The 132,150-nt window shown below is 37.2% G+C and overlaps 4 protein-coding genes across 6 annotated transcripts; 2 read left to right on the plus strand and 2 right to left on the minus strand.

Annotated features, from left to right (window-relative positions):
* Positions 1-3,343: 3,343 nt before the first annotated feature.
* cpne3 (copine III) lies at positions 3,344-21,746 on the plus strand. 2 transcript variants are annotated; one of them, XM_065258533.2, is made up of 17 exons: positions 3,344-3,572; positions 5,148-5,289; positions 5,371-5,550; positions 5,649-5,723; positions 7,625-7,696; positions 7,781-7,861; positions 7,936-8,025; positions 11,275-11,373; positions 11,456-11,542; positions 13,439-13,498; positions 13,586-13,719; positions 14,039-14,093; positions 14,170-14,221; positions 14,320-14,453; positions 14,524-14,760; positions 18,049-18,163; positions 20,526-20,665. In XM_065258533.2, the coding sequence occupies exons 2-16, from the start codon at positions 5,152-5,154 to the stop codon at positions 18,157-18,159; spliced, it is 1,605 nt and encodes a 534-aa protein (XP_065114605.1). In that variant the 5' UTR covers positions 3,344-3,572; positions 5,148-5,151; the 3' UTR covers positions 18,160-18,163; positions 20,526-20,665. The 2 variants fall into 2 exon arrangements, with proteins under 2 accessions (XP_065114605.1, XP_065114604.1); XM_065258532.2 differs by lacking the exon at positions 18,049-18,163 and having other exon boundaries at positions 20,526-21,746.
* Positions 21,747-22,927: 1,181 nt separating this feature from the next.
* On the minus strand, positions 22,928-37,738 carry cngb3.1 (cyclic nucleotide gated channel subunit beta 3, tandem duplicate 1). 2 transcript variants are annotated; one of them, XM_065258534.2, is made up of 18 exons: positions 37,603-37,738; positions 36,877-36,937; positions 35,158-35,242; positions 34,361-34,512; positions 32,909-33,208; positions 32,410-32,618; positions 32,267-32,317; positions 30,410-30,496; positions 29,689-29,753; positions 28,391-28,513; positions 28,162-28,303; positions 27,929-28,088; positions 27,712-27,809; positions 25,446-25,529; positions 25,250-25,368; positions 24,672-24,824; positions 23,565-23,712; positions 22,928-23,435 (listed from the first exon to the last, which is right to left on the minus strand). In XM_065258534.2, the coding sequence occupies exons 1-18, from the start codon at positions 37,735-37,737 to the stop codon at positions 23,406-23,408; spliced, it is 2,202 nt and encodes a 733-aa protein (XP_065114606.1). In that variant the 5' UTR covers position 37,738; the 3' UTR covers positions 22,928-23,405. The 2 variants fall into 2 exon arrangements, with proteins under 2 accessions (XP_065114606.1, XP_065114607.1); XM_065258535.2 differs by lacking the exon at positions 30,410-30,496.
* Positions 37,739-38,654: 916 nt separating this feature from the next.
* cngb3.2 (cyclic nucleotide gated channel subunit beta 3, tandem duplicate 2) lies at positions 38,655-47,876 on the minus strand. Its single transcript, XM_065259087.2, has 16 exons — positions 47,810-47,876; positions 45,992-46,152; positions 45,457-45,834; positions 45,103-45,311; positions 44,471-44,521; positions 44,303-44,389; positions 43,545-43,609; positions 43,336-43,458; positions 42,704-42,845; positions 42,335-42,494; positions 40,782-40,879; positions 40,626-40,709; positions 40,400-40,518; positions 39,456-39,608; positions 39,040-39,202; positions 38,655-38,774 (listed from the first exon to the last, which is right to left on the minus strand). Exons 2-16 carry the CDS (start codon positions 46,050-46,052, stop codon positions 38,748-38,750), a joined length of 1,920 nt encoding a protein of 639 aa, XP_065115159.2. The 5' UTR covers positions 46,053-46,152; positions 47,810-47,876; the 3' UTR covers positions 38,655-38,747.
* Positions 47,877-63,982: 16,106 nt separating this feature from the next.
* Positions 63,983-99,086, plus strand: cnbd1 (cyclic nucleotide binding domain containing 1). The gene is made up of 11 exons (XM_065259088.1): positions 63,983-64,062; positions 64,115-64,135; positions 73,784-73,929; positions 75,561-75,652; positions 77,632-77,769; positions 77,914-78,046; positions 92,354-92,460; positions 92,601-92,751; positions 92,947-93,014; positions 93,616-93,675; positions 98,466-99,086. The coding sequence occupies exons 1-11, from the start codon at positions 63,983-63,985 to the stop codon at positions 98,583-98,585; spliced, it is 1,116 nt and encodes a 371-aa protein (XP_065115160.1). The 3' UTR covers positions 98,586-99,086.
* The last annotated feature ends 33,064 nt before the right edge of the window (positions 99,087-132,150 follow it).

Here is a 132,150-nt window from a genome sequence, read left to right on the forward strand (position 1 = left end):
CCTGTGCTCTATATTTTCCCCTTAAATATAAAGCGTAAAATTATTCAAATATCATTTTTTGCACTTTTTAATGTATCCCATGACTCCCATTTTTCAAATAAAATTTTTTTTCATTAAAAATTATTATATTTAAGAGAAAAAACACATTTTAGTCATGTTTTAGGAATATATCACGGGACACATTTTCATCAGGAAGTTACATCATCTGGATCTTCTGAAGGCCACAGTATGTAGACCAAAAGTTTATTTTATTTTATTTTCTGTATATTTTTTATGACTGTGAGGGTCAATCTTGACATACTGTCCTGTTACATGTATTGTTTCTTTGATGTTATCTCTTTATTTTAAAGGTGCAGTGTGTAAATTTTAGAAGCATCTAGTGGTGAGGTTGCGAATTGCAACCAGCGACTCAGTCCACTGCTTACCTCTCGCTTTTAAACACATAGAGAAGCTATGGTAGCTGTCACCTCCATGTAACGGGACCCTCGTGTATTTAGATAAAAACGTCTTATTCTAAGGTAATAAACACATAACGGTTCATTATGAAAGATCTTTATACACCCCTGATAATATAGTTTTATATATTATTTTGCATTTCTGTCAAAAGATCTTTCTTAAAATGACACACTGCACCTTTAAAGGGGACATATCATGAAAATCTGACTTTTTCCATGTTTAAGTGCTATAATTGGGTCCCCAGTGCTTCTATTAACCTAGAAAAGCTTCTTTTAAACTAATACCGCCCCTTTATCTGCACTATCCAACCACAGCACCGCCATTCAATGCAGAGATTAGCTGATTTGCATTTAAAGGTGAAATAGAATGATTGAACGGGGTATTTATCCTTGTTCTGTGATGTGACATGTAGACAACAATTTTTTTGTTTGGGTCTGTAATGCCCTAGAACAGGGGTTCTCAAAGTTTACATTCAAAGGTCCAAATCTGAATTCTCATCATTTTCATAGGTCCGGAAAAACTTTATGTAAATCATTTGTTTATATAACAAATCAACGCAAATAGTTTGGGAAAAACATAAGTGTATTTTGCATTTAAAGTAAAAATTTTTTTTTAAACATAAACACAAGAAATATGCCAAAAGTAACCAGGTGCAAAATACAGAGCAACCTAATTAGAGAAATGGCACAGTATGTTCTCCATCAGATGCATAAACCATGGCAAAAAAGGTGTGGTTGGTAGGCAGAGACACTGACCAAAATTAGGGGTGCACCTATAAATTGGTTGATGATGCTTGCTATGCTTCTCAATGAAGTAAGGTGAAATGCCGCTACATCCAAAAGCCAGTGGGCGCTCTCGGGCAGAAACTTAATATGCGCTGCAGACGAAGAACCAGAAACACGCAGCTCCAGGAAATGGCTTAAGGATATATTTATATTGCTGTTCTTCAAACCTTTTCAGGTATTTTCATGATAATAAAGAATATGTATAATGATTATGTTTGACGAGTTTTGCTTTTTCAAATGCATGTTTTAAACGAATCAAACCAACAGTGATTTCAGATTGATAAGGACTTACTGATCAAAAGCCGTAATATATGAAGTAGCTGTGCATAATATCTGGGTGTGATGGCTACAGCGTCACACAGGAAATTTTTAAATAACTCGTTTCATTTTCGGACCAGGAATATTCTTAAATCTAAAAAACGAATGGTTTACAAGTTTAATATGCATTTGTAAAGTAGCAAATGCACACATTTAATCAATCACATAGAAATTAATGCACTTGTAATATGAAGTGGACGCAGGTCCGGATCAAGTTCCCGTCGGGTCCGGATCTGGACCGGAGTCCGGACTTTGAGAACCCCTGCCTTAGAAGCTTCCTAAAAACCTCTCTCAGATAGCTCTATTAGGGTGGGTGATTTTAAACAAGTAGTTTTGCACCTATTTGGCTCCCCCTACTGGCTTAACTTGCAATCTCATTACTGATTGGCTGACTTTGCTGCCACTCAAAAAATGTAGCCAATTATTTTAAAGTGGAGGGGCAGTTAGATACCTGTGATGTCATAAGCATCGGTTTTTCAGATTGGGCCGTTTTCTGGCTGACATTTCTAAAAGAGGAATTTCTATGAGACTGAGATGTTTAGCATGTCTAGAACTTTTTGTATGTTTGTGAATGCCATTATTCAACAAAGACAAGGTAAAAAATTTTTTTTTATTCTCTGTCCCCTTTAAATAGCCTAGAAATCTAGACGCACCCTAGCGGCCGCAAAATATATTTGCTGCCAGGGTTTAGTCTAGGCACTCACAATACACTTAACCGGTCCAAAAACCAAAATTTGGTCAGGCCAATCACATCGTGTGTAGCGTCTGTGGGGCGGGCTTAACATGATGACGACAGAGCTGCAACGGTTCCTACTTGAAACAGAGAACGGCTGCTGCTGCTGGCGAACAGCTATCTTTTGAAGCGGCTTTGGCCGCGACTCTGGAGGACTTAGACTTATGTTTTTCTTTAAGAGAAGAGCAAATAAACCCTACTGAAGTCCTTTTTAAGCAAGAAAGATGTGTTTGGAGTTTTGCCGACTGGTTACGGTAACTACGTCACCTTCTTCGTTGCTCTGATCCGTCATAGCGCTATCCTATTGCGTGCAGAGGCATTTTGAGGGACAACCTTATATCCCGCCCCTTGCATTGAGCCGTTTGTGTGAAGAGTTGCCAGACCTTACATCTTGATGTAGGTCTGGCTAACCAGGCTACCCTTTAAAAGGACACGCACAAAATTGCTCACACCTACAAAGTGGCAATTTTAACATGCTATAATAAATTATCTGTAAAGTATTTTGAGCTTAAACTTCACATATGTACTCTGGGGACACCAAAGACTCATTTGACATTTTAAAAAAGTCTTGTGAAATGTCCCTTTTAAAATCACTTGAATTTGCTCAGTGTCTTAGATTTTATGTATTTGCTAAATTTATGCTAAAACTAAGTCTTACATTCAGTTCTGTTACTATTTAATCAATAAATAATAAATAAACTATATTAAAAAGAAACTAGTTACCTGAGATTAACCAGTACCTACTTTAAATAGTAAAATGTGTTTTATTAGATGCAGTGTTGAAAAAGATAAACATCCTTCATTATATTGAAATAATACACAAACACGAGATTTATTCTGTAACCTTTCGATGTTTGTAATATAAAGTTGTTTATACATTTATTTTTTACATTCTATGCTCACATTCAACATTCTGGAAAAACAGAATAATGTCAAAAGCTGATGTTTTTACATTGCGCTAAATTTTCCACACTGACCCTGATTTATTACACTGCTCTAGCGCTCATGTTTAGTCACTTCCTCCACTGCATGCATGAATCCACTGCGCATGCGCAGTACAGGACACACCGCCAAGGGAACGACCCAACGGTCTTACTCACATACAGATCAAAACAAACTTAACAAGAGTACACTTAGGGAAACGCTTGCTTACTTTTTACTTACAATCTTTATTTGCCTAAGCTGTTTCAGCGCTAAGTGGACGCCCGGGAAGAGAAAAAAGAAACCAGACCAAACCGAAACTATTAACCCAGTTAAGCAGCCATAGACTAACCACTAAGGTAAGTTATTCACTTATATGTATACCAGGGATACCAAATCATAGCTGTATAACGTTCATGTAAAAGTTTGGCCGCAGTTGACACATCTGACACATTTCTGTATCTGCGTCCATAACTCATAACGTCACAGCGAGCTTATTGCGTCACTGTCAATAATGCAAAGGCGAGCTGAAGTTAAAACAGCGTTATCTGCGTTATTGAAGTGCGAATCGAAACCGTGATCTTGTTAAGTGTTGCTTTTCTGCAGATGGGTGTGTTGAGCTCTATTAGCTTTAAGCTATAGTGTTTAAAACAGCTGTATAAATAGGGTGTGTGAACAGGGCGAGTCAGTCACTGTGTATTTTTGTGTGGGAGGAGCAAGACTATTGGAAACTTAAACTTTACTTCATATCAATCAATCCTGCATCAGATCACGTTATAGATTTCAAATATTTTTTTACAGATTATGATACACTGTGTCAGATAGATATTATACCATAGTACTTTCATATATATAATATTATAGTTACATGGTATTGTGTGTTTACAATTATGTAATCTACAAAATACTGCATGTACAGACATAAACAATTATGTTTGACATGATTAAAGTACATAAGCACAGTAAAACAGTATTGATCACTGTATAATGTAACCAGTTTACATTTGCATTTATGCATTTTGTAGATGGTTTAATCCAAAGTGACTTACAGTCAATTCAAAGTAAATTTTATGAGTATGTGTGGTTTCCTGTGTGGGAACCTTTGGGCTTTAAACACAATGCTACAAGTAAAATATTAAACACCCTCATTTTATTTAAATGTGTGAATTGTCTTGAATTGAGCAGAATAGTTTAACCAAAACAGCATAACCTTACATAAAAGCTATTTTGGTTCCTAAATGCGCATGTTATACAAAATCCATTCTTACAAGGACGTAAATATGTGTTGGCAGTGTGTGAACACAACAAGCCTACAATGAAAATCTATCCTATACTTCTTTTTTAATCCCCATTAAACCATGGACATCTCATTAGATAAGTTGTTTGGATCTTCTTGTTAATGTGATGTCACACTGATAAAGCCCCACCCACAGTCACTGACTGACTTAATTTTTAGAAAACATTTTGGACATGGGCATTTTGAGCCAAAACTTTATAGAGACATTCTAAGCAAAAATGGAAATAGTATGTGCCCTTTAATAACAGCACAGTTGTTCTATATCTATATATTTCAGAACTAGTCTATAACGTGTTTTAAAAGTTTGGCCAATCAAACAAATAGGAAGTGTGAGAAACCATACTATTCTTAGCTTGAATGATTTAATCTATGCATACGTGCATTTGAATTTTAACCACACTAATTGTCTAGCACAAGTGGTTGATAAGAAAGTACGGAAATAACAATAAGTAAACAGTGTTGGTGGTCATAGCATGCATTGTTATGGTATCCACTGAAAACGGAGAAGACAGAAACCACTAAGCTATTTCCGTGTTAGCCAGTTTAATAGTTTTGGCAAACTTTTGTATCACAAAACCATTTTTAGTTCCCATGGCACAATTGTAATACTTTCCACGTAATGTTTCCATTTAAACAGTCCAATGGCGACAGCAACGCCGTGTGTGTCCAAGGTGGAGCTGACGGTCTCCTGTGAAAATCTGTTGGACATGGATATCGGGTCCAAGTCTGACCCTCTGTGTGTTCTTCTCATGAATACATCTGAAAACCAGTGGTTCGAGGTGAGTTCCCTTGACCTGCTGTGCAAACGAAATAGCTCAGATGTCTATGCGAGAGAATTGTGAAGTTTTTTTTTTTTCAAGGTTGGTCGCACAGAGAGGGTTAAGAATTGCCTGAACCCAAAATTTGCCAAGAAGTTTCTCGTCGATTACTACTTTGAGATCGTTCAGAAGCTGAGATTCGGCGTTTATGATATTGACAATAAAACCATTGATTTAAGCGATGATGATTTTCTGGGAGAGTTGGAATGCACTCTGGGTCAGGTAAGAGAATGAGATCTAGATTTTAAGAAATAGTTTGAAATTTAAATTTGTTTTTACTTGTATAATGTTATCTATTGCTGTTTATTTGATCTCCACAGATTGTTTCTAGCAGCAAGCTGGTGAGACCTTTGGTTCTGAAGAACAAAAAACCTGCGGGAAAGGGAACTATTACGGTAAATGTCTTTATAAGAATACACATGAAATGATCCCATGAACTGATTTGATGAGTGTAAGTGACTTTATTGGGGCAAACACGTGTTAAAAACAGGAATTTTGGGCGGGAAATATATAAGTTCAATTTTGTAAGTTTGCATGTGGTATTACATTCTCATTCTCGAAAGAATTTATTTGGACAGAAATTTCTGTAGCGCGGGATTTATGAAAATCAATAATATTTAAAGCTGCAATCTGTAACTTTTATATTATATATTATTTACGGTTTCAGCGGCAACAACATAAACAAACGACTTTTATGGCCCAAACTAATAACTAGAGTTTCTCTAGAGTAGATAACCAGTAAATGACCTTAGTTCATATCATAGCTAATGCTTTTTGGTTATGTCATGCTGTCACGTCACGTAAACACAACCCCAGCGCGAACTTTGGAACAGTCCATTTCTGACGAAATGACAGAGGGGTTAGGGCAAGTCCATGTATTGGAGAATATAGTTTCTACAAAGTCAGACATCGAGGCAGATTGCCATAGAAACAGTGCAGATAATCCGGGACACAGCATATGTACCAAAATCGGATATGGACCAAAAGTGAACAAGGTATAAAAGACGTTTACTAACTTTGATTTCCTGACGGCTTTTAAACACACTTGGCGCCCTATTTTACTGATCTAAGCGCATTGTCTAAAGCGCATGGCGCATGGTCTAAAAGGGAATATCCAAATCCACTTTTACTAATTTAATGACGGGAAAATGGTTTATGCGCCAAGAGCACAGCCTAAAAGGTTGTTCCTATTCTCTTAATGAGTAATGGGTATGTTTTGCCGTAACGTGCAATAAACCAATGAGAGTATCGGCTATCATTCCCTTTAAAAGCAAGTTGCGCCTGGCGCCATGCTTATCCCTATTTAGAAAGCGGAATTTGTAAACTGAAAAACTAGCAGTGGAAGAAGATCACCAGTTTAAAATTGATATAAAAAATTGCGTTGTTTTCATTTTTATTGAAATTGTTATTATTAAAACCTTTAAAAGCCATTTTCTTTCAGTCATAGAAGTGAAAATAGCAGGCTTTTTATAGCTGTAAATGTATTGATATCCTACATAATCATTTTAATCTCATAAAATAATTTGCAAATATGCAAGAAAAGGTTTGTACTATAAAAATACTTTATTTGTAACAAGCTAGAGATAAAGAATTTACAAACGTGCGGAGAGCCGTTTCAGCACTCGAACAGCGCCATGTTTTTTTTATAGCATTACTTAAAAATGTTTCTCATCTCACCATATCCACCGGTACAGAGTCATCATAAACAATAAATCCGTGGGGTAGCATTTAAAAAACATTTAAAAACAGATGCATTTGTTTAAAGCAAAGCATTTATTTACTTACCTGGCTACAGGTGAAGCAGCTCTTTACACCTTCTTACGTCTCATAATCGCTCCTCATTTATGTCCAAGAGACTCAATAATAATCTTGTACATTTTTATCCTTTAATTTTTAATATTTAAAAGCGTTTTTGTGCTGCTGCGCATGCATGTATGTGATAAGCAAACGTGCGTTGTTGTCCCGTTTATAGGTGCATATTATTAACGCGCTCTTTAAATAACAAAAGCGATATTGCTCCATAGACTTTAGACCAGGTTTTAGTTGGTCAATTTTAGTTGCCTAAAAATAGCAATGCGCCAACAAACCACCTGAACACACCTCGTTTTCAGACCAGAAAGCCCATGAGCGCAAAATCGGGCGCAAATGCATTTGCTATTTAAACAACGTGGCGCAAAACGTGAAAATGATCATTGCGTCGGGTTGAAACTAGCAAAAGACACTTCAGTCGCGCATTGCTCCGAGTGTATGATAAGAGCCCAAAGATTGTCAGCCAGTATATTGTGATTTGTTTCAGATCACGGCAGAAGAAATCAAGGACAACAGAGTCGTGAATTTTGAGATGGAGGCCAGGAAACTGGACAATAAGGTAAAACTGTGTGATCACAGAAGGTCAGAATTAGCAATTTTGTTGTATTTCGCATCCAATCTCTAAACATGTGCTTTGTTACAGGATTTCTTTGGAAAATCAGACCCCTACTTGGAATTTTACAGACAAACGGAAACAGGCTGGCAGCTTGCTCACAGAACAGAGGTCAGGTTCTGCCTTAAACCAACATGAATGTTTGTTACTGTTTGTTGTTTACATGGTTATCTTTTGTATATCAGGTGGTGAAAAACAACTTAAACCCTTGCTGGAGACCATTCAAAATCTCTCTCCAGTCTCTCTGTGGAGGTAACATGGAAAAACCAATCAAGGTAGAGTATCTTTGTAGGATTTCATGCCTGTAATGTAAATAGACGCCCTGATTCTAACACAAGTTTTACATTAAATGCTGTGCGCTTGGATTAACGATGACTAATTGTTCTGGCTCGCCTGTAGAAGCTGTAAAATTCTTGACTTGCTTTTGGGTTGTGAGACAGATTTTTGTGGTTTACAATCGGCACTCATGACTTTGTGATTTTTCTGCTAAAGCATCTTCACTGTCGGGAAAAGAGCAGGTATTTTCATCAGACTGTGTGTTTCATCTGTTAACCTGTGTGTTAGTGAATAGCTGGTGGTGTGTCCTTCACAGTTCAGTAGAAGGGAGCTATTCTGTCAAACTTTTGTCTTCTGAATGAGCTCATTATTAACCACACATGTTAACTCTTTAACTGCTAGGGTCATTCTCAGAAAAACAATGCCATTTTTGCTTGTTTAAAAAAATTAAGAAAATATATCAAATCATTTTTCGGGAACATTTTTGCCAACTTCAGTGCCAAGGCTGTGACCACTAAGGCCCCCTCAAAATATTTATAAGAGTGGTTTACAGTATATTGGCATATTATTATTACACCCAATTGTAATTCATATCAATTTCAATATATAATTTAGTGTAACTATGTACGTAGTACGGTATTTAGTCCTTAAAATCTGTATTATTTTTAATAAAACTTAAAATTGATTACATTCTATATATGCACATTTGTCTGCGTTGCAATGAGGAATAAAGAAGTTAAATTAATTGTATTTATATAGCGATTTTTTTTTTACAATGTTGCGTTGTTTTAAAGCAGATTTACATGAAACCCAAAGAAAAGAAACATCAGAAACCGGAAAATTATTAAATTTATAGTATATAGAATACAACATATAGTATTATTGCAGATTTAAATTTTATTGTCCTCATAAATAGATTATAATGTAATAAAATAGTGTATATATATTCTTCGACTATCAAGCATTCAGACAAGGGGCCCTATTTTAACGATCTGAAACGCAAGTGCGAAGCGCAACGCGCAAGTGAGTTTGTGGGCGGATCTTGGGCGCTGTTGCTATTTTCCCGGCGTGAGAAATAACTCTTGCGCCGGGCGCAAATCAATAAGGGGTTGGTCTGAAGTAGGTTCATTATTCATATGTGTGGTTTGGGCGTAACGTCAAATAAACCAATCAGAACGCTATCCAACATTCCCTTTAAACACAAGGGCGCAAGTTCCATGGCGGGTTGCTATTATTATGACGGATTTACCAGACGTACGCCAGGAGCGGTTCACAGCCGAGGAGACCCACGTTCTTGTAAGAGCAGTCAAAGACACAGAAGTTGTTTTGTATGGGGATAGGAGAAATCCGCCCAAATCAGCGTAGGTTAAACAGGCGTGAGAGGAAATAGCCACAGTCTCATCAGCTGGCATCCCCATCGACATCGTTGCGCCAAGCGCTACAATGATGTCAGGAGACGGGGGAATCCCAAGCTTGCCAGCATAAATCGGGCACGCCGTGTAACGGGAGGTGGATCTGCCTCTACACAGACGCCAACAGAGGACATCGCTGTGTCCACCCTCACCGCTGAAAGGGTTTGGGAGCTTTGAAATCGGACCCAAGAAACGCAAGCAAGGTCCAACTCCAAAGTACTCTTACAAATCAAGTTCATATACATTAAGATTTCTTATGAAAACATTTAAATTATTATTTACATAAAATAAACGTAATACAGCCACACAACAAACTTATGAAAATATTTTAATCGTTATTTGCATGAGAATTTTTTTTAACGCAGCCACACAATAAATTAAAACTATCACCACAATGCTCACCACTATGATTTCCCTTATCCCGTGTATTAATATTTTTTAGTGTAACAATTTATGATTTGCAAAAATAACTGTTGCATCTGTGTAGATTAGATAAGCAAAGTGTGTGCGCGTTGTGCACGCTATACATTATGGTCAAGCATGCGCCCTTAGTAGTAATGCAAAGTCGGCAACACCAAAGCTCCAAAAGTATCAAAAATATTTATTGATTAAAAACAGTGCTAGGCATCAGGTAACGTTTCGAGGGCAGGCTCTTCATCAGCATGCGCCCTTAAAATAGCATAATGAACAACGCGCAACGCGCCACTGACTTTAAACGTTTTTTTCTGGTCAGTGGCGCAATTGTTTTTTGAAACTGGAAAATAGCATCAGGGATGGTTTGCGCCGGAACACGCCTCTTTTTTTGCGCTGAACCGCCCAGGGAGCGCAAGTTCATTCCCTAGTTTGCCGACGTGCGTCTGTGGAGGGAAAAACCCGCTGTGCACCGGTGCAAAATACGAATGATACATGCGTCACTGACAAAGTCAATTGCGCTGGGTGCAAGATAGGGCCCAAGAAGTAAAAATAAAATGTAACATTATTAAAATAAACAGAATTAAATTTGATACATATACACACCAAACTGCAGTGGCGGCCGGTGACTTTTTTTTTTTGAGGGTGCACGATGCAAAGTTCGTCACAACATGTATGTAGCCCGTCATGTGTGTGGTTTGTCATTTCAAAATATGTTTTCGGCGCGTTGAGTAAACCTATGTGCATCACGTTTTGTCAAAATAAGAGCCTGCTGCAGACGCATCTAAAGGGTTTATGATAAAAGAGACGCTCATGTTTGCCAGATACTCGCATAATCTCATAACGTAATCTGAGTTTACTGTTAAGGGAGTGTCTTGCGTATATTTTGTGAATGTGAGCGTCTCTTTTATCATAAATGGTTTTGACGCGTGTGCAACAGGCACTTATTTACATGGTTAACATGACGCAACAAACACATATTTTGAAAACACGAGCAATACACATGACACTCCGAACACATATTTCGAATTTGCGCCCCTCGGAAGAGCTAAACAGTGTGACTGTTCATTGTTTTGTTAATTTTATAGGGCACATGTGGCATTGAGAAGAACTGAGAAAGAACCACTGTCATAGTAAAGTGTCATTAAATGTTTCATTTCTGAGAAACCAGGTGTTTCAAATTAACAATATCAGTGGATGCGGGCAAATTTTCATCCATCCATTTGTTCTGATTTCTGATATTCTGTCTAGTGGTGTCTTGCTTGTTTTTTAATGAAGAGACCCATAGATCAAAGATCAACAGTGATCTATGGTTCTTCATTTTGTAAGCCGTTTTGCATGCAGAATTTGCATCTATTTCTCTCTTTCTCTTCTCTCTCTCTCTTTCTCTCTCTAACACATGCTCTGTTTTCGAACCCTTTTCAGATTGAATGTTACGATTATGACAACGATGGATCTCATGATTTAATCGGAATTTTTGAGACCAATATGAAACGGCTGCAGGAGGCTTCCCGCACCGCTCCGGTAAGTTTCCACAGGACATGTTTGATATCAGCTCAATAGAGCGGAATGATGTTCGTCTGAGCTGTTGATTTGTGTCCCGCAGGCCGAGTTTGACTGTATAAACAGTAAGAAAAAGCAGAAGAAGAAAAGTTATAAAAACTCAGGAGTCGTCAGTGTGAAACTTTGCCAGGTATTTGTCGCATACCCACACATCTCCTTTACAGTTCTGTGCAAACGTCTTAGGCCACTATGCCAGCATTCGATTTGTTGTTTTTGCTTGGTATATTGATCATATATAATTATTTCTCAGTCTCTTTATTAGAATACAACCAGAAAATCTGGGAAATTTGTATGGAGTATTAAAAAACTGAATAAACAGGGTTCCCAGGGATCATGGCATTTCTGGAATATCATGGAATTTTAAAAAGAAGAAGAAGTTTTATTTACATAGCACCTTTCCAAAGCTTAAGCTCGCTTTACATATCAAAAGGCTTATTCCAGACATTGAAAGTCAGGGAATTTATATTTTTTTGGTCCTAGTCATGAAATATCAGGGATTTTGTTTGTTGCTTTAAATTTGAGTTTGCATATATCAAAATATAATCAGCTTGTTATATCTTCTGTATGTGAATGTTGATTCATCCCAAAATGCTTTTTTGCATAGTTGTGTTTGACAAATGAAAACGTCTCTGGTTACGTATGTAACTGTTGTTCCCTGAAAAGGGAACGAGACGCTGCGTCTCCCTTGCCATACTTCCTGCGTCCCTGTAACGCTGTCTTTGGCAATATTTCAGATAGCGATATACTTCTTGGCTCCCGCATCACCCTGTCCTTAAGCCTCACCATTGGTTGAATTTAATATACACATTCAGAGCACTTACTCCTGGAGGCGTCCCCAAAGTGTCACCGCAGTGACGCAGCGCGAGTTCCCTCGAAAGGGAACTGTAACAATGTATCTTAAAAGGTAACACAATGTAACCTTGCTCTCACTTAAAATGTGTCCCCACATGTAGTCCTTGAATTTGAGGGTATTGAACCTGGAAAGTCCTTGAAAGGTCGTTTGAAGTTAACTAAGGTTTGGGAACCCTGTTGTTAAGTTGTGACATAAGGAATGCCGTTTCTGGCTCCAAGCCTCGACGGATTTCAAGTGAGACTACAATCTAAACAGCTGTTTATTTATTTTATATCATATTTATTTTATGATTATATCATATAATCACAGTGTACACCATTATCAGGCTGATACTGTAGCAACAAAAAATTTAGTTTTTTTGTCAGTGAAAGTAAGTGAAAACTCAGGGAGTTTGACGTGTGGCTTAAAGTGGGAATCCTGAATAAAGTTATAAGCTAAAGTGTCAAGTATTTAGTGCAGGATGTCCGAAACCTAAATTAAATGAAATCCTAATTTTTAATCGAATGACTTCAGGACTTCAGTATTCTCAGAAGAGTTCAGATGTGTTTAGTACCAAGAGAGATCAAACTAAATACTCACTTTTGCCTGAAGCCAATTTTGTGTTTTTAATTTTGTGTACATATGAACAGATATTAAAACGTTCCTTAAACAAACAAAGCTGGTGGTGGCCTAAAACTTTTGCACAATATTCAGGGCTCCAGACTAACTTTTTTCACTAGGAGCACAGTGGCCCCCAACTGAAAATTTTAGGGGCGCAACCAGAAAATTTAGGGGCACACACCGTAAATCAACATGCTCACCAAATATTCACATTTCTACTAATTTCCACTGTATTACTAATAAATACTTGATGATAGATGCAGAAATTACAATGTGCTGTTTCAAATTCAGTGTCACATTTTATTGTGCACTTTTGAAAAAAAAAAGGTCAAATTTACTGGTTGCACATGTGCGACTGGATGTAAAATTCAGTGGCACACTCTCAAATTTTAGGGGCAAAATGCCACCATTTGGGGGCAGTCTGGAGCCCTGATATTATAACATTAACATATACAGAGCCTGGTTCAGTTAGATAGTGGATGCGATGTAGGTAATTATGTATTGGATTTAAATAATAGGCACCAAAGTTGCGCAACTTTCAATGTATTTGAATGGTTATATTTGTTTATACAGATTGTCAGAGAATACACCTTCCTGGACTACATCATGGGTGGTTGTCAAATAAATTTCATTGTAAGTTCTGCTTTCGACTGTAAAGACAAGACATACACAGTTTTACAAAGTTGTGTACCTTGCTGACTCTTTTCATGTCTCTTACAGGTTGGTGTGGACTTCACGGGATCAAATGGTGATCCCAGGTCACCTGACTCTTTGCATTACATCAGTCCTCAAGGTGTGAATGAGTATCTGGCAGCCATCTGGTCAGTTGGCCTTGTGGTCCAAGACTATGACAGGTAAATGTTTTTTTTTTTTGTATCAAAATTGTCAAACTAATGGTCACTGGGGCAGTACCCTTTAAAAAGGTCCTAATATGTACCATTTAGGTGTGGATATGTATACATTTGGTACCAATATGTACCTTTGAGGAGGTATTAATATGCATGGTTTGGTATCAATATGACCCTCTGAGGTACTAATATAAACTCTATAGATGCAAATGTTTATTTTTTGAAAGGGTACCGCCCCGGGGACAGCTAGGGACCATTTTCTGACCATTGTTATGACCATTGTATGTATAGTAAATGCGTCATAACTTTCTTTTATCCATTGCAGTGACAAAATGTTTCCTGCTTTTGGGTTTGGTGCCCAGATTCCACCCAACTGGCAGGTAAATAAAATTACTTTGCTTGTATTTGTGCCATTACAAAGACATAAAAAATAATTAAAAAATATCAACTTTTTAGGTGTCCCATGAGTTTCCTCTCAATTTCAATCCCTCAAATCCATACTGTACAGGTATGTTACATTAACAGTATCAAATTACCAGCATTGTGGAAATGAGGTGTATGACAGGAAGTGATGCATATAAACAGGAAGTTGTAATTCTTTTACAGGTATAGAGGGTGTGGTGCAGGCCTATAGGAGTTGTCTTCCTCAGGTCAAACTTTACGGCCCTACAAATTTCGCCCCCATCATCACACACGTCGCTCGGTTTGCACAACAAGCTTTACAGGACAACAAAGCATCGGTAAGGAGAAGTCTCTCGAAAATTATATATTTGATTCACTGTCCACTGACTCCGCTTTCATGTGTTCTAGCAATACTATGTTCTGTTGATCATCACGGATGGGGTGATCACGGATATGGATCAGACCCGTTCGGCCATAGTCGCGGCTTCACGCTTGCCCATGTCTATAATCATTGTTGGCGTGGGGAAGGCTGACTTCACAGACATGGAGATTCTGGACGGAGATGACGGACGGCTGAAGTCTACCACGGGAGAGCCAGCCATTCGTGACATAGTGCAGTTTGTGCCCTTCAGAAAGTTTCAGAACGTGAGTGAACGATTGAAACACTTTACAATAAGGTTGTATTTGTTAACAATTAGCTAAAGCGATACTCCAGCCAAATATCAAAATTCAGAAAGCCATGCGAGATGCATATGTCCATCATCTTTCAGACAAACAGATTTGAAGTTATTTTAGGAAATGTCCATCCTCTAACAAGCTTATAACGGTAGAAAACAGGGATCAGGACACTTTTGACTTTGAAGCCCAAAAAGTGCACCCATCCTACACAGAGGTAATCCACACAGCTCCAGAGGTTTAATAAAAGTCTTCTGCGGGTAATCGATGCGATTTTGTAAGAAAATTATATATTTTTAAAACTTTATAAACTATAATAACTAGCTTCCGGTAATGACGCCATCTTGGACTTAAGCGATTCACTAGTGCTTACTAATGCTGCATTTACACCAACCGCGGTAAGGGCGTGAAGCGCGAGTGATTTCAATGTTAAGTCAATGTGAAGACGCGTTGACGCGCGTCAGGAGGTCCCGCGGCGCGGAAGAGGCGTTCGGCGCGGCGCGGAAGACGCGTTTCCGCCTCTTTCGCGCGTGAAGCTCGGGCGAAAGGCGCGAATTGAGCGTTGTGCGCTGTACGCGCGGTAAGCGCGAATGGTGCTTTTTGTGCATCTTGCGGTTCACGCGAATTTGCGGCTGACGCCCGAGTTGAAAAATTTGAACTTTGGCGGAATTTTGCGCCGCGTTAACCAATCAGGAGCCTGCTTGCTGCTGTGGTGGCAGCCCCGCATGGAGTCACTCACTCAAGCAGTCACTCGAAGCTATATGACACAAGTTGTTATTTCTATAGTGGAGACAGGAATAAAAAGGACCTCGCTTGGAAGAGTGTCAGTAAGGACTTTGGGCAACTTGGTAAGTTGTAATACACACTTCACTTTTGAGTCACGTGACGTTTATCTACCCGCGCCGTTTATTTTTCCCCATAGTAAGGTTACCCAATACAAAACTGGTAACTCTCTTGATAAATGCACAAGTAACATCAGTCATCTTGCAAACAGACACTCGCACAGTAGTTGCCCCTCCCACAAGAAGCGGATTTTGCTTCGGACGCGCGTCAAATGCTTGCTTTTTCCGCGCGTCTACTCCGCTCTACACGCGCGAATGCATCCAAATTGTTCAAGCGGCAAACCACGCGCGGTAGACGCGATTTTGACGCCCAAACCGCGTTTGGTGTAAACTCAGCATAATACAACTTTTTTTTTTTTTTAAGTGTTACTAACATCTTGCTGCTTTTTATAAACACGTTTAAAGGGATAGTTCGGCCAAAAATGATATTAAACCCATGATTTACTCACCCCCAAGCTGTCCGAGTTGCATATGTCCATCGTTTTTCAGACAAACACATTTTTGGATATTTTAGAAAATGTTTTAGATCTTTCAGTTGATTAAATGTAATGTTACGGGGTCCACCCATAGTCCACGACCTTCAAGTCCAAAAAAGTGCGTCCATCCTTCACAAATTACATCCAAACGGCTCCAGGATGATAAACGAAGGTCTTCTGAGGGTAATCCGCGCGGTGTTGTTGTAGAAATATCCATATTTAAAACTTTATTAACGAAAATAAATACCTTCCGGTAGCGCCGCCATCTTAGACTCCTCTGTACTCAGGAGAGAATATAAGCGTAGTGTACGCACTTTTCTTAGTGACGTATGACAAATTCGGAGGGCAGGGGCACAGAGCAGCAGCAGAGGAGCCTCCGTAGGCTGCGTAAGCTCTCATCCTGAATGTGGACGCGACCCAGATGGCGGCGCTACCGGAAGATAGTTATTTTCGTTAATAAAGTTTTAAATATGGATATTTCTACAACAACACCGCGCGGATTACCCTCAGAAGACCTTTGTTTATCCCCCTTGAGCAGTTTGGATTTAATTTGTGAAGGATGGACGCACTTTTTTTGGACTTGAAGGTCGTGGACTATGGGTGGACCCCGTAACATTACATTTAATCAGCTGAAAGATCTAAAACATTTTATAAAATATCCGAAAATGTGTTTGTCTGAACAACGATGGACATATGCAACTCAGACAGCTTGGGGGTGAGTAAATCATGGGTTTTATATCACTTTTGGCCGAACTATCCCTTTAAATCTAAGCTTGTTTTTCTTGTGGCTTTGGCTTTCTTCATCAGGGTTTTTGCTTTTATTTTAAATCGTTTTTAAAATTTGAATCTGGTATTATCCGTAACACGTTACAATAAGGTTGTATTTGTTAAAGGGACACTACACTTTTTTAAAAAATATTGTCATTTTCCAGCTCCCCTAGAGTTAAATATTTGATTTTTACCGTTTTGGAATCCATTCAGCCGATCTCCGGGTCTGGCGCTACCACTTTTAGCATAGCTTAGCATAATCCATTGAATCTGATTAGACCATTAGCATCGCGCTCAAGAGTAACCAAAGAGTTTCGATATTTTTCCTATTTAAAACTTGACTCTTCTGTAGATAAATCGTGTACTAAGAACGACAGAAAATTTAAAGTTGTGATTTTCTAGGCAGATATGATTAGGAACTATACTCACATTCTTGCGTAATAATCATGATCTTTGCTGCCGTAACATGGCTGCAGGAGGCGCAATGATATTACGCAGCAGCTGAAAATAGTCCCCTTAGTAACTTTCAATAGCAGGGGACTATTTTTGGGCAGTGCGTAATATCATTATTTTTAATTTTCCGTCGTCTTAGTACACGATGTAACTACAGAAGAGTCGAGTTTTAAATAGGAAAAATATTGAAACTCTTTGGTCATTTTATAACGCGATGCTAATGGTCTAATTAGATTCAATGGATTATGCTAAGCCATGCTAAAAGTCGTAGCGCCAGACCCGGAGATCAGCTGAATGGATTCCAAAACGGTAAAAATCAAATGTTTAACTCTATGAGAGCTGGAAAATTAGCCTATTTTCAAAAAAGTGCAGTGTTTCTTTAACATGAGTAAATGAATTAGCTAACATTAACTAACAATGAGCAATATAGTTTTTCAGCATGTTATTCAATTGTTCATAACTAATGTTAACCATTTATAAATGTAGTAGTAAATGCTAAAATTAAAATTAAAATTAGCTAAGATTAATAAATGTATTGCTAAGTGTTAGCTCATGTAAGCTAATGCATTCTCTAATGTTAACAAATACAACCTTTTTGTTTATGCCAGTAGATACTGAGCACATTTGGCTTGTTTTTATGGGGCGTTTTTAGCCTCAGACGATGGACATGCTTTAGCATGTAGCTTCTCATCTGTCCCTTTGTGTCCATTTCATTTCAGGCCCCCAGGGAAGCGCTTGCCCAATGTGTACTGGCAGAATTACCACAACAAGTCGCATCCTACTTCAAATATAGAAACCTGTCACCGCCTCACGAGCCAAATAATTCATAGACATGTAGGCTTCAAACATGCTTCTTTTTTATCTGCACCTGTCTGCATGTCTCATGTATTTATAAGACGCAACGCAAACACAGCAAAAATAATTCAGCTTTTCATTGAAGGCAACAGTGAGCGGGTGTAAGCTGGCTTATATGTTAAGGAATGACAATTACACAGAATAGGGCTTTCGTAAGATCTCATGATTTTCTGAATCACTGCACATCAGAACTCCTGTTGTGCCTGAATATATGTGACCCTGGACAACAAAACCTTCTTGGGTCGCAGGGGTATCATTGTAGCATTAGCCAACAATACATCGTATGGGTCAAAATTATCGTTTTGTTTTTAGTCAATATCATGTTCCTTAAAGATATTTTGTCAAAAATTTATTGGGCAATTAGTAATATGTGTTGCTAAGGACCTAATTTGGACAACTATGAAGGCGATTTAGATTTTTGCACCCTCAAATTCCAGATTTTCAAATAGTTAAATCCTAGCAAAACATACATCAATGGACATCTTCTGTATTCAGCTTTTATATGATGTATTAATCTCAATTTCAAAACATTGACCATTATCAGAGGCGGTCTTAACATAGAGGCATAGGTAGGCAGCTGCTTGGGGCCCCCTATCAGCGGTCATATTAGGGGGGCCCCAACCAACCTAATAAATAAATAAAGAAAACCCTAATCATCATGAACACTTCAAACTCATGGTATAAATGCAATTGTATAATATTCTTAAAAATATGTTGAAACTTTGAAATAGTAGTTAAAATGTCCAGTTCATGTTTATCTGTCACACATACACCCCCTTCTTTCGCAATGAAATGGTCTAGTCCGTAACATTGCGCGATGTGCGAAAGATACCTTTTATCACAGTCTTGGGCATGTGAAAGATTAGTAACAACATTGGCTTTAATGCATTGCTAGTTTTTGTGCAGCATCAGATTTAAAGCAACATCAAAGACTTTTTTTTACCTTAAAATAACGTTTCCAAAAAAGTTTCAGTCGTTCTTCCACTCGAAACAGGGTGAGAGGCACTTTCACATTCGCTTTGCATCCCTCTTATCGGCCAAAACCGCACTAAAGAAGTTTCCAACCGTCGGGTCGCGGTCCTCTAGTTCGAGTGAAAACTACAAAAACTTGCTTTACGGCAGACCTATAATCCAATCGGAGCCAGCTTTGCTTCAGTAGGCTAAATTATTTACGACAGTGGTAATGGACAATTCTGCTTCCAACCTGTAGGGGGGCAAAGAGCAAAAACTCTTTAGTGTTGCTTTAATTTTTTTCTCCCTCATTTACTGTTCGTGGCTGTTTTTGCTCCATTGACTTATTCTCTATTGGTTTGTGCTTTCCATCTTTATTTTGGAGTAAAAAATATTTTTTTTTATAAAACTTTTATAGATCGGATAGGGGGGCCCCATACATACCTTCGCCTTGGGCCCCCAATTTTCTAAATCCGCAAATGACCCTTGTTTTTGTGGTCAAGGGTCACATATGGTTAAAATTGCTGTAATTAAATAAACTTTTAACTTCGCAAATTCATGTCTGCATATTCAATAATTATAAGTTTCTATGGCAACACTTAAGGCTGCATGATTTTAACAATATGCAGCTGCAAGAAATTTTTTTATTTTAAAACCATACACAGTCTTTAAAGCATCACTCTCTCTCTGTCTCACCAGTCTCTGCTATCTGCATCGATCCAAGACTTTGACAATACCTAATTTTTTGAGGTATTAAAGGGATAGTTCACCCCAAATTGAAAATGTCAATGATATCAAAATGATGTCATCATTTACTCAGTCTCTTGTTGTTACAAACCTGTATACATTTCTTTGTTTTGATGAACAGGAAAGAAGATATTTTGAGGATTGTAACCAAAACGTTTATGAGCCCCATTCACTTCCATTGTATTCTTTATCCTACTATGGAAGTGAATAGGGCTTCTGATCGGTTTGGTTCAAACATTCATCAAAATATCTTCCTTTGTCTTCATCAGAACAAAGAAATGTATACAGGTTTGTCACAACATGAGAGTGAGTAAATGATGATGAATTTTCATTTTTGGGTGAACTATCCCTTTAAAATCATTCAGTTGCTGTCATGGGCATTTGCGATATCTTAACAATTTCGGTAAATCTTGTGCCCCTAGCAACACTCGTAACATCCCAAAATGAATCTATGTCTTGTAAGTGGATGCGTAGCTATTTTCTATTTCTTGATTTATTCATGATTTTATCTTTCTGACATGAAATTTATGCTAGTGCTGTATGTACTGTAGCCTCTTCCCTCTTGGGCACCGCCGCTTCATTTCTCCACAATATAAAAATTTGATGATTAACAATGTTTCTCTCTCCCTCTCTCTCTTTCTAGTCTCCTAAAGAAGCGTTGGCTCAATGCGTTCTCGCTGAGGTTCCTGGTCAGGTGGTTACTTTCTTTAACATGATGAAGTTTCCTCCTCTAAACTCCAACACTCCTGTGGCAGCTCCAGAGGGGCCGGTAAAAAGCTGAGAGGCCTTTCCTTAACTCATACTGCACAAAATTCCCAGATAAACATCTGGAAACATCTCGCATCTCTCCTCCCAACCTATACCTAGCATTATGTAAGGGATAATAAACAGCCAGTCATTTTTACAAATAACACCCAGACAGGGTGATAAGAATTATGTAATAAACTAGTTTATTTTGTTTTAAAATAATAATACATTTTTTTTACGATATTTTTACTTTTGCATTTTCTGTTGGTTATGGATCTTGATCTATATTTGGACGAAGTCTAAATGAATGAGATTAGTATAGTTAGATCTAAAGATAATTGGTATGTTTCACCCACGTAAATGAAATATCAGGAAATGTCTTAGTAAGTGTTGCAGGTGAGATGGGTACACACAGCAGCAGTATGAAAGTAATGTTTAAAAATGAATCCAGTGTCATTCCCTTTTAAACGTGTTTACAGCAATAATGTTTTATGCAATAATCATGTCAATATCTAAGTTCTCTTCTGTATGTCATGTTTTTATATCTGTGTATGATTTTTAAACCGTGCCTGATTCACATCAAATTTTGCATAGACGTATTGCCATGTTTCTTTGACACGTATGGGTCACATTATTTGCAGTTTTATTACCTGTACAAAAACCTGTGCTCAGAGGTTAACATATTTTGGCAGCTGCGTTCATGCCAAGTTTAACTTTTGACCAGAATGCACATATTAGATTACGGTAGTCTAATAACGTTTGTGTATACAGATAAAAGCCATACGATATAATCTGTTTATGAGGTTTATATCTAACTGGACTTTGTAGTCCTGTAGTGCCTGAATACATGGTGCATGTATACAATAAAACGTATATGCACAAATAATCTACTTTTTTTTATCAGTATTGATTATGTTCGATTTTTTTCACGTTCAGTAATGCACATTAAATCTCAACATCACGACCAGCCAATAGAGCATGGTGCAGTGTTTTTGCATGTAATGTGTCAACTCACTACTGTAGTAGTTGCTGTTAGATAGTGAGGATTGCATTTTTGTCCCTGTACCATACTCTGCTTTGTGCCAAAAATATAAAAATAAAACATGAAATAGCTGCATTTATGTTCATCATAATTGTTCATCTAATACAACATACACAAATGTGGCTTGTGTGCATGGTTAAACGATATACATCTATTATTACTTATAGGGTGTACTTTATTTTGTTGCGACCTATTTTGACATTAATGGCTGTATGTTAAGTTATTTTCAGACAACAGCAAATGTATATTGCTATACAAGTAGCACATTGACTACTTTAAAATATATCCAAACTTTACATAGCATTGTCCCTTGAGAAGATGGGTGATTCTCACGAAATCCAGATTGAGAAGGTGTCCAGCAGCAGAATTTTTTAAAAGCCAATTTTTTGCACATATAAGATTTTTTCTTATGAACTTACTATAATCATTATTTTTAGAGGATTTAAAAAATATTTCCTTTAGAATTATTTACATTTTTAGATTATCATTATCAAAAATGATCATTACCGCAACATGATATTACATTAAATATATGCATTTACAAACTCATGTTTCGGTAATGAGAACTAAAAAGTTGTGTAGGTACTATGACAAACAAAATTTTAACTTTTATCTGGAGAGAAAAAATAAGAAATGCTTACCTGGTAGCCATCTTGAGTGTCACAGTCAATTATGTCCCTTACAACAATTTTTTTTAAAGTTTAGTTTATTGAGAGCTTAAACAATGATTGAAAATTGTTGCGGAGGATGAGAAAATTGGTGTTGGACACATTTATATCCCTTTATATTGTCTCTAAATTTACCAATGATCACCAAGTACCACATGTTTCTTTACTGTAAATGTTTATAGTATAACATGCACTGAAGCTTTTTATTTTTTAGATTTTTTAATTATAAATATTTCCATGTCAAAGAACCCAAATTCAGTAATGGACACGTTGCGGTAATGAAAATTTTAAATGTAAAAAAACAACTAAATTGTTTTTTAAGATGTCATTTGAAATCATGTGCAAAATAGTACATGAAGAGATGTTTATAACTGTATGCTTCTTATTTTGATACTCTCACTTTTATTTTCAAAATGTTTCATTACACCTTCGCAAGTCTAATTTTGCGAGAAACACCCAGATATACTTAAATATTTGCTGAAATGTGAAGGGTGTACTCACCTTTGCTACATAATAATACTATGAAAAATGACAGGAAATTGGTTAAATAATAAGCATTTTATTTAAAAATTAAAAACATGAGACAAAGCACAGAGAAAGCCCCACACAAATCAGTCATTTTTGACTAGTACAGTGCAAAACCAGTTAAATAATGACTTTTAGTGGACAGTATCTAACTATTTAATGATACTATATGTGACCGTGTCTGTAAAATCCATGTGAAAGTCTCATAATATCATGATGATAGTTGATTTTACTTTAATTTCAATATTTGACATGACCTTCCTCAGTCAATATTTAAGATATCAAAATATATTTTCACAGAATGGTCTTTACATTATGTACAATGAGTTTATGTAAAAAACAGCAAATCAGAAAAATGACTTTAGCTGGGTTTTCACAGACTGAGACACAATCTGCAGTATGATGTCCAATCGCAAACCATCGAAGTAACAACAAGGAAGAAAATACTGAAGGGAATGGATAGATGGATGGATGGATGGATGAATGATAACAGGGATTTATTAAAGAGACTGGTGGATGATCTAATAGATAAATTAATTTCTCAATTCCTTTTCTCTGCTGCAGCTTGAGCCTAAAGAAAAAATATATTTTATTCAGATATCTGATCTATTAGGATAAATGATTAGAATAAAGAATAGGCCTACAGTACTGTTTGCACTATTACACCATTAAGAAGTATGTTTATGTAAGTATCACATACCCTGAGTTTCTCCAATAAACCTCCTTTCCCAAAGCCTCCAAAAGCACGCAACAGTTTTGGAGTGGGTGGTTTGGGTCCAAACAGGTCCAATCCCCTTTTCCTTTCTTTGTCCTCTGGGACAGCTTTACCTTTGGCTTTCATCAGTTTCCTTAATAGCACAGAGTGAATTGTCTTTTAGTCAAAAACGTTTTAGTTAAAGGAAAACACCACTGTTTTTCAATATTTTACTACGTTCTTACCTCAATTTAGACAAATTAATACATGCCTATCTTTTTTCAATGCGTGCACTTTTAATCTTTGTACAGCGCCTCGTGAATGTGTTAGCATTTAGCCTAGCCTCATTCATTCCTATGGCTCCAAACAGGGATGAATTTAGAAGCCACCAAACACTTCCATGTTTTCCCATTTAAAGACTGTTACATGAGTAGTTACACGAGTAAGTATGGTGGCACAAAATAAAACTTTTGTTTGGAGCCATAGCAATGCATGGGGCTAGGCTAAATGCTAACACATTCAAGAAGCACTGTACAAAGATTAAAAGTGCACGCATTGAACAAAGATTAATCGCGATTCATCGCATACAAAATAAAAGTGCATTTTTGCATAATATGTGTCAGTGCTGTGTGTAATAACTATGTATAATTAAACACAGACACGTACATATACATTATAGAACATTTTATTAATATATCCATTTTTTGTTTATATATAATAGAATATATAAAAATATAAATAAATATATATATACACACACACACACACACACACACACACACACACACACACATCTAAATGTTTCTTAAATACTTCCATGAATATTTGTGTATTTATATATACATAATAATTACTCACAGCACACGCTCATATCTTATGCAAAAAAATCACATTTATTTTGTATCCGATTAATTGCGATTAATCGTTGCCCAGCACTACAAATCATCTAAGTTAAGGTAAGAACATAGTAAAATATTGAAAAAAAAACAGTGGTGTTTTTTTAAAGAACCGTCAAATGTGACCCTGCCTGTGATCACCCAGCTAAAATTAATTGTAAAGAACATTATGTGAAAATATTACCTTGATATTGAAAAAATACTCAGTCTGACTCACCTTCCCTTCTTGGCCAGAACTTTTTGAGATTCAGGATAGTGGACCAGGATGTCATTAAGATCTTTCTTGTCCAGTACAAAGAGGTTGGCGAATCCATGAGCAGCCACATTTGCCGTCCTTCTGTTGCCTCCATCTTTTGCTGACTGTAAGAGACTGATAAACAAGACAACATTAAACATCCCTGGGCCACAAAACCAGTTTGATATAATGAATAAATAAGCTTTACATTGATGTATGGTTTGTTAGCATAGGACAATTTTGGCCGAGATACAACTATTTGAAAATCTGGAAGGCCAAGGTTGCAAAAATATCAAAATATTGTGAAAAATTACCTTTAAAGTTGTCCAAATTAAGTCTTTAGCATCCACTCACAAAAATATATGTTTTGATTTACATAATATGTATTTTTGGCTTTTGCATAATACTTGACTGTTTTTGTGGTCCAGGATCACAAGTTTCTGATCTTATTGTGCAAGATAAATGATACACTTTATTCAAGACAAAAATGTTTGGCTTCATAATCTTTAAAAAAAATCTCTCTTAAACGACTTTCAACTCACACCCATCCCAAATTGTACCTGATTTCTCCAAACACACAACCTGCTTTCAGAGTCACAAACACGATCTTATTGTCCGGTCCACCGATGACCTGCACCTCTCCAGCTTTAATGATGTACATTTCTCTCCCAATGTCACCCTGCGTGGAATGATGAGATATGTTTATCTGTGAAATTTCGGATGTGAAGAACAATGTCGATTTACAGATGGTCTTACCTTTTTACATACAAAGTCTCCCGGCAAGTACAAAATGGATTTCAGACGTAATAACATATCCACAAGCATCTGGTTGTCACAACCCTAGAGAGATAAATTTTACTTTTATTATTTGCTGTTAAATAAGAGCAAATCTTCATTGTTATCATCACGGTTGAATGCTTTATAACACTGTAATATGGATTTACTTTGACACCCCACATGTACGCATAGAAAAGATGAGATCGGTGTATATAAAGAGTTCTCCAGTAGAGGGCAGGAGCTCATATTTCACATGCAAAAGTACATTCTGATGGTGCATTTTATTGTAGCTTGAAAAAATAAATAAAACACTGGTCGAAAAAAAAAATTTCTCTCTCGCTTACACACAATGTGAATGATCACACATATATATATACACACACTCACCTAAAGTATTATTAGGAACACCATACTAATACTGTGTTTGACCCCCTTTCGCCTTCAGAACTGCCTTAATTCTACATGGCATTGATTCAACAAGGTGCTAAAGGAGCATTCTTTAGAAATGTTGGCTCATATTGATAGGATAGCATCTTGCAGTTGATGGAGATTTGTGGGATGCACATCCAGGGCCGAAGCTCTCGTTCCACCACATCCCAAAGATGCTCTATTGGGTCGAGATCTGGTGACTGTGGGGGCCATTTTAGTACAGTGAACTCATTGTCATGTTCAAGAAACCAATTTGAAATGATTTGAGTTTTGTGACATGGTGGATTATCCTGCTGGAAGTAGCCATAGAGGATTGGTACATGGTGGTCATAAAGGGATGGACATGGTCAGAAACAATGCTCAGGTAGGCCGTGGCATTTAAACATTTGCCCAATTGGCACTAAGGGGCCTAAAGTTTGCCAAGAAAACATCCCTCAGACCATTACACCACCAGTCTGCACAGTGGTAACGTGGCATGATGGATCCATGTTCTCATTCTGTTTATGCCAAATTCTGACTCTACCATCTGAATGTCTCAACAGAAATCGAGACTCATCAGACCAGGAAACATTTTTCCAGTCTTCAACTTTCCAATTTTGATGAGCTCGTGCAAATTGTAGCCTCTTTTTCCTATTTGTAGTGGAGATGAGTGGGACCCGGTGGGGTCTTCTGCTGTTGTAGCCCATCCACCTCAAGGTTGTGCGTGTTGTGGCTTCACAAATGCTTTGCTGCATACCTCGGTTGTAACGAGTGGTTATTTCAGTCAAAGTTGCTCTTCTATCAGCTTGAATCAGTCGGCTCATTCTCCTCTGACCTCTAGCATCAACAAGACATTTTTGCCCACAGGACTGCCGCATACTGGATGTTTTTCCCGTTTCACACCATTCTTTGTAAACCCTAGAAATGGTTGTGCGTGAAAATCCCAGTAACTGAGCAGATGGTGAAATACTCAGACCGGCTCGTCTGGCACCAACAACCATGACACGATTAAAATTGCTTAAATCACCTTTCTTTACCATTCTGACATTCAGTTTGGAGTTCAGGAGATTGCCTTGACCAGGACCACACCCCTAAAAGCATCGAAGCAACTGCCATGTGATTGGTTGATTAGATAATTGCATTAATGAGAAATTGAACAGGTGTTCCTAATAATCCTTTAGGTGTGTTAAAGCGATTTGTCAGGGTAACAATAATGGAAAGTTATGTTCAGCCTACAAAGTTTTTGCATTATTAGAGACACAAAAAACATTTGTCTTAAATAGGTATGGGCCGGTTACTGGTTTCAAGGTATACCGAGGTTTTAAAGAGTCAAGGTTTCAAAACCACTAAGATTTTCTGTGATACCATTTTCAAGTTATGAACTGTGTTTACAAAATGTTTACATTTCAATTACATATTTGAAAGAATATTATCATTTAAAGGGTTTATTTTTACCTGGCATAAACGTTGCATGTTGCTTAAAAATAAAATGTATTTTTTCCAGTTAAAAAGTTGATGTTTTTATACGCAGACATTTGAAAATAACACATTTTAGTGTTACAATGGCAATACTGCAACACAGTTGTATTTTTGCTTACGGTTATCATACCGCCATAAATCTCATACCGGCCCATGCCTATAGTCTTAAAGGCCATTTTTAGTCCCAAACGTTTACAAAATTCTGTTTTAGAAATATATGCATTAAAAATATATAACCTTACTCATCTGAGAAAACAGATCAAAAATATTGATGACTCATCCTGCACTCTCTCATTTTATCTAATGCGCTCCATTACAGGAATGAGTGATTTTTCTCATTTTGATAACACTGTCTTGCCTTAAAGAGGTCAATCTTCTGAAAGGTGCCGAGGTTGATTTCCACAGCAATGGCCGTTCTCATCACCAGAGGCATTTTGTCCAACAGCTCTGATTCATCTGTGAAGATATCCGAGATTTTTACAGCTTAACCAAATCAAACTGCATCTAGAGGTACTATGCAAAAACAACATTTCAAATAAGGGATCGGTGTGCGTTCCCATGCTGTAAGATCTTACCGAGCATTCCCTGCGAGTCCCATGTATAGTTGTACCAAGTGCGTACTCTGTTTTGCACGTGTTTAGGGATGGTGTAAGTATTCATGTATGCCACGCAGGCATCCATAGAGGCACGGAAGTAGGTCTGACCGGCCGTGGCCGCTCCGATGACATCTCTCATCTGTATTGAAACAAAGATGTCAGACGTTCCAGAGATATCAACTTCTAAGTTAAATATGTTTTAAAAAGTTCACCTGTCCAATTAAGCTGGAGAAGACAAAGACGCCCGTAAAGAAGTTCACCAGCTGAAAAACGATCTCAAAGAGAGTGTGGGGCTCAGGAAGACCTCCGATAGTGATCAGGGTACGAGTGGCGAAATAATAACATCGAAGATAACTTAGGAAAGCGAAAACAATAAAAACAATAAATACATCTTTTACTTTCTGAATAGAGAGCTGTGATTTTGAAATGAAGAGTTCATACGCATTTCCTTTCCCATCGTATGTCCATTTAGTGCTGCCCAGTCCTTCGTATTCAGATGCTACGTAGTACAGACAAGAGTTGAGGTGTAGGCAATAAAGGAGATATCCAATAGTGCGGCCAACTCTAAAAAACAAAAAGAGTATATTACGGATAATTTTTACGGATTAAACTTTATGCTGATTGGTGAAAGGAAGGCTGCTGGTTAAACTGGTAAAAAAGATTTAACGGCAACACCACCATCCCCCCAAATAAACATTTTGTAGTATACTTTTGTATTTACTATAATCAACTATAGTAAAATCCTTAGATATTATAGTGGTTTTGAAGCTTACCATAGTTACTATTAAAGTATACTACAGTATTTAAAGGAATAGTCCACTTTAAAGATGGGGTCCATTGACTTTTTATAGTAGGAAAAAAAATACTATGGTAAGTCAATGGGCCCCATCTACAAAGTGGACTACTCCTTTAATACAGCTAATCAATTCACCATACTACAGAATACTATAGTATATATCAACAAAATTACTGTAGTATACTAAAGCAAACTACTTTATTGTAGTTTACTACTCTCAGAAAAAAGGTACAATAGTTGCCACTGGGATGGTACCTTTTGAAAAAGATCTTAATGGGGGCGGTTTCCTGGAAAGGGATAATAATTAATCCAGGACTAGGCCTAAATTATATTGGGACATTTTTTTTTTTTACAAACAGACCTTACAAAAAAACTACTGGTGTGTATCTTGAGACAAAACAATGACCAACAACATCTTAACATGTTAAGATACATCAGCTTAACGTGTTTTTAAATAAAGGCATCTTAAACATGCATTTTAGTCTGGGACTATGATAAGCCCTGTCTGGGAAACCACCACAATATGTACCATTTTGGTACAGATATGAAACTTTAAAGGCGGGGTGCATGATTAAAAAAAAAAAACACTTTGGAAAAGGGAGTCGGGCCGAGTACCAAAACACACTTGCAGCCAATCAGCAGTAAGGGGCGTGTCTATTAACCAACATCGTTGCCTGGGTTGTGGGGCGGGTCTATCAAATGAAGGTCCAGATTCTATTGGGGTAGGGGTGTGTTTTTTAAGGTGATTTCAAATATCAACATTGGCTTTCAGAGATCATGCACCCCGCCTTTAAGGTACATTTTTGAAAATGTACCACCCCAGTGACAACTTTTGTAAATTCTTATACCTTTCTTTTGAACTAAAGTTTTTTACAGTACTTTTTATGTGGGTATTGGGGACCAGTATTTGCTACAGTATGTTGGTGATATTTCTCCAGCATACCTCCAGATATAAGCCTTAGCCATGATGCTTTCTAGACGATCGCTGAACTCGAAAAATGATTCATACTGAAACACAAAGACAAAAACTTTAATCATAGCTCAGAAACACATGTTGTGTAATCACAACCACATCTACACAAGACTGTAACCACATCTTGAACATTGGAGGGGGGACAAAAAAATTCAGGGCTATATATATGTGACCCTGGATCCCAAAACCAGTCATAAGTAGCATGGGTAAATTTGTAATAGCCAACAATACATTGCATGGGTCAAAATTATCTGTTTTTTTTAATAAAGTAAAGATAAAGACCCATAAAGATATTATTAAATGTATAAAAAAATTATTTATCATAAATAATATGCGTTGCTAAGAACTTCATTTGGACAACTTTAAAGGCGATTTTCTCAATATTTTGATTTTTCTGCACCCTCAGATTCCAGATTTACAAATAGTTGTATCTTAACCAAATATTGTCCTATCCTTACAAACCATACATCAATGGAAAGCTTAATTTGATGTATAAATCTCAATTTTAACAAATTGACCCTTGTTTTGGTGGTCCAGGGTCACATATGCGTAAAACAAAGATCAAAGTTTCTGATTATTGGGGGGGGCATGTCCCCCTCAGTGTCTATTGTGGTTACGGCTCTGCATCTACACAACTGATGTAAATAATGCAGTTTAAAGAAATCTGTGTTTGGTGGGGAGGTGTACTGACCCTCATAAACCGGTTTAACCTGAAAACTGACGTAAATCCAAAGTGGAAACACAGCAAGTCAAATGGTATAATACTTATTAAGTCTGTCTGTTAGAGAGAAAAAGTTTAAACAATCACTAAAGTAGATGTAAAAACACCCATGTAAATATTCAGGGTTCCCACACCTTAGTTAACTTCAAAGTCAAGGACCTTTCAAGGACTTTCCAGGTCCAATACCCTCAAATTCAAGAACTAAATGTGGGGATAAATTTCAAGTGAGAGCAAGGTTACATCGTGTTACCTTAAAGATACATTGTTACAGTTCCCTTTCGAGGGAACTCACGCTGCGTCACTGCGGTGACACTTTGGGGATGCATCCAGGTGTAAGTGTGTCTTATGCCTGGTTCACACGGCAGGATAATTAGGCCGATTTTAGCCCCGATTCACCCCTTCCGACAATCTTAAGGATGCTCCGATAATCGTAAAATAAACTGATCAGATATTCTTGCCGTGTGTGGTGTGTTTAGACTGCTCTCGTCTACTCGGAAGCACCTCGGGACCGCTCCAATCTCAAATCGGGGATATCCAACATGTTGGATTTTTTTGGCCCGATTTCTTCTCGTGTGTGGTGTCTCCCGGGGACAAACGAGCATGCAGCCTGTGGACTGTGACGTGTAGCCAATCAGAAAGCGAGGTGACGAGGAAGCGAGGATGTACCGGTGTCATGTAAACAAAATCACGGGTCACAACAACTCACCTCCATATCATGATGTAGCAAGTATAGTCCATGCTCGCGTTGTCTTGTCTCCACTTCTTTGACCATCGCCTTTTCTTTTGAGAACGTTTTTTTTCGGATAAAAACAAACTGCAAACTATCGCCACAGCATCCTCTTCGTCCGCCATGATTGTTTACTCTGAAATCACGTTTGATCTCGAGAGATTTTGCGAGATTTCCCGTCTGACCTGGGACTGCTCGGGAGTCAAATCGGCTCGTGTGTGATGTGTTGATTTTGCCATGTGGCGGCGCACCACTAACTGTACGACCAAAACTGTTAGACCCGCGATGTTTTATCGCCGTGTGTGGGGTCTCTCAGAGTTGGAAAATCGGCCGACGATTTTAAATTCGTCCCGTCTGGTGGAGCCTTTAATTTGTATATTAAATTCAACCAATGGTAAGGCTTAACGACAATGACAGAGTGAAGCGGGAGCCAGGAAGTATATCGCTATCTGAAATATTGCCAAAGACGGCGTTACAGGGACGCAGGAAGTATGGCAAGGGAGACGCAGCGTCTCATTCCCTTCTCAGGGAACAACAGTTACATACGTAACCAGAGACGTTTTCATGTGTCAAACACAACATTCAACATTCGCATACAGAAGATATAAACATTTAAAGTGAACAGTTTAGCACATGTGCTTAAAAAGTAGAGAATTTTTATGATTTTACCCTACACTACACAGGGAATCATATGGATTTTCCAGAAAACTTTTTGCATAAAATAGATTCAAGCACTTGACCTATGACCTATATCTATGTATGTATATTTTCAAAAACTTCCCAGGGCCTTGAATTTTTCCCCCAGATTCACAAACTTTCAAGGATTTCAAGGACCTGTGGGAACCCTGAATATATGCCCTGTCTGTGAAAGACCCTGACAGGTTAAAGTCTTATAATCTAATGATGACATTAAGAGCATCAAAGTTTGGTTTTAACTCATTGATTTCACATTTATTGCAGTATTTGACATGACCTTACTCAGTCAATAAATATATCGAAGTTATTTTTCACAGAGCGTTCTTTACATTAGGTGGGTTTTCACAGACAGAGAGTCTTGTATATTTATGTGGGTATGTATAGTGTATGTAAATGTTGCAGACCTGAAACCTGGCAGATTCTCTGTACCTCTGTTTCGTCATCACTCTATCTTTCTAAAAGTCAAAGTTAGATTTTATGAAAACACCTTACAGTGAAAAAAATTCAAATATAATTAATTTATAAAATAATCTGTGTTAAAACATACTATGATGTCTCCTGCTTTCACAAACTGTAAGCGTGGCTGAAAGACGATGATGTCGATAACGTTCGCCAGATCTGCCAGAATATCGAAACATATCCAGAAGGGGATGGTCAGTGGCGTGTGATACGGAAAACACATGCGTGCCGTGGCCAACCAAACATTGTAGTTAAAAGCAATTGTGACAACGCTCAGCCATTTGATATACCGACGATCTGGTGAGAAAGACAAACAAAAATTTCCTAGAATTAAAGGGGACATTTCACAAAATTAAAAAAAAAAATGAACCTATAGTGTCCTCAGGGTAGCTATGTGAAGTTCTAGTTCAAAATACGTATGTGTGAGCAAAAATGTGTCGTTTTTGGGTGTGTCCCCTTAAATGCTGTGCTGTTGTTGGATGGGATGGGACAGATTATGGGGCGATATTATTATAATAAGACCCCCTTCTGACATCACAAGGGGAGACAGATTTCCAGAGAAAGTGAAGAGCACACAACAATCTAACCTGTGAACGGGTCGATGGTCATCCCTAAGTACATGTCCATCTTGTTCTCCAAAGGTTGGAGCAGTGTGTCTATACATGTGAACTTGATTTTGGGACAGCTGGCCTCTCTCTGTTCCTTCTCTAGTTTTTCTTTCTCAGCCTTTAACTTTTCCTCTTTCTCTATTCTCTCTTTCTCCTCTTTTTCTTTCTTCAAGGCTGCTTTCTTTGCATCTTCCTCTTTTTTCTTCTGCTCGGCTTCCTCTCGTTTTAGTCGCTCCTCCTCCTGTTTTTTGATCCAGTCTGGTTTTCGATAAACCGGCGCTGGACATATCAGAGTTCAGAACAATAAATTCAGTAAAGTCATTGAATCGGTGATTGGTAATCATTTTGCTTAAAGGTGCAGTGTGTAATTTTTTGAAGGATCTCTTGACAAAAATGCAAAATAATATACAAAACTTTATTATAAGTGGTGTATAAAGATCTTTCATAATGAACCATTATGTGTTTATTACCTTAGTATGAGACGTTTTTATCTACATACACCGAGGGTCCCCTTACATGGAAGTCGCCATTTTGTGCCGCCATGTTTCTACAGAAGCTCTTAATGGACAAACTTTTTTACTAAGTTGTCTCTGAAGATGACATATTTGTCCAGTGGTGGCTACCGTAGCTTCTCTATGTGTTTCAAAAGCAAGGGGTGAGCAGTGGACTGAGCCGTTGGTTGCAATTCGCAACCTCACCACTAGATGCCGCTTAAATTTACACGCTGCACCTTTAAAAATGAAAAAGCATACTACATTTTTAGAAAAAAAAAAATGGTACAAAAGTGGGACGATACCCTTTGAAAAGGTCTTCTTATGTGCCTTTTAGGTATAGATATACTGTTTACCAGGGGTCTCCAACTTTTTTGTGAGAAAGAGCTACCACAATGGAGGGCTACTTTTTGATGTATAGTCTACTCAAAACATTTTTGTTTTACTTTATTTTATTTTACTTGTTGATAAGTTTTATCATTGTTTAAAATGTTAACATAAAAGAAGCCAAGCTAATATAAAATATGTAATTAATAAATATAAAAATTGAGGCTATTAATAGAATGTGCTTTGGCGGGAAACTCATAGATTGGAGACCACTGCTGTATACAGTATCCATTTGGTACCACTTTAGGTATGCACTTTTAGCTACAAAAGTGTACTTTATGAAATAGTACCGTCCGAGTAACAGCTTTTGTACCTTTTATAAATTATATTGGCCTATGCCAATCTTTTTTTTTATGTTGAAGAATAATTGACCAGTATAAATTCTCTTTCTCTCTATTCTCTTTCTATTCCTTTGTTTTTGTTGGTAGTGTTTTAAAGCTTACATGCATAAAGTGAAATGTTAATGTTCATGAATTATTTAAAGTTTCCTGAAATATAAAAAAATCTATAATGTTTAAATAGTTTAAAAATAAAAGGTTAGTATTTTACTTACTGACGGGAGGGCTGTGCTCCGGGGACGAGGCGTAAGGGTCGGTGACTTTGTCTTTATATAACTCAACCCTTTCCCTTAATTTCCTCACAATCTCTCTCAGCTGGTCATCCACATATCTGTTAATGATGACAGGTGGAGGTGCACCTTCCTCACTATACAAAATAAAGAGGAATTAGTAAAATAAAATGAAATAAATTGACTAGTAATGGCAGGGACAGATCTAGAAAATGACTTATGAGGTGGCAAGGGGGTGGCATGAGAACTATGAGGGATGGCAACACAGAAGAAAGCATCCTTGCATGGTTCTCATTGATTCAAGAAATTATATACATATTCATATTCCATTCAATTTTTTTTTTTTGATGCAACTTTTTTGCATTAATTTAATCATTGTAATGCTGAACAGAAATGTAAATAAACCTTAACTTAAAATTACCAGTCAGCTTTGGAAAACAACGTCTGCCAAATGCATAAATGTAAAACCAAGAACGCTCCTGTGCGAACATGTGGACGTTTCCATGATCCTCTTAAGTCACAAATGCAACAGATCCCGTAATCTGCTCTCAGCTACTTTTAAAGTCACACAGCGTAAATCATTGAGCAGAAGAAAGAAGCACAACAGGTTCTAACAATGACATGAAGGATATGTAAAAGATATCAGACAGAACCAACAGAACATATTTCAGCTGGGCTTTTAATCGAACAATGGTCCAGCAGATTTGTGACCCTCGCATCTTTAACTCTCCTACTCCACAATGCTTGTGGTGAAATCTTCTACAGGTGATCTGAACTCTTACCCTTCTGTTGTCTGATTGACTAAATCCACTGGTTTGGCCTCTGGTTTAGGGGGCTCTGGAGCCGGGGCCGGTGCAGGAGCTGGTTCTAAAGAAAACCGGACACATTTATATGTTTTGAGAAACTTAAACAATTTAGCATTTACAGCTATGCTTATCATTAAGGAAAAACAAAAAGTTTAGTTCCCAGTTTGTATGTAGGTATAGATATTGGGACACTCCCCTTTTTTTGAAAATATGCTCATTTTCCAGCTCCCTTATGCTGCGTTCAGACCAGCCGCGATAGAGGCGTCAAGCGGGAGTGATTTCAATGTTAAGTCAATGTGAAGACGAGTTGGCGCACATATGGAGGTCTCGCGGAGCAAATGAGGCATTTAACGCGGCGCGGTAGACACGATTCCGCCTCATTCGTGTGTGTAGTTTGCGCAAATGGCACGAATTGAGCGTTGCCACGGGAAACTCGCGAGTGGAAAAATTTGAACTTTGGCGGAAAAACATGCCTCGTTAACCAATCAGGAGCTTGTTCTACTAGTTATGTGATAACAGGAAGTGAGCGGAGTCGCAGAATTTCCGCGTGAATCTCTCGATGACTAGAATTTCATGCGCGGCTTTCACGCGCAAATGAAGCGAGTAAACTCAACATTTTCAAGCGCCAAACTAGACGCGGTAGACGCGAATTTGACGCCTCAAACGCGGCTGGTGTGAAACCACAGTTAGAGTTGGAGAACTCTAGGGGAGCTGGAAAATGAGAATATTTTCAAAAAAGTTGAGTGTCCCTTTAAGATTTAAAGTATATTTACATTTAAAGGGATAGTTTGGCCAAAAATGATATTAAACCCATGATTTACTCAAGCTGTCCGAGTTGCATATGTCCATCGTTTTTCAGACAAACACATTTTCGGATATTTTAGAAAATGTTTTAGATCTTTTAGTTGATTAAATGTAATGTTACGGGGTACACAACCTTCAAGTCCAAAAAAAGTGTGTCCAAAGGTCTTCTGAGGGTAATCCGCGCGGTGTTGTTGTAGAAATATCCATATTTAAAACTTTATTAACGTAAATAAATACCTTCCGGTAGCGTCGCCATCTTAGTCGCGTCCGCATTCAGGATGAGAGCTTACGCAGCCTACGGAGGCTACTCTGCTGCTGCTATGTGCCCCCGTCCTCCGAATTTGTCATACGTCACTAAGAAAAGTGCGTCCACTACGCTAATACTCTCTCCTGAATACAGAGGAGTCTAAGATGGCGGCGCTACTGGAAGGTAGTTATTTTCGTTAATAAAGTTTTAAATATGGATATTTCTACAACAACACCGCGCGGATTACCCTCAGAAGACCTTTGTTTATCATCCTGGAGCCGTTTGGATTTAATTTGTGAAGGATGGACGCACTTTTTTTGGACTTGAAGGTCGTGGACCCCGTAACATTACATTTAATCAACTGAAAGATCTAAAACATTTTCTAAAATATCCGAAAATGTGTTTGTCTGAAAAACGATGGACATATGCAACTCGGACAGCTTGGGGGTGAGTAAATCATGGGTTTAATATCATTTTTGTCCGAACTATCCCTTTAAGCATTTGGCAGATGCTTTTATCCAAAGTGATAAAAGCATGAACTTTACACACAATTAAGAAAATTTCTATATTTAGTTTGATCATTTTTTCCTCTTCTTCTGTTGATGAGACTTTATAAATGATGAAGGTCAGGTTGATGTTCTCACCAGCTGGCTTCTCTTCCTCTTTTTTGCTTTCTTCATCTTTCTTCTCATGCGATTTCTCTTCCTGTGAACACAAAGATTTGTCTTCATGAAAAAACATTTGGATTTTTAAGGCAATGACGTTTAAACTAGCGTTAAATGATATTTAGACTATTGGTTAATAAAAACTATATTGATAATGATTAGTAAAGAATTTATAGTAATTAAAAATGTAAAGTAAATTTGTTTAGATGTATAGAAAGCAAGTATAGCAATATAGTACTATTATAATATTAATGCTATAGCAATATATGGAACAATAGCAAATCATTGGATGTCACTATTATAGAATAAAATATAAAATGCAAACAACATAATAAACATGCTAGTAATGAAACTCAGAAGTTATGGTGTTGTACATATGATCTAAATATTGATCATTTTCCTGGGAGTGGTCTGCTATGGCATCATCTTATAGAAATAAGATCTCTCTATAACGATTAATTAATATACAGTCCAGCACTAAAATGCCCCTATTAAGTTAAAAAAAAAAACATTATTGTAAAAAACTATTGTAAATATTAGCCATTTCAATTAAATGCTTTATTTCTTATGAATAACATGTTAAACTAATAAGACACATATGCATTAAGTAAAGCAAACTGGCATACACATTTGTTTATAATTATTATTAAATAAATATCTTTAAGTCTTTAAGAGGAAAGGATGTTGTGCAGAAGGTCGTCTTACCTTTGCCAAAGGGGCAGGTGCAGGGGTAAAAGTTGGGGCAGGTGCTGGGGGCGTAGCAGAGACAGATCCAGGTGGTCCAGGGTTTGCTGGTGCTAAAGTTTTGAGCCTAAAGAGCGCTTTTAACATACTGAACATGGTTGTTAACTGCACAGGTTACCATCCCATTCCTCTGCTGATCTTAACCAACTGTTGTTGATATCTGAACTCTTGACCTGCTTCAATTAATTCTTAGAGCTCTATTAATTCCCTCTATGGTACAACCCTCTTCCCATCATTCATCACACTGACCAATCACAGCGCACTGCTTGCTATCAAATAAACCAGTCATGACCCTTCTCTTAAAATGCGATTATTATTAAGTGACCTTTCTTTTTGATATTTCCTTATAAAAGATTACTTGAAATTATTACTCAGTTGTGGGTGTGGGTTAGTCTGGTGTTATTCCAGAGCCATGGGCTATTCCTGCTTTGTTTGTAGCTCTGGGTCCATATTTAGAAACACTACTTAGTAAATTTAAACTCACAATGTCCCAGCCTGACTAACAAGATTAACTGTGAGATCCCATGGGAGATTTACTGACTCCTCAGTGACTTTTGTAAGACCTATGTTCACAAATATGTTAAACCTTAATACTACATGGTTACCATATATGTATGTCAAACTTCTGTGTACTGAAGACTCTTTTAATTTAATTCATAAATAATGTCAACTGCATGTATCCTACTTATATATAAAACAAGCCTTTCTGTCACGGTGATCCGTGTCATGTTTTGTGTCTGTTCTATATTGTCATCACCTGGACACTTGTTAATTATCACATCATTCATTCCACCTGTGTGTCATTAGTCTTTGTGTATTTATACCAGTGTTTGTGTCACACTCATTGCCGGATCATTGTCATTGCTACCCCGTCTGTTCCCTGTATTGGATGTTCCTGTGTTCACCGTGTTATCCCTCGTGTTTGATCATTAAATGTTATTTATTTTGGAACCTTGCGTTTGCGTCCTGTCTCTCCAACCCAGTCGTGACACTTTCTCTTTTAATACACTTAATACGTTAAAACATATAATAAATATATATGAATGTAGATTAGTTCAAAAGATAATAAATACTAACAAATATATATGATAGCTATGTTGGTGGAATTATTGACGATCTGTGGTAGCAGCACTCTAGAAAAGATAAAGTAAATATAAAAAATTAATTAGATTTACATTTAGAAACACTTTTGAAACAATATATGCTATATATATATATATATATATATATATATATATATATATATATATATATATATATACATATACATATATATATATGTATATATATATATATATATATATATATATATATATTTGTGTGTATATATGTATATGTATATAATATTAACGTAACTGTATGGATCATTCACATTCAACTGAAGGTTTGGTGTCATACCCTAAGTTTGTCCAGAAAGCCTTTCTTAATGAAAGCACCTCCACCTCCTCCAAAGGCACGAAGAAGTTTGGGAGTGGGTGGTTTGGGTCCAAACAGAGCCAAGCCCTTCTTCTTCTCCTCATCGACTTTGGCCGCAGCCGGACCCTTGGCTTTCATCAGTTTCCTGTATAAATATGTTTCCCAGTATTTTACATTTCAGTGGTGGAGAGCCAAACTAATACTAGAACCTCAAGACCCAGATCAAAACGACCCAGTCCAAGACACAGACTTTGGTGGCAGTGTGTAGATTCTGGCAACTGATGAGTGATGATAATCAGTTTACTGCTTAGCTGATTCATTCAAATGAACACTCGTTTGAGTGTATATTTGTCTGTCTGGATATATGAACAGCTGGTTTGAAGACAACCTTCACTCACCGTCCCTTCCTGGCAAGAACTTTCTGCGATTCAGGATAGTGAATCAAGATATCGTTGAGGTCTTTCTTGTCCAACACAAAGAGGTTGGCAAACCCGTGAGCAGCTACATTAGCCGTCCTCCTGTTTCCTCCATTGGCAGAAGACTGGAGAAGACTGGGAACAAATATACCAGACCTGTCAATCAACCATTCCCCATCCTGTGGGCGTGGCCAGTTCGAACTCCAAATTCCAATTTTGCATGCATATGATACGCCCCTTCTCGTTCACTTTATACGACACATCTTTTCGTGTCATTTTATGTATTGGTTTTCATTCTTTTTCTGTTTTTAAACCATTGTCGCTTGGCTTTTGGGTCCGATTTGGGATTTACTTTAGGATGTCATTTAATATATAGGTTTCTCCATGTTTTTGTCTATTTTTTAAACCATTGTCGCTTAGAGTTGGGGTTAGAATTGGGGTTTGGATGTCATTTTATGTAACAAAAAGTTGTTCCAACCCCAAACCCAAGGAACAATTGTAATATACAGGGAAACCAATTCATAAAATGACACAAAAATATTAAGTGAATGGGAAGTACTGACGTATCATATGCACGCAACTTTGGAATTTGGCGTATGTGTTGCAAGACTTCACATTGCATGCTATTTATGAGCAAATCATGAGAATGGGCTGAATACAGTATGTACTGTATACATTGTGGTACCAATACCTTTTAGGTACCAGTATGCACCCTTTAGGTACAAAGATGAACTTTTTGAAGGGTACTGCACCATTGACAGCCATTGTTTTGTTTTTTGAGAGTGTATGATATTTCATTAAAACCAATGAGATTTGAAATACCAGATATCTGAATTTAGCGCTGATGTGCATTTTTTTTTTTTTATTAAAAGCTCAAAATATCAGTTGTTTTCTCTAAAAAAAATTTACATCATTTAAAAGTTTACCTGATCTCTCCGAACACACATCCCGCCTTAAGAGTAACAAAGACAATCTTATTGTCCGGTCCACCGATGACTTGTACCTCTCCAGCTTTAATGATGTACATTTCTTTCCCAATATCCCCCTGTAGAAATAAAAGAGAGTCAAAAATTTAGTTTTGATGGCTGGTTTAATGTCTTATATGGCACGTGTACGAATAATAAACTGAGAAAAATTATTCATAAAACTTACCTTCTTACACACAAAGTCTCCAGGCAAATACACAATTGACTTTAGTCTCAGTAGCATATCCACAAGCATCTGATTGTCACATCCCTGTAGAAGAAACAAAACATTAGATAATTGACTGTATGACTGTATGTTTTATTGTTAATGAACCTGTCCCACCTTGAAGAGGTCAATCTTCTGGAACGTAGCAAGATTGATGTCCACAGCGATGGCCGTTCTCATTACCAATGGCATCTGTTCCAAAAGCTCAGACTCATCTGAGAAGTAAAAGAATTTGTGAATTACTTTTAAAGGGGACATATCATGAAAATCGGACTTTTGTGTTATAATTGGGTCCCCAGTACTTGTATCAACCTAGAAAATGTGAAGAAGATCAGTCCAGTAACTTAGTTTTGGTAAACCATTCTCCACTAGCATATAAAAAATAGGTCATTGAAATTTGGCTCCCCTTGTGATGTCGGAAGGGAATAATACTGCCCACGGCACTGTCATTTAGTGCAGAGATCAACTCATTTGCATTTTAAAGGACACACCCAAACGGCACATTTTTGCACCTACAAATTGTCAATTTTAACATGCTATAATAAATTATCTATATGTATTTTGAACTAAACTTCACATATGTACTCTGGGGACACCAAAGATGTTAAAAAAATCTTGTGAAATGTCCCTTTTAATACATATTATCGACCTTCATACACATTGCTTAGTTTAACGGGCACTGAATGTCAATTTGGCACATGAAAAAAACAGTAGATATGGAAATGTATACATTATAATTGCTGTATATGCGTCATGGTTTTTACAATCTAAAAAAAACTAACATTTAAAGTTACATATATAAAAGGTTTTTGATAAACATTGGGAAGTAAAAGGGTGATTCAAAAGAAATCCAGACTTAGAAGGTGTCCAGCATCAATTTTTTTTTAAAAGCCATTGAAGTAATTTGAGGTCTGAACTTACTATAACCATTATTATTAGAGGATTTTAAAATATTTCCTATAGAATTATTTACATTTTTTAAGATTAGCATTATCTTTACCGCAACATGATATTACATTAAATATATGCATTTACAAACTCATGTTTCGGTAATGAGAACTAAAACGTTGTCTAGGTACTATGACAAACCAAATTTCAACTTTTATCTGGAGAGAAAAAATTACATGGTAGCCATCTTGTGTGTCACAGTCAATTGTGTCCCTTTCAACAAATTTTTTTTTTTTGAAAATGTTAGTTCCTTGACGGCTTAAACAATGATTGAAAATCTTTGCAGAAAATGAGAGAATTGGTCTTGGACACATTTATATTCCTTATTATTGTCTCTACATTTAACAATGATCACCAAATACCACATGTTTCTTTACTGTAAATGTTTATAGTATAACATGCACTGAAGCTTTTTTATTTTTTAGATTTTTTTAATTATAAATATTTCCATGTCAAAGAACCCAAATCCAGTCATGGACACGTTGCGGTAATGAACATTTTCCGCTTAAATGTGGAAAAAACAACAAAATTGGTTTGTATGATGTCATTTAAAATCATGTGAAAAATAGTACATAAATAGATGTTTTACTTTGCATTTACTTTTCTTATCAAAATGTTTCATGACACCTCATAAGTCTTATTTCGCAAGAATCACCCAAAAGTGTTTTTTTTTCTCTGGATTACTCATTTTAAATAATGTTTACAGTAAACTTAGATTTTACCCAGCATGCCCTGAGAGTACCAGGTGTAGTTGTACCAGGTGCGAACTCTGGTCTGCACCAGTTTTGGTATGCGGTTTGTCACCATGTAAGCCACACAACCATCCATGGATGCACGGAAGTAGGTTTGCCCTGCAGTAGCAGCGCCAATGACATCTCTCATCTGTAACAAGAAACAAATCTGGTCGATTGGTTGCTTTCTACTGTTATTGTGTGGTCACTACATATCAGTGTGAAAAAACAAATGAATTGATGCTATGTTAATCTTTTTTCCAGACTAAGACATTGTAAGATGAACTTGATTCATGACTGAAGGGAGAACTTTTAGGGGCGGGATTAAGGGGAGGAGCTTATGATCATCACATAATGTACCTGTCCAATTAAACTTGAGAAGACAAAGACACCAATGAAAAAGTTTGTTAACTGAAACGTGATTTCAAACACTGTGTGAGGCTCGGGTAGACCACCGATGTTGATCAGGGTCCGCACAGCAAAATAATAACAGCGTAAATACCTGTAAAAGGCAAAGTGAGAGAGAGAATATTAGTTTAAAGGTATATTTTGATTAGTTTAAAAGAAGGTAAAAAGTCTGTTTTACAACAATTAAGCGGCAGACATCAGACAAGCCTGTTCAGCAAAGCCAAAATCAAACACAAAAGAAGCTTTGAAAATGACCAACAAAAAAAACCACGAAGCGCTTTAGGACCAAAGCTTCACAGACAAAAGTCTACCTGTCCGAGAATGATGGACAAAAATATGGCACCGAAAAAATAGTTGGTCATCTGAAAGATTTGACCAAATATGGTCTCAGGAAGAGGAAGTTCTGCGATCATCAGGAGAGATTTTTCCGCATAGAAGAAACAGCGCAGGTAGCTACGAGAATACGAAAACCCAAAAGCCGGCTGTGCTATTACAGTAATTACATACTTTACCTTAACAGACCAAAAAATATAAAATAATCTTTATATTTTGAATGAATCTGAATAGTAGATAGAATAACATACGCGCTGCCCTGGCCGCTGTACACCCATTTGGTCTTTCCGATGCCCTGGTAGTCAGATGCAACGTAGTACATACAGGCATTGAGGTGAAGCATGAACATCAGGTATCCAATGGTACGAATTACTCTTAAAAAAAGAACAACAAAAAAAGAAGTATGATCTGATTGGTACGACAATATGATCTAGTAAAAAGGAAAGATTTGGTTACATACCTCCAGATGTACGCTCTTGTCAAAATACCTTCCAGACGATCACTGAACTCAAAAAATGCCTCGAACTTCAGAATAAAACAAAATATCAATTAAAAAAATCAAGATAACTGCATATTGACAAGTATGGTTCTCCATGATTCATCATAGCTACCAGATAACCTGTAATACTTAAAAAAAATTAACAAATACACAATCACAAAGTTGATCTAATAAGTTAAATCAACGTCAAAGTTTTTGAGGCATTTTTATTTATTTTCTAAGTAAAGTCAATTTATTTTCATTACAGTGGAGCAACAAATAATCTGCATCAACACAAAACACCGCAAAAAGCTTCTTCTGCGTCTGGTGTGAACGCACCATGACATTTGTCATTCACAAAGTTAACCATTTCTTGTCACGTATACATTTGATATTAAATATTTAATCTAATTTGAGTATGCATGCAGCTAATAACATGAAATACATTTTACCCCAAAATCAGCACAGTTTATGCACACAGAAAAAACGTACAAGAAGGTACAAAACTTGCTATCACGACAGTCATTACCCTTTAAAAAAAATGTATGCATATTGGTATACATTGGTACCTTATACATACTGGTACCTAAACTTTAGGGTACATAACTACACAATTTTTTTTTTAAAAGGTAACGTCCCTGTGATGACTTTTGTATCTTTTTTCTGAGATTGAGTCTGCAGGTGGCTTCTGGATCTGCCATAAGATGACAAGCATTTACAGTAAGTGTAGTGTTCATTACCTTCATTATGCGATTGATCCTGAAGACGGACTTGAATCCAAACAGGAAATATAACAAGTCCAGAGGAAGAACTGACAGAACATCACTCTGAAATAACAAGAAATAAGGGTTTCTTTACACTGTTGTTTTAAACGTAAAATGTCAACAAATGTCATCTTTTTGCTTTACCTGAAACCTCCCAGATTCCCGGTATTTCTTCTTAATTACAACTCTGTCATACTGAAAGAAAATTGTGAAATCAGATACTTATTTTACTGCACTTACAATTGAAGTCAATGGGGCAAATGTATTACTGTAGTTATTAATGTTGTCTCAGTCTTTTATTGGCAGGATTACTGTATTTACATAAACCTTTAGTTCTGCATTACAGTTGTGACAATAAAGCCATCATGATTTTTGCTACAGATTAACTCTAAATTATTTTTTGTGGCAACACTTGCTGCTAAACAATGCAATAAAACCATTTTTGGCTGTATGGTTCCATAAAGAACCTTTAATAAAAGCTTTTTTGATGTGGAAAAAGTTTCTTTTAACTGGCTTTCTATGCCATTTTGCACCTTGTTCTCTTCATGTGTTCAATACTTATTCCCTGTGTCATTTCACTTTATTTATTATGGCTCAACTTGTATACTTAAATGTTCTGATTTCTTTGTACGAATTCAATATTTGGCTTGATGGCTACATCTGGTTGAAATGTTGTGTCAATAGCCCACTTAGAAATACCCTTTCTGATAAAAATGCTGATGTGTCAAATACTTATTTTCCCTGCTGTATTCCTGCATGGTAAAAGGTTTCCTTACAATGATGTCTCCACCCTTGCAGAACTGCAGTCGCGGTTGGAAAACGATCATGTCAATGATATAAACGCAGTCAGCCATGAGGTCCAAGGTTATCCACAATGGAATGGTCTCTGGGTTATGATACGGGAAAGCCATACGAACTGGTATGTACCATAGGTTATAGTTGAAGGCAATAGTTACCACGCTTAGCCAAGCGATATACCTGCGGTCTAGGAAAAATAGAATCAAGAATTATGATCTGAGGTTTTAAAACCACACAGTGGTTGTTTTTTTAGGAAATCTGTTGACATATTCAGTAAAGTCTAAAATGTCTGCGGCTTACTAAATAATAAATACAGATTTGTAATTTGTAACCTGTAAAGGGGTCGATGGATGAGCCCAGCTTTTTGTCCATTTTGTCCTCAATGGGCTTCAACAGGAAATCTAGACAGGTGCAGTGCATCTTTGGACACATGGACTTCTTCTCTGTGGTTGTTTCATCTTTTTTCTCGTCCTTCTTTTCTTCTGGCTTCTTTGCGTCCTTAACATCCTCCTCTTTTGTTTTGTCCTCTTCCTCTTTCTTTTTTCTTTCCTCTTCCTCTTTCTTCTTTCTTTCCTCTTCCTCTTTCTTTTTTCTTTCCTCTTCCTCTTTCTTCTTTCTGTCCTCCTCCTCTTTTCTTTTCTTCTCTTCTTCTTCTTTTCGTTTCCTCTCCTCCTCTCTCTTCAGGTAATCTTGTTTCCTCAGGACAGGTGCTAGATGAAGAACAAACATTATGCTACTGTAAAATATCTATGATAATACAATGACCTACTAAATTATTAATACAGAAATGGACTAAAATGTTATGCACACTTTAAACCCCCTGTATATTATTTTATTTGATGTATGACAGTGTTGATCTGTACTCACTGACTGGTGGGCTTCGCTCTGGAGAGGACGCATAGGGATCAATGACCTTCTCCTTGAACATTTCAGTCCGTTCCCGTAAGCGTTTAACAATCTCAATGAGTATATCATCTGAATGCTTGTTTGTCACGATGGCCCGGACAAGTGGAGGAGGTGCTTCTTCTCTATTTAAGTCAAAAATACAAAAGGATAAATTAATAAATCAGTGAAATTTGTAAAAGTAACATCCATTTCACAAGGTTGACACTAAAATGTTGTAAGCACCCTGCTGAAAAAACCAGCATCAAACCAGCATGGGATGCTGGTGCTAATGCTGGTTTAGCTGGTGCTTATGCTGGTTTGTTGCTGGTTTAGCTGGTGCTAATGCTGGTTTGTTGCTGGTTTAGCTGGTGCTAATGCTGGTGCTGGTTTGATGCTGGTTTAGCTGGTGTTCACTAGCAAACCAGCACCAAAACACAACATATGCTGGTCTTGCCGGTATGCTGGTTTTTTCAGCAGGGCATGTGGATTGAGACATGTTATTTTTATATAATGCAAGCCAAACAGCATATTTAAAGGAATTAAGATCTATTCCCCACTGTTGGTTAAAACAAATCAACAAATATAAATATATAAACAAACAAACAAAACAGTGTTTACAATGCGCACTTACAACAAGCAAGCTTTCCGAGTGTTGAAGGAGCTTAAAGGAATATCATTAGTTATATGGTTATAAACTAGTCATATTTCCTAATTAAATTAGGGCCTAGGCTTTAATAATCCCTGTACGTGAAACCACCCCTAAAGTCTTTTTTTGGGGGTGGAACTACTTCTTTACACTTCTAGTAACCGCACTAATTCCTATTGGCGGATGTTTTTTCTATGTGAAACGTCCGTCTTTGGTATCCTTGCACAGCTTTACACGTCAGCTAACATTGATTTATAAGTTAACTATTCACAGAAACGGTTAGTAAGCGATTTTTACATTAATATCTTATAATGACAGACATACTGGTTAGCTTTTCTGACCATTTTTTTTTTTGACACGATGTGTATGTTGACATCTATTCCCGTGCAATGACTTGCCTCATAGACTGTCATTAATTGTATAAGCTGCACGTTAAACATTACTAGTGAGTCAATACTTAACTTCTTTTTCTTAAGTAATTTAAATTACCACACTGAATGGCGAATGCCCATTAACATTATTATTTGAAATTCATAAATTACAGTGAGTTAATCGATTTAAAACTAAAATACTAATATATATGTAAATATGTGACATTATGCTATGTTAATATAGTGTGAATGTTTGAAACAATTGAGACCATACACAAAAGGATGTTCATAGTAGATAAACACTAGTTAGTAGTTAGTTACACTGTTTATTCCTTTTGTTTGCTGACCTCTACTGGTCATGACGGGTCATTACAACACGTGCCAAAATGTTGTTGGTAAACAATGCCACACAGTAAATACACATTACACTACATTCATATATCTAGAGATGTTATAAAACGCTACAAATATATTGAAAACATTTCACAATTATATATTTTTCTTTCTTATTTAGCTTTTTTAACCAAAACACTGTAAATCTTATAATCTCTTCTTAGCTCCATGAGTCCTTACCATATAATCTTGCTGGTCTCTGTTGGACAGTCATGGATCTTTATCCAAACATAAACTCATCCCAACATCCCAACTTGAGTTCAGACTTTAACCTATTAACTTTCCTGATGCACATTACTGGACTTAATTGTCTTAGGTTGGCACATATGACCATTTTTCTTATTTGCAGCTGTAACAAGTTATTAGATAAAAACTTTATATCTGTTTTACCCCTCAGCAGGTGGTTGGACATTGTCTGCAGGCTTCTCCTCCGGTTTCGGGGATGGTTCTGGTACCGGTGCTGGTGCTGCCGCTGAGGAAAAACAGTGAGCTTAGTTTCACACATGGGATCTATGCCAGGAGTCAGTTTACAAATGGAGTGAGTGACCCCTGAAGCTGCTTACTGCCTGGTAATAAAATCATCACCAGCATTAATAGAAACGTATATAAATGCCTCTCTTCTGGAAAATATCTTTTTGCAGGTGTTTACAGAATGACTGATGATATAATTCAGAGGATAATTACAATGATAACAGATGACTCACTAGGGGCTTTATCATCTTTCTTGTCTCCGTTTTCCTTGTCTGCAGCTTTTTCTTCCTGTCAGTTGCAGATATCAATCATTATTAGTAGTTTTGCACACACAACAACAACATTCTCAAATATGACAAGTGATTGTTTAGCTAAATTGTCGTTTTTTTAATCACCTACAACAGTAACGTTTATGTTCTTATGGGATGTTAGCAAAATATTATGGTGTTGCTGTTAAAGGGTCACAGATCATTTTAAACCAAGTAGTATAAATATTAAGTCTAAACAAAAAATGCACACAAAACCGCATATTTTTCTGATTGTTACTCTAATCTTAATTTAAAATCTAAATAACTTACCTTGGCAGATGCTGGAGGAGGAGAAGGGGCTGAAGCAGAGCCGGAGGTTGGGGTGGGACCCACGGTAGGACCCTTCATGAGTTTCCTCAGCTTGCTGAACATGGTTTGCTTGCAGACGGTGTTTGAATACTGTAGATCACCGATCTGTTAGAGCTCTCATCGTCTCCAGTCTACCTAACATTACAGCCTGATTCAATTAGTGGTTTTAGACCACTAATACCCACCTTAAACAGACCTCAGACGTGAGCTGAGGCCACACTTCATCACAGAGAGTAAATGCGGTCTAATGAAGTGGGTTAAGAAACATGCTTACAGCCACATCAAGCATTTTAAAATGTAAATTGTAAAACAAAATATTATTCTTTAAAAAAATTGTCAAGTGTCTAGATTTCTGGTCTAGATGTTTGTTTTTACAGTATATGTGGTTGGCAAAATGCTCTAGTATTTTTGGTTTCTCTGCATCACAATACTCTTAAGGGAATATTGGTTCAGGGAATTCATTGGTGCATCTGTGAGCTGTTTTGCTGGATTAGTTTAGCTCATATGGAGCAGTGGACCACTTACTTAATTAAACCTTATAAGCTTTTAGTTCAGCTGAGGGGATTTACTTGTGTGGTTTCAGAGGTGGCTAAGAAGACTTCTTTGATCTCACATCCTCCTTTCTTTATTCTGCACATCTTCATATGAAGTGTTTTCCTGTTTTTAATTTAAAATATATTAATCTTACATAGCCTGCTGCATATTTCAGTGTTTAATTGGGTTAGAGGAAAATATTTAATTAAAAAAAAAATCACAAAATGTTCATACATAAATTTTCATTTAAGTCAGAATTTTTAGTTTATTGGCAAATAAGTACACTCTAAATAAAAATTGGTTGGTTCAATTTAAAAAAGTAAGTGTTTATGGTGCCTTAAAGGAAAACACAACTATTTTTCAATGTTTTACTATGTCCTTACCTTAACGAATTAATACATACATATCTTCATTCAAAGCGTGCACTTAATCTTTGTACAGCTTGTCGTGAATGTGTTAGCATTTAGCCTCATTCATTCCTTAGGATCCAAACAGGGATGAATTTAGAAGCCACCAAACACTTCCATGTTTTTCCTATTTAAAGACTGTTACATGAGTAGTTACATGAGTAAGTATGGTGGCACAAAATAAAACATGTTGATTTTTTAAGCGGATAAAAATGAGAACTATATTGTATGGCGGAAGAGCACTTAGTTTGCAGCACTTCGACCTCTGCGCGCAGTGACATCATCACTCCTGACTACTCCCCCTATCGCTCAAACTTCCGTCAATATTACTGCACCCGAGGTCGAAGTGTTGCAAACTAGGTGCTCATCTGTCATACAATATATAGTAATGCTGACATTGCGGGCACGCGCGTCGATTTTCTGGGTCGAACTTCTGGGTTTCAACCTGCTTGTTACTTTAAGATGCGTGTCATGCAAGCAAAAACATGTGAATAAGCAGCATTTTCGGTCACACACCTTCCTTGTACTACGGTGGCCCTGAAGTGCAAACCACAACAACAAATTACTAAACAACAACAACAAATTAAAAAACAGCACAACAAATTAAAAAACACTGCAGCAAATTAAAAAACAACAACAAATTAAAAAACACTACAGCAAATTAAAAAACACTACAATAAAATAAAAAAACAAATACAAAATAAAAAAATACTACAGCAAATTAAAAAACACAACTACAAATTAAAAAACACTACAACAAAATAAAAAACATAACAAAATAAAAACACAACAGCAAGTTAAAAAAACACTACAACAAATTAAAAAACACTACAACAAATTAAAAAACACTTGTTCTGGCAAATGCATAAATGTAAATATACACTCTTAAAACGAATGTGTTAAATTAACACATCTTGTGTCTAGTTAAGGACAACACATCTAGTGTGTTGTTTTTAATTTAACACATCTCTGTGTTATTTTTGGAACAACACACGTTGTGTTGTTTTAACACATCTTGTGTTGTCCCTTTTATTTTTTATGAACTTAAATGATCCTGGATGTGTTAATTTTAACACACTGTTTTGTGTTAAACTATTTAACACATTATGTGTTATTTTTAACACATTATGTGTCATTTCGTGTTGATTTTGAGTTCATATAAATAAAAGGGACAACACAAGATGTGTTAAAACAACACAAAGTGTGTTGTTCCAAAAATAACACAGAGATGTGTTAAATTAAGGACAACACACTAGATGTGTTGTCCTTAACTAGACACAAGATGTGTTAATTTAACACATTTATTTTAAGAGTGTAGGCGTAAATAAATATGATAATTTGTATTACCACAGTATTGTGCATCCCTACTGAGTAAAACAATATAGATTCTAATAATTTACATTGCCATTTAATTTCCATTACTTTCATGATCTATCAGCAGTTTATCCATAAAACCATTACAGAATTGTGATTTGGGTCTTAATAGGATTTTATGTTGTAACCATTAATCAAATAACATCCCACTAATAGAACTCAACACATACCAGTAAAGACCTAGAGAGAGAATTATAACGTCATACCAGCCAAAATGATATTTGTCACATAAAAATTTACTTTTACTTTAGGAAATGAGTGTAATCTGAGAAGGCCACATGGCTGACACAAGCCTATACGGTATGTCTGTTACCATAGCACACAGCAATAGGGCAAACACAGCCGGCTATTGCGCTCTACTCACTCCACATCAACAAAAATAGAGTCTTTGATAGTTCTTAAAAATATATAACATAAATAAAGACACCTTGAACATTATGGCTCTTCAAACAATCACACACAGATCCCTACATTCAGGTAAGAGATCATCAGTGCAGTATGCAGATCAACATAAAATGAAATAAAGACCTTGTTTTGTCCTAAAGGCTTGCATAATGATTTGTATATTGGGTGTCTGGGTATACTGGATATACATTTTTAAAACAAAAACACGGAAAAGAGTTTTGTTGGCTGTTGTTTGTCTAGTACAAGGTTTGTTAAATACAGTTTGTGTCCACAGGTGAACAAAGACTCGCAGCCATTGACTACACAGAGCTGAGCGACTTGTGCAGAATAACAGAGCTAAATAATAGGTAGGCTGGTTGAATATGTTATTGACGTGGTAAATTAATATAAATACGCACCTGATTTGATTTTGTTTTGTAAACTGGTGGTAAACTCTGTAAGGTCTTTTAATAGCCAATTTTAGAAAAAGCTATTACTATAACAGTGTTACTTATCTTCACAGTTGCACTTCTACTGAAGAGGCCCATAAAAAATTCATGAACTCTTGTAAAAGAGTTTTCCTGCGACCTCAGACATCTTTACCCAGAATTCACCTCAAAAGCAGCATGTGAGTATTTAATAGAAAATTATCATGAAGTGAAAAAATATAATAAATAAATAAATAAATAAATAAATAAATAAATAAATATATATATATATATATATATATATATATATATATATATATATATATATATATATATATATATATATATATTAATATTTGTAGTAATAGCCAACAAAACATTGCCTGGGTCAATTGTACATTTTCTACCATAAATATATATAACAATTATTAGTAGTAGGCTAATATATGTTGCTAAGGACTTCATTTGGACAACTTAAAGGTGTTTTCTTAATATTAAGATTTTTTTGGGCCATCAGATTCCAGATTTTTAAATATTTCAAATAAAGATCTGTCCATGCGGTTGTCAGCATAGATCAGCAGATGACAGTAAATTGGAAAAGTTTTGTCAAGATGTTAACTTATTTTCCAGTTTTTTTGTCATTAAAGGGGACATTTCACGATACTTTTTAAACATGTAAAATAAATCTATGGTGTCCCCAGAGTATGTATGTGAAGTTTTATCTTAAAGGTAGGGTAACAGATTTGATCCTGAAACATTTTTAGTTATGCTGGTTAAAAGTCTCCTCACATCCTGATAGCAATCACTGTGTTAAGTTGTTTAAATGTATTTGTAGAAATTTATGTCATCTGTGAAAGGCGTAGGACCAAAAAATTTTCAACAAATCATAGATTTCGGTCCGAACGGACGTTTCCTTTTTTGTCCCTCATACGTAAGCGTAATTTGAATTCCCACCGCGCAGCGAGTCCACGCAGACACCATACGTCATCGGCGCGTTAACATGCGCTCACCTCCTGTCTGTAAACAGTGAGAACAGCAAACTTTTATGCTGAATTGACAACCTACACAGGAGCCACAAAACTACAGGCATCTTTAATAACAACAACAGCAAAAACTGCCTGGATTAGCAAGAACAAAAACCTAAATTAACATCAGTAACTTTACTGCTTTACCACAAGATGAAACAGCTGCAGGAGGCAAAGGGTCTGAAAGGGTCGTTGCACTGTTTATTTTGGTAAGGTAGGTACGCGATATGTTTGTATTGAGATGGATTCAGATATTCTACTTTGATGAAACATTGTGTTGCTTATGAAATTTGTGTTCGTTTACGGATTAGCGTAACGATATAGTTACTACGTCTACACAACCGAACGTGTGCTTAAACTAATTCTGATGTAAACCAGTTGTTTATGTTGGTTATTTTGGAAGTGTTTTTCACTTTGTACTGCAAAGTTTTCTCACTGGTGAATGAGACATGAGACGTGACCGTCTGATCTGTGCGTGTTCATGTGTTTTGAAAGAGGCGTGACTTTGGTGGGATTTCATTGCTAGGCGGCTACCGTTAGCATTTTTCTAAATGTGTTACCCTACCTTTAAAATACCATAGATCATTTATTATAGCATCTTAAAATTGCAACTTTGTAGGTGTGAGCAAAATATGGGTTTTTGGGTGTGTCCTTTAAAATGCAAATGAGCTGATCTCTGCACTAAATGGCAGTGCCGTGGTTGGATAGTGCAAATTAAGGGGCGTTATTATCCCCTTCTGACATCACAAGGGGAGCCAGATTTCAATGACCTATTTTGTTCACATGCTTGCAGAGAATGGTTTACCGAAACTAAGTTACTGGGTTGTTCTTTTACACATGTCCTAGGTTAATAAAAGCACTGGGGACCCAATTTTTGCCCTTAAACATGAAAAAAAATTCATGAAATGTCCCCTCTAAAGTGCAGGAAAACAGATCAGGAAGTTTCTAATCCAAGCTAACCCCATCAAGTTTATACAATCTAAAAGTTTAGACAGATGATTTATTTGCTGTATTATGTATATTTTGTATTAAAACTATAAATTCCCTTTAGTAGAAATATATAGCAAACCTACTTTAGAAACACATACACAACAACAAATCAAATGGAGCTGTTTATTTAAACATATATGTAATTCTGGACATTAAAATTCAGTGCATGTGAAGTCTTATTTTACAATCCACATATATTACAGCGAGTGATTTATATTTGCAGATTGAAATAATCTTTGGATCGTACCACCTAACAGAAAGCAAACATTGTGCTCTCCTTTGTTAGATCATTAAAAAGATTTATTGGACTCAAATTTTGGTGCATGTGAAGTTGCACAGCAGTTTTGTTTTCCACTAATGTGCATATTGCTGAATGCATTTTGTGTTTGTTTTTTCATTTTAAAATTCGGTTATAGTTTTGCAGCAAAACTAAATTACTCCTTGGGAATGACTAAAATTGTATTGTACAGAAACTTTGATAATAACAGTGCGTTGGAGCGTTTCTCGCCCCGCGAGCCATATCAAAAGAAGTGCGTCATTATTCTAAAAATCCTCATTGTGCTTTTTAGTAAGTTGGAGCTTGGCGAGTTAAAGTCACAAACAGGAAATGTTTTCTAAAGGACACGTAGGCTGAGGTGTGACGCAGAAACTCTGATCCTGTCAATCAGTTTAGTCCCACTCGGAGATGTACTGAGTAATGTTTATAGTCCTTTAACAGCTTGCCGGAGCAGACGAATCCATGTTTTTGTGGGTAGTGACATATGAGTCATGGTTCTCATTGACTGAAATATAGATATTTTCCCATTTGGGATTGAATGTCTTGTGAAGTGCTCACAAAGGAGACTTATTTAAGGGTCGGTTTAATTGAAAATAGGCGTGTGGTTATCTTCTGTGGTTGTAGCATTGAAAGATCATTGTGATGAAGGCACTGCTAAACTTTTATTTACATGAACATCTGAAAGTTTAAACATGGGCCTACCTACTCATTCTTTATTATTACGTTTTCTTTTCTTTTTATTCATGCACTCCAACACTGATGAACTTGAGTTCAACATGAATATCCTAAAATAAAGATTCAGATGCATGAAAAATAAACAGAAACACATTATTATCTTCTCTGTGTTCTTCTCAACAGTCGAACTTCAATGAAGTTGAGATTATCTGAGTCTTCTCAGGAGTTCAGAAGACAGCCACGTGAAAAACTTACACAGGAGTCACTCATCAGTCATGTGATCAAAGCCCTTAAGAAACTGTGAGTATTAACAAGATTTTTAAAAAAGAGTTTTAAAAAAATAATGTGAAACAAAATAATGAAAGTTGAAAATGTAATTTTTCCAGACAGGATACTTTTCATTATTATAAAAATGAGAATCTAATGTGCATTTTCAATAATAAATAAATTTTAATATCTCAGGCATTCTGCAATGGCAGAAATAAAAAAGCTGTCACTAGGGTGGTACACTTTAAAAAATACACCTTAAGAGGGCATATTAGTACCTTAAAGGTACATATTGGTACTTTATACACAATGGTCCCTCAAAGGTACATATCTGTACCTAAATGATACATATTAGGACCTTTTTAAAGATTACTGACATCTTTTGCACCTTTATTTCTGACAAAGTGTGACTACATGAATTCTTATTTTTAAGTGCTGGTTTATTTTCATTATACTGATTTATGCCCATTTAGTTTTTCCATCTACCAACAGAGGGCAGTGTAGACCCTTGTCCGTACAGTACATCAAACAATCATGCCCTATTTCTGAGTAACACCCATCCCAAATGTATTTGCTTTATCTTTAAACGGTCCCAGTTTATGTCAGAGCTGTTGCAAATTAAATCCAAAGCTTTAATTTTAACAATCAGGAAGACATTTTGAGAACTTTGTTAAATGACATCTGGTAACATTTTATTGAGAGCCCCAGAGCATTATACTGAACTGGACAAATCTCTTGCCAAAAGCTCTCTGCCATTATCTTATAGCATTATCTTAATTCATATTGATAGGCCCTGTTTTATTTTCCTGCTGTCACAGGTCATTATTATGAGAATATCGTAGGAAGAAAGTGGGAAGGAGAGAATGTGCATCATGGGATTCTTTAAATGTTTTCTCCCTTTATATGTTGCTCGTAGGTTTGGGGATGCCATTTCCTTTAATATCATATCTCCCATACGTTCACTGAACGTCTGTGGCCGTGTTGGGCAGATTATACGGGACACAAAACACAGGATATGGAGATCTTTTACTAGTGGTGGATAGGAGCTGGGAATAGTGCAAGGTTTGGGTGCAAAATTAAATAAAGAAATGTGTGTAGGTTTTGCCTGTGCAAAACTCATCGCCAAGAGAGTTGTGTGGGTGGCAAGTTGTTGTTATGCAGTTGTTAAGACGTTCTGAGTATCCAGTTTATTGTTGACGGTTTTGCAGATATTTTATTTAAGTGTACATTTGATCGGTATGTGCTGGAAATCCACGAAATTACATAGATTATATTCATGGATATAACAAGATTGAGCATATGAATAGAGGGCCAATGCAACACTCTGGTGCCGAATGTCCCGCCTTCCAGTTAAAAGAACCAATCATCAATCGATAAAGACTGACCATGCTATGAAGGGGGGTTCTGTACAGAGTCGCATGAGGCGATTGCCAAACTGTATATTAAGCTACTGCATGACCAGTAGCTAAAAAGTAGGGCTGTCAAAAGATTAATCGCGATTAATCGTATACAAAATAAAAGTTTGTGTTTGCATAATATATTCGTGTGTGCATTGTCTGTAGTTATTATGTATTTATACACACATACATGTATACATTTAGGAAACATTTTATTGATGTATTTTTTTAATGTATATGTAATATAAAATATATAATAAATAAATAAATAAATAAATAAATAAATACTACATGTATGCAGTGAATGCAAATAATACATGCATGTGTGTGTATTTATATGTACAAAATTATTAAAACATTGCACACATATATATTATGCAAAAATAGACTTTTATTTTGTATGCGATTAATCACGATTAATCTCTTTACAGCCGTACTAAAAAGTAATTTTGATTTTAGCACAGGATTTTAGTTATATCTGTCTTTCCCTGATCTATTAAATAGGACTTTAGTCTTGCATGACTGAAATAACTGCTCGGAGGCGTTGCAGACATGGCCGCCTACGCCTAGTGGTGCATGAGGCGATTGCCAAACTGTGCGCATGACCAGTAGCAAAAAAGTAGGGCTGTCAAAATATTCATCGCGATTAATCGCATACAAAATAAAAGTTTGTGTTTGCATAATATATTTGTGTGTGCATTTTCTGTAGTTATTATGAATTTATACACACATACATGTATACATTTAGGAAACATTTTATTGATGTATTTTTTTTAAATGTAATATAAAATATATAATAAATAAATAAATACTACATGCATGCAGTGAATGCAAATAATACATGCATGTGTGTGTATTTATTTATATGTTAAAAGTTATTACAACATTGCAAACATATATATTATGCAAAAATAGACTTTTATTTTGTATGCGATTAATCACGATTAATCTTTTGACAGCCGTACTAAAAAGTAATTTTGATTTTAGCACAGGATTTTAGTTATATCTGTCTTTCCCTGTTCAATTAAATAGGACTTTAGTCTTGCATGACTGAAATAACTGCTCGGAGGCGTTGCAGACATGGCCGCCTAATGGTCGATGAGGCGATTGAGGCGATTGCCAAACTGTGCGCATGACCAGTAGCTAAAAAGTAGGGTTGTCAAAAGATTAATCGCGATTAATCACATACAAAATAAAAGTTTGCGTTTGCATGACTGAAATAACTGCTCTGAGGCGTTGCAGACATGGCCGCCTAGTGGTGCGACTTCCCCAAAGGGACTTTGATCTAACCTTGGCCTTGGATTATTTCAAATTCCCAACACTAACAAGTTTGAGCAATAATAATAATAGACTTAGCAAGCATCACTGATAACATACCCCCAAATCTAACAGAATTGGCCACAGCATCACATAGGCAAAAGCTTGCATTGGTACATCATGGTGGTAGACCCTAATAAGCATGCATACTGAGCACTCAGCATGTCAGAGATGGACTAGGCCCTAGGCAAAGTTAATGGAGGCAGATGGCAGAACATTTCTCCTGGAATGGATCGCTACTTTGATGTGCTTTGCATGCTTCGCTATAACAAGAGAACATTAGTGCTTTAATGTGGCGTAATAAAAGTGAGTAATATGGATCACATACTGAGAGCTTGGACAGCTACAGGCAGGACTTCTTGTGATGCCCTCAGTTGTACTTGCGGTAACGTCACCCGCAGGATCCCGGTTATGTCCTTGTAAACGACCATCTTTGGATCCCGCAAAGATCATAATGCTTTTTCATGACTTCATGGATTTTTTGCCAGCTCGCTGTCTGGAAATCTGGGTCACATATGCCAAGTACCACTGGGGGAATATGTTCAAAGATGTGTGCTGGATAACAGAAGTAGGTCATGGTTTTATTCGATATGGGAGACGGGATTGTCTCACCCCTGTGACATTCAGCGCTCTGTGTTGTGAAAGAATCCAAGCCTTGTGGAAATGAGATTAGAAAGGGTAAAAAAATTGTAAGGCCGTAGTGATGGACGCTTAACAGTGCCACAGGAGTCATTAATGAATGGCGAATAAAAGACCAAGGGTTTACAAACTAACCAAAATACTCATCACGGATTTGTTTTAATGTCAATATGACTTAAAGAGTACATTTGTCATTGCTAAAAACAAGGTTATTTTGTGTATTTGATATAAGACAATGTGTTCTCGTGGTTTATGATAAAAAAACATTATTTACCACACATTTTTGTACCTTCAGATTTCACTCTCTTCCTGAAACACATGGATTTGAAAAGCTCTGTGTCCCTGATTGGCCAGCTAGTCTGTATGTTGTGATTGGTCTGAATACCTCTGACGTCAGCAGGAAATGTGACGCTCCTTACTATGTTTGAAAGATTCGCTTACAATGCAATGCTAACAGGAGGTAACTTACAGAGTCCAAGCGGAATGAATTATGATAAGGTCGGTCTTGTCTACATCACCAATCCTAGGAAGTAAACTGTTGCCTACAATCCATGTGTTTGTTGTAGTCCAAGAAAAGAGATTTACATTGGAGACGATAACTCGCATCATTGTTTACTTTGGGGTTTGTACCTTTTGCATATCCTTAACATGTACTAATACACACTTACACACCAAAGGAAATGTAAAAACGTGAATCGGACAATAGCTGCTCTTTAAACATGGACCCTGTTTACTTCATAGTGCACGTTTCCATGCTTTGTTGTGTACGAATGATCAATGCACATTATTAAAAAAGTCTTTGTAACCTTTTATCTACAACCCCAAATCAGAAACAGTCGGGAAAAAAGGAATGGAATAATTTACAAATCTCATAAACTTATATTTTATTCACAATAGAATATAAATAACATATCAAATGTAGAAAGTGAGACATTTTGAAATGTCATGCCAAATATTGGCTCATTTTGGATTTCATGAGAGCTACACATTCCAAAAAAAGTTGGGACAGGTAGCAATAAGAGGCCGGAAAATTTAAATGTACATATAAAGGAACAGCTGGAGGAGGACCAATGTTTAGGAATGGGAATGTTGTCCCATTCTTGTCTAAAACAGGCTTTTAGTTGCTCAACTGTCTTAGGTCTTCTTTGTTGTATCTTCCTCTTTATGATGCACCAAATGTTTTCTGTGGGTGAAAGATCTGGACTGCAGGCTGGCCATTCAGTACTCAGATCCTTCTTCTAGCAGTCTTGATGTTGTAATTGATGCAGTATGTGGTCTGGCATTGTCATGTTGGAAAATGCAAGGTCTTCCCTGAAAGAGACAATGTCTGAATGGGAGCATATGTTGCTCAAAAACTTGGATAAACCTTTCAGCATTGATGGTGCCTTTCCAGATGTGTAAGCTGACCATGCCACACGCACTCATGCAACCCCAAAACATCAGAGATGCAGGTTTCTGAAATGAGCATAAAATAACACTTTGTGTTGTCATTGTCCTCTTTAGTCCGGATGAAATAGCGTCCCAGTTTTCCAAAAAGACCTTCAAATTTTGATTCATCTGACCACAGAACAGTTTTCCATTTTAAATGATCCTTGCCCAGGGAAAACGCCTTTGCTTCTGGATCATGTTTAGATATGGCTTCTTGTTTGACCTATAGAGTTTTAGCCGGCAACGCGAATGGCACAGTGGATTGTGTTCACCGACAATGTTTTTAGTAGTATTCCAGAGCCCATGTTATGATTTCCATTACAGTAGCATTCCTGTATGTGATGCAGTGCCGTCTAATGGCCCGAAGATCACGGGCATCAAGTATGGTTTTCCAGCCTTGACCCTTACGCACAGAGATTGTTCCAGATTCTCTGAATCTTTGGATGATATTATGCACTGTAGATGATGATAACTTCAAACTCTTTGCAATTTTTCTCTGAGAAACTCAGAAATCTATTTTTCACCGCATCATTGGGGGAATTGGTGATTCTCTGCCCATCTTGACTTCTGACAGACACTGCCACTCTGACAGGCTTTTTTATACCCAATCATGTTGCCAATTGACCTAATATGTTGCAAATTAGTCCTTAAGCTTTTCCTTTTGTGTATATTTAACTTATTGCTACCTGTCCCAACTTTTGTTGGAATGTGTAGCTCTCATGAAATCCAAAATGAGCCAATATGTTATTTATATTCTATTGTAAATAAAATATAAGTTTATGCGATTAGTAAATTATTCCATTCTTGTTTTACTCACAATTTCTACAGTGTTCCAACTTTTTCTGATTTGGGGTTGTAAACTTAATAGCTTGCTCGTTATTTCTTTGCTTACGTCACAAATTCGTCCCTGTCGGTTCATAATGGTACCTAACGCCCACTTTTCTCAATCCCCTGGATGCCATAACTACACCATCTGTGCCCATAAGATGTGCAAAAGTTACTGACATAAGGTGCTTTCATTCGTAAGACGGTATGTTTCTGTGTTTTACACATCTTTTATATGTTTTATTAATCAGACGGTAATTTAATAATCTAAAGGTCATTTGCCGACCTGCTGTGTAATCACTCAGTCATATGCGTGTTTGTTTTCTTTATATCTGGTCCTGTCACTAAGCCAGATTTCCCCATCCAGGTCTCATGGGGTGCCGAACCAACTGTGCTGGCAAAGTACGTCCACACACGCATGCATACACACACAGTTCCTGTTCATGCACACTGTTCCCGTGAGAGCCTGTCTCTTTGCCAGCTCTGGAGGCAGGAAGTGCTTGGCTTCCCACCGCGCTGGCTTCGCCCATGTAGTTTGACGTCCAGGAGGGCGATGTAAAAGGCAGAGTTGGGGGGGCAGCGGAAGACGTTCGGCTTATTTTACGAAGGAAGCCGGCCAGCGCGGCCTGCTTTGTGCGCAAATTCTGACTGTATTTTGGTTATAGTTCATGTATTTATTTTGCTCTGTGATTCAGAGCTCTGACCCGTACTCTAGATTTCCATTTTCCCACAATTCATGTGTTTCCCGGGGATGTGTGCTGGATTGTGAAACGTACTTTGACCTAGAAAAGCTTTAAGTGTTACCTGATTGGCTTTCGTTTGTATTTCCCTTGATATAGCATGAGACCCTAGGACCCTTTAAGGGTCTGCGGCCTCCTTTTGAAGACCCATGGTCTACATACATTTCTCACTCAAGTTTATTAGGTCCATGTTGCACTTTGTGATCTTTCATGGTCTTATAAGAAGACAATCACCCAGTCTTTAGGCATTGTGGCCATTATAATGAACATTTTAGACTGAAATTAGTGTGAAAAGTTAGGGTTAGCTATCCTGATTCTGCGTTTGGTTTGATTGGATGAGACATTTGATGGCTTAGAGATTTTTGTGAAGAAAAGTGGAATGAGTATTTTGCACTATAGCATACATCTATCCTGTTTCAGTTTAAGCTTGTTGACCTATTAACGTCAGGAAGGTTTGCTGGTTAAGTTCGTTCGAAGCCTGGTTGGGACACCGGCATGTTTTAACAGCACAACATGCGCTGGAAATCCATTTAGGCTGAGATTTTCAATGGAGAAACATTGATCATTTTAGTGAATTGAACACAGGTGCGCAGTACAGGGAATTTGGATACTCATACTGAATCACACAAACATGTAAAATCCACCTTCTTATTCATTTAGCTCCATCAGGGGACACCGTAAGCGGATTTCTGTCTATTAAGATTGTAAAAACCACAATATAACATCTGTCACCATCTATATATACAGCCAACTGACTTAATTATCTTCCAGGGGAGTTCAGACGTGTATATCACGTAAAATGTTTCGTTTTATGTTTTTGTCTTGAAGTTTAGATCATTTGGAAAGCTCTGGGGATGTGTGCTTAGACAATGATTGGCTGGGTTTCCTATCAGCCTACATTATCTAAACCACTGATGTACTATATTTGTGGTTTAAGAGGTTGTCATGGTAACAGATGAGAGGGATGAAAGGAAGCCAAATGGCAGCAAAACTCCAAACTTCGTATCTTGATTGTATTTTGTTTCTCAATAACAGTCATACTGATGTTCACTAAAAAAACTTTAATTTCTAAGTTGCTGGACAATGCTAGGGGAAATGTGTTAGTGGGATTTAGGGGTGGGCGATTTTGGACTATTGGCCATGTTTCTGTGTTAAATGAGCGCGCAAGTCGCGTTCCCGCTGCTAATTAAGCTTGTGAGCATTTTTACCGCTTTATTGGCCTTAAAGGGACACTTATTTTCCAGCTCCCCTGAAATTAAACATTTGATTTTTACAGTTTTGGAATCCATTCAGCTGATCTCCGGGTCTGGCGGTACCACTTTTAGCATAGCTTAGCATAATCCATTGATTCTGATTAGACCATTAGCATCGCGCTAAAAATAACCAAAGAGTTTGGATTTTTTCCTATTTAAAACTTGACTCTTCTGTAGTTACATCGTGTACTAAGACCGACAGAAAATTAAAAGTTGCTATTTTCTAGGCAGATGCTAGGAACTATACTCTCATTCTGGTGTAATAATCAAGGACTTTGCTGATGTAAAATGGCTGCAGCAGGCGTAGTGATATTACGCACTGCCTGAAAATAGTCCCCTTTGTTACTTTCAATAACAGGGGACTATTTTCAGGCGCTGCGTAATATTTTCAAAAAATATGCGTCAAAAAGATGCTCATAAACACGAAGATTTAGGTCTTAAGAGAAAGTAAACAGTTGAAAAGCAAACGCACGAGTATTGAGAAAAACCTTTCACTGCTCTTAACAAAATGAATTTTCTACCTTTAATAAGATGTTTTTTGTCTTTTTTTATGCTTGTATATTTTTTTGTGAAAATTATAAAAATTCTATGGCATTAAAGATTTTAATTACATACAAACCTTAGAAAACTCTACTGTGATACAAATCTTATCATGATATAAAACGAATCCTATTCTTTTTGGTCATATCGCCCACCCCTAGCGGGAGTTAAAGGGGGTTTCCACATTGATCTCACTGAACATTTAAAATCTCACTGGCGATTTTGTATGAATCAGGCGTGCCACACACATCCTGAAAAGTGAAGCCAAAACATTTTGCCCTTTGGTGAATGGGTCCAGTATAGGTCACAAACCCCACTCTTTACATAAACTAATGCAATGTTAGTCAAACTTAAAAATCTAATATTTTTTTTATCAGAAATGTTTTTGGTTGTTTTAGTCATTTCTTATCATGCAGATGTTCTTTTAAGTGATCAGTTTTCTAATAAGTTTGGTTTAAGGTAGTTATTAGATGCTATTGGGGTGTTATAACATGATTTGTGTGTTTATCATTGAGTCAAACTGGATGACTCCTGCGCAGACCCAGGCTCTAAGTGAAGTCAGCTGCCAGTTTTGTGACATTTTGGCCTCAATTGTTTCAAGTCTAGGAGATGCGTTGTATATCTTTTACTGTGGTCTTTGATATGAATTCATATGCATTGCAATGAAGTTGAGACATTCGTAAATTTACTGTCCAATTCAAGGTGAGTGCAGCTATGCACAGCGGCCATTCACAGAGACGACAGCTTGAAAATATGTGACCCTGAAATCCAGGCTAATCATAATCTAATGATGAGATTTGGAGCATCAAAGTTTGATTTGAGTAATTGATTACATTTTTTTATGATCTTATTCATATATATATATATATCAAGGTTATATTTTTACAGAATGTTCATTACTTTATGATGATATTATATAAAAACAGTAAATCACAAAAATAGAGTTTAGCTGGGTTTTTACAGGCAGGGTCACATATGGGGTTGGCACAGTGGCACGGTGGCTCAGTGGGTGGCACTGTTGCCTTACAACAAGAAGGTCCCTGGTTCGAGTCCCGGTCAGGTCTGGTGGTTTTCTTGTGATGTATTTGCATGTTCTCCCTGTTTCAGGGTGGGTTTACTTCTGAGTAGGTAAGTTAGGACAGTGTTTCCCAACCAGGGGGTCGGGGCCCACAGGGGGGCATCAGCAGATTTCCACAGGGGCCTCAAGATGACTTAAAATGATAAAAAATTGGACAAAACAAGCATTAAAATAAGCTAAAACAAGCAAAAATCAAGATGTTTCTTATTTTTTTGGCAATTTTGTGAGTTAGTGGGGGGGCCTTCAAATATTTTTGTGGGCAACTAGGGGGTCTTGAAGTGAAAAAGGTTGGAAACCACTGAGTTAGGTGTATTGGAGATACCAAATTGCCCCTCACCTAACCTGTGTATGGATCAACTTGTGTATGGATCAACCGGTTCTCACTATAAATATAGCCATAGATGCTGGAATGGTGTGAAGAATAAATAAAGAAAGAAAAGAAAGAAAGGGTCACATATGTCGGATTTTACAAGAATTGGTTCATTGGTTCAATAGGAACCTGATGAAAATAACAGGTCAAACCAGCTTGAGGCAGTCATGCATAAGTGTGATGTTATTTTATTTTTGTGCAAGAAAAACTTTAATTCTCACGTATCATGCTGTGTAGATAATCTTACATCTGCTGTCGGTCTGTTTTGAGTTTTAATAAGTGTAGATTCCATGAGCAGAAATTTAAGATTTTGGGCCACAGAGAAAACACCCAGGATTGGATTACTTTTGGATTACTTTATTGAAGCGTGGGAAAAGCCAGATAGAAATTTAACAGTGATCTTTTTTAATGGAAATATAAGCAGGATCAGGTGCTGTTTGAAATGGATTTGCTGATGGTTCTGACTGATGGGGTTATGGGAACAGTAGACTGGCAAATCTCTTCATGCAGGAATCTGTTTAATGGATCTGCATATTCTTATGAGAAGAGCCTGAATACAAAAGCAGCTGCAGTGGAAACTTCATCATCATAACCGGAGAGGTGGAGTGGGATTGGTGATGAAGGGGAAGTCCACGGGAAGACGAGACCTGTCTCCTTTGACCGAACTCTTTTGTTGTCAAACTTGAGAACAGGATTTATTTGTCCCAAAGGCACTCACAGTCTTAACCCAGAAACGCTCTTAGGATACCTGGTTCAGATTTAAACTTGGTCATTACTTAGTGGAGTATTGATTCCTGAGCCATAAACCCTTTGAGCAATAAAATATTGCTGGTGGAACCTTTCTTCACTGTTATAATACAGTTCATGACAAAGATTTTAGAGAATGACTTGCAACCCTGCAGGGTGCCACTCACAAACCTTCTCAAAAGTGTGCCCCAAATCTTTGCAATAGATGCAATATCAAGTCTGAAAACGTGTGCACAATGATTTTACACAATGTTTCCTTTTAGCAGAGCGTCCTGCTGGGCGTGCACGCGGGTTTTGTTTTCCCAGAGTTGTGATTTGGTCCAAAACGCGTTTTTAGTTTGATGACATACACACGTATTGGCAGAGGAGTCTTATTTAACAGCTTTGACAGTTTTAATTTGTGCTTTGGTTTGTCAGGACCTGATACTCTTTGGCTGTTAGCGGGATAACCTCAGAACCAGATGGAGAAAGCGATCTCTCTGTCAGCTGTCACAGAAGAGTGAGGAAAGAGATTATGACTTTTCCATTCTTTCACTCGCACAAGTGCACTGCAGACAGTGTCTGGTTGCTGGATTTTCAATGTTTGTTCTCCGAGCAGATGAAATGAATGTTAAAGGGACACGCCACTTTTTTTTTACCGTTTTGGAATCCATTCAGTTGATCTCCGGGTCTGACGCTAGCACTTTTAGCATAGCTTAGCACAATCCATTGAATCTGATTAGACCATTAGCATCGCGCTAAAAAATAACCAAAGAGTTTGGATATCTTTCTTACAGTATTTAAAACTTGACTCTTCTGTAGTTACATCGTGACAGAAAATTAAATTTTGCGATTTTCTAGGCAGATATAACTAGGAACTATACTGTCATGGCTGCAGGAGGCACAATGATATTACGCAGCAGCCGAAAATAGTCCCCTTAGTAACTTTGAATGGCAGGGGACTATTTTGGGGCAGTGCGTAATATCACTACGCCTGCTGCAGCCATGTTACGGCAGCAAATTCCTTGATTATTACACCAGAATGAGAGTATAGTTCCTAACCATATCTGCCTAGAAAATCACAATTTTCCGTCGTCTTAGTACACGATGTAGCTACAGAAGAGTCAAGTTTTAAATAGGAAAAATATCAAAACTCTTTGGTTATTTTTTGCGCGATGCTAATGTTCTAATCAGATTCAATGGATTATGCTAAGCTATAATAAAAGTGCCAGCGCCAGACCCAGAGATCAGCTGAATGGATTCCAAAACGGTAAAAATCAAATGTTTAACTCTAGGGGGGCTGAAAAATGAACATATTTTCAAAAAAAGTGGAGTGTCCCTTTAAAGTGTACGTTTTGGAAATGCGACACATAAGATGTCCCTACTACCTGACGGAGATAACTTATCTAGAAGCAAAACATCTAAGCCCGGGCTCACATACAGGGTTTTTCAAATTCAGGCCATTAATTAAATTTGATTGTAGCACACACACACATGGAGAATCTTGACTGAATTTCATCTTTTAAATCTTAACCATGCCCACACTACAAGATAATTTTAAGATTATCATGCCACTAAACGGCTCGTTATAGTCGTGCGTAGGTCCTACGGCGTAGCAGCGACGGCGTAGGTTCCGCGTCGGTTTTCATTTATACTTTTGCGTCGTTGTCCGTGTCGACGTGCAAACACACGCGCGACCGCTGGTGGGCAGTATCCACGCGTGTAACCAGAGTAGCAGCGCGATCGTCAGAGAAGAAGCAGCTTGGCAAGTTAACCCACAAACAAAGAAGAAACAGCAACTTGTTGTGTATAATTTGAGAAGACCAGCAATGATGGAAGTAAATAAACAGCGACTTTTGATGTAGTTTGAGTTAAATCACTCCTCAACTTGGCTCTTCTTTGTTTTCACCATCACAAACGGAAATACCTATGACGCATTTTTTTTTTACCTGACGGGAGGGGTTCTGGTGGACCAATCACAGCGCTTGTGGTCCGCGTAGATCTGACGCACTGTTAAAATTTTTACGAGGTGCACATCAGGCTACGCACAGGCTATGGATAGCCTACACCGAACCTACGCACGACTATAAATCGCCCTTAAGAGTGTGACCTCACAGGGAAATTAATGTAATCTAATAGAGATTGTGAAGCATTTATTTGTAATGTTTACACTAGTTGCTTTGTGTTTAAAACCCAGATTCTTTCTTCTCAGCTCTTGTTTTCAAGGCAACGGTCTAGATTTGTTTTTAATTGCTTACATAATTTTAACCTCAGACTTGCAACAGTCTTTCTATCCAGGGTCCATATTATTTTATATATCCATATATATGTATCCAAACAGCACAGGGATGCTAAACAATTAATCGCGATTAATCGTTAGCAGAATAAAAGTTTTTGTTTACATCATATATGTATGTGAACTGTGTATAATAAATTTGTATAAATAAATGTACACACATGCATGTATATGTTTTAGAAATGTTTATGTATAATTTATATTATCTATAAATATAAATACTTAATATATAAAAAAATGTTTTCTTAAAATTATACATGAATGTGTTCATATTTATATATATACATATTTATTGTACACAGTTTACACACATATGTGATGTAAACAAAAACTTTTATTCTGCTAACGATTAATCGCGATTAATTGTTTAGCATCCCTAGCATATATTTTCTACAGAATAGACAAACGTGACTGGTTAACAACATATGTTGCTTTTTGGATGCTGATCAACCAGCTTTAGGTTTTCTTAGTTAAGCTGGTTCATCATTTACAATACATTTACTGTAAAATCGTACTGTATCCATTTGGCACAAGTGCTTATTAAAGAAGACCTAAATTGCATTAAAGGTTCATTATGTATTTCCTGGGATTCAAACCCGTGACAGCGGCATTGCTATAAACACTATAAAGCTAGGCCAGTACCAAATCAACATAAATGGTTTTGACAAATCTTTTCAGCAGGGATATTAAACCAGAAGACCACCCATGATGGATCACTAGGCGTTTCTCATAAATGTTACAGCAGCGATGGGAACAGTCTTATCGTTGTTGGCTTTTACCACAATTGTCTTTTCTGATTTTCCTGGTGGGATAAAGAAAATAAAAAGAAAAGTAAAATCAATTTGATTCTGAAGCCTAACCTCATTTCCCCCCCAATTTTGCGTTCTTTCAGGAAAAGCGTCAGGACAATTTCAGAAAAGACAGTTGAGGTTATCAGCAATAAGATTTGCACTTCCAGATTGAATTGATTACCCCGAGAAGGTTTTCCTTTTATCTTAAAAGCAAAGTGGCACTTAGAATCTGAATTAAGTTCGCTGCCCATTCTGACCCCCCAAAAAACCCAGCTCTTTGGCTTTAACTTAAAGATAGGCCTTATCGATGTTCCTCTCTCTAGGTGATTTATGTCAGTGGCTGGTCTTGGTTTAGTGGCAATTTTCCCGGTGCATTCTCTAGAGATAGTTTGCAGGAAAGTATTTGGTGCCTGATAAGATAGTGTTGTAAAGGCGGCCCGCTCCGAGGATAAGGACGATTACAGTTATTTGTTGACAAAGCTTCTTGTTGTCCGTCAGACCTGTGGATGCGTTGGCAGCTGTCATTTTTTTGATGGGGTCGTAATGGTCTCATTGGCTTAGCGGTTTAAAAACATGAAACCGCCCTTCACCCTTGCCATGATGGGTGATGTGTGGACATCTTTACTTTGGGATTTTGGCAACCCTGTTTTTGTGTTGTTTTATCAAGGTTGTGGCTCTGATAGAAGATTGTTTGCTTTCTTTTGTGAATTTGCTCGTTTTGTCAGCTGCATTTTCACCTCTGCTGTTTTAATTCTCTGCCACAGGTATGCAACACAATCATAATATGTTTTCATACAGAAAGCAATAATGCATTTTTTACTATTTATTGAATCAAAGTTTCCTCTAGTAAATTTAATTTTTACCATATCATCTATGGTAAATTTATAATTTATGGAAGTGTATGGAAATATCCTGGGATTAAGCCAGAGATCATTTACTAGTTGGCGTCCGTTATCTGTTTTATTAACAAGCCGCCGGCTGGAAATATTTCTAAAAAATATGTTTTAGGGTTTAATGTTTGTCCATTTGAGATGATGTATGCATCAGAGCTCACCGAGAGTTTAACAAAAGACAGGGACACATAACTAAAACCTACTACCATTTAATAGAAAAAATATGCTTTATTGTCCCATCACTGGAAAATTTGTCTTGGATTTATCATGACACAGCCAGTACATAAATCCAATTCAACACAATTCCAACATCCAATTAAAGGCGGGGTGCCTGATTTTTGAAAAACACTTTGGAAAATGGAGTCTGACTGAGTACCAAAACAAACTTGTAGCCAATCAGCAGTAAGGGGTGTGTCTACTAACCAACATTGTTGCCTGGGTTGCGTATGTGTATAAAATAAATACAGCACCATCTCATAACTAAAACTACAGAATCTTAATTACGTTTTTTTACAGCACTTGGCACAAAATAATTTTTATTCCGGCTAGACTTACACATCGGGACCCTGAATCTTTTCCCTAAAGGTAAAAGGGTTCAAATTTGTATGTGTGACTCATCACCAACAATTTTCCTAGCATGCTTAAGAACAGATGCCTCATGTCCTGTATAGTTTTTTTATTCTCCCATCCTAAAATTTTTAGAGTAACGTGTACCACAAGTCATCCTTCAGCCTTTCCAGGAAATATAACCTTGAACACGGCTACTAATATGAGAAGACCAGCATAGTAAATTATCTATATGGACTCCTAAATATTTATATGAAGACACCTGTTTAATGGTATTACCATGAATTATTACCAGGCTATGGTCCCCCACAGACCATGAATCAAATATTATTTTTACGGCCTTCATTCCATTTAAAAGAAGTGAATTAGTATCACATTTGTTCACGATTATTCATATTTGATATAAGAAAAACATAACTTTCTCGATCTACAGTAATCTGAATGGCTGACCTTTCACACTTCAGTAAAAGAGCACATAGGTGTTTAATGTACTGTATTACACCATTTAAAAAAAAACAATAGTTTTACAGTAATTTAGTGAGCATTTTTTAAATTAAACTATAAGTTTGTGATTTGTAAAAATACAGGTTTAAAACATTTAATGGGTGGGATTCAAAGTAAAAAAAATTCAAAAGATTTACTAATAAATATCTGTTAAAGGGGTCATATTATGATACTTTTTTAAGATGTCAAATAAATCTATGGTGTCCCCAGAGTACGTATGTGAAGTTTTAGCTCAAAATATCATATACTGTAGATCATTTATTATAACATGTTAAAATTTCCACTTTGTAGGTGTGCGCAAAAATTTGCCGTTTTTGGGTGTGTCCTTTTAAATGCAAATGAGTTGATGAAATGCAAATACTGATCACCATAATGGTGGTTTGTTGAAATTGAAACTCAGTTGTGCGGTCGATTATTATTTTTCTCTCTTTCTGCACTAAATGGCAGTGCCATGATAGTTGGATAGTTCAGATGAAGGGATGATATCATTATAATAAGACTCTCTACCTACGTCACAAAACCCGAATGACCTCATTTTAAAAATGGCTTACCAAAACTAAGTTACTGGGTTGACCTTTTTCACGTTTTCTAGGTTGATAGAAACACTGGGGACACAAATATAGCACTTTTACATTTTCATGATATGTCCCCTTTAATAAAACAATAATATATAAAATATATAATAAAAGTCCCCCGGTAGTTGACAATTTTATTACTTAAAATTAATCTTTGAGCATCATAAATGCATATGTAAGTTTTTGCTGTGACTATAATTTTTTCATGCTTTAAAATACCTTGAATGTAACTGTACAGCTTTTCCTTATTTGGTTTACACCATGAATATGCTAATTATTCCCTGCCTCTACTTATTCACACCAGCTCGGACCAAAGATACGGATATGCAAATTTGTTCCCGCCTCCACTCCATCGCACCAGCTCGGCCATAGATATATATGTACATAGATTAGGGTTTTGGCGATAGACGATAGTATCGTGTATCGACGATCGTCAGACACATCGCTAATAGCAGGCTTTCATGATGATAGTTGCCAATAGTTATTATTATAACCAGCATTATAGTTTTACATTAACTTATGCATTGCGTACTTTTCCTCGCATGAGAGGGTTTGTGGGCTTTACTTTGCACGAGGGAGCTTTCTCGCACCCACATAGACTTTTGCTCGGACCTGAATGCGCACGTCATGGACTCCTTCTAGCACCTGAACTTGTAAAACGCACGGCTCTGACATTACCTTGCACTGGAGATGTTGTTAGGCGTGCAGAGAGTTAAAACCAGTGAGTTTTTTGTTCCCACTCCCTGGCACGCAGGAAATCTTTGAGCGCCTGGACTTAATTAATGACGCGGATGGATTAATGGAATCCGTTTTAAGAAGGTTGCGGTCATGACAGTGTTGCCCTTGTTTTTTTGTCCACCAATCAAGTGACTTGTCATTAATAAGTAAAAAATGACCAAGTAAATAAATACGTAAACTACTGCCCCGCCCCCCAATATTGTCGGCATTCGCTCAACACTAACATAGATTCCATATTCGGCAGTTCTAGACACATAGCTGCTAAGGCCGATTTCACAATGCATATTACAATTTATTATAAAAGTAATTCTTCTATATATTTTTGTTTCAGTTTTTCAACTTCTAAAATCCTAAAATCTTTCATTTTAAAAGAAAACTGGATGAAAAGTTTTTATTACATTTTATTAAATTGTTTAATATTTTAAATGTAGCTGAACAATTTGTGGTTTATTGGTTTTATTTGAACATTTTTTTCATCATGACTCTTAAATGAAACAGCTGCATACTGTTTTGGCAGCAAGTTAGGGGATAACAAACTTGGCATTCAGAAGATGTTTTGTGAACCTTGAAATTAAAGCAGGCGAAGTGTAGGCCCATGCGAGATGTTCCTGTAAATTATAAACTCACGTTTGGGCATCTCTGCTAACACTACTTTAACTCTGGCATCTATGTAGCAAATGTATTCCAGTTTATTGATTGTACTCTGGAGTGTATCAAAGATTTAAATAAGTGTAGGTGTATAATGATCGCAAGACTGTGCTGTTTGTTACTTGATTTTATTGCTATAGTTAAAAGCATTGGCATAGAAAGGGTGATGGATATCAGACGTAGTTAAGAGATGGCGTATTCAAAGCAGAATTGTTAAAGAACATTTACTGGAAAGCCCTTAAGTGTCCGAAGCAAGCTGAGATGAGGCTGGGACTGATTTCCTAAACACACAACTGCACACAAACACTCACAAAGGATTGATTGATGGGTCTGACTTTATTTTAGCATAAGCAAACTCTCTCATACACATGAAGCATTGTAATGACCCAGCTATCCTTGCAATGGTGTGGTCCTGATAGCGAAAACTCCTCCCCAGCCAATGTCGTTTACTTTTTTATCACTCTTTAAAGGGACACTCCACTTTTTTTGAAAATATGCTAATTTTCCAGCTCCCCTAGAGTTAAACTTTTGATTTTTACCATTTTGAAAATCCATTCAGCAGATCTCCGGGTCTGGCACTAGCACTTTTAACATATCTTAGCACAATCCATTAAATCTGATTAGAACATTAGCATCGCGCTAAAAAATAACCAAAGAGTAGACTATTTTTCCTATTTAAAACTTGACTCTTCTGTAGTTACATCGTGTACTAAGACAGACAGAAATTTAAAAGTTGCGATTTTCTAGGCAGATATGGCTAGGAACTACTCTCATTCTTGCGTAATAATGAAGTCCCCGAAAATAGTCCCCTGCTATTATAAGATACTAAGGTGACTACTTTCTGCTGCTGCGTAATATCATTGCGCCTCCCGCATCCATGTTACAGCAGCAGTCTTGATTATTACGCCGGAATGAGAGTATAGTTCCTTGTCAAATCAGCCAAGAAAATCACAACTTTTAATTTTCCGTCAGCTTTTAGTACACGATGTAACTACAGAAGAGTCAAGTTTTACATAGGAAAAAATATCCAAACTCTTTGGTTTTTTTTAGCACGATGCTAATGATCTAATCAGATTCAATGGATTATGCTAAGCTTGGCTAAAAGAGGTAACGCCAGCCACGGAGATCAGCTGAATGGATTTTAAAAAGGTACAAATCAAATGTTTAACTCTATGGGAGCTGAAAAATTAACATATTTTTCCTTTAAGACACCTTTCTTCAAATGAATCAGTGTAACATGCTGAAGAAGGTTTTCTTAATAGCAGTAGCAATCCTGGGTTCACTATCTGAGATGGTGCCTGCAGGACGTTGGGAATGTTAAAAAAAAGATAAAGATGTTTTTATTAGTATATGGAGAGTTTGTCAAGGACTCTCGTTTACTTCAATACAGATGAGCCTGGATCTTAAAATGGTTTATTATGTAGACCCTAATGGATACTGAAGGTATAGACTGACTGCAAATGAATGGCTGGAGGTCGCCAAGTTTCTCTATATTTGTTGGTCGGTAGAAGGTCTTTATATTTGTTTTGCTTGCTTTCAGTATGAATGCCCACTGAACTGAGTCTGCCTGTGTCTTTGTGTATTTTACAGTCCCATTGAGAGATGTCAGCATGAACATCATGTCATTTATAAACTCCTGAAGGGTATCCACAGTGTGACTTCTCAGGTTGGCTCACATGAGCTGAAACAGATCAGTACCATTTCCACCATCGAGACCTGGGACCGTGGACAGGTCGGTAAGTATCATCAAATATAATAAGATAAGATATAACAAGATTGAGCACGCCTATTAGTATGAATATGGGACAATGCAATTGTCAGTAGGGCCAATAGTCTATTATTCCATGATGTACAATGCCTTCAAAGAAAATTTTTTGCGTCCTCTTGTCAGATTTACGTCTTGTTAAGATTCGCAAGACATTTGGTTTTTTTTCTAAGTCTATACATCTTTACGTCTGTGCTTCACCCTGACTGGTTTGTCAAGTGTTTGGATGTATTTCTAAAAGGTTGACCCGGCATGCATGATTTCCTATTGATGTGTGTCTGTTTTTCAGCGTCTGGGCAGACATCTGCTAATCTGTGCTCAATAACAGCTCATATTACTTCAGGGCCACTAAGTAAAAACATAAAGGCAAGACAATTTGATGAAAACGCCGATCCGTGCCTTACACCGATGGCTAGTGTTTTGCCAGCGTCTGGTATTTTGAAGATGAAGATTTCTGTATTGATTCGTCTGGAGCGGCCATGTTAATGGACGTGATGTGTTGTATGTCACACATGCAGTGAAGCACGATGGTTTTTAGGCTTAAGTCTCTGTAAAATGACTACATAGCATAAACAAACGATTTGCTGGTGAAAAGTTTGCGTGTAAGAACTGTTATGTTTGCTTTTAAAGAGCCGTTTCCATCCCATGCGGTTTTTGTGTCAAAGTGATTTATTTGAATTGGGACAGTTCACAAACAGAGCTGTTGTTTATCAAAGAGTTCCTTTTTAATTGTAGTTTAAAAGAAACGTTCACTTGAAAATGAAAGTCTTGTCATCGCTCACATCATTCACTTACCCTTAACTGTTTTCAGATCTGTATAAATGACATATAACCGAATAACTACTCTCAGTATCATAAAATAAGTCCCTACAACTATATATGCCAAGTTTTATAAATTCATACAATGGAACAACTTATCAGTCATTTTTCACTTTTTTCTCTTAACCAAACCTTTCAAATCTCATTCATTGCATTTGCATTTATGCATCTGGCAGATGCTTTTATCCAAAGCGACTTACGGTGCATTACAAGGTATACATTTTTATCAGCATGTGTGTTCGAACCTATGACCTTTTACGCTGCTAATGCAATGCTATGCCATATTATTTTTGGAGCTTAACTGAATTCCGTCCCTTTGTATTGTATGGAAATGGGTGATTACAACATTTTAAAAAATAAGAGTTTATATTCCACAGAAAGCAATGTTTTACAGGTTTGGAACAACATGAGAGGGAGTAATTGATTCAGTCCCCTTCAATCTCATCTTTAGCACATCTTTCTTCTTTAATGTGAAATTCAGAGCAACAGCCACTTAATAAAAACCTGCTGTTGTTTTTTGGGTTGTATGAACTTCAGTGCACACAAATGCGAGACTTTTTACAAGCCATCAGCTTCTATTAATTATTTTGCTGTTTTTTAGGACGATACAGGTTTTTATGATGTGTCTGGTGGTGGAGGTTTACTTTCTAAAACCTTATACAGACACAGCTACTGTAGTAGCATGAATAATCTGCCATTTTGCATAATGGGATCAAGTTGGGGTTAACCGAGGCCACAACCCTTTTAATCTGAACCATTGTGCTCTGTTTTCCTTGTTTACAGTTTTTGGACATAATGGATTTTACATCGTCCTGATGGGCTCTTTGAAACCATACAATCGGGAAACGCTTAAAGAGGAACAGAAGCTCCCTACAGTATGAATTTTTGCTATATATTAAGTAGTTACCTGTTAAGATAAGATACTATAATTGCAAAATAAAACTGAACTGTTACTTACCCTTACTAGTTTGCAGCTATTTCCATCCACCATATCCTTTAAAGGAGACATATCATGACAATGATATGGACTTTTTCCATGTTTAAGTGCTATAATTGTGTCTGCAGTGCTTTTGCCAACCCAGAAAATGTGAAAAAGATCAACCCAGTAACTTAGTTTTGGTAACCATTCTCTGCAAGCATGTGAAAAAATAGGTCATTCAAATTTGGCTCCCTTTGTGATGTCAGAAGGGGATAATACTGCCCTTTAATCTGCACTGTCCAACCACAGCACTGCCATTTAGTGCAGAGATCAGCTCATTTGCATTTTAAAGGACACACCCAAAAACTGCACATTTTTGCTCACACCTACAAAGTGTCAATTTTAACATGCTAAAATAAATTATCTATGGTATTTTGAGTTAAAACTTCACATACATAGTCTGGGGACACCAGAGACTTATTTGACATCTTAAAAAAACCTTGTTAAATGTCCCCTTTAACTCTTTCACCGCCAGCGTTTTAAAAAAAAGTTGCCAGCCAGCGCCAGCGTTTTTCATGATTTTCACCAAAGTTTAATGCCTTCCAGAAAATGTTCTTCTTTAAATATATAAACATACAATATACCAAATGAAAGAACAGACCCTCTGCTTTCAAAAAAAAAAAAAAAAAAAAACGTTTCATCCTACCTTTAGTGGTTCTTTTGCAATCAGCTTTTGAATATGGGTAGGTTTTTGCAAAAACACCATATTTTGAGCAAAAAGCAGATATAATTTCATATTTGTGACGGACTTTTCATAGAGATCCCATTCAGAGCGATCTTTAAAACAGACACGGACATGCAGCTGCTTGCCATAGGGCAATACTTCCGGTTTTAAAAAGTTGCGGAAGGGCGCCACCTGGTGGATAATAGCGGTATTGCGGAAAGACGGAAAATCTCGTCATTGGCGGGGAAGCGTTTTCTCTTAATTGACGAGATATCTCGTCAATGGCGGGGAAAGAGTTAAAGGCACAATATGTAGGATTTCACCACTAGAGGTCACCTTTTTTTAAACAAAAACAAAGACAAAGCTTAAAGGGATAGTTCAGCGAAAAATGCTAATTACCCCATTATTGACGCACCCCTAACACATCCTTTATGTAATTAATTATCTTTTTTAACACTAACATATTCAGAGTTATATTAGAAAATGTCCTGGCTGTTCCAAGCTTATATGCTAATTAAAGGAATAGTCTACCCTTTTGCCATATTAAACTATGTTATTACCTCAACTTAGACGAATTAATACATATCTATCTTTTTTCAAAGCGTGCACTGTACAGCGCGTCGTGAATGTGTTAGCATTTAGCCTAGCCCCATTCATTCCTATGGTACCAAACAGGGAAGCCACCAAACACTTCCATGTTTTCCCTATTTAAAGACTGTTTCATGAGGAGTTATACCAGTAAGTATGGTGCCACAAAAGAAAACTTTTTTTGGTACCATAGGAATGAAGCGCGAGATGCACTTGACAGCCTTTTGTGCAGCAAAGATTTTTTTTTTTTGACAACCTAGTTAAGGCAGTAGGGTTTCCCAGCTTAGGCGGGCCGCCCGAACTGCAAAATGCTGCGGGAAACCCTGTTACAAAAAGTGTACATTGTAGCTTTAAGGTTTTGGCTCCTATCTAACATAAGTCTATGAAAATAGTTTCTTTTATAAAAAAAATACTTTGTAATTTATAATTCAGACTGCTTATAGAAATCTTATTAGATCATCTGTAAAGCTTGTCAGAGAGGCAAAGAGAGGGGCAAAGCTTAGCCAAGGCTATGCTGGAAATGTTACTCAGTAAATGCAGCACATTATGTCTCTCTTTGTTTTGGGCTGTTGGACAGAACATTTTGTAAAAGATTTACACTGAATTTGCAATCTCTGATGTAGATTGCTGTTGGAGGTTCCTTTGGTTCTTTTGGACCTGTAAACGCTGCAGACGGAGATGCTATCATCCAGTGTGTCCTCACGCTTGAGACCTGCGAGATTCTAAAAATATCTCGTTTTGGATACGAAAAGCTAAAAAAGGTGCGTACAACTTAAAATATTTTTAGAAAAACCATCATTGCTGACCTAAATGCCCTACTAAAACAACAGTTGACCTATAAAGCCCACTTAACATTCAAACCAACATTCATCATGCCTAAGACAGTGTCCTCTACCTATTTGTAGGACATCTTGGCACAGGATCATTCTGTTAAACTGACTATGATCCAGTCTTGCCAGCTATACCTTCATTGGCCGAAACCCTCCATCAGCCACCTTGCCAACATCACACATCTAAAAACATTTCCTGCTAATCAAGGTAAGTGGGTATCTTGATTGAATATATTTCTGTTGCAATGAATCACAACGTCACATTACACTCTTTAGTTCGTTTTTTTAGTCTAAGGTTATATTAAAGACGGATGCTTACCACCTGGACGCTGTAATCGCTTTTCACACCTGGTCTGATTTACCCCTGAATGAATGTGTTTATGGGTGGAGAGCACTCCAATATGATTATTCAAAAAAGCAAGAGCTGCTCCATTACCCCTTACAGCTGACTTTAATTAGTAGGACTGCTGTTTTTTCAACTCGTTGGGGAAATGTCGAAGCCAAGATATTCATTTAGGTGCATATGTTTATAATATTGATTTGAAACAGTATGTTATTCAGGCTGGTGCTGGATTCAGTGCATTGAAGATTGGGTTGTGTACCATTTAAAGCAACACTATGTAGTTTCCATGTAAAAATGACTTACAGCTCCCCCATGTGGTTGAAAAGCGCAACAGTGCCTGGTATCAGACACTCTTCTGCAGGCAGGGGGAGGAGCGGGGCTGTGTGCTCTACCCTCCACCGCCACTTTCAGAGTGTGCTTGTAGCAGCTAGGAGGCTGCTCAGGTTGCAGCAACAGTACAATTTGTCCAGTTAAAAGTTGTTCTATCACTGAAATAATTTTAGAGACATTATTTAAAGGTCAAAAAACTACATAGTGTTGCTTTAATATTGAACTGAGAATATCTGTAAATGAATAGTTCACCTATATGAATTACATTTTTGTTATGATAGGACAATATTTGAATCTATTTAATCTAAATATTGAGAAAATCGCCTTTATAGAATTGGTCAATCTTAAGAAAAAATCCAGATAATTTACTCATTACCATGTCATCCAAAATGTTGATGTCTTTCTTTGTTCAGTCGAGAAGAAATTATGTTTTTTGAGGAAAACATTCCAGGATTTTTCTCATTTTAATGGACTATAATGGACCCCAACACTTAACAGTTTTAATGCAGTTTAAAATTGCAGTTTCAAAGGACTCTAAACAATCCTAAACAAGGCCTAAGGGTCTTATCTAGTGAAATGATTATCATTTTTGGCAAGAGAAATAAAAAATATCCACTTTTAAACCAAAACTTCTCGTCTTACTTTGGTCGTTTGACGCAAAGAGGACTGTTCCGACGTTGTTGTATGTCGAATGATACTAATTAATGTCTATGTGCCAGTTTATTGTTTAAAATGCTCTGCAAATGTGCGTTTCATAACACGTGACCTTTCGATGTCATTACACAATTACGTGAGATCGCGTTGGCTCGTCACACAGCCGGAGGAAGAAGAGAAGTTGTGGTTTAAAAGTGCATTTTTTTTGTTGCCAAAAATGACAATCGTTTCACTAGATAAGACCCTTATGCCTCGTTTGGGATCGTTTAGAGTCCTTTGAAACTGCAATTTTAAACTGCATTAAAACTTTTAAGTATTGGGGTCCATTAAAGTCCATTAAAATGAGAAAAATCCTCGAATGTTTTCCCCCAAAAACATAATTTCTTCCCGACTGAACAAAGAAAGACATCAACATTTTGGATGACATGGTGGTGAATAAATTATCTGAATTGTTTTTTTGTTTTTTTAAGAAAATGGACTAATCCTTAAAAGTTGTCCAAATCAAGTCCTTAGCAACACATATTACTAATGTTAAATAAATGTTTGATATATTCACGGTTGGAAATTACAAAATATCTTCATGGAACATGTTCTTTACTTAATACCCTCTTAAAAAATACAATCTTTGGCCGGCTACCAATATACCCGTGCAACTTATGACTAGTTTTGTGTTCCATGGTCACATCTTTCAAACTCTTTTAGTCTCAGTGCTGCGTTTCTGTTTTGTTCAATCTTAGTTTCTCCTCTGGATCTAATAGACAGGCATATGGTCCACTGTGGTTGCATGTGATGCTGGGCGGAGCTCAGACATCATGTCTGAAATCTTTATTTAGTTGCTGGAGGTCCCGTTGTTTTCATCTGCAGCCAGTTATCCGTATCCACCCTCCAATTATACATCTTCATTCATATCTCCTACTTTAAAGCAACACTATGTAGTTTCCATGTAAAAATGACTTACAGCTCCCCCATGTGGTTGAAAAGCGCAACAGTGCCTGGTATCAGACACTCTTCTGCAGGCAGGGGGAGGGGCTGGGCTGTGTTCCCTACCCTCCACCGCCACTTTCAGAGTGTGCTTGTAGCAGCTAGGAGGCTGCTCAGGTTGCAGCAACAGTACAATTTGTCCAGTTAAAAGTTGTTCTATCACTGAAATAATTTTAGAGACATTATTTAAAGGTAAAAAAACTACATAGTGTTGCTTTAATAAAAGGCTTCTGCTTCAAAGTCGTGACTTGACTGTGTGTGACGTCACGTTGGGTTTTTCTTCCTGCATCACTGTATTAGCATACTCAGTTTTTCCCACACAGCAGATGGCTGGCCTATCATATCATGACTATTCTTTATCAGAGAGACAGGAAGAGAGAGAGTGACTTAGGGCATGAGATGTGATTAGAGAGAGAGACAGGTGTGTGGGAGAGCTGATTGATTGAGTCTTATCTGAGCGTGCAGCCGACAGCTGACGGATGTGGGAGAGACTCCTGATCATCTCCTGATCATGATCGTGTTCATGAATTTACTCAATCAGCCCAGCTGTAGTTCCTCTTTCTGTTGACAACTTCACCATTAGGTCGGCCTGTTGGAGCCCTTTTGGCATGCAAGAAGTTTATTTCAAATATGCTTTATTAGTATGAACCTCTTTATTAAATAATATGAAATTATCTTGCGACTGTTTTAAACACTAACCTCTAATGTTTAGTTTATTTTGCAAATTGCATCTTAAAGTATGTTTAATGTTGGAGTTTTTTTAGGTATTTGTTGGTGGCCTTATAACCCAGCTACAATCATTTTTCGTAATTTACATAAAATCACCCTACACAACCTTAAGAATACTGTAAAGATATAACATTGATATCTTAAATATTGACTAAGATTTAAATCAATCAGGGGCGTCATGCACCAATTTTTTTTAAGGGGGCACAGTGTGCAAAGCTCACAGAAATTTGCGCATACACATACATCAAACGAATTATATTATAGAGCTTTCAGTCTTTTCCATGGCACTCACATTTCTAACATTCTAAACGCCCCTGCCATAGTGCAAAAACCTCCAAAATAAAAGTGTTGACTAACTTTTATTTCAAATACTATTCAATCGGATTAATGACATATTGGCATCATATTTACATCTGAAACGGCATGTGTTCTATTTACGTTTTGTTTAACGACTTGTTTAATTCTGTCATTAATGCATTTTGCACAACAACTGCATTATCCTATGAAATTAATGTAATTTACATCCATAAAGTATATAAACAACGAAAATGCCATAAGCTATAGCCACGTGATTGATTTTAATGTTCAATAATGATTTTAAAAAATATGTTTAGATACAATTATTAGAGGAACGGATTTTTGCATTAAATTTTACCTTATATGTGAACATGTGTGATTCCGCGCCCCCGTGAACTCTGGCGAACTTTGGCGTTGTGCCAAGAAGATGAATCTAGAAATCTCTACTAATCAGTGGCGGCGTTTCACGAAAACCTAGGCTATGGTATGGCAAAAATTCTTCGTACAAGAAGGCCATTCTCAAATAACTAATCTATAAAACCGCATATGTGTACATATTCCACCAACCTGTACAAAAGCATACTACGACTGCACGGATGTACACTACTGACAACAATACGGAAGCAATACAAATGAAACAACAACAAAAGAACAATAGAAATCATGATTATTTAAAATGCTTTTCAAATAATTCTTAACTAAGCACAACTCCAGCAACAGATAAACTAAAACAAGATAATATCAAAACAAAACATACTGTGACATCCTTTCACAAATCTTGTCACGACAACCGCCAAAACCACTTATAAACACACAATAAAGACTTTTAAATGATGTGATAGAGCACAGTTATCCAACACTAAATAAAATTCTTAGTAAAACAGAGCTAAATGCAAAAACAAGTCTTACCTTTTGTCGTCGTGCAGTTTTTATTCCACAAGTGGCCATATTAAAAAATGCGCAAAAAAATAATACAATTCACTTCGGCTGCGTTACAATCCCCAGTGGAAGAGAACATATTTATTTATCCACAGAGCAAATCATTTTACTTCTGGAATAATGTATGCAATATGCAAAGCGCGAGTGTGGGGAGAACCATGAGTCTGTTTAAATGTTAAAACAAAAAGGATTTTACTTGCGAAAATAAAGATTATAAAAGCAGCGGTCATCATGAGACCTCCTGCAGCGCGAACCCCACTATAGATTGTGTTCGACTTCAAGCTGCGCTGTAAGAACGACAGGCTGATGACGTCAAAGTACCGCGAGGGTGACTCGAGGAATCATCGGAAGAGTTTGATTTCAAACCGCTGTCGCGGCACGTTGATGTCATCCGCTTGTTGGTTCCAGTGTCATAGCATGAAGTCGAACACACGTGTAAATTATACTTATTAGTGATGTACCAATGTTTAGATATGTTCTACTGAAAATATTTTAAATTATATTTAATGAGCATCATTATAGCCTGTTGATTTCTGGTGTTTTGTCTGAATGCTAGGGTATGGCAACTGCCATACGCAAACGCCGCCCCTGCTAATAAGGTCGAGCAGCAACAGCTAAGCTCGTGAGCGCGCTCAGACGCTGACGTCTGCGGCTGCGCCGACTGCCGCCAGAATAAAGTAATGTACACGATCAAAACACTATCAAAACTTTGAAAAGTGACACGGATGCAGCAGAAAATTGATAATTTGGCCATTTTAAACAGATTAAAAGATTAATGGACGCTTTTTTATTTTTGAGGTTGCTTGCAAAATCCATTTGGCTCAAAAATCCGAGGGGGCACGTGCCCCCTCAGTTTCAATGGGCATGACGCCTCTGAAATCAATATAAAATAAATGAATTAAATCATACTTTGATGCTATCTCAGAATTAGATTATGAGCCTTTAGCCTGGATTTTAAAGGAAAACAACACCCTTTTTTAATATTTTACTATGTTCTTACCTCATCTTAGACAAATTAATACATACCCATCTCTATTCAATGCGTGCACTTCATTTTTGTACAGCGCATTGTGAATGTGTTAGCATTTAGCATAGCCCTTATTACCATTCTTTCCCTTAGGATCCAAACAGGGATGTAACAGAGTAGTTACACGATACCTCGGCGTGCAGTAATATTGGCGTAAGTTTGAGCGAGAGGGGGAGTAGTCAGGAGTGACAATGTGACTGCGCCAGACGTCGAATTGCTGCAAACTAAGTGCTCTTTCACCATACAAGATAGTTCTCATTTTTTATCCATTTAAAAATTACCACATTTTGTTTTGTGCCACCATACTTACTCGTGTAACTACTCATGTAACAGTCTTTAAATAGGGAAAACATGGAAGTGTTTGGTGGCTTCTAAATTCATCCCTGTTTGGATCCTAAGGAATGAATGGGGCTATGCTAATTGCTAACACATTCAATACGCGATGTACAAAGATTGAGGGCACACATTGAAAACAGATAGCTCTGTATTAATTCATCTAATTTAAGGTAAGAACATAGTAAAATATTGGGTCACAAATATGAACTTGTCTTGCACTACAAGATAGCAAATTTTTATCTGTGTTGTGTCTGGTGTACAGCCTATAGGATATTTTAGTCTATAATCTATAAACTTTATAACAGCATTTGGGTCCTAAATAGTTTAATGATAATATTTTGGATGTTTATTTTCTGACAGCTATTTATTGCATGGAGTGCAGGAGCTTGTGGTCTAACCACCAAACCATACTAATGATTGTTCACATTTTGTTCAAAATCACGTTTCTGCGTTCATAAAATTGCACTTAATTATTTTTCCTCTTTTCAGTTCTTTCATTTTTATTTATTGCCATTTGGTTTAATAATACTGAATGTTTAAAGTGTCCCTCTTATTCTATCATTCAGATCCATGATTACCAATTTAATTTGTTCTGGCTTATTGCCATAGTGCTTAGAGAGAGAAACAGAGCAAGGAAATGAGATAGAGAAATAGACAGATAGTGAGTAAGAGATAGAAATGTTTCTTCTTTAAAGGGGCCATGGCACAAGACTTTTTTTAAGATGTCAAATAAATCTATGATGTCCCCAGAGCAAATATTTAAAGTTTAAGCTCAAAATACCATATAAATAATTTATTATAGCATCTTAAAATTGCCACTTTGTAGGTGTGTGCAAAAATGTGTCGTTTTGGGTGTGTCCTTTAAAATGCAAATGAGCTGATGAAATTCAAACACTGATCACAATGATGGTGGTTTGTTGCAATTAAAACTCAATTGTGCTTTTTCTGCACTAAATGGCAGTGCTGTGGTTGGATAGTGCAGATTAAGGGGTGGTATTATTATAATAAGAGCTCCTTATGACATCACAAGAGGAGCCAAATTTCAACAACCTATTTTTTCATGTACTTGTTTAGAATGTTTTACCAAAACTAAGTTACTGGATTGATCTTTTTCACATTTTCTAGGTTGATAGAAGCAATGGTGACCCAATCATATTGGAAAAAGTCAGATTTTCATGCCATGGCCCCTTTAATAAGTACAGCGTTGTTTCAGAGCTTAGACTGATGTGAACAGCTGCAACATCAGTGTTTTATACCTTGTAAAATACAAGTTAGGTATGTTAAAATCACAGTTATGATTTAGCAGTGTTGTAGTTGACACCACCTAAACCAAGACCAGAGGTTATTGAGACCAAGACCACATTAACTCTTTCACCGCCAGCGTTTTTAAAAAAAGTTGCCATCCAGCGCCAGCGTTTTTCATGATTTTCACCAAAGTTTAATGCCTTCCAGAAAATGTTCTTCTTTAAATATATAAACATACAATATACCAAATGAAAGAACAGACCCTCTGCTTTCAAACAAAAAAAACCGTTTCATCCTACCTTTAGTGGTTCTTTTGCAATCAGCTTTTGAATATGGGTAGGTTTCTGCAAAAACACCATATTTTGAGCAAAAAGCAGAGATAATTCCATTTTTATGACGGACTTTTCATAGAGATCCCATTCAGAGCGATCTTTAAAACAGACACGGACATGCAGCAGCTTGCCATAGGGCAATACTTCCGGTTTTAAAAAGTTGCGGAAGGGCGCCACCTGGTGGATAATAACGGTATTGCGGAAAGACGGAAAATCTCGTCATTGGCGGGGAAGCGTTTTCTCTTAATTGACGAGATATCTCGTCAATGGCGGGGAAAGAGTTAATGATGTTGGCACATAAATCAAACAATGCACAAGCAATTCCCGCAGTTGTGGTCTTGACCGGTCTTGAAATAAAATCCAGAGACCGCTAAGTCTGAGGCCAAACAAGACAGAGACAAAAGACAGTCAAGATTTGACCATCAGAAATGGTCTTGAGACTATCTTAAAGGATAATTCCGGTATTTAACACTTTGAGTCTCATTTCTGCGTTTGTTTTGGATGAACGACTTGGACACAGAAATTTTGAAAATGGGTCGTGTCTTGAGTTTTTGACTCGTTTAGAAGCGTATCTTAACTACTTCAGAATGGAAGTCAATGACCATGCACAAACATGTCATTAAAACAACACTTAACGTTCATTTTCAAAACTGTACTACTCACCGAGTGGTTCGTGGTGTTCGTTGATGATTAAAAACAAATATATTGGCGCAATGTATGATTTCAATCCGTGTTATTTGCTATAGTAAAACTATTTTTTCAGATACCTCACAACTGCGTATATACTTCCGCTCTATATTTGAGTCTGAAGCGTTAGCACACTCCCGACCACTTGATGGTGACAACCACTTTGCCATACAAGTACACTCGGTGTCTAGCGTATAGACAGTCACAATCAAGCTCAACTTCAAACCTAAAGCTGGTCACTGAGCCATCAAATATGGGAAAAAATTCTTCTGAGAGAAACCGAGCGAAAAAACTACAACCACATGTAAACAGACCCTTTTCTGTTTCCCGGTGGCGGAGTGGTATATCAGCGAGCAATGAGTCTTCCAAGAGAAGTCAATGGAATTTTACAAAATGCCAAATAAAACACGACAGAAACTGAATTTCGCTACACAACTTGTTTTTAATCATCAACGAACACCACAAACCACTCTGTGAGTAGCACAGTTTTGAAAATGAACGTTAAGTGTTGTTTTAATGACATGTTTGTGCATGGTCATTGACTTCCATTCAGAAGCAGTCAAGGGATGCTTCTAATTGAGTCAAAAAGTCAAGACACGACCCATTGTCAAAATTTCAGTGTCCATCACTGTAGTTCATCCAAAACAAACCAGAAATGAGACTCAAAGTGTTATATACCGGAATTATCCTTTAAGAGACTTACATACTACAACACTATGATTTAGTACTATATTACTTTAAGGGGCAGTTGATGAGCACTGCATCATTCAGGACCTTGGACAGCACCACAACATGAACATGACTTACAGGTGCTGCAAAACCAAAAGTGTTTGACACCTGAACTCGATCAGAACCAATCCATGCGCTACCGCACCTGCTTGTGAAGTATCCAGAGAAAAAAAATCTTTTTTAATGACTCCTTACAGACTATCCGCCTAACCACCTAACAACCAGTTACCAGTGCCAAAACCGCTGTCCTCATTTAACTTCCTCCTGACAATGATGTATAATCTTACAGGTCTGATGCAGAAACCTCTGTTTTTCCTTGCTTAAAGGGATAGTTCACTAAAAATTTAAATTCTGTCATTATTTACTCCAACAAACCGATCTGACATCAAGAGTAGGAATAAAGAATACTATGGAATCTAATGGGAAGCTTTTTTTTTGGGGGAAAATTGTTCTTCTATGGCATTGCTGCAAAACCATATTTTTAAGCAGGTGCTTTCATCATTTCACCATAGCATGTAGAAGTACTACAGTACACGTGAGGCAGGTGTATGTGGCCTAAAAAAGTATTTGGACACTAAAGCCATACTCAAATGTGTAGTAGCATTATAGACACTGTTCAACCAAATTACACGCATGTTTAAGGAAGCTATTCCAAGTTTTAATAGTTTATAAAAAAGTTGTAGTTTATTTGGTTAAAAAATGTTTTGGCCATTTTTGCCTTTATGATAGACACTTTAGTAAGTAATGAGAGGACATGAAAGTACAGGGTTGAGGGATTGGCAAAGGTCCTCGAGCCAGGATTTGTACTCGGTCACCGAAAGTGCGTCTGCAGTATATGTCGGAGCACTGCATACTACACCATCGACTGATGATTAAATCTTTTTTCATGTGGAAAAAACTTTTTTAGGCCACTGTTGTGTATAGATTGAAATCAAAATGTGTAAGGAAAAATTGTGATCTTTTTTCTGTATCGCTCCTTGAACAAACATGTCATCTGAGGTGAAATCACTGGTCTGTTAGTTCATCAACATGTGGGCTACCTAAGATCTCACGTTGGCCCTCGAGGGACATGAGCTGTAAATTGTAGTATGTTCTCTGTTCTATCGCGGGATAACGTCAGACGAAAGGCTATTGTTTCCAATGTTGGACCATGACTCCGTGTCCACAGCTGTCCTGCTATCGTTCATTATGACCCTCAAGGCCGTCAGTCAGATCTGATCCAGGATTTTCTAGACATCTCACTTTCCATCAAGTTCCATGGCCGAATTTTAAAGTTTTCAGTCCAGCATGAATGTGTCTTTGTCTGATCCCAGGTTTACTGATCTGTAACTGTTTGACCTACGCAGTCATATAAAACATCTACTGATGGTGTAAATGTTCATTTAAGGACATCTTTAATTGCAGTGGTCAGATCAGTTTGTTTTATTAAAGGATTACTCCACTTTCTCAAAAATAAATCCAGATAATTTACTCACCCCCATGTCATCCAAACATTGAAGTCTTTCTTTGTTCAGTCGAGAAGAAATTAAGTTTTTTGAGGAAAACATTCCAGGATTTTTCTGGAACTTTATTGGATCCCAACAGTTTAAATGCAGTTAAAAAATGGGAGCTTCAAAGGGCTCTAAAGGATCCCAACTGAGGCAAATGGGTCTTATCTAGCTAAATGATTGTAATTTTCGGCAAGAAAATAAAAATATGTACTTTTAAACCACAACTTCTCGTCTTGCACTATGTGTGTGATGCGCTAGCGCAACCCCACGTAATACGTCATGACTTCGAAAGGTCACGTATGTGAAACTACCGCCCCAGTGTTAACAAGTGAGGAGAAGAGGACCGTTCTGACGTTGTTGTATGTGGAATGAAATGAATTAATATCCTTATGTTATATTTATTGTTTAAAATCGTCCACAAATGTACGTTTCACATGTAACGTGTGACCTTTTGACGTCATGAGGAATTACTTGCGGTCATGCTGGCGCGCCACACAAAAGACGAGAAAGTTGTGGTTTAAACATACATATTTTTTATTTTTCTTGCCAAAAATGATAATCGTTTCACTAGATAAGACCCTTATGCCTCGTTTGGGATCGTTTAGAGTTCTTTGAAGCTGTATTGAAACTGCAATTTTAAACTGCATTAAAACTGTTAAGTGTTGGGGTCCAATAAAGTATATTAAAATGAGAAAAATCCAGAAATGTTTTCCTCAAAAAAATTAATTTCTTCTCGACTGAACAAAGGCAGACATCAACATTTTGGATGACATGGGGATGAGTAAATTATCTGGATTTTTTTTAAGAAAGTGGAGTAATCCTTTAAGTTTCAGTGTTGGAGCAACATGCTACAAGTAACATACATGTCTTGTATTATTGTATTATTGTATATTTTATTGTAACCACTAAAGTGTTGTCACTTCCTGAATTTACTGTACACAATGATACCTATTAAAATAAATAATCTTTCTTGTTACTCAATTTAGTTAATTTACCATCAAATACAATCAAAAATCTTTCTATTAAAAGTATTTCATAAAAGTAAATCATTATTCTTTAGGAGTAATGCATTACTTTTAAATGTACTAGACTAGTACTAGACCTGATCAGTATTGTTACTTTGAGCCCCCGCTTTTAAAATAACCCCAAGAAATGTCATACTGTAGCGAAACGAAAATATATATGTACACAAGATACAAGGACATAAACTCTTGGGTCAAATCTTGGGTCAAAATGGGACAAACCCAGCCGTTAGGTCAAATTAAACTGATTTTTTTATATTTGACCCAGCAATGAATTAAACAACCCGGCATAGGTCAAATTACAACCCATTGGATTGGCTCTGTCCCTTTTTGACCCAACACTGGGGTAAAAATAACCCTGCATTTATTTGTGTAGAACTTGATTTTCTATCTAATACACAGTGGCTTTTTTAGTAATTTATTTGTATACTGTTTCACGGGACTAATTGTGTTTTGGAGTAAAGAAATGCTGAATTATGAGTGTTAATGCCTTTCGGGAGGAGGCGTAACTGCGTCGCTCTCATCTCAGTAGACACACAGCGTGTACCAGACCCTGCTGTGATTTCCCAAGTGATCTAGACATTTGTGTTTTAATGGCATGCGGAGCAGAAGAATAATGTAGTAACACCGGTTTCGCTCTAAAAAGAGGGAGAGCACGAGAGATGAAATTAAAACCCGGTGCTGAAAAATACCTCTACCCCTCTCATAGAGTCCTAACTCAGAGGCCAGGGTTCTGTCACCTACCAGACAAATGGACTCGCCTTGTCCCGCTCGCTGCCTCACAAAGATGGGATTTACCTGTCAAGGCTGATATACGGTGTTTCCCCCTGATGTTAAAGGCTCACTGTAAATCAATTTAATCCTCACCTCAACAAACCAACCTCAGGTTTGTCACAATAAGAAATAATCCTCCGCTTTTCGGGCTTCTGCCAAAACATATATTACTTCTGTCGCAAACAGTCTACATCTTTTTTTCATTCTCTGCAGCTCGGGTCACTTCTGATGTATACCGAGATGCATTTGTTATGCAGGGAATATGGTAGGGATCGCTTTTGCACCTGATACACTTCTTGACAGACAATTAAAAAAAATACACTTGTAGTGATAAACACAGAAGTATATCACGTATACAGTACTGGTGGCTTTGTGCTACGGACATGAATGATACGCCAGATCATGTGGCTTGTTGGGAGAAAGTGTGGTAAGCAATCAACTTACAACTTTCAAAGGAAAAAATCCAATAGGCTTACATTAAGGCAGGGACCTGAGTATAGACGGTTTCAGCAGCGACAACATAAACAAACAGCTTTTGTGGACTAAACGCAACATCCGCTAGACTTCCACATAGAATCAACAATAGAGTCCTATTACAGTAGTTTATTTCTGATAACAAGGGAAATAAATGACAAGAGAATGACCTTAATTCATGTACCATATCTAATGCGTATCAACTACTACACTGAGCTAATGTTACTGTGTAAAATTTATGTATACAATGTAAACTATAGGTTCTTGAATCTTGCCTGGCTGCCAAACTTCTCCGCACAGTTATGATCCATGCTCGTCTCCCCTTGTCTTCAGCAAACCAAAACATCTTATTTTCGCCAAGGTATTTGTTTCAGAGATCAGTTTAGCCACAAGCCAGACTTATAAATAAATACAGACCGGAAGTTCTCTTCGGTTTAGGCGCGTAACCACGACAACGTGTGTGTGTCCAATGAAACCGTCAATAAAGATTGCCATATCAGCAACCACCTAGGACACACTGGCTGTTTTTCAATTCCAAAAATGCAAACAGCAGACTTGCGTTCTCATGGAGGTTGGTTATGCCAGGCGACCTTGGGGGAATGAACTCAGAAGGTCGCGCGAACACAGAACGCACTTGTGAGAATTGAGATCTGTGCAATCTTCCTGTTGGTCACCTGACCTCCCCAGATTCAACATCGCAACATCCTTAAAGTGACAAACATACCATTATCTGCATTATTATATATATATATATATATATATTTTTTTTATGATGTCATTTTATAATGGCAAATACGTACATATTTCAGAGACGTTGTCATAAAATAATAATATAATCTAAAATAAGAAACTCAATTAAGATTAGTTGTTCTATTCCAATAAAACATATTTAAATATCAAATGTATTAAAATGTTTACAACTTAAAGTTGTGCGTAGCACTTCCTTCCTCCGCCATTGTTCTGGGGCGTAAAGCGATTTCAGTGCGCAAGTCTGCACTCGATGCATCCTGGATATCAAGAACACATCCGGGTATTTTCATGCATCCTCTGTACTTGCGTTCTTGAGAATTGGAATTGAACTTTGACGGTTAATAATGACGTTGAGAACACAAGGACGCAAGATTGCTGAAGAACGCATATTGAGAAACAGCCATTAGTAGCTATCCTACCGATACCAAAGCAACCACAAAGCAATGTCATAGAACACCACATCAAAATTACCTGTAACGTCCAAGCATCATGGTGTCAAGTTATGCATGGTGAAATTTCACTCAACATGTAAAAAATCTAGTTTGCATTAGAGGTCTTCACGGGTCCAATTAGATCCGAAAACCCGAGCGGGTTTGGATTTAAAAGTTTCATGTGTGCCTCGGACGCAGGTCGGGTATAATATTAGCAGCCTTGGGTATGGGAAATTTAAAGTGAATGTGTTTTTTTGCCAAATGGACCCGAGAAGACCCGAACTAACTTGCGTGTGTGCATCAAGTCCTTTTCCAACCCCCCTCTGTTTGCCAAGAGCACTTGCGACATGTTGTGGCTGGCGGTAGGTTAATTTTCGTTGAGCCAGACCTGTCAATCAATTTTGAATGCATACTGTAGTGCAGGGGTTTTCAAACTGTGGGTCGGGATCCACTTGTGGGTCGCACATTGGGATAAGATGGGTCGCACTGGGTCCCACTAATGACAAGCAATGGCAAAGATTTTTAATATGATATTAACAAAAATTACATCATTAACAAAATGACAAAAACTACTCAGTTATAAAAATGTTTCTCCATTTCCTTTAAAAAATATGTTGGTGGGTCCCAGGATTTTACCTATTTAAGTGAGTCGTCAAATGAAAAGTTTGGGAACCCCTGCTGTAGTGGTTACCTTGGTGTCATTGTCAGTTAACAAATAGAGGAGTGGGTCCAATCGGGTTAAAAAATTTGTCACTGGGTCCGCTCGGATTGGGTATTTCTTTTAAAAAAGATTTTTGCACGTTAAGTTTGGGTAAAAAGTGATCTGGGTCATTTTTGGTACATTTCTTTGAACCCAAGAAGACCTCTAGTTTGCATATTGTATCATAGTTCATTATATCAGACAATATCAGTATTTTCCCAAATCTATAATTTTTTTCTCTGCAGTGCTGGTAAAGGAAGGAAAGGTCTGTCCATTTGTTGTCTTCATCGGACATGGAGAATGTAATCTCCTCCAGGACGTTGGGTCGTTTATAAAACCGATGGACAAAAAGGTACTTCCAACAGATTCTGGACATTGAAAAAGTATCCGTGCATCTGTGTTTTATCTTACTGCTTTGTCACTCCATATCGTGCTTTTCAGACCTAATTTCCTTGAATGATCAATTCCCGTGTGAAATGGTTTGATTTGCAGGGCTGCAAGATCAAATTGGTGGTGGTTGGTAAACTGGGGCCAAAGCAATCATTTGGAGAGGTCAGTATCCTTATGGATCAGCCCTCCCCTTTCACTATCATCACCGCCACTGAAGTTCATGGAGGAATTATCCAAGCAGAATCTCTGAAAGGTCAGTTACTACACTTCACTGCGCAGGACCAGCTGACTAACCATGACATTACACCTTGAGATAATGATGTAAACAATGTAACAGCGAGGACTTACCTGAAATGAACTCTGAGAGGGTTTTAATACATGAGCGGCCAGCATATTTCTAATGGGTGTCTGTGTTTTAAGGTCCTAAGTTTTTTTAACTCTGGTGCAGGGCTGGATGCAGTGACCACCTCTCTCATACTACAGACGGCACAACCAATATGTGGAAAGCTCAGTAAGGTAAAACAAGAGTTTAAAATTAATTGTTTTTGTTTCAAATTAATGAATATGCTTTCCTCCATTTTCTGATACATCCAGACGCGTCAAGCTCTTTGCCAAGTGGCTTGTGCGTCAGCATGACAAAAGAATTCAACGCTTAGTGATAATTTAAGTTAAAAATGTTCAACTTGTGCAGGGACGCATTAAGATGAGTATAGCTCGTACCCGGTCAGCCTATTCACACAAATTCACATTATTTCACGTCTTTGCATTGACTATGTATGTAATCTACTCACAAAATACTCAAATTTGCTTGTGGTGTGCACACAACATAACATCTGTACTTTTTATGAAGTATAAGAGACTGTAAGTAGTGTCTACTAATGCATGAAATACTATCATAGAGGATTACATCATTTGCTACTAATACTGTTTCCATGGTAACAGCGACTCACATTAGAAGTTCTAACTTTATTAGGCACTTTAACCCTTACATTATGTATATTTTTTTGAAAATCTGTTTGGAAATGGTCTGTTTTTACGAATGGGAACTGCATGGACAGGTTTTACTTTCAAGGCTGTTTGATGCTTTAGGTTCATATGTATATTTTTCTTTGTGTAGGAGGAAGTCACGAAGGAGTTCCTCACACAGGAGAGGATGAAAAAATGGGAACTTGAGAAGGTTGTTCTTCTTTTTTTCTTTTTAACCCTTTAACCCAAATTACTGTGTGTGTCCGTCACAGAAGAAAGCTTAGGGTGTGTGATATCATTGCACAATGCCCAGCGGAGTAAATTAAAACCAATCCTTTCTGGAACGTATTTAACATTTATAAAACAACTAAAATCAAGCAACGATTTCATAAGATGTATAAGTTATACTTGTACCCATAAACCCATTCAACTCTCATTTTGGCCTTAGAGCATCAGGGTTCTTATATCTCTGTAATTATGTCACTCATTGTGGTTCTGCAAAAAATTATTTTCTTAGTATTTTTGTATTGTTTTCAGTAAAAATATTTAAACATTCTTAAATTAAGATGCTTTTTTCTTGATGAGCAAAACGACCCTAGAAAATAAGTCTAGTTTTTAGACCGAAAATATCAAATTTAAGTGATTTTTGCATAAAGCAAGCAAAAAAATCCGCCAATGGGGTAAGCAAAAAAATCTTGAACATGTTACTTAAACACTAAATTCAAGAAAAATTCAAGAAAAATTTGCTTACCCCATTGGCAGATTTTTTTACTTGTTTTATGTACAAAATCACTTAAATTTGATATTTTTGGTCTAAAAACTACTTATTTTCTTGGTTCGTTTTGCTCATCAAGAAAATACATCTTAATTTAAGAATTTTTTGATATTTTTACTGAAAACAAGACAAAAATACTAAGAATTTTTTTCTTGAAAATATTTTTTTGCAGAGTACCTTTTAAAAAGTTCATAATGTGACCATTTATCACTGCAAAAAATTACTTTCTTACTAAGTGTTTTTGTCTTGTTTTCAGTAAAAATATCTACAAATTCTTAAATTAAGATGTATTTTCTTCATGAGCAAAATGACCTAAGAAAATAAGTCTAGTTTTTAGACAAAAAATATAAACTTTAAGTAAATTAGTGCTTAAAACAAGCAAATAACAATCTGCCAATGGATTAAGAAAAAATGTCTTGAAATAAGTTTACTTTTTTTCATAAACACTTAATTCAAGAAAATTAAGTTAAAACATTTTTTTTGCTTGTTTTTAACACAAATTTTTTACACTTTATATTTTTTGTTTAAAAACTAGACATATTTTCCTAGATCATTTTGCTCATCAAGAGAATACATCTTAATTTAAGAATTTTTAGATATTAGATATTTAGACGAATGCGTACCTCTGAAGTACCAAAATGTACATTTGAGGTACGAATATGTTCCCTGTTAAATACAAATGTGTACTTATAAAAAAGGCTTTTGTACAGTACCTTTTATCTGAGAGTGTATTAGTTATTTAATAGTCACTATGTCTTATAGAGTGTTTATTTATTTTTATTTTATCTCATAACTTAGTTCCGATTCACATCCGAATACTATAATTGTCTGTACAGATACAGGTTATACTATTACGTACTGTATATCTTGCTGATAAACCAATCCAGCTGTGGTTTAGTGGAGACGGCAGAAGTGTGTGTGGTCTGTGAAGCAATGTTGTACTCCCAGCGCTCATAAACAGAAGACACTGCCGCTTTGTGCATGTGTGTGTAAACATTTCTCTGCTATTCTCTTTATAAATCATTTTCAGATGTGCCTGTAACATTTACAGCATTCACAGCGAAAGCATAAGTGCTTTGTTAGCTGTCTATCTATAGACTGTAGCATCACATAATGACACTCATTTTCTCTTCTTTCCCCTCGCCTACATCCATAAAATCATTGTTATAGCATGTTTCAACATAACATCTAGGGTTGGTCCCCATTTTTCATATTTGTGGTGATAGGAAAGAGCCATCTGGTGTCTGTCTGTCTATATACTGTATATGTCTGTATGATTGTCTGTGCTTTTTTTAATGATCTTTATAAGTTTATAAGCTGATTTATCATGTGACCTCTCTTCATCCTGTGTGCATTCACACCTGTTTCTCATTCTCACATCATTATACACAACCAACTACATATCTGGCCAACAGAAACAAACCATTTATTGAAACACACTGTTTGTGATTTAAAGCTTGTATCATCTGTCTCTGGTACAGTTTGCGATTACCAGGCAGGAAAATAGGCTTATGTATGTACTGTAGTAATTATTCATCTCAATGTTACAGTAAATCTGACAGTTTAGCTATTAAGAAGAAAGCTGCCCATTACTTATTCTTGATTTCAGAGCTATTTAGAATAAGCTGCGTATGTCTGGTTATAGAAGTATTTCATTTATATTTCACTTTATGGCACAAGGCTGAATAATCAGTAAAAACAAAGATAAAGTGTTGTTAAGCAGTTCAATTAGCATTGTGAGTATATGTGAGTACAGACAAGTAGATCGCTAGATAAATATACAGACAGACAGACAGACAGACAGACAGACAGACATACGAACAGACAGACAGATGGATGGATGGACAGACAGACAGACAGACATACAGACAGAGAGATAGATAGACATAGACAGATGGATTGATGGGTAGATAGGTAGAATGATAGATACTGTAGATAAACAGATAGATAGACAGACATATTGACAAATCGTTAGCTCGTCTGATAGATAGATAGACAGGCAGACAAGCATACAGACAGATAGACAGGTAGAATGATAGATACTGTAGATTAACGGATATATAGATTGACAAATCGATAGATCGTCTGATAGATAGATAGACAGGCAGACAGACAGACAGAAAGAAAAAATGACAGACAAGCATACAGATATATGGGACAGACAGACAGACAGGCAGACAGAGAGACAGACAGATAGATTGATAGAATGATAGATACTGAAGATGGATGGATAGACAAATAGATTGACAGATAGATAGATCGTCCCATAGATAGATAGATACAGACAGAAAGAATGACAGATAAGCATACAGACAGATGGGACAGACAGAGAGATAAATTAATAGAATGTAGATGGACAGATACAGATAGATAGATAGATAGATTGACAAATCAATAGATGGTCTGACAGACAGACAGACAGGCAGACAGACAAGCAGATAGATAGAGTGATAGACAGTTCAGACATGCAAGCAGACAGACAGAATGACAGACAAGCACAAGCAGATGGGACAGACAGACATATGTAGTCATAGATAGACTGATAGACAGACAAGCAGACAGACAGACAGACAAACAAAGAGTGATAGATAAACAGGCAGACAGAAAAATGACAGACAGATAGACAGATAGATATACCGAATGCCAGAAAGGCAGGCAGATGGAATGACAGACAAGCACAAGCAGATAGACAGAGTTATAGACAGGCAGGCAGACAGAATGACAGACAGATGAGACAGGCAGACAGACAGATGGGACAGACAGGCATATGTAGTCATAGATAGAGTGATAGACAAGCAGACAGACAGACAGATATATAGAGTGATAGATAAACAGACAGACAGATAGATATATAGAGTGATAGACAGACAGATAGATAGATAGACAGAATGACAGATAGATAGAGTGATAGACAGGCAGACAGACAGACAGACAGACAGACAGAATGACAGACAAGCTCAAGCAGACAGACAGATGGGACAGACAGGCATATGTAGTCATAGATAGAGTGATAGACAGACAAGCAGACAGACAGACAGACAGATATATAGAGTGATAGATAAACAGATAGATAGATATATAGACAGAATGACAGAAAGTCAGACAGACAGACAGACAGACAGACAGACAGACAGAATGACAGATAGATAGAGTGATAGATAAACATACAGGCAGACAAAATGACAGACAGATGAGACAGGCAGACAGACAGAATGACAGACAAGCACAAGCAGACAGACAGATGGGACAGACAGACATATGTAGTCATAGATAGAGTGATAGACAGATAAGCAGACAGACAGACAGAAAGACAGACAGACAGACAGATATATAGAGTGATAGATAAACAGACAGGCAGACAAAATGACAGACAAGCAGACAGAGTGACAGACAGAGTGATAGATAGATAGAGTGATAGATGGAGTGATAGACAGGAAGACAGACAAAATGACAGATTGATGAAACAGACAGACAGGCAGGCAGGCAGACAGACAAAATGACAGAAAAGCACAATATATAGTCATAGATTGAGTTATAGATAGATAGGCAGACAGAATGACAGGCAGATGGGACAGCCAGAATCACAGACAGATACATAGAGTGATAGACAGACAGACAGAATTAAAGACAAATGGGACAGATAGACAGACAGAGCTAAATAACTTTTAAACCTAAATTACTTCTGAGGTGGGTGTGTCTACTTATGCCAACATGTTCTTATTTAATCTTGTTTGGCCATGTAGGAACAAACAAACAACACTGCTGCAATCAGATAATGTAAAAAAGATGATATATAAACTCAGAGGCTTGTAAACAGTCTCTTAAGACAACTCATTCATCTTCAGGCATACACACTAAATCTCTTATCTGTATCATGTATTAAGGGGATTCAGATGAGATGTTTGACTTATGTGTTTGATGCAAAACACATGGCACTGTGCAAATGATACTGATGTAAATAAAAAACACAGTTTAAACTAAAATGCCAACCTTTATTGCTAAAATAGTCAATTGAAAAAGAGCATAATGGGAAAACAGAACAACACAACTATAAAGAGCAGTAAGAGATAATAGCTTGGAAGACCTCACCTGCCCAGCAAGTGTGAGGTTAGGCCAACCTTCAAAACAACATTGTGATATTTGAAAGGGGTACAAGTACACGAGCTACAGTTATTGTATGTAATGAGTGTATTTATCTAAACAAATATTTTCTCTTTCTTCCACAGAAGAAGATACTGTCTGATATAATGGTACTGATTTATAATGGTGTTCGCCCAGGAAATGGCAAATGGACGTATAATCGAGGACCACGAGCAGTAACTGGGAAGATCAAGACATACACATGAATACGGACAAATAACGTAATGATATGCACATCTAGATTCACCCACACATTCAAACACAGGCTCATCCAAACAAATATGAAGACGAAAACCAGGACTCGAAGGAAATGTATACAAAAATTTCTCCACATTTTTTTATTCGGTTCTCCCATAAGGTTTTGGATCAAAGACTCCGACACACCTATAAATCTCTACATAAGTAAAATAAAGTTTTGCGGTTCTTAATGCTTAAGGTTTGTTTTCCCATGGGCATATGTTCATATTCTAGGTTTCTTTTATTTTCATGGTAGTCCTCAAATCATCTGGCCGAATATTTTGAGGCGACCTTTTAAAATACAATGTAAACAATGTAAAGTGCAAAGGCTTTGAAACAACCTATTTCAGACAATTTAAATGATTGTGTGGCATTTACCAGACGTCATGGTATTGCATGCATACTGTAAACCGTGATGATTTAGTTTTGTTGCAGCTGCCTTTTGTCGTCTCATGTCTGACAGACCTTGATTTAATAAATTTGTACGCAAGCCTAAAATACGTTGAGTTTGTTTTGGTTTGAGAGATTTTAACTGGCTGTGTTTTGAATGGCAAATCTTAGATTGCTTTAGGAAAACAGTTTAAATTCTTTTTATAACCATAAGCTTTTATTTAGTCTGCGTCTGTCCGTAGATAATTGTGTCTGATTGTCCTTGGACGACTGATCCTGCACAGCCCGTGATCTGGTGACTAACATATAAGAAAATGTTTTGGTTGTGTGTGGTTGATAGATTGCTTTTGTTTTTGTTCATCAATCTTTGTTTTGTCGTTTTGACTTTCGTTTCATTAAGCACCTCCAGGCAAAACAAACATTTTTGCTTTTTTAAGTTTGATTTTAAGTTCTCAGTCAGTGTAATACTTTTGCAGGTGAGCTTTCTTCGTGAAAGTATTTTGGTGGGTGGAGCATGTTTTTATTTTGTGCATTCGAAAAAGGCCAGTAGCTGCGATTCCATTGAAGATTTGCGCCAAAATTTAGCGTTATTTTCTACATGTTGACAAAAAACTATTGCGAAATGACAGCGTTTCCATTAACCAATGTCATGACGACTAAAGGCTCATTCACATTACAAGCGACTTTGTTGCTGTGTGTCGCTGGTCTCTTTCAAAGATGTCATTAGGATGGCGTTTCTAAATCTGGTTGTCATAAACAAATGAGTAACATCCACTCCAGTAACTGATGAGAGAGAGATGACGTGAACTCCACTGCTTCGCTTTCATTGGTAGTCGCTCCAGAAATTCACTCATCATTTGTATAAAGTTAAACCTTATTCAACTTATTATTCAACTTATTCAGCCATCCGGTCGCTAACGGTCACTGTTGTTCCAAAAACAATGGTGACGGGTGTGTTCCGCTTCAATCGGCGCCGTGTGGATCGACATGCGGATGACATAGAAATTCTGTGAGAGCGATTCGGAATCATACAGAGCTGACTCCCGAATCGCTCTTGCGATAGAGTAGTACACACCTCTTCTGTCTTGTCCTCCAAACAAACATACTACACCATAATTAAAGAATGATCATGTGACTTTTGCGCATATCAGGTGAACTGTAAATGCGAAAAAGTTTTTGATAGGATAGCATCTTGCAGTTGATGGAGATTTGTGGGATGCACATCCAGAGCACGAAGCTCCCGTTCCACCACATTCCAAAGATGCTCTATTTGGCTGAGATCTGGTGACGTTGGGGGCCATTTTAGTACAGTGAACTCATTGTCATGTTCAAGAAACCAATTTGAAATTATTCAAGCTTTGTGACATGGTGCATTATCCTGCTGGAAGTAGCCATCAGAGAACAGGAACATGGTGGTCATAAAGGGATGGAGATGGTCAGAAATAATGCTCAGGTAGGGCGTGGCATTTAAACACTCCCCAATTGGCACTAAGGGTCCTAAAGTGTGCCAAGAAAACATCCCCCACACCATTACACCACCAGCCTGCACAGTGGTAACAAGGCATGATGGATCCATGTTCTCATTCTGTTTACGCCAAATTCTAACTCTACCATCTGAATGTCTCAACAGAAATCGAGACTCATCAGACCAGGAAACATTTTTCCAGTCTTCAACTGTCCAATTTTGGTAAGCTTGTACAAATTGTAGCCTCTTTTTTCCTATTTGTAGTGGAGATGAGTGGTAGCCGGTGGGGTCTTCTGTTGTTGTAGCCCATCCGTCTCAAGGTTGTGCGTGTTGTGGCTTCACAAATGCTTTGCTGCATACCTCGTTTGTAACAAGTGGTTATTTCAGTCAAAGTTGCTCTTCTATCAGCTTGAATCAGTCGGCCCATTCTCCCATAGCATCAACAAGGCATTTTTGCCCACAGGACTGCCGCATACTGGATGTTTTTCCCTTTTCACACCATTCTTTGTAAACCCTAGAAATGGTTGTGCGTGAAAATCCCAGTAACTGAGCAGATGGTGAAATACTCAGACTGGCCCGTCTGGCACCAACAACCATGCAACACTCAAAATTTTTTAAATCCCCTTTCTTTCCCATTCTTGCATTCAGTTTGGAGTTCAGGAGATTGTCTTGACCAATACCACACCCCTAAATGCATCGAAGCAAATGCCATGTAATTGGTTGATTTGATAATTGCATAAATGAGAAATTGAGCAGGTGTTCCTAATAATCTTTTAGGTGAGTGTAGTCCATAACTTTGTCTGTCTATTTTGTCTGTGCAGAAAAGATCTTTCTGAGAATGTACTGTATATGTATGTACATAAAAAGTAACTTAAATTTATATAACATAAAAAAGCAGTTTCCCCGCAGTCCTCACCGCAGTAACTGGTAAACACTCTGTAGGAGTTTAATGGTGTTCGGGCTCATTTACCACAGACCTCACGACCCTTATAATTAATGTTTGCCAAACAACAGGAAGCCGATATTTTGCAGAAAAGCGTGTGAGCGCACCCTGTGACATCGACCATTGTTTTCCCTTCGCCTGACATGATCTGAAATAGTAATGGATCAACAATGCAATTATCCTGGCGCAACGCCCGTGTCCCCGCAGCCCAAAACCGCCGTAGCCTACAGAACATCCATCATACGGCCTCCACATCACCACAAATATCTTCCAATCACATACAGTGAAGACGTAGGGTATCCATCTGCCCCAGTCCGACCCCTCCCTTTCGAACCCATTAAATGCTTATCTTCAGTTTGTCTCAAACGTACTTCATTTATCATATAAATACACACACACATTTGTCACCCATAGCATAGCTTGCATACTTGCTGACTATTTTATAGGATAATTTGTGAGTAGTAAGCTCACATTTAAGTTCTTCAATAATAGTTGATTCTTTTATGTTGGTTTGGAAGAAAAGCATTGTATTATGAAACACAGAGATTGTGATATGTTTATTTTTCTCTTTGTGATTATTGTTCTTCATGCACTATGACTCAAAGGTTCATCTGTTTCAAGTTTATCTGCACCGGAAATATGTTGAAACGTCTTCGAATCAAAACTTATCATCTTCCAATGTGCTCTGTCCCACAGGCCTTGTAGTGTCCTGATAATAAAAGTTTACGCAGATGTTACATCTGAGATTGCGTTATGGCCCTTGCGTGCAAATGAGAGAGTTTTTATTGTTTGTATTTGGCCAGCATTTGAATGTGACTGAAATTGCATCAAAATCAATCGCAGATTCATGATCAATGCCAGAGAGTTTTTAACGGTTGTATGCCATGTTGAATTTAAATTTAACACAGGTTTAACATCGCTGACTGGAATTAGCTCAAGATAGGAACATTAGCAGAGTACATTTGAAGCGTGTGCCAGATTTGATCTACCGCTTAAAGATCTTCATTGGTAAATACAGAAAGTGCAATGCACTTATAGGGATGATAATAACAGATCAAACGCATCGCGAGTTGCAAATTAAGTCTCATGTAAGTCTATTAGGTCTAAATGCGAGTCTAAAATGAGGGTGGGAAGCGAACAAGAAAAGTGGAACCATGTGTAGAGTCCCAAACAAATAAGGCTACTTCCCTTTCAGACTCTTTCCAGAGAGAGGTTAAATGCTTCACTGCATCTCTTCTAAAGATCACCTCAGTGAGAAATGAATAATATGTTTTTTGGAGCAATTGTTACACTTGGTCTTTGTGTCACTGTTTTCTCCGCAGTACTATTTTTGGACTTTGAAGTGGGAACGCTGTCAATTTTATGAGCAGGCCGATGGCATCATGTGTAAAGAAATGACATCGTATACTGTATCTTTTTGCTAAATACAAGTTTCCATTTTGTTTTTATTTACTTTTACTGTAGGTCTGGAAATGCAAAGACAGGTTTTGGATGAGCAGCATTACGTTTTTCACCTACAAATTAGAAGAAAGAAAGGGAGATTTACCAGAAGCCATTGAAGGATAAATAAAAATTACAGAGGTAAAAAATAACAAATCAACCTTGATATCTTTAATATTAACTGAGTAAGGTCATGTTAAAGATTAAAATCAGTGTGAAATAAAACTGTGATGCTTCACATCTCAAAATTAGATGAGACTGGTTCCTGGATTTCACAGACAGGGTCTTATTTAAATGGAAAATGTGGGTTCCAGGACTGCAGAAATGTGTGAATAGTACGTAGTTGCAAACATGCTGTCAGTGTTGACATTGTTTGGAAGCACATAGGATAGTAACTAGTTTTACCAGAGGAGAATCGCAGTACTAGATTTATGGCACCAGAGATGAGCCTCAATACAGTGGGTACCAGGTGCACCTCATCACAAATCGCGAGCAATGTTTTATTTACCTGTCCTGCACCTACTCTTATTGTCATTGTTGCGAGCCTGGACACTGGCCAGCATCAGAAAGCCTGGGGATGATTATCAGACGTGAAGATTCATGGTGCTAGGAGGAGTGGTGTGAAGGCGATTGTTATCCAAGAAGGAAAATTCAAGTGCCATCTTTCCACTAAGGATGTTTCCAACAAGGCCTGCTCATCACAAAGGTGGGAGGAGCTCGAGAAGACTTTCAATGTAAATGCTTAACACTTACTATACACTGGATGAGAGTAATACATTGTATGACACTGAATTAAAGGAAAACAGCACAGTTTTTGATATTTTATTATGTTCTTACCTCAACTTAGACAAATTAATACATACATATTTTTTTTCAATGCGGGCACTTAATCTTTGTACAGCACGTCGTGAATGTGTTAGCATTTAGCCTAGCCCCATTCATTCCTATGGCTCCAAACAGCGACGAATTTAGAAGCCACCAAACACTTACATGTTTTCCCTATTTAAAGATTGTTACTTCAACCAATCAATCAATTAATTCATTTATTAAACACAACTGCTGTTGACCGATGTGCTGTACAAAATAAAAACATAAACCAACATAAGTCAACATAAAACCAGCATATTACAGGTAAAACACATAAAAACATCATACAAGGGTGTAAGACAGCTCAAATAAAAAAGTTTTTAACTTCGATTAAAAAATTTGAGTAGTACATGAGTAGTTACACGAGTAAGTATGGTGGCACAAAATAAAATGTGATTTTTTTTAGGCAGATAAAAAATGAGAACTATTTTGTATGGCGCAGGGCACTTAGTTTGCAGCACTGCGACCTCAGCGCGCCGCCGTGATTTTTTCCAAAGTGTGCGGTGTCATTGCGATTCTTTTGCTGCTCCCAATCACGTTGGAGCCATCCCAATCTCAAATCGTAAATATCAAACTCTTGATCGGGCAGCCTCCGACATGATAGCTGCAATAGCCAATGAGACTATGCTAGCTTCAACCGGATATTGCATGATTTTATAGCTGAAACAATACACCCACAAACATGACATTGTACAACTACTATTGACTTGTATGGCAACAGAACAAGCATTTTTATAATGTGTCACACAAGAATGTTTGACCTCGCATCATTTTGAAATTCTTACGTCTGTGGTCGCCAATAAATTTGAAAATCATCCAGTGTTTCCCAGGCCTTAGGTGAGATGCCAACTAACTTCACGTTGGAGATGCCAATTTTTTCCTCCCCAAGTTGTGTAAAGATTCGTTTGTTTGTAGATTAACTGGTTCTCCTCATGAATATGAATAATGCACAAACAAAGTGACTGAAAAAAGCACAGGTACATGTATAAGCAGCCCATTCTCATGAAATGCGTATAAATAGCACGCAGTATGAAAAGTCGTGCAATGCATACGCTAAATTCCAATTTTGCGTGTTTATGATACACCAGTCCACCCTGTTCCCTTAATCTTTTCATGTCGTTTTACGTATTTGTTTCTCTTTATTTTTCTGTTTTTTCAATTGTTGCTTGGATTTGGGGTTAGAACGACTTTTTGTTACATAAAATGACATCCTAATCCAATCCCCAATTCTAACCCCAACTCCAAGCCACAATGGTTTAAAAAACAGAAAAATAAATTGAGAAACCAATACATAAAGGCCTCATACACACTGCAAACTTTCGGGAGTGACAACCGCATTTAAATGCGGGAGTGAATCATCTAAATGTTGGTTGCATGTCTGTTCAGAACAAGACTCACTCCCGAAAATGTGATGATTGACACATAGACCATTGCAACGTTCTGCCATCTCGCATGCTTATCACTCACAGCTTTGGAATATACCTCCGTCTTGGTGTTGTGTGTTGTAAACATCTTGCAGTGTTGCCAGGTCCTTGTCTTTCTTGTACGTTCTTTCTGTTGTACGTTCTGGCTCATGAAGCGATCAAGTTTTTGGTGTTATTAAAGTGTGACGGTGCCGGTTCCAATATTTTGATCTTTGAGGTAAAGCATTTGGATTTATTTAAGTTTATTATTGTTTTTTTGTTATTCACTGTTTTTGTCGTGCAAGATCTGGCACCACTAGTCAGCAAATGCTCGTGCCTCTGTCATTTTCTGCACTGTAAGACCGACAAGACTCAAAAACGATCTTCCTACATATCGGGCGCGAGTGTGCGACCCGATATGTAGACATCTACACGAAATTACTGTTTAAAAATATATGTTTTGACAAGAATTCACACAGGTAGGACCTATAATCTGTTATATCTGAAGTGAATGTTTGGTTAACTGTTGAAAAATATGTGCTTAAGACGCCCCTTATATGAGTCAATAACGTCTTAATGTGCTTTCTCTTTAAATCCCCAAAATCCAATGTTATTCCAACGTCAGATTCCGACCAAAATCCAACGTTAATCCAACGTCAGATTCCGACCGAAATCCAACGTTAATCCAATGTCAGATTCCGATCAAAATCCAACATTATTCCAATGTCAATTTCTGACCAAAATCCAACGTTATTCCAACGTTAATCCAACGTCAGATTCCGACCAAAATCCAACATTATTCCAACGTCAGATTCCGATCAAAATCCAACGTTATTCCAACGTCAGATTCCGACCAAAATCCAACGTTATTCCAACGTCAAATAACTTGGCGTTGTGTGTTGTAAACATCTTGCAGTGTTGCCAGGTCCTTGTATTTTTTGTACGTACATATCGTTTTGGCTCATGAAGGGATCAAGTTTTTGGTGTTATTAAAGTGTGAAGGTGCCGGTCCCAATATTTTGATCTTTGAGGAAAAGCATTTGGATTTATTTAAGTTTATTATTGGATATTTCTTGTTCGCTGTTTTTGTCGTGCAAGATCTGGCAACACTAGTCAGCAAACGCTCATACCTCTGTCATTTTCTGCACTGCGCATACAGAAGACTTTTTCCTCTTTTAGGCATTTATTATTTCAGAAGAGAGACCTGTCATGTCCACCAAAATCTTACATTTTCACTTCTTATTTGTTCATATAGTGGTCTGAAATCACATGCCCACCTTTCAGTTGAAATATATACTGTAAAAAAAGGTTAATGCCCTTATTATAGAGAAACCAACAAGATATTTTTACCCATTTATGATGACAATTGCACCAGTGCTGTGAAAACAACAGTATGTCCATTTGGGGAAACCACTAAATTTAGGCATATGTTTTTGGCATATTATTTTGGTCCATGTCACCAACACACCGCAAATCTTTCTGTGATACAGATTAATTGTCCATGTTACCAACAGGCCCACAGTATTGAGTTTTCATAAAGCTCAAAATGAATATGAGAACCCATAATTTGCTGTATTTTGTTTCTGTCTGTACCGTTGATGATTAAGTTTACTATAATTATACAGAGCAAAGCTGAACTGTTTCCTCATTGCCTCATTGATCATTTTAATCCAGGACCTGTGCCTCAAAATCAATTACAGTGGCACAGTTGTTCCTTTTTTGGGCACAGTACATCTTTATTCCCTTTATGGTCTTTTTTACACCGAGCTACATAAATGATAACTGGAATGATGTTTCATACAGTAATAATTATAGCGTGAAGAACTGGAACCCCGGTGAAGTCCCATGCAAGTCAATCTGTCAGTAGATCAAGCAATGTGCTAGTTATTCAGACCAAATTCTGTTGTTCGCTGCGTTGCATGAGGTCCACCGCAAGATGCGGGGATCAGCTGTCCCTATGGCAACCAAGGACAAATTGCTCCGTAAATGCAACATACAGTATTTGTTTGCAGATGGCTACAAAGTGAGAGAGAAAAAGTTAGACCTTGGTGTGCATTGAATGGTTTGTGATCGGCTGCTACTCTTGATCCGATTTCTTTGTTCACTCTGAGAAACATTTTTATTTAAGTCAATCTAAAGTTTTGATGCAATCAGATCGGTTTGTTCAGACAGCGTTGTTAATATCCGGCACGTCTAGACTGATCGCTGTAGAAAAAATTATTTAAGCGTCAGCGTGATGCCAAGGACCTAACATCAGGTATACAAATGTTCAAAACCCAGTAAAATCTCATACAGTAAAATGAATAAAAAATCTGAAGGAAAACACTTGAAGCTACGATAATTTAGGTTACTTTGTTTTATAGTTTGGGTTGTACGGGGTGACACCTCTGGGATGTTTATTAGCTCTTGAAACAAAGTTGAAGATTAGCCACCTGTTAAAAATCCAACTGTTTATCCCTGTGGAGTGAACCGGGCCAGAATTCTGCCCTGTTCCTCCCTCATCCAGACCTGTCAGTGAGCTCATCGCTGGCCTTCATTTGACTGCTCAGCAACACTATTCTCAAACAACCACGCACATCTGGCAAGATAAAAAATCCCATCCATAAATCTCATAGGAAAGAATAAGTTTTATAAAAAATACACTACGGGTTCAAATGAGACACCGTAAACCTTTTTGTTTTACACTTTTTTTGCCAAAATCTTTAAACCTCCTGTTATGCAGCCATCTGCACCTCACACACAGTACTAACCCACTAACCACTAGCTTCACATACTATCATCATACACTTTAGACTACAGACTACATCAGTTATATATAATGATAGTCCGTTTATAGTGTAAGATGAAAATTTGATTTAAGATTTGTTTGAAGACTCATTGGATGATCTTATTTTTAAAAGTAAATTTTTTTAAATATTTGGGATAGTTCACCAAAAAACGAAAGCATTGTTATTATTTATTCATCCTTATGTTGTTTGAACCCCCAATGTCTTTCTTTGTTCAGAACCCAAACTGATTTTTTTTAAAGGAGTATGGGGTTTTCTGGTTACTTTTGGGAATCCACCATCCACTCCCATAGTAACCTGAAAACCTTTCAAGCTTCAAAAGGACCCCAAAGTGTTTGAGGTGCGATTGAGGTCCTGGACCAGATTTTTTTCTCCTTAGGAGGGGAAAATTCGGACAGAAAATCCTCCAGTCTGAGCCTGGCTTAAACAACAGTTCAGACAGTGCAGGTGTACTGAAAAAGAGGCAGGCACAGGTCAACACTTTCATCAAATAATGGATTATTAGTTTGTTTTCACCAAACCCTTTTGTACACTGCTACAAATTTCTTTCTTTCTCTTACTCAGCATTTTTGTCTTGTTTTTAGTACAACTATCAAACATTTTAATCTATCATGTATTTTCTTGGTGAGTAAAATGAAAGTAAATAAGTCTACACTGAAAAAAATGATTCATTCAATTTACTTAATTTTTTTAAGGTAAGTGGTCGCAATCAATTTATTTAAGCTACATTTAAACATAAAAAGTTTTTTGTTTGCTTTGTTTTTCAAAATTTGGTTAAATTAAAATAAGTAAATTGAATGAAATATTTGTTCAGGGTAGTTTTAAGACAAAAAAAAAAAATCATTTTTAGTGAATTTTTGATTAAAAAAAGCAAAAAAAGTTTTTTTTCTTATCCCATTGGCACATTAATTTTGCCTGTTTAATGCACAAATTAATTTGTTTTAAGTTGTATAAATCCAATTCTCAAAATAGTCATTAAACATCTAAAATTATTTATTTTTACATTTTCTAAGTGAACCGTCATAAATGATCTATGCAAAGATGGGTCTCCATCTGTGTATCTTGGTTTCGCTTTTAAAGCATACAGAAATGTAAAAATAAATTGCAGGACTTGCTTGATGTTAAAAGGGTTATTAAGAAAGATAAAGTTCAGGACCTGATTAATGTTTAAAGAGTTATTAAGACCAACAAGACTTAAAAACGATCTTCCTCGCGTGCACACAGAGGCGCGAGTGTGCGACCCGATATGTAGACATCTACACGAAATTTCTGTTTAAAAATATCTGTTTTGACAAGAATTCACACAGGTAGGACTTATAATCTGTTATATCTGAAGTGAATGTTTGGTTAACTGTTGAAAAATATGTGCTTAAGACGCCCCTTATATGACTTAATAACGTCTTAATGTGCTTTCTCTTTAAATTCCCAAAATCCAATGTTATTCCAACGTTAGATTCTGACCAAAATCCAACGTTAATCCAACATCAGATTCTGACCAAAATCCAACGTTAATCCAACGTCAGATTCTGACCAAAATCCAACATTATTCCAACGTCATATTTCGACCAAAATCCAACGTTAATCCAATGTCAGATTCTGACCAAAATCCAACGTTAATCCAATGTCAGATTCCGACAAAAATCCAACATTATTCCAACGTCAGATTCTGACCAAAATCCAACGTTATTCCAACGTCAGATTCTGACTAAATTCTAATGTTATTCCAACGTCAGATTCCAACCAAAATCCAACATTAATCCAACATCAGATTCCGACCAAAATCCAACGTTATTCCCACGTCAGATTCCAACCAAAATCCAATGTTATTCCAGTGTCAGATTCTGGCCAAAATCCAACATTAATCCAACGTCAGATTCCAACCAAAATCCAACATTAATCCAACGTCAGATTCCGACCAAAATCCAACGTTATTCCAACAATCAGATTCCGACCGAAACCCAACGTTAATCCAACGTCAGATTCTGACCAAAATCCAACGTTATTCCAACGTCAGATTCCGACCAAAATCCAACGTTATTCCAACGTCAGATTCCGACCAAAATCCAACGTTAATCCAACGTCAGAATCCGACCAAAATCCAACGTTAATCCGACGTCAGATTCCGACCAAAATCCAACGTTAATCCAACGTCAGATTCCGACCAAAAACCAACGTTAATCCAACGTCAGATTCGGACCAAAATCTAATGTTATTCCAACGTCAGATTCCGACCAAAATCCAACGTTAATCCAACGTCAGATTCTTACCAAAATCCAATGTTATTCCAACGTCAGATTCCGACCAAAATCCAACGTTATTCCAACGTCAGATTCCGACCAAAATCCAACGTTAATCCAACGTCAGATTCCGACCAAAATCCAATGTTAATCCAACGTCAGATTCCGACCAAAATCCAACGTTAATCCAACGTCAGATTCTGACCAAAATCCAACGTTATTCCAACGTCAGATTCTGACCAAAATCCAACGTCAGATTCCGACCAAAATCCAATGTTATTCCAACGTCAGATTCGGACCAAAATCCAACGTCAGATTCTAAATACTAAGTAAGAAAGTAATTTTTTGCAGTGTATGCCTTCAGGACACTTAAAATATTATTTCACAAGTCGAGTTATTTGTTTAACACTTTTGATTCCCTTGAAACCTAAACATTTGGTCACCATCCACTCCCATAATATCTAGAAAAAAGAAAAAAAAACTAAATCAGCATTTGGTTCTGCAATAGTAACATACACTACCCTATCTCATGGCAAGTTCGGTTATAGTCACGAAATATTTTATTAATTTATTCGTGTTTTTGATATGATTTTTCGCTTTTTTGTGCAAGAATTTCTATAGTTTTCTGTGTCCGTGGCACTTTCTTGATCATGTAATTTTATATTTTGTTTTCTCTTTTTTTTTACTATTTTTAAATCATTGTCGCTTGGGGTTGCGGTTAGATTTGGGGTTTGGGTTAGGATGTAATTTTATGTATTGGTTTTTACATGTTTTTCTTCCGCTTTTAAAACTCTTTTCCCTTGGGGTTAGAGTTTGGGTTTGGGTTAGGATGCCAAAAAATGTAACAGAAAGTCATTCTAACCCCAAGCGACAATGGTAAAAAATTGGAAAAAACAATGAGAAAACAAAATATAAAATGACCTGATAAAGAAAGCCGTGCCACATTTGTGCTCATGGCATGAAAAAAGCGGAAAATCGTGTCAATAACACAAATAAATTAATCAAATATTTAGTGACTATAACACAACTTCTGACCGTGAGATTGGGTTGTATATTTGATTTAAGCAATGCACACTACATACAGTACTACTTTTGCATGCTAACTCTGTTTTCTTATAACATGTATGATAATAAGGACACAAAATTGTAATGTAATGTTCAATCATTTCAGAATTGCCAAACAAGGATCATACTGAAGAATTCAGAGGTGGCAGTGAAACCTTTCACAGCGGCCTGTGGTTGATTCAGAGCGTCTTACACGAGTGGTGAGAACTGACGGAGGGTCTCCACTTGATTTAAGGTTCCTGGTATCTGCGAGCAGCTGGCCAGTTGCATTCAGACGATCAATCCATCCACCGCCCAGGCCCGGCAGATTGAAGAAACATCGCACTGGGCACCGTGTGCCTTCCTGTGAAGGTTTGTTCCACAACATTACACTCCTCTTTAAGAGAGGGATGCATGAGGGAGACATTTATCAAGAAGGCAAGACTTAAAATGAAAAGCACAATGTTGTGCACCATACTGAGCATGATACCCATCTGCCTCTGTTTTAGCTTCTTTTTCTTACTTTTTCTCTCACACATTAGTTAATGAACAAAGTCAGTATTGTGCAACTTTGTCAAGTGTGCTTGATATGATTTACCAACCTGTTAAGATACAATGTGATGCTCAGATAAACAAATACTGCACCTGTTCTGAAGACCATCATAACTTGCGACTATTCTTTTTGGCTTAAGCTGTTTGAGAAAATTGTGATTGATTTATTTCCAACCTACAAGTATGACAAGTCCAACCTTTACCAGCATTTACATGACATTAAAATGGCATATGGTAACATTAAAATGAAGGGCTTCTCACAAATGTCAGTCAATCTGAGGTTAGCAAGTGTGCATGAATAACTCATACAGTACTTGTTTAAAATGACTGATACCTCTGTTGTTTTGAAATAGAGTTTAGCTGTCCACCTCCTGGCAGATGATGCCCTGAGCGAGAGAGAGAGAGAGACCTTATGACTCATTGTGAATTTAAATATGGAGGCCTATCAGCTGGCATTTGTGGTGCTTTATCACAAGGTGATAGGGATAAGGCAAACTGTATCTGCCTTAATCTAAAGTTTGCCAGAGTTTTATTTCAAATGACGGACTTCGTCTTTTTAAGGAAGTCACGTCACTTCGCCGCCATGTTTGCGTCATTCTGTAACATTTGTAGATTGGCTCTTTTTACTGGAAGGCAGGACTAGAGATGCAATATTGGCCATTGCGATATTCCCATATCAATACCAGTGACACTTCCTGTTAGTATTAATAAATATCTCTTTTTTTCTAAATATTAAGCTCTCAAAGGCTTTCAAAAATGTGTTGTATACAAACAGTGTGGTTAAGCACTCAAAAGGGTTGACAACTATATTTAGCTGCAGTGTGTATGTGGCCTGGTTGTATTTTGTTTCTCTAGTTGTTGTTTGTGTTCTGGTTAAATTCTCTTGGTAGTCCTTTGGGCTGCTTTCTAAAAAAGATTTATTATGTCAGCATTTTTATCAACACAGTGGTGTATCCCTGTTGTTCTCGCCCTGTTGAAATAATAACCAAATTGTATTTTTTGCATGCTGGTGTTTCAGTAGGGTTTTAACTAGACTAGTCAAACAGACTGACCATTTACAATCACATTTATGCATTTGGCAGATGCTTTAATCCAAAGTGACCTCAGGGTAAAGGTCTTCACATGTCCACCCCCCGAAAACCAGAGATCCGACCCGAGACCCTAGCAGGTCTTAAGCGGGTCTAAAAAAGAGCTCTTTAAGAGTCCACTTAGATTTGAAAACCTGACCCGAGACACGAGCGGGTCTTAAATGGGTCTTAAAAAAGAGGTCTACACGGATCCACTTAGATTTGAAAACCCAACACGAGCGGGTCTTAAATTGGTCTAAAAAAGAGGTCTTCACGGGTCCACTTAGATTCGAAATCCCAACCGAGACCCGAGCGGGTCTCAAACAGGTCTAAAAAAAGAGGTCTTCACGGGTCCATGTAGATTCGAAAACCCAACCCAAGACCCGAGTGGGTCTTAAACGGGTCTAAAAAAGAGGTCTTCACGGGTCCACTTAGATTCGAAAACCCAACCCAAGACCCGAGTGGGTCTTAAACGGGTCTAAAAAAGAGGTCTTTGCGGGTCCACTTAGATTCGAAATCCCGAGACGACCCAAACTATCTTGCATGTGTGCATCAATGTGTTTGTGGTTTTGAGGCCACCGCGGTTTCTTTCTGTCTAACTGGTGGGAATGCAGACTGTACACACGTCAGTGGCATTTACATTCGGGTCCAGTCGAGTTAACCCCTTAAGACCTGATTTTTCAGGTGTTTAACTCTTTCGCCGCCATTGACGAGATAACTCTTCAATTTAGAGAAATCGCTTCCCTGCCAATGATGAGAATTTCCGGCTTCCCGCAATACCGCTATTATCCACGCAACTTATACAACCCGGAAGTAGCGCTCACGTGAAAGAGATGTTTTAAAAATCGCTCTGAATGGGATCTCTATCAAAGTCCTTCACAGTAATGGAATTATCTAAACTTTTTGCTCAAAATTTTGTGTTTTTGAAGAAACCTACCCATATTTGAAAGGTGATAAAAAGAGAACTAATGAAGGTAGGATTAAACTTTTTTTTGTTTGAAAGCAGAGGGTCTGTTCTTTCATTTGATATATTGTTTGTTTATATATTTGAAGAAGAACTTCCTTAAAGGGGCTTTAATTAAACCCACAACCTTTTGTGTAGCTTATTCAATGCTCTACCAGTTGAGTCACCAGGCAAGACCAGTAACAAACCAGTATTTACTAGCATTAACCAGGTTGGATCATTATAATTTCCATACCAGTCTTTTAGTAGGCAGAGATCAATGAGATTTAAATCTGTGGGAAATGACTATCCACGAACTATCCCTGTGTTTCCTGTGCATTGTGTGAGGTTGTCTAAGAGAACATCTGTCCCTTGTTTCATTTGCAGGAACATCTGACTTGCTTCTTAGCTTGACTCTTTCTTTCCAGACTGTCACACTGAATCTTTGTTTCTTTAATCCTCTCTTTCTTCATCTTGCTTTTCCGTCTCCCCAACACATCTTACAATCCGGGACTGACTTTGGAAGCCAACGGCAACCGTGACCATTCTCCCGTTCTGTTAGCTCAGCAAAACGCTCCAGCGTCCATGAAAAGCAAACAAAATCGCTTTCCTTTGGAAAATATTATTTGATGTGTTCTCGCTGTCTGATACTACAGTGCACACAAACACAGATGAATCTTTAGTGGTCTCTGGCCTGCTGGCAGCTCAGAATTGGGAGCGTCTCCTTCCATCCCTGTGACCATGAGCTAAGTTATATTCCCATCTGTAGCCGGAGAGGAAGGGAGGGGATTTGAAGGAAATTTGAAACAAACAAAGAGCTTGTAAGTGGGAGAGATGTGAAAGATCATGACTTCAGAGGTGTGGAGTGCAGGGCTATAGGAAAACGGGGCATGTGGGAGTTTTCTTGTAAAGCTGATGAAGATTTAGTTGAATTATCATCATGGCTCTCCAGAGGACGGTTAATGCTGATACGGCCAACTGCAGAAACGAAACGACTGCTACCACTGTCACAGCTTTTCATCGCTGTATTTGTCAAGGCTGTGTGTTTAACTCTAGTCAAGTCTAGTCTAATAATTTATGGGTAGTACACTTCCAAAATCACCAAGTGTAGTACTATTGTCTTATTTTTAAATGAAATCTAATTCAATTGAAACAGACTAATATTAAAATACATTTATTTGAAAAGCAACATTAGGTTACATGTGTTATTCAGTTTACTGTATGTGAGGTTTATGCATAAAACAAGTAAAAAAAAAACAGTTTGTGACACTGGACCACAAAAGCAGTCTTAAAGGAAAATTTTCTGAAATTGAGATTTATATGCTGAATAAATAGGCTTTCCATTGTTAGGAAAATTGATAGGAGAATATTTCTCCAAGATACAAATATATGAAAATAAAAAAAAATCCAAATATTGAGAAAATTGCCTTTAAAGTTCAAATGAAGTAGCAACACATATGACCAGGGGCGTCGCACCCGTGGGGGATGTGGGTGTTTTAACACCCACACTTTTCCTGGTGAGAGGGTTCAACACCCACACTTTTTATGCAGTTTTGCAAGAACGCCTTATTAAAGTCGCGCCTCCGTTTCTCCGGCCGCTCTCTGTAGTCTGCTGCATTCTCTCCCCCTCCCCTCTCAAACATGACGCTGTCTTTGAGTGTTACCGGCTGATGATTGGCTGTTCTGCCTTAAGTCCCGCCTCTCTTGGTGGGTTAGATTTATCGGTCAGCTCGCGCTGAGGAGGCGGGAACTTATGTTTATTTAAATCTCCCCTTTTCAGGTAGGCTACTTTGAATGAGTGTTTAAAAACGCTATTAAACACTTTAATCAACTCTATGTATGCTTTTGAGGTTTTTGAATAAGCTTGATATGTGTTTGGGACTAATGCTTATTGGGTTATTGTTCAGCAGCTGGCTAAATTCGGTCATGTGACGTTAGACTATGTGGCATGCATAACCTGTGAAGGCTGTGATGAAGAATGCAGGGAATTGACGAGGATGAGGGACAAATTGCAATTGTTAAGCAGTGTATTTTGGGGTTTATTCCTAGTGCAATCGATTTGATATTTTGATCATTGTTTGTTGATTAGCTGAATACTTTGTTAATACTACCTGTTGTGTATGATTGTACTTGAGGCGGGAAAAAAATTATGACATAGTTCTTCAACAGGTAACTTATGCAAACAATGAAAGAAAACTGTAGCCTAGATTATTTTAATGTAAAAACTGTAAATTGTTACATTTTTTAGACCACCAGAGAAAAAGCTTTTCAGGGTACAAGTACCAAATTAAGTAGTCCTGTCAGACCCATGTCACTATCAAGCTTACCATTATCTTTTTGTCACGCAGTATCAATAAGATACAGAAAAGAAAGAGGCAGGAGAAGATTGAAACCTTTTTCAAGAGAAATCCTGTAAGTGAAGTTGAAAGCTGGACGTTGATAAATGTTGATAGTAAACAACAGAAGCCTATTACCATTATATATTTTTGCATTAATTTAATATAGGCCTATTACTTTTCAAGTTTCAATAAGGTTTGCTAGTACCACAGCCTTATTCCTTCATCACCTTGTTTAGGAGATGAGGTTGCTGGAGGCATCAGTTTAAAGAGAGAGAGGGGCACAGAAAGTTTCACAGGTGAGCAATGAAAAATTAATGTTACAGTTTGTGAAAGAGGTCTATGAAGGAAGAGAGGGTGTGTTTGTGTCATGTGTGGTGCTTAATTCCATCCCAGGTGCACATACGCGTGTTTCTGGTGTGTTTATATCAAATTTAAAATGTTATCCATCCCCCACACTTTTAAAAAGCTTGCTACGCCCCTGCATATGACAAATACATTTCTGATATATAAACGGTGGGAAATTTATAAAATATCTTACTTAATATCCTTATAATTTTTGGCATAAAAAATGTGACCCGTCACGGAAACCAGGGACTCAAGTCGGCAGCACAAGTTTCGAGAAAATGAGAAACAAAGTTTTTTTTTTCGAAATTTGTGATTTTCGTTTTATTGCAGAATCTGTTAGTTGAGATCACGAAGAAGCCTCTCCATGTTTGAGATAGCAGTTTTTGTATATTTAAAAGCGTACATTTTGCGGTTAAAATAGGCTTGTTTTTCCGGAGATTCTAGCGTGCAGCGGGGGGCGTCATTGTCTGTGTGTATATTTACATACTGTATAAGCTTGTGTTTTCGCCTCCGCCCCCAAAGGGAACAGCGTGACTACTAAATAAGAATAGTTCGCCCAAAAATGAAAATAATGTAAGTAATGACTCACCCTTATGTCGTTCTAAACTCGGAAGACCTCCGTTCATCTTCGGAACACAGTTTGAGATGTTTTATCGTTAGATTTAGTCCGAGAGCTTTCCCCTTCATTGAAAATCTATGTATGGTTTCCATGTCCAGAAAGTTAATAAAAACATCATAAAAGTAGTCCATGTGACATCAGTGGGTCAGTAAGATTGTGTTGATGCATCGAAAATACAGTTTGGTCCAAAAATAGCAGAATTACGACTTTATTCAGCATTGTCTTCTCTTCCGGCTCGAGCGTGAAGTCACGTGACTGTAGTGACGCGCTGCCCTGTTCCTCAGATATGTTTGCTAAGTTTTTTGTTTTTTTTTCAAACTTATAGCCTGCGTCTCCCCAGACTGTAAAGCTCGGGCGCACAAAACAAAAGAAAAATAAAAGAAGCTGGGGCGGAACAAATAACAGTCAGCCGCATCGTACGTCAGCCGCGTCACTGACTTTATGCGGCGCCGCAGTCGGAAGACGTAAAGTACCGCGAGAGCTCTTCAAGAAATCTTACGGAGTAGTTTAATTTCGACTCGCTCTCGCGGTACTTTGACGTCATCTGTATGTCAGTTTTTGCAGCGCAGCATGAGTCCAAACACACAGAAGTTACACAGATATCGTTGTATTCTTCATATAATTGGCTACATGTTTTGTCTATCAATATTTTCCATGAAGTCATTGGCTGATGGAGGAACGAGCGAGCCATTGGTAACCTCTCTAAAGGATGTCACGTTTTCGACGGCGCTGTTTGGATGATCTATTATACTACTTCCCTATTTTAAATACAAACTTTGAAGGCGGGTTCATGTGTTTAACGAAGTGTAAGCTCATATACCCTTACATGTTACGATTTAAATAGTCTTCAGATTATATATTATATTGTATTACCAGACATTCATGCGAAATCTGATGTAAACAATCTATATTTCACGGATTATACGCATTTGTGGACAAATATGGTCATTGGATAATCTGAAACAGACTGGATTCGACTTGTGATCCCCACAAAGGTAAAAGAGTCATGTTTATTTTTGCGTGTTGTCATTTGGTCATAAAATACTACATATGATGCTAGAACATCTCAAAAAGGGTTTTACAGGGGGCATGGCTTAGCTAAATGAGATGTAAATGAGCCCTATTGTCTCCCCCAGCTGAAAAGAAGAGTCCCTTTCGTCTCGATTTTCTCGGTTTGAGTATTTCTGAGTTCCTATATTCAAATGGCCACAACTTCTCCAAATCTTATCAGATTTCCATGTGTTACACATCGTTGAAAAGCTTAGAAACTGCACTTTCAGAATCTGTGAATAACTCAAAATGCCCAGATCCGACTTGTGTCCCTACTTTCCGTGACTGGTCACAAATTTATTATTTTGACCCATGCATTGTATTTGTTGACTATTGATATAAATATACCTGTGCTACTTATGATTGATTTGTGATCCAGGGTCACAATTGGCAATAGGGTGCAAAAAAGTCATATTCATTTTAAATGAAGTTTATTTTTTCATTGGCAAATATTTGAAATGATCAGTGCTGTCTGACATGAAAGGTTGTGTTTTATTATGAACCATTTCTTGGGTTATCTTTAATAAAAAAATTATCGGACTGGGGTAGAAGTTTTGTTTTATAGGAAACTTTAAAGGGCACCTATTGTCCGATTCACGATTTTTCATTTCCTTTGGTGTTTAAGTGTGTATTAGTACATGTTAACGATATACACTGCAAAAAAAATTTTTCAAGAAAAAAAACTTGTTTTCAGTAAAAATATCTAAAAATTCTTAGATTAAGATGCTTTTTCTTGATGAGCAAAACGACCCAAGAAAATAAGTCTAGTTTTTAGACCAAAAACATCAAATTGAAGTGATTTTGTGCATAAAACAAGCAAAAAAAATCTGCAAATGGGGTAAGCAAATTTTTCTTGAATTTTTCTTGAATTTAGTGTTTAAGATTTTTTGCTTACCCCATTGGCAGATTTTTTTGCTTGTTTTATGCTCAAAATCACTTAAATTTGATATGTTTAGTCTAAAAACTAGACTTATTTTCTTGGGTCGTTTTGCTCATCAAGAAAAAGCATCTTAATTTAAGAATTTTTTTACTGAAAACAAGACAAAAATACTTTTCTCTTGAAAATCATTTTTTGCAGTGTAGAAACAGAGCGCAGCGCATCATAACCTAAAAACCACACCCACTGGGGGGAAACAATCCATCTGTTTCCATTGACTGGCTGCCTCCTTGTCATTTCTGGCTTATAACAAAAAAACAAAATAATGCCTAAAAACTGTTGTGTGACAATATGTACAGCTAACATGCCAAAATAAAAACAGAAATTATTTTTTAAAAGTTGTCGACCCCAAAAAACGGGTGTTTAAAGACACAAAAGTGGAAACAGGCGCCTTTTCATAGTACTACTATTAGAAGAACTGCACCCACCAGACGGAAACGTAGTCAGCGATCCACTGTTTTCTCCTTAAAGACTGGGTTTTACGACTCGACAGCTTATAAAAACTTATTTCTGGGTTCTTTGGCTTGTTAGCTGTACATTTTGTTACACAGCAACTTTTAGGCATTATTCTGTTTTTTGTTATAAGACAGAAATGACAAGGAGGCGGCCTCTCGCAATACAAAGTCAATGGAGACGGATGGATTGTTTCCCCCCGTGGTGGGCGTGGTTTTCAAATTAGCATAACTGCGCTCTGTCTCTATGCAAAAGGTACATACCTCTAAGTAAAAAACAATTTGAGTTATCGTCGCCAATGTAAATCTCTTTTCTTGGACTACAACAAACACACGGATTGTATGCATCAGTTTATTTCCTGGGATTGGTAGTCTCGCGTAGCCAAACCTTCAATACTGAAGGTTCAATATTTTTCGCTTATTTCGGTATTTTTGAGAATCCACTGTTTAGCTGATCATAATAACTGGTCATTATTATCCACGTGAACACGACTAATTCTCTTCCTCAATGGAACGCCAGAGCTTTGTTTTCCAGGGACCGAAACTAATCGCGACACTCGCCTCTCCTGGAAATCCAGTTTATTTCAACAAATCAAAGATGTCTTCGACATTCTCACAGGGTTTCCAGGAAAATGTACGATAAACATCAGACGTTTAGCCAACAATCTGTGGGCGTGACGTCTGAGGCTGAGACTATGGGATTGGTGATCAGTTTTGGGTCAGTGCAGTACAGTGTTTGCAGTGGTGTATCTGCCAAATTGTATTTCTTCGACCAAAATTAGTGGTAAACTAAAAAATTTTTCACAAATATTATTAAGGGGCTGTCCACACGGAGACGCGTATCACTGTATACGTATAAATTTGTTATCGTATTGGCGTTTCATCCACACGGATCCGCCGTTTTGGGAGACTGAATCCGCTATTTTTTGAAACCGGGTCCTAAAGTGGATAAATCTGAAACCGACACCCTTGCGGTTTCGTCTGTACAGCCAATCCGTATATTTTGTGAAGCGAAAACATCATCACATCACGTGTCGGAAGCGTCACACGTAACAGCAACAACAATAACGGCGGACTACGTGATTGTGTTCGTGCTACAGAAGCTACTAAAGCCTACTAGCTTTATTACAGCAAAATCTATTGCTTCTATGAAATTGTGGTGACCAACAAGCGATTATGGACAACCCATACGTTGGTTATGCGCATGCTCAAAGTCTTCTTCTCCGTGTATAGTGTATATCTGTTTACGGATTATTTTTTAGAGCAAGGAAAAAAATGATCGGATAGGGAATGCACCGGCTTCGTGTGGACATAGCCTAAAATGAAGTAATTTATTGTGATTTACCGTTTTCTACATAAACTCATCCAACATAATGTACAGAACATGAATAAAAATGTAAACTTGGTATCTTTGGAAATAAATGATGTCAAACTTTGATACTCCTAATCTCATTATTATATTATGAGACTTTAGCATTGATTTCACATACATTCAAATGATTAAATGGAATGTGTGAGTAAATTCTGTAACACATTTTAATAAGCAACATTTAGTATGTAATATTAAGAATAGTAAGCTGTTGAGTGAATTGAAACACAGCATACTGTATGGTCTGTTTGTAGGCACAGTGTCTCTATTATTAATCTTGGTCTCTCTTATGACCCGCTGTCTCATAGTGACTGATCTCTAAAGCTCATAGGCGTGCCAAATTTACTGTGAAATGAAAAACTTTCTCTTGTGTGGCTGTGACTTTCTCTATCTGTGCATGAGATGATCTTTGTGAAATCTCATTTGTTCCCTCCCTTTCGATCCTGAGAAAAATGCAGGGCCATTCGCGGCAGGTTTTTCAGCTGATTTGCAATTTCTCTCAATGGGACTTAAAGCTAATTACCTGCGGGCTGACTGATGGGAGAAAGTAGCGAATTAAATTAATAATAGAAACAGTTTGATCATCCATCTTTGGCAGCGTCTTGGTTTTTTCTTACAAGCAACAAGTGTCAATTAAAATAAATGACTGTGACACCTGTTGCTGCAGATGCTGTGAAAGCGAACATAAAGTCCTACAGCTCTGAGATCAGCAGAAATGACCACTGTATTTCAGAGTGTGGTAGCGTTGGAACACCAAAGATTCAGAGATTTTCTACACTGATTGTTTGAACTCCATTAAGAACACTTTAAACCAGGATGTCTGACGTGCAGATGTAGTGTTGGTTTGACATCAAAAAGCAACGTTGGACTGTCACCTGGCATTACAGCTTGACATCAAACCCAGTATCGGACTGATGTCAAAACCTCACGTTGACCTGATGTTCAGATGTAATGTCGGGTGATGTCAAAATACAACGCCAGGTTGACATCAGAAACCAACCTCAGCCTTACGTCAGAAACCAAGGTGGGGTTGACGTCAGAAACCGATGTCGTTCTGACGTCAGAAAGCATCGTCGGGCTGATGTTAGAGACCGACGTCAAATTGACGTCAGGAACCGACATCAGAAATCGACGTTGGACTGACAGCAATTACCGACATCGGGATGACTTCAGAAACGGACGTCGGATTGACGTCAGAAACCGACGTCGCAATGTCGCAAGAAACCGAGATCATGCTGACGTCAGAAACCAACGTCAGGCTTACGTCAGAAACCAAGGTGGGGTTGACGTCAGAAACCGATGTCGTTCTGACGTCAGAAACCGGCATTGGGCTGACGTCAGAAACGGACGTCGGATTGATGTCAGAAACCGACGTCGCACTGTCACCAGAAACCAACAGCAGGCTTACGTCAGAAACCAAGATAGGGTTGACATCAGAAACTAATGTCGTTCTGACGTCAGAAACCGTTGCAGGCTGATGTTAGAAATCAAAGTCAAATTGACCTCATAAACTGATGTTGCACTGTCACCAGAAACCAACGTCATGCTGAAGTCAGAAACTGATGTCGGGTTGACGTCAGAAACCGATGTCTGGTTGACGTCAGAAACCGAAGTCGGGTTGACGTCAGAAACTGACGTCGGACTGACGTGAGGCTGTAACACCTGGTTGATATCAAACCCAACTTCGGACTGATGTCAAAACCCAACGTGGACCGGAAGCTCAGATGTAACGTCGGGATGACAACACATAAAATACGTCGGGCTTATGTCAGAAACCAACGTGGGGTTGACGTCAAAAGCCAATGTCAGGCTGACGTCAGAAACCAATGTCAGGCTTACGTCAGAAGCCAAGATAGGGTTGTCAAGATGTAACATTGGGTAGCCACCTTAAGGTTTAATATTTAATCAGGTTACAGCCCAACTGTAGATTTCTAGACATAAAAATTAAACGATGTTTGGCCTAATGTCTAGATGTAAGGTCAGGGTGACGTCTAAATATAATGCTGGGTTGACGTCAGAAACCAACACTGGGTTGACATCAAAAACCAACATATTGACGTCCAGATGTAATGGCTTCAGCTATCAGGTTACAGCACAATTGTAGATTTCTAGACATAAAAATTAAACAATGTTTTTCTAGATTTTAAGCAGTAATCTAAAACCTTTCCTGACAGAAAATTCTAGAGCTCAAGGTTGTTTAATAATCACATATGCTTCTACTATTTTTTTAATTGATGGCAACAATAACTACTACTGTACTGTAACACACATTGCTCAAACAATAAACACTGCACCTATTCATAACTCAGCATTCATGTTCTGGTTAACTCGAGTTTAGCTTTCAAGAGCACATAAATCAATAATGATTAAACTTTAGAAATCAAGCAAGCAGAAACAGTTGGTGTGATAAACAGCCCTGTCAACTCTATTAATATATTTAATCAATGACTAATGACGTGATGAGTCAATCTGTATTCAGCAGTCAAGCTGTGTTCATGGAAAATGACAACTATATCAGGATACTCCCACACAGTTTACTAACAGCAACAGGTATAAGAACATACAGGAACCAATAAAGTCAAAGACACAATCTTCTGACGGATCACATCTAATGTGAAGTAAACAGTTGCTTTATCTGCAGAAAATGAAATGTTTGTGCTTTGGATTGATTATGGTTGTAAAGTATGGGGTCTCATTTATAAAGCGTGCAAAATTTCAAGATCGTTTGCAATTTATAGATTTCAAATCTGAAAGCATTTTCTGTGCATAAGTTTGTATCATTTATAGTTTTGATGTGGAGAAGTGTTCTCTTAATGTAAGATTTTTTTAACTTTATATTTACCATCATTATCATTTTTGGTGTGAACTTGTTCATGTCCTTTAAGTTCGAAAACCGGTTACCAAGAATGGAAATCGAATTTGACACATCCAAACAAATGCATTTTCTCAATGCTTTACAAATATGCTTTTTATTGCCCTTCAGAATTATGATAATGAAAAGTACACAAACATATGGACTTAAAACAATCAGCGAAGAATGATAATTAAATGTTGATATCATTTTCTCCTCATTTTACCCTCTGACCGGATCTAATTTATTTTCCATCTAGGGCCCCTGTGCTCCAATCAACATAATCTGTGTCGACCCACGACTTCAGCCAAGGAAAACCTCTTGCCTTCTTTTTCTCCTGTTGTGAAACAAATGAGAAATAGATTAACCCGTTCTTCTGAACGTCAGGCGACCCGTGTAGACGTATTAAGATAATTTACACGAGCACTGCGGGGGCTTCCTGACGTCCGCTGGCCAGTGGCGTGTTTACCATTTTTGGGGCCCTTAGCAAAGTCGAAGAACCAGGGCCCACCATGCCCCAGCATTGCCCAAGGTTTTCATTTGAATTGCACAACAATAATATTCAGTATATAGAATTAAGTGAGATATATATAAACCGGGTTTATTTTGTTTTACACTGCTTAAAATAACACTAAATTGTTACAGTTTGGTATGACAAAAATTCTTGGCTCAAAAATTTTTTTACGCCCCTCTCAGATATATGTTTTGCTTGCAAATGTCGAGTGTTGAACAAAAGATGCGTGTCACTGATCAAACCAAACCACCAATCACAGGTTTGAAGCCCAAAGTCTTTAAAGTAAACTTGACCATCAAGTGAATGTTGTGCAGTTACGAGAGCATAGAGAGAGTCGAGCGAGCGCTCATTCCATCACTTGTGTGGCTGCATTTGTGCACGCTAAGCAGAGGTGCACTGTCCCGTAGAGTTCGCTCATGAAGTAGCCTATATGTGCCCTCGCGAGGATGCACGCATATATTATTCTGCGTGCATACTTGCACATCTCTCGCTCGCGCGTGCTTTATCCGTGCCGTAAAAAATGTAAATGTGTTTTAAAACTTGTAATTTGTAATTTTGTTCGCTCATTGTAAATTTGTAAAAAAACTAGTAAATTTGTTCACTCATTGTAAATTTGTTAAAAAAACTTGTACATTTGTTCACTCATTGTAAATTTGTTAAAAAACTTGTAAATTTGTTTAAAAAACTTGTAAATTTGTTCACTCATTGTAAATTTGTTAATAAAACTTGTACATTTGTTCACTCATTGTAAATTTGTTAAAAAACTTGTAAATTTGTTTAAAAAACTTGTAAATTTGTTCGCTCATTGTAAATTTGTTAAAAAACTTGTACATTTGTTCACTCATTGTAAATTTGTTAAAAAACTTGTAAATTTGTTTAAAAAACTTGTAAATTTGTTTAAAAAACTTGTAAATTTGTTCACTTATTGTAAATTTGTTAATAAAACTTGTACGTTTATTCACTCATTGTAAATTTGTTTAAAACTTGTAAATTTGTTAAAAAACGTGTAAATTTGTTACAATTTACCATTGTAATTTATTTTTGCAGCCCGAGGCCACCGTAATTTTTAGATCATTTGTCAATGATTATTTAGAAAACAGAGCTGTTTTCAGCATATGTCCGGACAAATATTACAAAAACGCATTAAAATTTACATTTTGAAATAACTAATAAAATGATATATTTTTTTGAAAATGATTACGCTTACATGCTATCAGGGTGGATAAAATATTTAATATTTCTCATTCTTTGCACAATTGGCGGTTACAGCATTTGACATTTTCAGGTCCATTCAGTCTTAACTTTCATAAAAATGGTGCAAATGTAATGTAAAAATTTCCTTTTTTTATGGCATAAATTCAACATAAATACACTATGTGCATTGAAATATACCTGATGCATGCTTTTAAATTTTTGGATTTTTGAATTTCTCATCTTGACAAACCGTTTTTGTCACTGACCCATTTCACCAGTTGACTAATTCGTATAAATTTGTACAAAGTGAATCGTACAAAAACGTGTGATTATCATAAAAAGACAGTAATGAAAACCCACTGCTAACCCCAACGTCACAGGCGAAAGCAAACTGTACAATATAACCAATGAATGTGGTCGAATTAATTAATTAATATGAAATAGCCACTTTGTGAAATGACCTGAGAAGGTGTTTGATCTGCAAATGCTTAAAAAATAGTTTAATATTTTTGGAATTAAGTGAAGAAATGTTTCACTGACCTTGTGCGGTCTTTGCAAATGCAAGCCTGGTCATCGGTTCTTCCTTGGGGTAAAATTCTCAATAGAGAATCACTCAAAATAGTTTGTGAAGAAATCCTTGCAAATAAGTTCAGATGTGTGAAAAAAACTGATAAAATACATTCACAAAAATCATCGCTTCAGTACAGAAGCATAATCAAGACTGTTTTTTGTAATATAACTAATAAAACTGAGAAGGAAGGCATAATGTAAAAGTTACTTGGCAATTGAAACAGTGATTTGTGAAGCTTTTGTTGGCTGTTTAAAGTGTTTTTTATAAGCAATTTGTCCCTGATTGTATATTTTGGCTGAATAAGTGATTTGGTGACAACAGCTCTTGAAATTGCTTTTCTGTTATAAAGTAAAACCATTCAGTAGTTTCGTTCTGACTAAATAAAAGAAAACTCCATTAGGAGCTATTCATTTGTTGTACTGATCTTTAGATAAGATTGTATTTTGTCAGGCGGCCCTGCTTAAATGAGTTATTAATTGTCATTCCAGTGCAATGTCATTAAAATATATATATATATATATATATATATATATATATATATATATATATATATATATATATATATATATATATTTCTGAGAGAATAGTTTAATGAAATGAACCAATCAGCAGCCTCTTACATACTGTGGATATTCACAGAAACATGTCTGTTGTTGTCAGAATAATATGACAATGAGGAACGTGATATCACTGTTTACTTTTCACAGAATGGGCACGGTGTTAAATTTCCTCTCAGTCTGGAAACCACAGGAGATCATTCAGCCCACTTATACAAAACACCCCTGACATGTTTAGAGATCCTGAACCAAGTGCATCAACTCCTAATGTGTTTTACCTCCAGCTGGATGAAAAGCACCAGGGGAACAGAGAGGTACCTGAACATTAGAAAGAACTGAATCAGATATCTGAGGTATATCAGTCCAGTAAAAAGACATTTTAACCCCTAAAATGAAAAAGAACAAAGTTGTTTTAATAAATGATGGTTACCACTTATTGACTTCCATACTAGTATTTGTTCCTAACTGCTTTAGTTATATTAGAGATTAGTTATATAGGATGTATCTTGTGTTTTGTCTTGTTTATGCATAAACATTTATTTGATAAAAGTGACAGATTTGCCAAATATCCAGGGCATAATAATGACGAAGTTTCATTCATAGGTTAACTATTTCTTTTTTATACACTGTACAGTCCTTCCAGAAAAACACAGATTTTTCTGTGATTTTTGATCTTAAATCCTTGATTTTACGACACGTTTTCTCAGGGCCGGCCCTGGCCAATTTGCTGCCCTAGGCAAGATTTCGCCTGGTGCCCTTTAAATCACAGAATCACAATTGTGTTCCAATCATTTTGTTCATAAACTTACACAGAAACAAACTGCACAGCTTTGTCTTGTTTTTCTTAATTTTGAAAATATTTTGGAAACACACACAAACACACGCACACGAACACATACACACAATACCCTGTTACTCAGGCATTTGATCTTGACATTGTTAAAATGTTGTCTTTTTTTACATGTTTTAACACTGTACATTTAACTTAAAATATTTAATTGTGTACAAGAAAACAACTCTTATTAATGAATTATTAGTAGCATGTTAGTGTTTTTTGAAGATTGGGCTCATTGTTAAATAGCTTTGTGGCTATACTGCACTGAAGCGGCAGTTTAAAATATAAACCCAGAATTCAGCGAACGTCAAGAACAAGAAAAAAACAATAAGGCCAAGACGCGGGATTTAAATTACGTTACACGGACCATGTAGGCCTATACATTTTTAATGTTTCTGGACAGAAATACCAACTTTGTCTGGTATTAATAAGCTGCATATTGGAGTGCCAGCTGGCTGCTCCCCGCGGTGCTGAAGACGCGTGATGGCACATATACACAGATATCTACGTGCAATCTATCGGAAAGTGGAGGAGTCATTTAGTAAAATAACGAAATTACAGCTTTTAAATAGAAGAAAAAAGTTTTTTTTTGTAAAGAGATAAATTTTTTTAAGTTTAAAAGTGCAGAACTCTTCTCAAGGGGAAGAAAGCTATTATTTTCCCCTTACGCGCAACCTATCGGAAAGCCCAGATGAGTTAGTGGGGTTAGTAAAATAATGAAATTATAGATTTAAGTACAAAATAGTATTTATATAAAGAGAAATATTGAAATAAAAAGTGCAGAACTCTTCTTAAGTGGAAGTAATAACGTAAAATAACGAATAATAATTATATTATAACGAATAATAGTTTCCAATAGGTTGCACGTAAATATCTGTGCTGCCACCAGTACTCCGTCCGAGCGCGTCTTCAGCACCGCGGCCAGCACTTATTAATACCAAACAAAGTGAACAAGTTGGTATTTCTGTTCAGAAACATTGAAATTTAAACATGGTCTGTGTAACATTATGTAAATTCCGCGTCTATGTCTGATTGTTGTTTCCGTTTTCTTGTTGTTGACGTTCGCTGAATTCTGGGTTTATATTTTAAACTGCTGCTTCAGTGCATAGCCACAGAGCTATTTAACAAGCACGATCTTCCGAGATACTATGCTACTAATAATTCATTAATAACTGCTGTTTTCTTGTGCAAAATATTTATATTATAAAATATATAAATATTTATAGTTAAATGTTTATAATACATATATTAAAAAATAATAATTTGGGCGCACGGACGCCCCAAGGGGTCGGCGGCGCCCTTAGCATTTGCCTATTCCGCTTATGCCCAGGGCCGGCCCTGCGTTTTCTTTAAAAATGCAATAGAATATGCAGGATATTTATGCAATTTTATGCAATGAAATTGCGGGAACTTGGAAAAATTATGGGAACTTATAAAACTGTTTGCAGCTTTTTCAGCTTTTTTTTGATGTTCACGTCACGGAATTATATCACTTCATAACGTTCCCATGGCATCAGGGGACATGGCTGCGATTGTGTGAAGTAAATGCAACATTTTTCAACTTTCTGCTCAGATAAGTTGTCATGAAGTTGTCATGAAAAATTTTGATAAAAAAAGTAAGAGTATCAAAATAAGAAGCATACAGTTATAAACATCTCTTCATGTACTATTTTGCACATGATTTCAAATGACATCATACAAACCAATTTTGTTGTTTTTTCCACATTTAAGGGGAAAATTTCATTACCGCAACGTGTCCATGACTGGATTTGGGTTTTTTTGACATGGAAATATTTATCATTAAAAAAATAAATAAAAATAAAACGCTTCAGTGCATGTTATACTATAAACATTTACAGTAAAGAAACATGTGATATTTGGTGATCATTGGTAAATGTAGAGACAATAATAAGGAATATAAATGTGTTCAAGACCAATTTTCTCATCCTCCGCAACAATTTTCAATCATTGTTTAAGTCCTCAAAGAACTAACATTTACACAAAAAATAGTTTGAAGGGACATAATTGACTGCGACACTCAAGATGGCTACCAGGTAAGCAGTTCTTATTTTTTCTCTCCAGATAAAAGTTGAAATTTTGTTTGTCATAGTACCTAAACAACTTTTTAGTTCTCATTACCGAAACATGAGTTTGTAAATGGATATATTTAATGTAATATCATGTTGCGCTAATGATCATTTTTGATAATGATAATCTAAAAAATTTAAATAATTCTTTAGGAAATATTTGTTTAATTCTCTAAAAATAATGGGTATAGTAAGTTCAGACCTTAATCTTATATGTGCAAAAAAAAAGGCTTCAGGGGCTTTTTAAAAATTCTGATCTTCTAAATCTAGATTTCATGAGAATCATGTGACTTTTTGCTACGAAAATGCGGGGATTATGAAATCATGCAAGCCCGCATCTTTTGAGCGCAGAAATCTGGGATTTATGCGGCAAAATTGCGGTGTATTTAAAAAAATACGTCTGCCACATAAATATGCGGACTTTGGCTGATTATGCATTGAATCATTCAATCGCATAATCGCGTTTTCTGGAGGGACTGAATGTAAAGATTCTATGATAAAGTTTTTGATCCCAAATCTAGTTCATTCATTAATTCAGTTCTCTCTCTCTCTCCATTTCTTCTCACTCTGTTTCGAGTATGCTAAATGTTTCAGCAGGCACCATCTCAGTGGCAGATTAAATTAAGCAGAAATGATGCCTCCCGGGAGAAGGCAGGATGGTAGAGGATGTGTAAAACAGGAGGAAGAGTTTTAGTACCTGGAAATATCAGCTGTGTTCATCAGAAAGACAGCTGACCTCACAGCTTTTAAAAATACCTTCATTACAGCGTGTAGTGTTTGTGACTGAATCTGTACTGCTGATTAATGTGTCAGAGTCAAGTGAAGCGTGCATGTATTGATTGCTTCTCAAAGCACATGTTTCCAGCCTGCAGGCTCCGGTTAAATGCTGATCTTTAACATAACAACAAAGGTTAGAAACATTAGCATGTGATATTGCACAAGGATCTAAGTGGACTAATCAGTTATGGGTTTAATTGGGTTTGCTTTCCTAATGCATTATATAAGTCCTTAGGATGTTTGGTGATTGTGTGAGTGAGTTATGGATGTAAATGAGTCAGTGAGTTGAATCTGTCAATTGTTTTGATAAGTTAAATCAGTGGGCGGAGACTGTGTGCTGTATTGTTATTGGAGTCAGTGGGCGGAGTCTGCAAGATTCATTGTTAGTGGAGTCAGTGGGCGGGGTCTGTTAGATGCATTCGTTATTAGGTGTGTTCGACTTCATGCGGCTCTGCGCAGACCGATCGGCGGCTGACTTGAAGCAGTGCATTCCGGTTAGTAATTTTGTCCGACTTCAGCTGGTGCTGCAGGCACGTGACTGTGTCATATGGTTTTTAAGAACCGCGAGAGCGTTTCGAGAGCAGCCGGCTAGCTCAGCCGGTGCAGCCTCTCCAGAGCGGCTGCACGGAGTTGTGATGACGTAACAGCTTTACGTGATTGGTCGCCTCACTGATGACAACGATCACGTGCGTCTCAAGTTTAATCCAACCTTTATTTCCACTAATAAACATTATAAATTCATGTTTTAAAACAGGAAAAAACACTTTAATATGCTTAAATATGTTATATTGTGTCGTGTAATAAAATAAAAATGAAAATAACAAACTCTATTGGTATTTTAATAATATAGGCTTGTTTCCCGTTATTTTCGGGTATACAGTATAAGCAGCAATTAAAATATCCGATATAAAATGTTTCTGGTTGCAACTTTTTATTAAAAGGTTTGTTTTTATCAAATTCAGCATCTTATTCACTTCATTTGCGATTAAAAACAAAAAAACATGGCGCACACGTCACTACGGCAAGCAGCAGGTGTCCGGCTTGACGGCTCCGTCTTAAGTTCCTCCCTCGACTGCAAGCGGCAAACCTCGCCGATCGGTCTGCGCAGCGCCGGATGATCTCGAACACACCTATTGGACTCAGTAGGAGGAGTCTCTGAGATGCATTGTTATTGGAGTTGGTGGGCGGAGTCTGCAAGATGCATTGTTATTGGAGTCAGTGGGCGGAGTCTGTGAGATGCATTGGTTATTAAAGTCACTGGGTGGAGTCTATAAGCTGCATTGGTTATTGGAGTCAGTGGGCGGAGACTGTGAGATGTATTGGTTATTGGAGCCAGTGGGCGGAGTCTGCAAGAGGCATTCGTTAATGGAGTCAGTGGGCGGAGTCTGTGAGCTGTATTGTTATTAGATTCAGTGGGCGGAGTCTGTGAGCTGTATTGTTAATAGAGTCAGTGGGTGGAGTCTGTGAGATGCATTGGTATTGGAGTCAGTGGGCGGAGTCTGTGAGATGCATTGGTTATTTGAGTCAGTGGGCGGAGTCTATAAGCTGTATTGGTTATTAGAATCAGTGGGCGGAGTCTATTGGTTATTAAAGTCATTGGGTTGAGTCTATAAGCTGTATTGGTTATTAGAATCAGTGGGCGGAGTCTGTGAGATGCATTGGTTATTGGAGTCAGTGGGCGGAGTCTGTGAGATGCAATGGTTTATTGGAGTCAGTGGGCGGAGTCTGTGAGATGCAATGGTTTATTGGAGTCAGTGGGCAGAGTCTGCAAGATGCATTGGTTATTAAAGTCATTGGGTGGAGTCTATAAGCTGCATTGGTTATTGGAGTCAGTGGGCGGAGACTGTGAGATGTATTGGTTATTGGAGCCAGTGGGCGGAGTCTGCAAGAGGCATTCGTT

The sequence above is a fragment of the Paramisgurnus dabryanus genome, chromosome 22 (genome assembly GCF_030506205.2).
Source record: "Paramisgurnus dabryanus chromosome 22, PD_genome_1.1, whole genome shotgun sequence".
In the NCBI taxonomy this organism is placed as follows: Eukaryota; Metazoa; Chordata; class Actinopteri; order Cypriniformes; family Cobitidae; genus Paramisgurnus; species Paramisgurnus dabryanus.

What these genes read in the sequence shown, in the direction of transcription:
- cpne3 (XM_065258532.2), top strand. Translation starts at nt 5,152, where the DNA reads ATGGCGACAGCAACGCCGTGTGTGTCCAAGGTGGAGCTGACGGTCTCC. An exon ending in AGGCTTCCCGCACCGCTCCG is followed by an intron (nt 11,374 to 11,455) that starts GTAAGTTTCCAC and finishes TGTGTCCCGCAG; the next exon opens with GCCGAGTTTGACTGTATAAA. An exon ending in GTGGTCCAAGACTATGACAG is followed by an intron (nt 13,720 to 14,038) that starts GTAAATGTTTTT and finishes TATCCATTGCAG; the next exon opens with TGACAAAATGTTTCCTGCTT.
- cngb3.1 (XM_065258534.2), bottom strand. Translation starts at nt 37,737, where the DNA reads ATGTTCAGTATGTTAAAAGCGCTCTTTAGGCTCAAAACTTTAGCACCA. An exon ending in TGAAAGCAGGAGACATCATA is followed by an intron (nt 32,318 to 32,409) that starts GTATGTTTTAAC and finishes TTTGACTTTTAG; the next exon opens with AAAGATAGAGTGATGACGAA. An exon ending in TGTGTGTTTGGAGAAATCAG is followed by an intron (nt 24,825 to 25,249) that starts GTACAATTTGGG and finishes CTTGTTTATCAG; the next exon opens with TCTCTTACAGTCAGCAAAAG.
- cngb3.2 (XM_065259087.2), bottom strand. Translation starts at nt 46,052, where the DNA reads ATGTTCAAGGAGAAGGTCATTGATCCCTATGCGTCCTCTCCAGAGCGA. An exon ending in GCAAGGGTGGAGACATCATT is followed by an intron (nt 44,522 to 45,102) that starts GTAAGGAAACCT and finishes ATTTTCTTTCAG; the next exon opens with TATGACAGAGTTGTAATTAA. An exon ending in ACAAGAGCGTACATCTGGAG is followed by an intron (nt 43,459 to 43,544) that starts GTATGTAACCAA and finishes TCTTTTTTTAAG; the next exon opens with AGTAATTCGTACCATTGGAT.
- cnbd1 (XM_065259088.1), top strand. Translation starts at nt 63,983, where the DNA reads ATGGGGTTGGCACAGTGGCACGGTGGCTCAGTGGGTGGCACTGTTGCC. An exon ending in TATGTGGAAAGCTCAGTAAG is followed by an intron (nt 93,015 to 93,615) that starts GTAAAACAAGAG and finishes TTCTTTGTGTAG; the next exon opens with GAGGAAGTCACGAAGGAGTT. An exon ending in AAAAATGGGAACTTGAGAAG is followed by an intron (nt 93,676 to 98,465) that starts GTTGTTCTTCTT and finishes TTTCTTCCACAG; the next exon opens with AAGAAGATACTGTCTGATAT.